Source organism: Haliotis asinina, chromosome 14, assembly GCF_037392515.1.
Source record: "Haliotis asinina isolate JCU_RB_2024 chromosome 14, JCU_Hal_asi_v2, whole genome shotgun sequence".
Lineage (NCBI taxonomy): Eukaryota > Metazoa > Mollusca > Gastropoda > Lepetellida > Haliotidae > Haliotis > Haliotis asinina.
Window position 1 is genome coordinate 40727015 of NC_090293.1, and position 118307 is coordinate 40845321.

Below are 118307 nucleotides of genomic sequence, written 5' to 3' on the forward strand. Positions count from 1 at the left end.
TATATCATTAATACACGAAGTCTGTCCTCCACATGGCCACGACGGACAGCGCGACAAAGAGACAAGGGGTCACGTTTTGACCCTTAATTCTCTGATAATACTTGCACTGTTATATGACTTAAGCCAACTGTGCTGAAAGGTAGTGATATAATTTAATGATTCATCTGTCTACCATTATAACTCTTTATGCTTATAAGTCATGTAAATTTGTATCCACACTTTGTTAGTGTTACATGCCCGTAAACCCAGCAGTGCGATGACCATATGTAAATGAAGCGTGGAGGGGGCGATGCTAATGCTGACAGATGCAGTCATAAAATCATGGAGGTTTATCTTCAGTGATCGATGAGAAGCAACCCAAGCTTTGAACAGCAGAACGCCACAAGACATTTCAGTTTGTGTTAATACTTGATAAGGATTTGATGGTCTCGTGTAGTGTACCAGTGGTTAGAGTGTTGGCAAGTTTTTCACGTTTCAGTACATCCACATACAAGCCGGTTTCCATCCTTTGCACTATAATACAGGTAGCAGTGAAGTCCAGTTGAGATAAGATGAAAGGTTGATTACAGAATAACAAGTCATAGACCACGTAAGACATACAAAACGGGAAAGATTGAGAGAACCAATAAATTTACAAGTGATGATTTGTTCACACTGTGGATCAAAATAGTTCTGTACGTGTTTATGCAATAGTCTCAGTGTCTCTAAGAGTCTAACAAAAGATGTTTTGCTACTCTACATCGCTAGTGCTGAAATGGCTTGCATTGTGAAGACCGCCCACATTCGTCTGTGTAAATTAATGTATTTCAAAACGGCTGTACCTCATCCCCGCCACAAGTATCCCCATTATACCCATATAGTAACCCCGTTATACAAACACGTTATATTTCGTCTACAGGTCCTTCAACTTCCCGATATGTTGTTAGGTGTATTATTGGTCAGAAGCATAAATGCCCCCAGGCTTATTATCACGCTGAATCTGTCCTTCAGGTGAAATTGATCTTCATAGTGTACACTTGAAATATTCAAAATGAATTTTCAGCCACACATTTAGTCTCTTCGTACTTTTGGCTATTCCAAAATGACCAATGAACAGACAGCTGTAGCAAATTATAATCCATGTGAGCATGTGGGTTGTCAGAAATAAATGTCCTGCTTTAGTTCTTAGTTCATGTGAACATCGAGTTTTCTAAAAAATCTCTAATTTATTAACCATATTCCATGTTTTTACTGATCATAGAAGGTAATAAACTCATACACTTTCAATTCAAAAACAAGTTTACACGTAACAGAGCATACTTGCATTTGATCTGTACAATACAACATCAAATTTTCAGAATCGAAAATCCATTCAATTTTATTAGCGCCCGTATGTTTTTTTACCCTGGGATTTAACGAGGGTTTTCTAGGATCGGTTCGAGAGGGGTGTTCAGTAAAAGTACCAGGGCAGGAGTGCTGAGCGCTCAGCGTACATGTTGTACCGTCTTTGTACGCAATCGCTGTGCAAACCCTCTTTGGTGCGGCCCAACGGTGGCACTAGACAGGACCATGTTTCCTCCGTCCATCACTAGACATGGCAAGGACCTTTGATATGAAATGTCATATACTGGAGATTAGAGTACCATATTTGTGATGCGAGTACTGATCTCTAATAGAAGCCTGTCTCTCAGAGAAGGGGTATGGTCATGTGATGCTCTTGAAACCAGCTTCACACACTCACTCACTCACTCACTCAGTCACACACACACTCACACACACACACACACACTCTCTCTCTCTCTCTCTTTCTCTCTCTCACACACACACACAAAATCATCTAACGTCCTTCTCACTATTTTAAAACTATTTTACTCAGGTGCCTCCAACGTCGCCTTTTAAAAAGTTTTTCTTTACTATATTGAAACCCTAATAGGCTGGACATTGTTACAGTCTTTTAGAAGTTTACACAATAATTTTGTCTGCTTGCCGACGGAGTTTACCTCTTTCACCTAAAGCAGAGTCTCTACCATCCGATGCCTCTTCCAAGGTCAAGACAGTCTATACGCAACTAGATGAGGCACCTCCAGTGCATAATATCAGTAAGGAGGTCATCATTGTGAAGACCCACACCCGAATTGCTACTGAGGCAAGTGATGACGATCGCCAGGCGGAGGTCTCTGTTGACGACCGTCACGTACCAGAAGAGGGGGAAAACAGAGTTGAATCCTTTGGATAATGAAAGAGGTTGGGGAGTGCCCCGTTTCACAAAGCTCTCGTAAGCCTAAGATCTCGTAACTATTCTCGTAGCATCCGTATTTCATATTACAGTGTAGGAGGCATAGTGGCTACGAGAAAACTTACGAGATCTTTGGGTTACGAGAGTTTTGTGAAACTGGGCCCTGGTCTCCACAGGGGCCATGTCATTCCCGAAAACAAAGAAGCAAAAACCAATAATAATAGTTCTGTCCCAGACACTCGAGGTCAACACGTACTCGGCAACCACCGAGTTTGGATGCTTTCAGGACACCTAGAGCATTTTACCAACGCTGGAACATTAGAACAGACCTGACTTTAAATCGTTTATTAACATTCCTACTCGACAGATCACAGAACAGCAGAGACGTCATGTACCTGAGTACCGGCGAATGTGGGTGCTGAGAGTTCAGCTCCCTAAATCAGCTGAAATTAAGCAACGTTGAGCACTGAAATTCCTTGGATGGACTGGGGCGGAACCAAGATTTGCACATAACTCATGACGTCCAAAGCAGGGATTCCTGAGAGCTTCTAGGACTTCAGTGCTACCCCAAAGTCAAGCACTTGTGATACACGTGTTCTCACCTTAGGCAAGCGAATTTGTTCAAAACTGCCTCTGTTCAGCCATCAGAAAATAGGTACCCACTCGGATACGTCACGGGACTGTTAACCTTCTGGCGCTTTACAGGCAGCTAGGGTCATCCGCGTTAACAATCATGGTAATGGGCGTCACTTTTACTCCTATTATTTTGCCCCAGTCTTGTCTATTCAATATAGCAGGTGATCAGAGGGTTACATAACCTAACTTTACCTTTGAGTACAATACCCTCACTTAGAGTATGGCCTTGACGTTCTATAGATCAGGAAATACGTTTGCCACACCTGGACATATATAAGCATAAATCAATACTATGTAACGTTCTACGTCTGTACATTACAATCTCATCATACATACATTCATACATACATTCATACAAGGTTGAGTTCATTAGTTTATGAATGTAGATGTCTCAAGTATATGTACACATTATCTTTACCAACACGTACGTAAAGTATTGGCGGAAATATATATAATTTGCTTTATATTCACCATACATAACATGATATTGTTATAAAAGATGAGAAGGATAAGCACATACAAATATAGGCTAACCTCATATAAACTGTAGCGAGCGATGGCCAGACAGAAGGAGGTGAAAATGTTCATTATAGTACCACACACCATATAGATAGGGCCACGTCTGTGAATGGGAGGCAACCTTGATCCGTCTGTCAACATAACATATGTTACATTTGACCATTTTCTAAATGGCATTGTGTATTCTACAGTAAGCCTTAGGATGTTAGGTTCTCACGCCTTGCTTTCAATCATGTTCAAATTCGCCTTCACTACATTTGTTCAAAATTCACTACAGGAACAGTGAGTAAATGAGTATTCCAACAATATCAGACGCCAGAAATTAGCTTCACAGTCAATCCAAATCGAAGCCGGGCCATCGAGGTGACGAGCGAACGCTTTAACCACCGGGCTATACCACACCGCCCATACACGTACAGACTAAATCTGCTGCTTGGTGCAATTAATGTAATGGGTGGTCTTGTATGTGTGTTGTTAGGCCTTCGGACTACGTGCCATTGTATCCCAACCGTTTGACGACATACTAAAGTTCAAAACTATCATCGGGCCACAGGTTTCCAGACGCCATGTGTTTTCCGACAGCAGTGCTCACTGAAGCTGAAAAGTATCGGAATGAACTTGCGTCGCACCGTCATTGTAAACTCTTGAATGATGGCCTGTACATAGAGGGGTGCAGGTGGGGTGCAGGGGTGAGGACCCACTCCCTACAGCCCACTTCGATCTTTTAATAGAGTTAGTCTATCTTTTATAAGTTAATGGTGTGTTTTACTATTGCCATGCGTTAAACGAGGCAAGTGTAAGTATCCGAAAGCTCATAACACGAGAACACACTGAATTTTGCGACTTATCGGGTCATGCATACTGTGGAATTTCATCGTGAATAAATGTTACGTTCAGAAGCAACGTCACGGCATTGTTACAAGCGTACATGCACTCCAAAGGGCTGCATTCAATAACGACTTCCGTCGATAGTGTACACGTATGAAAGTAACGGCAGCTCGGCACACTGCGTTGCCATTGTAATTACTCTGTAAGGAGCTGTTAACTGTCTCAGGTCTCTTTCCTTATCCTGGGCTAGCCTACATGGCCGAAGTGTCAACATGGCAGGAATGGCCGGTGTCCAAGTTTTAGTGATTCTGTTAGCAGCTATCTCATGCGTGGATGCGTTCATTGAAGGAATCTACTGTGGCAGGGAAAACTGCTATGACAGTAAGTTGATATCACTGAAGGTTGTGTCTAGCATCAAACAAATGAATCTCAGCTTGGACTTGCATTGGCGAGTAACGACATAGTTTTCGCGCACTTGTGGAATCGACGTGGTTCACACACCCGGTTATATCCAGTAATTGTGTGTGTCAGTTTTTAATCCAGGACTCAATACGTGTTGCAGATCACTGCCTAATCTTTCGCTAACGAGCCTTAATTGTAATTCCAAACATATTCCTTACATTGTTCTAAATATCTTAGTATCTTGTGAACACTTTCTGAGTTAATATAACAACCTGGAACGTGGTAGCTGTGTCTAGCCTGCCTGAGGAACACTTCAGAACAGAAAGTGTATTGGACTACCAATGAGAACACATTCCCACATTTGTGTTCTCAAATTTATGTAGTGAATAACTGTTCTCTGCGAAGACCCAAGGAATGTATCCTGAGTTTTTATTCACTGTAGTCTTGAAATATAGACACTGGTACAGTTACTGTATGTAGTATCTGTGCGAACCCTAATTTAATTGTGTTTTTATGCCACCAGTCTTCTTTACACCACAGCACCTGCTAAACTGTTCGGAAGGTTATGTTCATGTTTCACTCATCTCATTTTAATTAGCACATCTTCTCAACATATTCAAACAGCAGTACTGTATTTACTCTGTTAAGCGCCAGGATTCTAATAAGCGCTGGGGATAAAGTAGTGCTTCAAGAAATATATGCAGCGCCTCTGATAAGCGCCGGGTCTCTAATTAGCAGCAGGTATAGACCTTTACAAATTTATCCTACCTAGGTCTAAAAATAAATATATTAAGGAATGGTCCCTTAAGTCATAACTTCCTGTCATTCACATGGGTATCGGTATTTTAATAAGCGATGGGCCCCTAATAAGCAGTGGGTTTGGAGGTCAGTTGAAAAAATAACCACCAGGGCGCTTATTAGAGGAAATACAGTACTCATGTTCACTGTCATTACAAACGTTCATATCAGTCTTGCCAAGACGTGTTCATGAGTTCTAGAATGGATGGGATAAGTTGATATGTTTGAGTCTGCTAGTTTGGGTGTCCATTTGTAAATCTGGTGTACAAATGGTGTAAAATCATTCAAATGTACCCCTAGGAGTTATTAATAAAATGGGGGTCATCGCTGATAGTGATATATGTACTACCCATCAAAAGTTTAGATCCACATAAAGCATGTGTATGGCTACATCAAGGCTGTAGATGTTTTTCCAACATGAGTAGTATGTACATCTTATTTCTTCAGTATAAGACTTAAGAGTCTTCAGGGAAGAGTTAGAACTTAGAGTACTGAGTGGAATTTAATGGTGTGTAAGCATGGTAAGTAATCTCGTGTTTCATATATGCACCACAACATTGCTACTCTTGTGTAAAAAGGTCAATAAACAATAAAGCAATACTTTTTCAGATAAATATGCCTGTAAATAATTCTATGACCATACAGCATTGCTGTGGTGTGTATGCTCTGCGTTTCCTGATTTTTTCCTACCATATCGTGCATATTTTTAATCCGTACATACGCTAATACGGCCTTTATCTGGAGCCCTGCTACACTGAAGATGGATTTCTCCACTAACTTTTGCAAAATCTTGTTTAGTAAGAGTTGACTAAATGTTTGGCTATATTTGGATGGGTAGTATATTTGGTGGTGTTTTACACATATTGTCTGTGTAGCAAGTTAGTAAAGGCAATCATCTGCTCAGGTAACTGCACTGATCAGTATTCCAAATCAGTGGCTTAAACATAATGGGTTTTCTCATGACTTTGATTTTAAATTAATAAAAAATATGTTGGTATTTGCATAAGTATTTGTAATTTATGGCATTTGGGGGGAAATGTAAGCATGTTATAAATTATATTTTGCTGGAGAAATGTACAAAATGAGTGAGTGTGAGCTTTCTTAGGACTTACACCATGGAAACTGGAGATGCCACTTGTCCATCTTAGTGATACTTTTTGGTAAAAATTGCAAAACAACAATAGACAGGTCATAAACATTGCTTGTGAGAAACATGAAATGACGGCTGATAGTTTAATGAATGACAGCTGAACTGATTGTCTTCAGCATCATATTTCAAACAACCATGGAAACTACTTGTATGAAGATAAGTAAATCTAGTGCCCTAGTGATGAAATAAATTGTTGTCAGTAGCGTTAGAATGGAACTTGTCTCATTTCTTATTTCTGGTACTTAGTTCACATTACTGATGACTGTTTCACAAAACCATTCATACAACGGGTGACTGTCCCCAGTGTACTTGGGAATAGTATGGTAAAGGGTTGGTGCATTGCGTCTTGGCTGTGCTTACTGTAGACACATATAGAGGAGAGAAATAACAGCAGGATAGCAGATAGCCATATAGGTTATATTTGTCTGTTATTTGTACAGATTGAGTCATATATGTCAATAATACCTCTCATGGAAACAGTTTTTTCTAATATCGAACAGAGGATTGGTGGTAGCACTCTGTGTGGTTGACAAACCAGTTGGTTTTTGTAGGAAGAATGAATGACATGTGTTATGTTGGATAATGTTGTCTGTTGCTCCATTTAGCAGGAATGAAATCATTGCTAAGCATGTGTGTGAAGTTGATTATAGTAACATAGCTACTTATGCTTAGTCAAATTAATTCCTGTGATTCAGTTATTTTGTCTTTAACCAACTGAAAATATTATTACTGAAGGCACATTGCTTGCTAAAATCTATCTGTTCATCTGTCTGAAATATCATTGAAAATTGTATCAAATGTTATTTTTGAAGAAGTGTCCTGATATTTGTAATATTTGTGTGGCAGATATTCCAAGATGCTATTATTGGTGGTAATAGGCTATTGATTACATCGTGTGTCCATGTGCCATATGGCGGCTACACAAAGAGGCCCCAGTCAGTCCCCTTCAGCTGGCTCCCTCTCCCACACACCCAACAGGCTGCTCACTTTAATTGCCTTCTCACTCCATAACAGGCAATACCAAACACTGAAATGATGTATTAATATATGCTGATGTTTCACTTCGGCAATTATATAGATTCTTATGGATTGTGTTTAACATGGTTGGTTTGATGAGCTATATTGTTATGTGTTATGTTTTACTTCTGCAGTGCTGGATATTTAGGTTTAATCAGTAACTATGTGCATACACTTAATACATATATTTGCCTAATTTCTGACAAGCATTTGTGTCATTGTTGGTGATGTTGTTTGAATGTTGCTGAGAAGCATGTAGGTAGATTGTGTCAAGCAGATTTCTTGATAAATGTGTAAATACCAAAACCGAAATGTTGCTGTCATTGCGATAAAGATTATAAAGATTATCGATAGAACATGGTTTTCCTACACATTTCCGGTGTCTCCTGCAGTGATTTTGCTGAAAGTGTGCTAGTGGTGGTATCACAGCCAGCTTGGCTGTATGGTACAAGGTCTGCAAGTGATACTCCGGGACATGTCAGCTGTCAATGTGTGTATCAGTATCTGCAGAAACTATATGTGCTGAGGTTTGCTGACAGATTGGATGTGAAAAATGTGTTGCTTGCAAAATATCTATCACATAAACACCAGCTGACATGCTGATCAGATTGTCAGATTTATCAGCCTGACTGTGTAACTAAGAGTAAATATGATTATATAGAGCTAATAGTGAGGCATGCTTTCCTGCACATAAATAACATTTTTCAACACTACTATCAGATTTAAACCATCAGTATCCCTCAAAGTGCGTGATTATAACCTGGATAAGCCTAGTCATACCTTCAGTCCATGAATAATAGAACTCAAACTTACTGTATAATATTCAAGACAAAAGCCCTTTCATATGAAGACAAAAGCCCAGATGCAGTGAAGCATCATAATAACCTCCTTCCCCCAAAACATTGATACATAGACAGTGCAGTGAAGCATCATAGTAACCTCCTTCCCCCAAAACATTGATACATAGACAGTGCAGTGAAGTATCATAGTAACCTCCTTCCCCCAAAACATTGATACATAGACAGTGCAGTGAAGTATCATAGTAACCTCCTTCCCCCAAAACATTGATACATAGACAGTGCAGTGAAGTATCATAGTAACCTCCTTCCCCCAAAACATTGATACATAGACAGTGCAGTGAAGCATCATAGTAATCTCCTTTCCCCAAAACATTGATACAAAGACAGTGAGGCGGTACAACGAATTGGGCGAGTACACTTGGCTGCTACAGGTAGCTTGACGATTATGCACATGCAATACATGCTAACCGTGACATGAAATCAACACCGCATATTCCTTCGAATGATAAGACTGCAATTTCAGGCATAAGATACTGATATTCCATGCTAACCATTAGCATGTTTAGTTAAGACGAAGACAAATAGATGATTGGGACATTGACAAGCATTTTAGATATTCAACAATTTTGTTAAAAAACAAAAACAGGAAAATGTCATTTGCTTCGTGAAATGCATCGGGGGTCCTAAACATATTTGCTCAGTATATTGTGTTGATTCAATTCGTTGGGATTGTACCTGTTCCCAAATCAAGCGTGCTATAACAATTCCTGGGTGAAACGCACGGGGAAAATGAACTTCTCGATATTTATCAGACAACCTGTCTCCCTCTTGTTTCAAGTGGATCGTACTGTGGGGCGTTCCCAAGTATGCAAATTGGGGTCATTTGTCAGGTCGTGGATCATTTTATATGTGTTTACCAGTAGACAGTGCAATGAAGTATCGTATTAATCTCCCTCCCCCAAAACGTTTATACATAGACAATGCATTGAAGTGTCATAGTAACCACCCTCCCCCAAAACGTTGATAGACAATGCAATGAAGTATCATAGTAAACTCCCTCTCCCAAAATGTTGATAGACAATGCAGTGAAGTATCGTTGTAAATTCCCTCCCCCAAAACGTTGATACATAGACAGTGCAATGAAGTATCGTAGTAACCTCCTTCCCCCAAAACGTTGATAGACAATGCAATGAAGTATCATAGTAAACTCCCTCTCCCAAAATGTTGATAGACAATGCAGTGAAGTATCGTAGTAAACTCCCTCCCCCAAAACGTTGATACATAGACAGTGCCATGAAGTAGACAGTGCAATGAAGTATCATAGTAACCTCCCTCCCCAAAAACGTTGATAGACAATGCAATGAAGTATCATAGTAAACTCCCTCCCCAAAACATTGATACATAGACAGTGCAATGAAGTATCATAGTAAACTCCCTCCCCCAAAACGTTGATAGACAATGCAATGAAGTATCATAGTAAACTCCCTCCCCCAAAACGTTGATAGACAATGCAATGAAGTATCATAGTAAACTCCCTCCCCCAAAACGTTGATAGACAGTGCAATGAAGTATCATAGTAAACTCCCTCCCCCAAAACGTTGATAGACAATGCAATGAAGTATCATAGTAAACTTCCTCCCCAAAATGTTGATACATAGACATTGCAGTGAAGTATCGTAGTAAACTCCCTTCCCCCTAAATGTCGATAGACAATGCAATGAAATATCGTAGTAAAGCCTCCCCAAAACGTTGATAGACAATGCAATGAAGTATCATAGTAAACTCCCTCCCCCAAAACATTGATACATAGACAGTGCAATGAAGTATCTTAGTAAACTTCCTCCCCTAAAACGTTGATAGACAATGCAATGAAGTATCATAGTAAACTCCCTCCCTCAAAACATTGATACATAGACAGTGCAATGAAGTATCGTAGTAAACTCCCACCCCCAAAATGCTGATGGACAATGCAATGAAGTATCTCCTTTTTACATGGTTAAGGTGCATGAATGCCAGCAAGATACATGCTGTTTCCTGTTCTGTGGAAAGTGTGTGAAACAGAAAGTTGTTGAAAGATATTGTGTCAGATGTATCTTTCAGTCATCACATAAAAGTGTCTCTTCATGTTGGTTGACAGTGTGAATCAGGAAAGTTGCTAGGCCCTTCCGTCACCAGTCTTTCAACATGTTCATCCCTTACATTTCTGGTATCAGCTTGTTCACATTTCTTTGTAAGAATATCACAGACAGTCTGTTTTGTGATAGAGTGAGCTGCATCTGTCACCATGCTAACATATTGTTTTTGGTTGAGTTTATGAATTAGGTAGATGCCACATAAAAGTGACTTTATGTTGTCATGGTGATACCAGGTATTTTGTTTGGTTCATTACCTTGTGAGGAATTGTGTTACTGTTTAAATATTTACCACCATAACTACTCAGCTGTTGATATCATCTGTTCTCGCTTTATATATTGATATCATTTTTCACATGAAGTTGTATTCTAAATCTTTTTAAGATCTATGTGTGTGTGATACACACACTGGTTTGTTGAAATATTGGATCTGAGGCCTGCAAATGTCCTTTAAAGTTTAGTTTCTTGGTGTGTGTAATTCTTTTTCCAAGCTTAAATTTAAAATGCATATTCTGTTGTTCCTTTTTTCATGAAATTAATATGTTTAAACCAAACTGATTGATTTGTCTTGACATCTCCAGTTAGCAATATTGACATATCTTACATCCAGTTGCAACCAGGAAATTATTGCGGAAATGCAAGAGTCCTTTGCTCATGTTAATAGTGACATATGTTTATGTGGACATATTGGAGCACATTGGACCGGTCTGAAACAGTAACATTTTAAAACAAAAGTGACAGTAATCAATGGAATTGAGAGCTAGACTGAGTAGTGCATGTAGCCATGTAACTTCTCTGTAACCTGCTCCAGCTCACTGGAATATACATTACTACGATTTCTGGCCATTGATTTCTTCATGTGTTCATGGAAGATGGAAATATTATTCAAAAGAATTGTTATCACCTGATACTATGATAATGAAATCCAAGGCCGACAATGCGAGTGTTTGTAAGTTTGGTTCTCTACTGAAGGTTACACACACTGGCATAGTGAGTTACAGCATTGTACAGTGTACAATGGTCCCAGCATTGGCATTAGAAATTTGTGTACTCAGGACATCAAAGTTTGAAGTGATAATGTCTCAACTTAATGAGAAAATGACTATGTGAAGGATATGAATTATGCATGGTATGTGTCTGCAAGTTTCAGGGCACTGCTCACGCGTTCTTTAATATATTTACAAGTTTGTGACACAAAGAGGTAGTCAAATAAGCCATCATGGCTTGTTTACCATAACTACCAATCCTTGTTCAGTTTAAATAAAATATGTTTACACTAAAACCCTAAAAGGTCATTAAAGGATGTCAGTGTCTGCTAGTGTGTGTCAGAGTGTTCAAATTGACAGAATGGTGAGTTATGTTCAGATTGACAATGACAAGATGCTGAGTTGTGTTCAGATTGACAGGATAGTGATTTGAGTTCAGATTGTCAGAATGGTGAGTTGTGTTCAGATTGACAGGATGGCGAACTATGTTTGGATTGATCGTATGTTGGATTGTTGTGAGGTTGTGTTCAGATTGTCAGAATGGTGAGTTGTGTTCAGATTGACAGGATGGCGAACTATGTTTGGATTGACTGTATGTGGGATTGTTGTGAGGTTGTGTTCAGATTGTCAGAATGGTGAGTTGTGTTCAGATTGACAGGATGGCGAACTATGTTTGGATTGACCGTATGTGGGATTGTTGTGAGGTTGTGTTCAGATTGTCAGAATGGTGAGTTGTGTTCAGATTGACAGTATGTTGGGCTGTTTTCAAATTTTCATAACTGTGAGTTGTTTTCAGATTTTCATAATAGTGAGTTGTTTTCAGATTGTCAGAATGTAGAGTTGTGTTTGGATTGACAGTATGTGAGATTGTGTTTGGATTGACAGTATGTGAGGTTGTGTTCAGATTGTCAAAATGGTGAGTTGTGTTTAGACTGAGAGGATGGTTCTGCTCAAATTGACAGGAAATGGGTGTAGTGTGTTCAGCATGGTAGAACTAAGTTGTGTTCAGGTTGACTGGAGTGTTGTCTGTTCTGAATAACTTTAAATGGCAAGGACAAGCCGGAATTGATGATCATGCAGAAATGGAATATGTAGGGATTAGGAAACAGTAGGATGTGCTCATTTGACCATGGTAGACAGAGGCATTAGGCATGCTTCTGCAGTACAGACAGTGCATCGGGAACTTCTTGACTAGAGCTAGGTACTCTTCAACTCCGTTTGTACAGATCATTGTTGATGATGCGCTAATGAAATGTGTTCATACTGAATCATAGTTTCTGGTTTCAAATTTCTAATCATGGCTGCCATTATTTTGTTTCAGTTCTTGGCGTCACAAGGGACTCAAGCAAGGTTTGCTTTTAACATCATATTTAGTTTGAATTGATGTTTTAATCAGAGCACAAGCACCATTGTGTACTAAATGTTAAAGCGACCTATGTGTATACTTCCATTCATAATCCTTCACCCACAAAGTTAGAGCATATTTAGTCTTGTTAATTGAGCTGTGATGAGTGATTAGTTCAAGCATAAACAATAAATCTTCTGGAAATACTCCTGTAGCTCTGGAGACTGATCTTGAGAAAATGGCTACTTCAACACATCCAGAAGTTGATTAATGATGAGTGTCAAAGGAAGAACTTTTACTTTGACACAACCTTAAGTTCATATCTTCAAAGTTTTGATTGCAGTATTTGATTGTACATTTTCATGATTGACCTATCTAATCATCACCATGATTATGACGAAAAGGTGAGGGCCTCATGTAAAAACATTGTTTCTACAGAAATGGTTCAGATTTTTCTGGCATGGATGCTTTTATGTATTGTTATGGTTAAATGTCCATAGCTTGTAAATGTACCAATCATAATTTCAGTGATTTTTCTTTTAGAATGACGTCGTCAAGGCTTATCGCAAGATGGCCCGGAAATGGCATCCGGATATGCACAAGGGGAAGGTAAGAATTTCAAAAGGACCTACAGTAGGTCAGGTATTGATGGGAAGGTGTGGACAATAGTCAGACGTGGAGGGGAAGGTGTGGACTACAGTCAGAAGTTTAAGGGAACATTGGGTCTATGTCATTATAATATGTGAAAAGGAATATGTGATGCATGTTAGAACTTGGAAAGCCAACAATAAGCCAACAATATATATTACACATATTACAATACCCTAGCTTATTCAGTATTAATTTGGTGTTTCAGGAAGCGAAGGAGAAAGCAGCAGAAATGTTTCAGAAGATAGCCAGTGCTTATGAGGTTTGATATTTGTTATTCTGTTTGATAATGTTGACGTGAGTCATGTATTTCCAACACATAGTTGCCCAAATGTACAATACCAGTGTCTGAAATAAGCCTCGTCAGACTGCCCGGAGTGGTTACATTTCTAACGAAAGGCCTAAATTTACAGCTAGACACCCAGATGGTCTGGTAAATAATTCAGATGTTCCCTACTTTGGAGTAAATTCAACATATCTTGGTGTCTGGTCTGGTAAAATCCACTTTGGGCTGGTAACATTTTGAAGGTACCAGCCCTGATATCTGGCTGGGTTTTTGGCTTATTTTATACACTGACAATACTAAGAATTTTTATTGTGTTTCAGATTCTCAAAGACGAAGAGCAGAGAGCTGACTATGATTACATGTTGGACAATCCAGGTAGGCAGTTAGCTTTGTAAACTTAAAGTGTGCTTCTCACTTTATATTTGGTCATCTCTTGTTTTCCCAGAATAACTGCATTTGAGGTGTTTGTTTTGGAGTGACATGTATTACTTTTCGCTAGAAAGACCTCTTCCCAGGTTTTACTTTTCGTTAGTAAGACATCGTCCTAGGTTTAACTTTTCCTAACTTTGTATGAACATCAACATTCAAATGATACATGAGTGTTTGAAATTAATTGAAAAATATTGTTTAAAGTACAACTGTTTTCCCGAGCAAGATTGGAACTGCAGCTCTCAGATTTGTAGGCACTTTCTGCCGCACTGCCAACAAAGGTGGCAGGGTTAAATTATCTACTTATAGTTACTGTCATTAAATTGATTTTATGTGTGCTTCAGTTATTATAATACAGTTTCATTAAATGATCATCTACATTGTAATTATTCATCAATGACTGTATATATGTGTACCAAAGGTGTGTTCTCCTATACGTCAGAACTGCCAACTATTGGCATGACTCACTACAGTGGTGTGATCAACTCAGCTGTTGTATGTTTACAGATGAGTACTACTCCATCTACTTCAACTACTACAGGCGCAGGATGGCCCCCAAGGTGGATATCCGCATTGTCATTGGTGTCACCATCACTGTTGTGTCTGTCATACAGGTAAGAACATTGCAGCCTGTGTCATTACTGTTATATCTGTCATACAGGTAAGAGCATTGCAGTCTGTCATCATTACTGTTGTAACTGTCATACAGGTAAGAGCATTGCAGTCTGTGTCATTACTGTTATATCTGTCATACAGGTAAGAGCATTGCAGTCTGTGGGTCACTCTCACAAGTCTTACTGGTAAGATTACATGATGTTGTACTGCTATATACATTTACAATGATGTGCTGCATTACATTTGCTAAGTACTGATGCTACTGGTGTTGTTGATGTAATTTGACGATGTTACAGTACTGGGGAGCCTGGAACAACTACACGACTGCCATCAACTACCTGTGTAAGGAACCCAAGTACAGGAGTAAGGCCATTGACATTGCTAAATCTGAGGGCACACTAAGTGTCAACAACAACAGGAAGAGGAAAGGGAGGAGTAAGGCAAGTCTTCTTTACAGTAGAGGAATGTCAGCCACAAGCATTGAATGGCCTTTCACCGTGTTGAATTGTGGACCAAGCTGCCAGGATTGTAGCTGAAGGAATGGTGGTCTCTGAGGGGATGCACAGTTGCATAAAGGTCTCCAGTAACATATGCTCATCATAAGAGATGGCTGACCAAACTGGAAGCATGTCATCCCACCCATAAGGCATGGATCATTGCTCAGAATATCAATCTCTGGACTGTCCACACCTAATTTGTTTATGTAAATTCCATTACAATATAGCTGAAATATCACAGACTCTCACATTAAACAGCAAAACAGAGAGAGACAGATTACCTGTAATTCTGATTCGATAGCCATTGTCATTGTTGAAAAAACAAATGAAATGCATGAGACAGGCATGGCCACAGGGCTATGGGCTTCAGACTAAGGGAAATGTGGAACAATTAGTTGTTTTAAACCCAAATATAGTAACATAAACTACAAGTTCAAGAAGACATATGGTCAAGTTTTGCTTGATCAGTGGTGTCTGCCCCTGTTTGAATTGTGTGAAATTATGCTACTGTAAGGAAACTTCCCTGAAGTCAATCCACAGATATAATGCTATTACCTGATGTGTTATTTGGAACAGACAGTGGGCGGTGATGTCATGATGTAGTGTTGTCAACAGACAGTGGATGATGTCATGTTGTGTTGTTGTCAACAGTGATGATGTCATGATGTGTTGTCAACAAACAGTGATGATGTCATGATGTGTTGTTGTCAACAGACAGTGGATGATGTCATGATGTGTTGTCAACAAACAGTGATGATGTCATGATATATTTTATCAACAAACAGCAATGAAGTGTGCTTCTGTTTCAACTCAGCTTTTAAGAAGGTAGAATATGACCCACCCGTTAATCTGACTCCCTCACTGTTGTGTTGTTTAGGAGGAGATCAAGGAGGAGGAGGAGGCCATTATCAGGCAGATTATAGAAGAAAAAATGGATATACGGTTTGTAGACCTTAGTCATGTGGACTTACAATGTTCTATAATAATCATGGGGTAATCCACAGTGAAGGAAGTATACAGTGTTTCTAAGTTGTAAGAGAAGGATACTGTGTTTCTAAGGTGAAGTAGATACATTGTTTCTGTGTACTAAGAGGTGTTTCTGAGTTGTAAGAAAGGGATACAATGTTTCTCTGTCGTTCAGTGGGGGCTACAGTCGACCAAGCTACCGAGACATCTTATGGATACAGCTGGTGTTCCTGCCCTACTACACAGTAGCCTACATCATCTGGTATGTCACCTGGATTTGGAAGTTCACAATCCTCAGAAACGAGTATGGGGAAGAGGAGAAGTACTACAAGATAAGAAAATACATGAAGCTGAGTCAGTCACAGTGGGATGTAAGTAGCACTTGATTTAGGAGTGAGTTAGTTGGATCTAATGCACTTTAAATAGTATCCCAGTCAGTCACAGTTGGATGTGAGTAGCACTTGATTTAGGAGTGAGTTTGTTGGATCTAATGCACTTTAAACAGTATCCCAGTCAGTCACAGTTGGATGTAGGTAGCACTTGATTTAGGAGTGAGTTAGTTGGATCTAATGCACTTTAAATAGTATCCCAGTCAATCACAGTTGGATGTGAGTAGCACTTGATTTAGGGGTGAGTTTGTTGGATCTAATGCACTTTAAACAGTATCCCAGTCAGTCACAGTTGGATGTGAGTAGCACTTGATTTAGGGTTGAGTTTGTTGGATCTAATGCACTTTAAACAGTATCCCAGTCAGTCACATTTGGATGTGAGTAGCACTTGATTTAGGAGTGAGTTAGTTGGATCTAATGCACTTTAAACAGTATCCCAGTCAGTCACATTTGGATGTGAGTAGCACTTGATTTAGGGTTGAGTTAGTTGGATCTAATGCACTTTAAACAGTATCCCAGTCAGTCACAGTTGGATGTGAGTAGCACTTGATTTAGGAGTGAGTTTGTTAGATCTAATGCACTTTAAACAGTATCCCAGTCAGTCACAGTTGGATGTAAGTAGCACTTGATTTAGGAGTGAGTTAGTTGGATCTAATGCACTTTAAACAGTATCCCAGTCAATCACAGTGGGATGTGAGTAGCACTTGATTTAGGAGTGAGTTAGTTGGATCTAATGCACTTTAAACAGTATCCCAGTCAGTCACATTTGGATGTAAGTAGCACTTGATTTAGGGTTGAGTTAGTTGGATCTAATGCACTTTAAACAGTATCCCAGTCAGTCACATTTGGATGTGAGTAGCACTTGATTTAGGGTTGAGTTAGTTGGATCTAATGCACTTTAAACAGTATCCCAGTCAGTCACAGTTGGATGTGAGTAGCACTTGATTTAGGAGTGAGTTTGTTAGATCTAATGCACTTTAAACAGTATCCCAGTCAGTCACATTTGGATGTAAGTAGCACTTGATTTAGGAGTGAGTTAGTTGGATCAAATGCACTTTAAACAGTATCCCAGTCAGTCACAGTTGGATGTGAGTAGCACTTGATTTAGGAGTGAGTTTGTTAGATCTAATGCACTTTAAACAGTATCCCAGTCAGTCACATTTGGATGTAAGTAGCACTTGATTTAGGGTTGAGTTTGTTAGATCTAATGCACTTTAAACAGTATCCCAGTCAGTCACAGTTGGATGTAGGTAGCACTTGCTTTAGGAGTGAGTTAGTTGGGTCTGATAGACTTCAAACAGTATCCAAGTCCCACTCAGACTTGTCTTTATTTTGGAGGATGGCCTGAAGACATTCAATGAATTACATGCAACATGGATTTCTTAGGGTTGGAAATCATTTTGTCTTCTTTTTGTCTTTAAAATGAATTATGTTAAAATATAGTTTTCAATTTTATTGCAGGCTTTGGAGGAATATGAGAAAGAAAACTTTTTGGCATTAGACTTATGGAAATGGGAAAATTTTGAGGTAAAGACATATTTTTGCTAAATCAAACTTGACAACTTCACAATGATGTTAAATAATTCCTGTAGTGGTACGTCTGATTTTACTGATGCCATAACACTGTCATGTGTATGTTTAGTGTGGACAGCGTAACTTGGTGAGCTACTGTGTGTCTGCTGTAGTTGTATTGTTCTACTAATGTTCCCAGTTAATCAGACACTGTTATATCCAAGGTTACAACGGGAAAATGTTGATTCAATGCAGACATCTTAGTTCAGATGTCTCATATGAGTGTATATTGTGTACATGTTGTGTGTACATTGTGTGTGCTGTGTGTACATTGTGTGTTGTGTATACATTGTGTGTGTTGGATATATATTGTGTGTTGGATGTACATTGAGAGTTATGTGTACATTGTGTGTGTTGTGTGTACATTGTGTGTATGTTGTGTATACATTGTGTGTACATTGTGTGTTGCATGTACATTGAGTGTGTTGTGTGTACATTGAGTGTTGGAGAAACTTTGTGTGTGCATTGTGTGTTGTGTATACATTGAGTGTGTCGGGTGTACATTGTGTTTTGGGTGTACATTTGAGTGTGTTGTGTGTACATTGTGTTTGTTGTGTGTACATTTTGTGTGTTTTGGGTGTACATTGTGTAGGTTGTGTATACATTGTTTATTTGTATGTTGGGTGTACATTGTGTGTTTTGTGTATTTATTGTGTGTTTTGGGTGTATACATTGTGTGTATTGAGTGTGTTTTGTGCATTGTGTGTATACATTGAGTGTGTTGTGTGTACATTGTGTGTTGGATGTACCTTGTGTGTGTGTTGAATGTACATTGTGTGTGTTTGGTGTACATTGTGTGTTGGATGTACATTGTGTGTGTGTTGAATGTACATTGTGTGTGTTTGGTGTACATTGTACGTATTGGATGTACATTGTGTGTTTGGTGTAATTTGTGTGTGTGTTGGGTGTTCATTGTGTGTACATATTGTATGTTTGAGGTGTACCTAGTGTCTGTGTTGTTTGTATATTGTGTGTGCTGTTTGGAGTGTTTGTACATTGTTTGTGTTGTGTTTAGATTGTGAGTGTTGTATGCACATTGTATGTATGTTGGGTGTAGAGAATGTTTGTTGGGTGTACATTATTTGTGTCATTTATGCAGGTTTGGAGGGAAGAGCAGGAAAACGAAAGGAAGTCGAAGCTGGCTGAGAGTGCCCGTTACAAGAGCTATAGGCGTTATATGAAGAAGGGAGGAGCTGGCCAGATATCATTTGGACCAGAGTAGTCATTTGGTGTTTGACATGCAACCACCTTCATCATCATCATCATCATCATGTGTCAGAGCTATATTGCCAAATGAGAACTTGTGTGAGGACAGAGCTGCATGGAGAAGAGGCTGGGTATTCAAGCCATCACCTGCCACCGCCACCGTCCACCTCCCAGCTGCCTGTCAACAAAACTAGCAACATTTATGACTTTCTTATAACACATGAGATTACTCAGATAAGTGTCTAAGGAACATTTGTATGTCATCCAGATTTTGAAAGATAAATACATCTAACTGATTTGAATTAACTATTGCAATATATCTCAAACATTATCTGTAATCTCAGGAAACTGGAAATGCATACACATGTTTTTCATAGTTATTAGATTACTGCAAATCATGAAATTAATGCGTCATGAAATTAATGCGAGCTCAGGAAGCTGTAATCAGAAAATGTAACACCCTGATTCTTTGATGTCACATGATCACATGATTGCTTGCTACTACTTGTCTTATGACAACAGTTATAAATGTAATCCGATTTGAAAGACTTCTGTTGAAAGGAATAATAATGTGACGTGTGTACAGACGCATTTTTCGCATTAATAAAATGGTCGCCTTAGTTTCATGATTTACAGTATTTCAGTGAGACTGTAAATACTATATGGGTGATTCAGGTGTATCTATGACAGTAGTCAGCATGCATGTTTCTGCAGCACAGTTTCCAGAAAGTGCCAACTAAGTGATCTTAGTGATAATTCATCGTAACCCTCAGATTCTGGCCATTAGTCTCAGTCACATCTGTCTTTCTGTGTCCCAGTGACTCACACTGCAGACCTAATGTTCAGTTGTTCTTAAGTGTAATCTCACTTTCCTTGCCTGATAAACAAACTGGACCGAATGCACTGATGTGATGGAGCAGCTGAGTTTTAAATTTCAATAATAATTTAATAGTTCTCAGATTTAGTTAGCAAGTCATATTTTGTGTGCGTACAGCAGACAGTTTGATATCAGCACTCATCCTTTTTATCTTTGTGATGTGTCACATCGATCATTCACTAAAGTTAATAATCAACAAACCTGATATTTTTTTTATGGGTCCAGTTTAGAAATTGAGTTGACTTGATTTGATCAAGTCTACTGAAAGTCATCCTTGTGAGAAGCGACAGATGTTATGTGAGTGTACAGATCACTGCTTACTGGAGTGGCCTGATTTAGTTTCCCATTTTAGAGTCAGTTGAATCCATCCAAGACTTTTTAGATCAAGCAATCATGTTTTTGAAATTAGGGTTGGGAATTGTCATGCATGTATGAACTTGAAATAGGGTGTGTCAGTCAGTTGTGGTGAATTCATGTCAGCATATCACTTTTGATACATACAGCTTCAGGTTTATGGCAGTGGCAAACCTTTCATTTTCTTATGTTAACAAGTCAGTTGTTTCTTCACAAGTCAGATTCTTCATAGGGTCTCAGAGTTTTGCCTTGACAACCATTACCTTGACAACCATCCTGGTCCTGGGGTCCCCACATTTAATGGGGATTGCCAATAATATGAGAGTCCTGCAATGTAACAGTGCATGGTACATTAGAATGATCACATAGACACAGGTCTTAATACACTCTAGGTACAGTGAATTTCATTGTGCATTCCATAAAATGCAGTATATTCTTTTCTGTATCCATTGTCTATTTTAATGCATACTGTTCTCGTAACACATGTTCTCGCTAAATTACTTATAGTAGTACATGTATATTACTACAGTCATATGACCAGTTTATTTTCATAGCAGAACACTCTCCACAGATACCTACTACTTACACTTTAATCCTGGCTATAAGCTCACTCACACAATGGCTCATGGTATGAAAATATCATGTGTATTTGCCATGCATGAGAAGTTTGAAGTAGATTAAAGGGATAATGTTCAAAATATATTTTCTGTATTCTTCTTGCTTATGCAGAAAACACAAATGAAAATAAGATATTTGTGAGATCTGAATCTCAGCTATATCATAGGACTGTTCTTTGAGAAATGCCAGTTATCTTATTCCCCCATGTATATGATTAGTAAGGCACTATTGCACATTGCTTGCCTACATCCACCTGCCGCACCAGCTGAGTGGTAGCCGGGTATTGATCAACACCTCTGTCAATACACTGGTTAGAAATGGTAACATATGAACATTCATTGATCCTGTCAGCTTTGTCACTAATGATATGAAGCTGATGACTGTTAAACAGGTGTCAGCTCTATCAGCCATGGTCGGTTCACAAGAACTGAACTGTTCTTACTAGACTTGTTTTCACAGAGCTGTTCAGTATTCCCATGGGCCTGTAATGGTTACAGGTAGCAACGCTGAAGATGGTTCTGGAGGTCAGTGTCATATTGCTGAAGTGTTGTTGGGCTGTTTCCATGCAAGGCCTGTCAGTGTAATAGATGGCAGTGTAGACTGGTTAGACATGAATGCTGGTACAGATCCAGGTACCACAATTATCCATTTGAAATACCAGCTTCTGAAATAACCCTAAATGGTCCTGTACTTTCTGACTATAAATGTGAAAGACTGTACTGCTTAAGTTTAAGGGTTTTTATTACAGAGTGAAAATAGTAGTATTGTGCCATAAGGTTTTGTAGAAAACAAATTCAGTCGCTAAACATGTGATTGAGAAAGCAACATTTGAAGAGAGTAAGTGGTAAGAAGAGCCTATGTATGGTACAAATGAACAGTTTGACTTAACATGTCATATGGGCATGATCAATAGTGATTTAGTTTATCACAAATTGTCAGAAGTATTGTTTATTGTATAAATATGATCATAGTATATGAGAATATACTGAATGTGAAATTAAGGTAATCTTTGTTTATGTGAAATCATATGACTGCAATGTTTAGGAGCCATTGAAGGAAATATATGGTCACCTGTAAACATATCCGTTGATTCCTGATTTATTGAACTCATTGTACGGACAGCAGATCTAACTTGGTTCCAAGGGCTTCAACACTGTTGGTTCTCCTCCTGCTGCTGCTGTGGCTAGTTTTTGTACAGTGAAACATTTCACCAACTTTGTCATGTGTTCAGAAACTACACAGGCACAATAAACTGAGAAGAGATGTATAAGAAACATCCTGTGTTTATGTACAATCACATTGTTTATGTGTAGTATTTGATGAACCTCGAAATGATATTCAATTTATAGATGATCCATTTCAGAATTGTTTCAGAATGTAACATTGGTTCTCAGGTGATAGTTTTGAAAAAGGCTGTTTCCCAAGAAGCAGGTGCTTTTGTGCTTTTGCCAGCTTATTTAAGATTCTTTCTGTTCACAGTGTAATGTCTGGGCTTAAGTTAGTTGTTAAGTTATTGTTTTATCCACATCAATCTAAACAGGCTTTTACGTTACATTACTGTGAAAATAATCCAAAGATAGCACAACATATTTTTTAATTATTCACCTTTGTTCAGAGTTCAGAAAATGCAGTCCCCCTCATGGCAGTTCAGTTTTAAACCTGATCCATTGTCAGATAATAACGTAACAGAATTTAAAGTTTGTGAATTACAATTCTTAATATCAATTCTTGCCTGTGCACTTGTTAACTTGTGCACTTACTCGATATATTTTCTGTGTAGCTTACTGGCTGCATCAGGAAGCCTGATACAGTTGCAGATGTATGAAAGGTGAGGGGTTGATGATAGAAGTGTGTGCATGTTTCCTTCACATTGGATCATTATGTGTTCAGTGTACACAGTTCTTGTTTTTGTTGGGTAAGATTTTGTTTTCATGTTGTATTATTCAACAGCATCACTGAAATAAAATGTTTTATCCACAGTTGTTCTTGTCAATAAGACTTGTGAATATGCACCATAGTAATATTCCAGCTACATGAATGGTGTCAGTCTCTGCCATCATAAACACCAGTGGATAATAACTGGATAATGCCACCAGTCAGGCACACTAGTTGATATGGGTGACAATAGCTTTGGTCATGTCAGACAGGTGTACTGATGGTTCATTTCAGGTGCAGACAGGTGGTTAAAGCCATGTCAACCAATCATACCAGTGGTCAATGTCATGAGCAACAAGTCCCTCTAGTCAGGCACAATGAGTATCAATCATGTCTAATCCAGGGTTGCCAATGTAACAAGCAAAAGTCCTTCTGGTCTGATACAATGAGTATCAATTATGTATAATCCATGTGAGTGAGTGAGTTTAGTTTTACGCCACACTCAGCAATATTCCAGCTATATGGTGGCAGTCTGTAAATAAACAAGTCTGGACCGGCACCCGTGGCGAGCCACCTCCTCGTGGTGGGTGCTGGGTAACGCCAAGAGCTCGCCGACATCCCCGTAGTGGACCCGGGGGGGGGATATTTGGTCCACCAGCCCGTTTGCTGTGGGTTGCAGCCCTGTGTCGGCGGAGGAGGGGATCCTGGTGGTTGAGGGCAATAGGAGCTTGCAACCGTGTTCCTGTTGCTCAATACACCACTTCGGCCCTGACTTCGCCTAGACGGGTGGTCGAATAGGCCCGGTTCGACCAATCGGCTGGTCATGCCAAGCCCTGTGCATGGGGCATTATTATATTTATCAATGCACATATATCGTTTGGAATCGTTGTAAATTTGGACTTGGCTTTATAATCTAAAACATTTTGAATTTGAAGTATGTTGTTCTGTAATTTGCCTAGAGTCCTATGCCAGAAGGCGGTGGCTCATGGGCCAATCTGGTAGAATTATTAATCTCTTAATTCTTCTGCTGGAGTATATCATCCGGGTATCCTTGGTGCTGCAAGCTGGAGGCCCGCTTGCTTTAGCATTGTCCTTGTGATACTCCGTGGTGGGTGGGGAGCTCGGATGATGAACCATATGACACCAATTATGGCTTATGAAATACCCCCCCAAAAAAACCAAACGTCCACTTGAAATTGATCCCGTTGATACGTCTCATAGACCGTCTCTATCGATTGAGTATTGGCCACGTTTCCTCGTTATTGAGACTCCGGACAAGACACCATTGAAGTTGAACCCTTTCGCAGTATCTAAGGGCATTCAAGGTATTGCTGGGGATGTTAAGAACATTAGACGCTTGCGTTCGGGTGCATTGCTAATAGAATGTGGCAAGAAACAGCAGACAACCAATCTGATGAACATTGAATCTTTTGTGGGCATTCCGGTCACGGTTTCTGCTCACAAGACCTTGAACACAAGTAAAGGTATCGTCAGAGATCGTGATCGGTTGTTTGCTGACATGTCCGAGCTTGATATAGCATGCGACATGAAGGATCAAGGTGTGCTGTATGTGAAGCGCTTTTCCACCCGAAAAAACAATGAAACAATCCAAACAAATACCTATCTGTTTTCTTTTTCATTGCCGAATGCTCCCAAATCAGTAAAGGCGGGTTACTGCAATATCCAAGTTGAAACCTACATCCCCAACCCGCTCAGGTGTTTTAAATGTCAGAAATATGGACACGGTGTATCTACCTGCACATTGTCTGTTGTGTGTGCTCAAACAGAAGATTGTGACAGTGACTTTAAAAAATGCACTAACTGCTCTGGCGACCATTCATCTTCGTCAAAACAGTGTCCAATATGGAAAGAGCAAATGGCGATTAACAAAATAAAGTTCACCCAAAATATCTCTTTTTCTGAGGCAAAGAAACTGGTGAAGAGATCTGACCCTCTAGAAAGTTATGCTACAGTAGCAAAATCATCATCTGAATCCAGCTCTAAAATAACAAAGTCATCCACAGGATGCCAAACTACCAGTTCCGACTCCCCACAGGTTTTATACCCAGCTATATCATCCCAGACTGAGGAATCACTTCCTACTACATCAAAGTCCTCTGATCATAAGTCATCTTCACAGTCACGCTCTGAGTCTCATTCAACAGCTGATAGACAACAAATTGTTAAAACTAAACCCAAGCCTAAGTCTGATGCTTCAAAACAACAAAGTGGCAGAGCTCCTAAGGGGTCACAAAATAAAATTCAATTGTTTAATAAATATGGGTCTCTTGAAGATATGGACGTTTCTGAAAACGTCCATTCTAGGGCACATAGCTTATCATTGTTTTTCACCTCTGGGTGATAGGGCCACTGGCGGATCATCCATTCTAGTCAAACAAAACGTTATTCAAAGCCCTGTTTCACTTAATACTAATATGCAGGCTGTTGCAGTGAGAATTATTTTACATGTAGCGTTTACGCTATGCTCTCTTTATATTTCACCATCTTCGGCTTTTGCCAAAACCGATCTTCAAGCTCTATATGATCAGCTCCCGAAGCCCTGTATTATAATGGGAGATTTAAATGGCCACAACCCACTCTGTCGTAATGTAAATACAAACACTAGAGGTAAATTGTTTGAGGACTTTTGTTCTGACAATGATTTATGTATTTATAATGATGGTTCCAACACATATTTACACCCTGGTACAGGGACTTATTCTGCTCTCGACTTGTCACTTACAAATTCAGAACTATTAAATGAATTCGAATGGTCAGTCCACGATGACCTCTGTGGAAGTGACCATTTTCCTACTATATTAAAAGCTGTAACTCCATCTGATGTTCCTCCATCATCAAGGCGGAATTTTACAAAGGCTAACTGGACTTTATATGAAACACTGTGTGCTGAAAAACTTAAACCCGAACTTTTTATTGACGTTCCTGATGCTATTAAATGTTTTACTGATGAACTGAATTCCATAGCTGATGACTGTATACCAAATTCCTCTGTAGTTCCACACATAAGAAAACCATGGTTCAACGATGAGTGCAAACAAGCTAGGAAGGCAAGGAAAAAGGCAGAACATTATTTCCGTCGCCATCCTATGGTACATAATTTAAATAAATTTAAAATTTTAAATGCTAAAGCGCGGCGTACTTTTAAACAAAACAAACGCCAATCTTGGCAAAATTATGTGTCCAAAATACGTCGGTTCCAAATGCATTCCCGTGCTTCAAATACTCAATAACACCCGGAAAGTGGCCAACACATGATGTTTATCTCCTAATTTAATTATAGGTTTTTTAAAAGAAATTGATTTTTTGGTTGAATTTTGAATAATATGTTTCTGTAAATAGATGTATTTTAATGACTGGTAGTTTGAATTAGTAACTTGAATTGTTGGTGGCTGTACCCTCAAAGGGGGTTGAAGTATTGTAAAATTATTGTCCTCCTGAGAGGGTACGTAAGTCCACAAACATACAAAGTAAATTCTAAATTTCCACGTTTTTAATGGTAGTATAAGTGTATTTTTATTGTATGGCTAGATTTCCGAAATTGCTGACGGCTGAGGGGATGATGTAAATCCAGCTAGGGTCCATGCAGGTAGCAAAAGTACTGTAAGTCCCCATGGTCCCTAGTATGGTGATCTACCTTCAGTTGTTGGCAATCTATAGCCCGGTTTTATATTGTATTGTTCTCTATAGATAAATTGTTTTAGGCATAGCTACTAGTTTTACATTCATTTCTGTGATGTTCTAGTTGTTTTACTGTCCTTCGTCGACTGATTGTTATAATACTCATATATTCCATTTTAATGTTCCGTTCCCGTCACGATATGGCTGATATATTGCCGATGTGACATTAAATTTTAACTCACTCACTCACTCACTCAAGTCGGGACCAGACGATCCAGTGACCAACAACATGAGCATCAATCTGTGCAATTGGGAACCGATGACATGTGTCAGCCAAGGCAGTGAGCCTGACCACCCGATCCCATTAGTTGCCTCTTACAACAGGCATAGTGGCCTTTTATGGCAAGCATGGGTTGCTGAAGGCCTATTCTACCCCGTGACCTTCACAGGTCGTATAATCCAGGGACGGCAGTGGTCAATGTCATGAGCAACATTCAGTAAGGTCATACATTGTGATCAATACCTAGCTTTTTAACAAGTAATTGGGGTAGGGCATGCATTGTGATTAAGAATGAGTGAGTATGGATATACACCGCTTTTAGAAATATCACAGCAATATCACAACAGATGACACCAAATATCCAACAATAAAACCGACAGATTTTATGGTTATATAAAACTGCTGATCATCAGCATAACTATGAAATAGCAGTGATTGACTCCTGATTATATCTCTCAGAGGCTGAATATATGCTGGAAACACTACTGGACCAAAAACAATTCCTTGTGGGATGCCATGTTGGATTGCTATTGATCAGTTGATCAGAACCATTAACACTTACACACATTGACCTTCCCTTCAAACAGGATTCCAGCCATCTTAAGGCCACATCTGTAATACCAAAGGAGTAACGTAGACATGACAGTAGAATATTATGACAGGTGGAATCAAATACCGTTGGGAGCTGAAGCACGACAAGTAATATGACTCCATGTTTGTCCATAGCTCTTAGTGTATGGTTATGAACACATACTAATGCTGTTTCTGTTGAGCGACCTTTCTGATAAGCAGATTTATCACACAATGGATAGTGTTCTTCTGACAAAAAGTTACCAGCGATGTGAGACTGTCATTGAAAAGAAACAGTTTTGTCCAAGACTTTAGAGATGAACATCAAATTAGAAACTGGGTGAAAGTGTTTGAGGTCTGATGATGAATGGTATTTTTGGAAACAGGTGTGATTATAGCCTTGAATGAATCTGGAACACATCCACTTGAAAATAATCACAGGTGGCAGTTATGATTGCGGATGAACAAGATTTGAACAGCCAGGATGGCATAGGGTTGAGGGAACAAGCCTCACTTCTCATTGATTGGATAGTCTAGAGTACCTGAAGAATTTCATTGACTGGCATTAATGTGTTCACCAGTAAATTCTTGATCACCAGCCAAAGGACTGATGCCTGTTTGTACAGTTGCAATGTCTGATACAATGTTATTGACCTTCCAAGTGAAGAAATTGGCCAGTTTCTCCGCTTGAGACGGAGATTCCTCACATGATTTGTTCGGAACATTGGATTTGATGTTCGACAAATTTCTTACAGTTAAGAAATGTCTTGAGTTACCTTTACTGTTTTCCTTCTGATCTTTTATGTGAGACAGTTTAGCCTGTTTCAACAGAAAGTTCACTTAATTCCGTCAATTTCTTAAAGTTTTGTCTATGGACCTCCAGTTTACTTGCTCACCATGACTTTTCAGCTCTCAGACACTCCTGCTCAGCCTTCAAGATATCTTCTATCATCCTGGGACATTTAGGATGAAGAACCACTGTTGCTGTTTTCATGAATATCCAGAATATCATGAAAAAGGAGAGCTTTCACATTAACATCAGAGATTGTCCAAGAGCATATTTCAAATCCACCTTTGTAGTTGCCTTGAAATTGTGCTTGAAAGTCATTTTGAAAACATTCAGTATCAACTGATGTAGTTTTCCTGTAGATTCTCCGCCTCAGAATTGGGGAAGGTTTGTCTACACTTAGCTGACAGAAGAGGTTGAAATGGTCAGACATGTCATAATCAATCACCTCAATAGGTGACACAATGCCACTATTTTCCATGGTAATGATCAAGTCTAGTATGTGGCCTGTCCTATGGGCTGGGTCATTTACAGGTAAGAGTTTCTCCACTTCCCCATTCCAAATAATGTTTATGAACTCATACTAGAATTATTAACAAAACCTAACACAACAATTACTAGAGGACTCACAAAAATAACTAAAAGTCCTCTCATTAAGTACAACATACAGGGTTTGAACCACTTAGTGATACCTCTGTTAAGAAAGAATATGGGATTATCGACAGGAACTCTTTTCCAGTTACATGTTGAACCAGTCCTGCACAGAATAGAACATCCGTGATTATGCCGTGATTAGTGCATGAGACTAATTCACTCACAGCAGTAGATGGCTTCACGCTTGCTTTCTGTGTCTGTATACAGCCACTATTCTGAAAACTGTGCCATGTGCATGAAATCCAGTGTCTCAAGACTCTGGTAGGCGAGGACATGTAGTTCGTTCACTTTAATTCCAAGATTTGATTTGAAGATGACAAGTACTTCACCGCCCTGTCTTGTTTGTCTGTTTGATACCATAAATTATAACCCTCAGGAAACACTTCATTCAACACTGTAGCATTGATTGATTTAAGCCAAGATTCTGTTATGATACATACATCCAAATTATTTTCAGTGATGGCCATTGATTTTGCTGCTTTATTGTGAACAGACATTGCATTTAGAACATGACTTGATTCCTTCACCAGGTCCAGCTTTTCCATCACATCACAATTGTCACAAAGTTCTGTTCATTAGGGAGAAACCTCTAGATTTTGTTATGAATTTCAAAGTTTTCATTTTTGTCTTTCTTTCCATCTTTGCAGCCCTATCTCATTTTTTTCGTCTTATAATATTGTATTTTGCAGCTTATACCAGGTTGGTAAGGAGTCATGTTGTGTGCTTGGCCCACAGACAATAGAAAGTCTCTACACAATAGGCTGAAATCTATATAGCTAGGGTGCTGGCTGAACAGCTGACTGTGCATGTGAGGAACAATAAAATAAAAAAATATGTCCATATTTCTGCATTTATGATGACAAGATAGAAAACACCAGAAAGTCTTCTTTCAATAGTATGCTAAATTGCAAGATGATCTTGGGACAACAGACAACCGAAATTACAGAAAAATCAGAGAAGTGTGATATGCAGCCTCACAGAACAGTGTCACAAGGTCTTCTTTTGGTTGTCAGTATAGAATATTTGTTGCTCAGGACATCAAGGATATTAAGATGCTGTTATCTGCTGATAATGTCAACATGTTTTAGTATATGGTTACTGATTTGCAACAACATCTATACGTATTATACCAGTATTGCAAGTCTTGGGGACTCTCTATCAGTGTGAATAAATCAAGCATAATCATTTTTCGTAATGGCTGGAATGATACGCAAGGATGGGGAGTGGTTCTAAGCGGGCAACCAACACATAGTGCACAACATATTTACATTAAACAAAGCTATATTGAGTGAAACAGGTTGCTGCAGTATATTTGATTATAGCAGAATGAGTGTAATCAAATACTAGTTGAAACTGTTGCAAATGGACTTCTTTAGATTCCCAAAGCAGAGCTATCATCTTGTCAAATCTCGAGATGATAATGGATGACACAACTGGGTTTCGGGGGTCAGATCTCTGCTATTTTATCACAACTAGTTGGTGATGAAAAGCTATTCATCAGCACTTTCAAACAGAGGTTACAGGACATCTTTATCCAGGATTGGCATTTATCTATTTCTACCTCAAGTTATCTGTCATTATACTCAGGATTTAAAAATGATTTTAACACAGAAAGATTTATTACTTTTCTTCAAGACAAGTCTTTGGTACATGCAGAATAGCATTGCACAATCTGAAGGTAAATACATACAGGAAGGAGAAACGACATTGCAACTATAACGACATTGTATGGATGTCTACAAAGAAGATGAAGTACACATACTATTTACCTGTCCAAAATATTCAGCACTCCGAACGAAATATTAACCATGGTTAGCCTCTGTTGTGCCAAACAAATGTAACTTAATCAAATTTATTTGTTCACAAAATCCACAATCATTATATTTAAGGCATGTATTTGAAGCATGCCATTCTTAATTATTAGTTTTGTCTCTTCATATCGAATCCACATGGCAAAATGCATATAATGTATTATTACAGTTATAGGAATTCTTGAACACCCCTTGTACAATGACTAAGTAGATAGTATTTCTGTCAGTCACTATTTTACAGTTATTTGCTAATATACATAACCTGTTATCAGGTACACGAAGTGTAAAGTTTTCTTACATCCCAAAATATCATCACATGAAAACAAAGCTTGTTGTTAAACCACAACTTTATTCATTTTACCAATTGCACTTTACAACAAGTGGTGCACAGTGTTTCGTGTGTGCAATATGCAAGTGTCTCTCTTCCACATCACCTCTCCAGGAAAAGGTGATTATTTATATTGTAGATTTATTAAGCCAGGGTCAAACTTTTATGACACAAGTACAAAAATCCCCTTCTGCAAAGAATAAGTATATCCCACTTGGCTGCTATGAGTAAGTGAGGGAGTAGCATCTCTTTCCTTGTGTGTAGCATGTGATATTGGCATTGGTGGGTCCTTGGATGCAGCACCATTCACCTAAAGTAGGGGTTAAAACCACTCAATACAACAGGCAACATAACATCCCCCACTGGAAACGACTGCCCACTCCTTGCAACTTTATTGTTGGTTTATTGTTTAATGCTGCACTCAGCAATATTCCTGCTCCATAACAGCGTCTGTAAATGATCAAGTATGAAGCAGACAATCCAGTGACTGATCCTGAGTACCTACGCTTGTGGTAGGCTTCATTCAAGACATTAGTCAACATAATAAATCCTTCACAATGACAACAGGGGGAGCATATGCCTGGAGAGAGTGCTTCATTAAACACTAACAACTGGAACTGCTTGGAATTTACTTATCTTGGTACTCCTATCATCTTAGCCTAATATTTTCAGAAAAGTAACCACTGTCATATTTCAGCACAGTCTTTCAATGCAAAGGGAAATCAGAAGCAGATGCTAGCTCCCACAGTGATTTGCTCTCTGTTCTTGTGAGTGACCATTATCAGGCTGGTCACTTTTGTCGCTGGACAATCACGGCATTCAAAAGTTTAGCTTCCTCTAGTGTCAAGGATTCTTCTGTCAGTTCTTTGTTTGGGAAGGTTGTCATCAGCACGAAGTTCAACCCAGCATACTGCGGATGGGACCTTACACAAGTCAAGGACACAACAACCAACAAGTGACAAAACTAATGGCCAAGAAATAGTGGAACTCACCTGACTGACACATCTGTGTCAGCCATTACATACTTCAAACAGTTAAAAGTGGAAAACACTAGGGCTTCAACGATTCACCCTGACCTCAATTAGATTTGATGTTCAATAAAGAACCCTTGACTCGATCATTTTCGATTTGATTCTTCATATAAGATTAAACCTCAGTTTTCATTTAACTCTAAGAGTCTGTATTTCTGGAGTGAATTCCATCATCAACTTGGCAATGTCTATTAACATTTCTCATTGAATAATTAGCCAACGATCAGCCTATCACATTTCACCTTACTTCAGCAATCAAAACTGTTCAAGTTGGGAGTCAAAATTATGTTCTGGCTGTGTAGATAATGGAAATAGGTATTTAAATAGCGAATGTTTTTCCGAAATCGAAACTAAGGTGTCATATTTGGTTTACGATCAAACTGAATCTTTGAAGCCTTACAAAGAATGGATATTTAGTCATGGGATATATGACAGTGGATCAAATTACTTTGTTTCAAAACACTGTGATTACACCATGCCATTTAGAAAGTGGTCAAATGCAACATATGTCATATTTGGGATTTCACTTTCTCAGTAAAGTACAAATTCTAGTACTTTTCCGGTTGAGTCCCATCCAGAATTTGAACCCACACCCTCAGAGTCAGGCACCTAATCGCCAGCAGACAAAGTCAGCCGCCTAACCCGATCAGCCTTTGTACTAGAATTTGTACTTTACTGAGAAAACGAAATCCCAAATATGACATAGGTTGCTTTCAAAACACTGTTTAATGTTCCCGTGTTATTCATTCACTGCCTTGTGCAAAGTTTATGTTCTTGTGGATGTGTTACTTGACTAACAAGTTTATTCAGCATTATGTGCAAGGTGACCTATTATCTTCCTTGATGATAGTAAATAGACCAGAAGTCACATGACTGACATTTCACAGCATGCGAGAGCTACCAATTTGATGATAACACAGACCCAAAGCACCCACAAGGCAAGTTAGAAATCATTTTAAGAACTAAAATTTAATGAGCTGAAGGTCATATTAAATAGCATAAGTCATGGATGTCAAGTTTTAATCAAAACATGGTGCAGTGGGCGACCTGGTTATAGCACCAGGCTAGTGATCGAGCAGGGTTAGTGTCATGATCGAGCCCACCTGTGACTGGCTGTAAAATCCTTGGCGTCAGCTTTAAGTGCCACCTCTTTCCATGTTGTCACAACCCCTTGTGTTTAGTACACAAGTCTATGTACTCAACAGAACCCACAAATCCACTGGTATATGACCAGATGGTGGCCACAAGAACGTGTGCAAACACCTAGTTGCGGGTACAGCAATGTGTGGAAAACTTGGAAAAAGTATTGTGACCACATGTCCCACTCCATCCAGCTGTGAACTGGGTACCTCATTAGGATGAGAGAGTCACAATAAACTCGGTGTGCCTAGATGACTGATTATACGATGTGACATTGAGATTGACATCCAATGATCGAGGGAAACAAATATCAGCGCCTTGAGCAAGCACTAGTTGCATTAATATGTGCACTATATAAATAATGATTATAATAATATAACTCTAAACTGAATCTAGGAACTGGGATACCATCTGACATGTGCTCATCTGAATGTCTTGACAGAAGTAACTGGTTAACACAGAGGTTGAAAGGATACGATATAATGTAATTTCTAACATCACTGATCCTGTGACTGTGGTTAAACTTGGCAACCAGTCTGAAAAACAGAGGTGAAATACATTAATGTAAGACAAGCCAACTCCACATGAAGATGGTAAGATGCACTGCAAAGTTGAGCAGCATAAAATACCAGAGTGTATTGCCTGAAGCTGTCACAGCAATTACTGCCTGCCAACTCTACTGTTCTTAAATTGCAAATTCACCCTTGCTAAGATCTTGTCTAAATAAACGTAAGTTAAAATTTCAGTAAGCAACTCTACATGGAGGTTAAGCCCTTTTCTGCTGCATATCACTTCCCACAAGATACAAAGCTGTAGGCAGTACTGTCAATACTGTTAACATCAACGTGAACATCGTCCACTTAGTCAATACTGTCTGGTGGCCAAAATTGCCAACATTGTCAGGGTTGTCAACACTGCAAAGGAGGCCAACATTGCCAAGGTGGTCAACATTACCAGGGTGGTCAACACTGCCAGGAGACTGACCTTTTCAACATTGCCAAGGTAGTTATCAATGCCAGGGTGGTCAACACTGCAAGGGAGGCCAACACTGCAAAGAAGGCCAACATTGCCAGGAAGGCCAACATTGCCAGGAAGGCCAACATTGCCAGGGTGGTCAACAATGCCAGGGTGGTCAACATTGCCAGGGTGGTCAACATTGCCAGGAAGGCCAACATTGCCAGGGTGGTCAACATTGCCAGGAAGGCCAACATTGCCAGGGTGGTCAACATTGCCAGGAAGGCCAACATTGCCAGGGTGGTCAACATTGCCAGGGTGGTCAACATTGCCAGGAAGGCCAACATTGCCAGGGTGGTTAACACAGCCATGATGGTGAAAATGGTCCATTCTCAACAATTTACTTTGTCATCAAGATTGCAACATACCTTGATCCATCTGCGAGTCGGATCTGTATGCTGGTAGTGGGTTTAGAGGCGTCTACAGCAACGGCTGCCTGCTGCGCTGTGTTGTCATTTACTGCACTTGCTCCTGCTGCTTCGGGTGGACTTGACACCAGGTTGGGGGCCGGGCTAAAACATGTGACATGGTACAACATGATGGGTGGACAAGAAAGTAACAGATGTATGTGGTAACAGATGGTCATGGATGTGTGGGTAACAGATGGTGTCTTGGATGTGTGGGTAACAGATGGTGTCTTGGATGTGTGGGTAACAGATGGTGTCTTGGATGTGTGGGTAACAGATGGTGTCTTAGATGTGTGGGTAACAGATGGTGTCTTGGATGTGTGGGTAACGGATGGTGTCTTGGATGTGTGGGTAACAGATGGTGTCTTGGATGTGTGGGTAACAGATGGTGTCTTGGATGTGTGGGTAACAGATGGTGTCTTGGATGTGTGGGTAACAGATGGTGTCTTGGATGTGTGGGTAACAGATGGTATCTTGGATGTGTGGGTAACAGATAGTGTCTTGGATGTGTGGACTGACAGATAGTGTCATGGATGTGTGGGTTACAGATGGTGTCATGGATGTGTGGACTGACAGATAGTGTCATGGATGTGTGGACTGACAGATGGTGTCATGGATGTGTGGACTGACAGATGGTGTCTTGGATGTGTGGGTAACAGATGGTGTCTTGGATGTGTGGGTTACAGATGTTGTCTTGGATGTGTGGGTTACAGATGGTGTCTTGGATGTGTGGGTTACAGATGGTGTCTTGGATGTGTGGGTAACAGATGGTGTCTTGGATGTGTGGGTAACAGATGGTGTCTTGGATGTGTGGACTGACAGATAGTGTCATGGATGTGTGGGTAACAGATGGTGTCATGGATGTGTGGACTGACAGATGGTGTCTTGGATGTGTGGGTAACAGATGGTGTCTTGGATGTGTGGGTAACAGATGGTGTCTTGGATGTGTGGGTTACAGATGGTGTCTTGGATGTGTGGGTTACAGATGGTGTCTTGGATGTGTGGGTAACGGATGGTGTCTTGGATGTGTGGGTAACATGGTGTCTTGGATGTGTGGACTGACAGATGGTGTCATGGATGTGTGGGTAACAGATGGTGTCATGGATGTGTGGGTAACAGATGGTGTCATGGATGTGTGGACTGACAGATGGTGTCATAGACGTGTGCGTAACAGATGGTGTCTTGGATGTGTGGACTGACAGATGGTGTCATGGATGTGTGGGTAACAGGTGTTGTGAGAGATGTGTGGGTAACAGATGGTCTCAAGTATGTGTAGTCTGACAGATGCTGTCATGTATCCATGGGTAATAGATGGTCTCAACTCAGCATAAATTGTAACGCAAGAGCATTCAACAATACCATGTGTTACATAAACTGTAAGGTTGACTTGTACCTGCCCAGCATACGCCCTGCTCCAGTGAAAGCCTTGACAGGTACTTTAGGCTTGACATACTCTTCATTACGATGATCCTCCATGTTGAGATTGACTTCTCCACCCTTTGCCAGTCGTATGAGTTCTCTTGGCACCTCACTAAACACATATAAAGAAGTGATCCTTCCACCATCAGAAATCAGGTACACTGACATATGAGTGAAAGAGTACACATTTATATAGACATCAATTACCAACAAGAACAAAAGGTCTTTGAGTATTTAATGTGTAACAATAAAACCTACTGCCAACATTATACTTCCTGAATAGCTAAAACATCACCTACAAAACATGTTACATGATGTCAGATACAAATTAACCATAAGGTTACCAGGAAGATCTTCCTCAGATGGCCAAGGTTTCAATTCCAAAATACCCCTACTGAGCTATAAGGTATGTTCAGTCATATTTGTACTTTCAAACATACAGATTAAAATGTTATGCTGGAAAAGAAAAGTACCCTTTTCCTATTGAATCTAAGAACTCTTTATTTGCAGGGTCGTTGTAATCTCTCCATGGACCGTCATCCATACTAAATCCATTTTTCCAGAGCTTCAATACCATATCAACCTGAAAAACAATGGCACAGTGTATTTCTCAACTGGCACTTTAACAGCACATACGCAATTGTATAAAGCATGTAAAGATTTCAAATTGGCATTCACAAATATTGAGAGTAAGTGGAGCAATAGTTAGAGAAGTAGGTTGACTGGTAAACAGTCAGGTAGAAAAATGGGCTGAGACATGTTAGAAAGGTTGGTAGACATATTAAGAATGATGTAACGACGTGGGTGGAGAAGAGGTAAAAGAGGTCTGTAAAAGAGCACAGAGATGATGGAAGAAAGGTTGAGGGTGGTAGAGAGGCAAGATAGGTAGGTAGTGAAGTAGGTGGACTGATAAAGTGTTAGTTAGAGATGGCAGTGGGTAACAGTCAGAGATGTTGGTAGAGAGGAAGATAGACAAGTAGGTAAAGAATAGAGAGGCAGGCAGAGAGGTGAGTAGAGAAGTAGGCAGACAGGTGGGTAGTGAGGTAGGCAGAGAGGTTGGTAGAGGGGTGAGTTAGACAGAGGTGGGTAAACTGAAAAAGACATCCCTGACTTTAACACTCACACAAACCAATTAACAGCTGTCATTCTAGTTTGACTAGTTTGCAAGTAATACCTGTCTTGATTCCTTCAATTTTGCACCTTGTACCATGTCTGAGCTCCCTTCTGTGTCCCCTAGTCTGTATCCTGTACCTCTGAATGATGGACCTGCTTTTTTTCGCTTGTTTTCACTTGTATCAACAACTTCAGCTCCGTGTCTATAAAGGAAATGAAGTGCATCCTTTTAACAGTTAAACAGCTGTTGACTGACTTGACTCAGCTCCTTTTTTGTTTTGTGCAACCTTCAACAATAATGCATCTGAATTCTGGCAACCTGCAGACAACAGAATCTGGGGAAGGAAAGCCATTAACAGGACAGTATCATATACAGCAGACATGTGATACCTCATGGCCTTCACCTCATTTGAGCTAAAACCTATTCAAATTCAGTAAAGCATAAACCTATCAATTTTTTTACACTACACCAATAAGCATATTTACTAAAAGGCAATTTATCACCACTACTAGTTTAAAATGTGTCACACAGTCACAGTACTGTCCTTCACAAAGAAATGTTCACTGAGGATATGAGTCTACTCAATGTTTCTTTTCTCAAAACTAACTCTTTTGCAGACTTGAAAAGTGTATCCACCACTTCGTCAGGTTCAGGTTTCTTCTTTGGTGGGCCCAGGACTTGCTGTCCACTGAAACATAACAGATAGTGATAGATAACTGATGCTGCCTATTTCACTAGCACTGACAAACATGTATAGCTTAAACACTACATTAATTAAATTGTTATATGTACTCATAATTTAACTTCCACTTATAAAATGATCATATATATACTCTCAAAGTTAAAATTGTTCATTTCCGACATTTTTTGCACACCATCTGAGTGTCTGAATGAATGTGGGCTTAGAGTGATGGAGAAAGTCATCCAGCACTTCACTCATGCTGGACCAGACAGAAACCCAGTGATCAACAGCATGAGCATCGATCTGTGAAACTGGAACTGATGACATGTGTCAACCAAGTCAGCAAGCCTGACCACCTAATCTTGTTAGCCACCTCTTATGACAACCAGAGTTGCCTTTGTGACAAGCATGGCTTGCTGAAGACCTATTTTACCTCGGATCTTCATGGATGACAAATCCATGAACATGACAAGTGTGCTTACAAACCCATTAAGATGGTTATGGTACTGACAAAGCTATGAACATTATTTTGTGGCATTTAACCTCGGATACCCAAAACCATTGTAACAAGTAAGAAATGACAAATGCCATAATAATTTCACTTGTGCTCAATGGTGATACACAGACTGACTGAGGTTAGTTTTCAACATAAAACAACATAACACTATCATACCAAAATTTAAAAAAAAACAGAATCTCCAGATGCCTCTTTCTTCTGCATAAACAACAAAGTAACCTGTATTTGGTAACTTTGGTGTACATGTCAGTCAGAGTTACAGAAATGTTTTTTGGATCACTAGCACTGAGTTATGTATTTGCTTGTGTTCATCTTAATTGGGTATACTAATTGTCCTGTGAGTGTAACCAAATAATCTGTACCTACAATCAAATTCAGTTGGGTCTTTTGCCATTTTACCTGCGTTCTGAACCTCCTGCATAGAAGGCCTGCCCTTCATCAGAGTCAGAATCTTCCTCTTTCCCCTTCATACTCGATAGTGTTGCAAACCTGAAACATAATGCCAGTTGTCACTACTTACAGATTCACACTTTCATTCATGATCCTATAGAAGAACAATGCCCGTCAGTCCAGTACCTGTGTCAGTCATGTTCCGGTACTGTGTATACATAATAACCATTAACAACTAGAGTTATGATTACACAATGCCATATATGACCATTCAGCCAGAAGACTGAAATATCCTAATCTACTTTCACTGATCTAGAGTTACCACTATTTTTCAAAAGCTTCCTTAACCTGCCATGATGCTTATCCTCTACAATATACAGATCTGCATCTCAACAGAAACACAATCGCACTAGCTGCTAGGTTCACCTTGATCCACCTCCAGACTGTCCTGCGCTCTGTGATCTTCCACTACCTCCATCACTACTAGGAGGAGCTGACGTCTCTTGTATGTCTTCATCATCATCAACCTCCACAACCTGAGGCTCAGCATCACCATCTTCATAGAAACTTGCAATTGCAAGCTGCAGAATGAATATTCAAATTTAGGTGAGTGATAACATGGATAAAGCGCTTGCCTGTCATTCTGAAGACCCAGGTTTGATTACCCAGTTGGGGACAATATGAGAAGTCCATTTCCTTTGTCCTCCATGTGATGTTGCTGGAATATTTCTTGATTTCACATAACTTTTTGACTCACTGTGCACATACGTAGAGTGTGTAAAAGTATCCACTGGCCATGTTCCATTTTTGGGGTTTTTCATATGCGCTGGATAATGTAAACACACTCAAAAAACAAAACAAAAATCAAAACAAATATATAGTTTTAGGTCAAATGAAACTGATATCAATTCATTAATGAAACAGTGACTGGGGTTATTTAATAAATAGGTTAAATTATGTTAACAAGCCCTTGTATAAACACATCTCACCACCCGCTTTTCACAACTGAAAAAACCCACATCTTTGATGCAATTGCAACAAATCATTTATGGAACAGCAGAAGCAAATGGAAGTAAGCAGTCATCTATGAACAGCTGCCACACGTAAATAATCTTCATAACAGCTTTTATTTAGACTAATTAGGGTGTACTTACACTATCAGTAAACAAACTACCAAACTGGAACTTGGCCATTGGATATATTTTACAAGCTCTGCACATGCGCATGGTGAGTTGAAAAGTAATGTGAAACCCAGGGATTAGGAAAGGCAGGGGATATAGGCCATGGGCCACGGCATGGGCATTTTGCAAATTGGATTACAAAATGGCCCGTTAAAGTTTTGAAGTTTACCATCGTTGTTACAAGAACAGTTGACTATTCCAAGTAATCCTGAAAATGACCCAGTGTCAGAGTTCTCTATCCCAATCCCTGGGAACCAAACAATTGCTAAAGTGCTAAAGGCGGAGTAAAACCTGACTCACTCATCACAAGTAGGATCGTCATGGCATGCAAAACTTGGAAGAGAAAAATACACAGCCTGACTAATTTGGCGCAATAAGCTGCCCCTGGTAACCTGAAATTGTATCTCTCTCCTACTTTAAGTTTGGTGATATGGACACAAGCTCAATACTAGTATTCTTTACTCTTGCGGGGTTTCCATGTGCCAAGATTAGTTGTGTTACGCGTGTGGGTACAAAAATAAATTGAGATAGAACAGGTTGAAGGTTAAATTCTAAAATATTTCCATGTCACCTCTGGATTCCAAGCAGCCGATTCAAGGTGGAATTTTGCTCTGTCAGCATCGACACCAGTTACACCAACGAATTGGTCAATGAGTTCTTGTTTGTCAGCCATGTTGGAATGATCGAGCAACAAAAGTAATGCTCGATATACCATTCATCCTCCTCATGTCTGTGAATGGATAAATGAAACCCAACAAACGTGCCTTCCATAGGAGAGTTCAATTTACGACACATTTACTTCCCTTGGTTGCGTTTGCACGATTGCTAACCTTTGTAGATCAAGCGTTCTTGACACACTTCCCACTGACGGATTGATTGATTGATTAAAGGTTCAATAGGCGTTCGGGCAATTATAGGCCCATTTAGACCATGCCCATCACAAAGGTTTTGCAAAGTTTATAAACTTTTATAAAGTAGTAAAGCTGCCACACGCTTTCACATACTCAAGGATGATATTCCGAACTTCATAGCGAACGGTATTTCTTAAGCACAATTGCCCAGCCAATGTGATGTCAGCATTGAGAGCTGTACGAGATTCCACCATCGACTTACGTTAAACTGCATATTTTTGGCAAATGATGAGACACCTTATCTGGTTCATGGCATACTGTGCAATTTGCAGAAATATCTTTATTGATAATATTAGAACATGCACCAAGACCACAATGCTCAAGACGGAGTCTGGATGAAAGAAACTCTTCTATACAATTGTTTCGAGACAAGACTCGATGCCATAGAGACGGCGCCCTTTTAATGACGAGGTCCATCACAGTCTATGTAAACTCAGTCTCAGTATTATTCCTTACACTCCTCTATTGTGTCTGACCTCATATAGCCGGTTTGGCTCAAAAGCGGGCCGATGAATTGCAGTCTATCTCGAAAGCTAATGAACATAACATACTCAATGAAACGCTGGGCATCATTATAACATCATACCAACTCTGTGATGATTTTGCAGATGTTCCCCCTAAAACTGAGATACATGATGTAATGATATGGTATTGATATTGATAATGATATGAATTTCAGGAAAAATGCTCAATTAGTGACATAAGTGAAATGATTTTAACCAGTCCAAGACTATTTATGCAAACATATCCATTATTCCAAGCACACACATTTAGGCCTCTGGTTTCAGAAAGACGCAAATTGGACTGCACAGATAAATTCTTTACTTGAACTAAAAGTAGTTTTGCCTTCTTCTGACAGAATCTGAATAAGTGAGAGGACACCGCACAAGCGCCGATAAAGTTATTTATTATTAGCTTGTACTGTGCCATCTCCATGTTTTCTCGCACACCTGGCTGTGCCTTTCTCTGCGCTCCTCCCTCGTAATAAACAGTGAACAGTGTCAACATTTAATGATAGTTTGTTAAACAACTTTTTGTTATTAGGACAAAAACATCTGCAAAAACCGCACAGAGTTTGTATGATGTCTATGTTTGTATCATGATCAGCGTTTCAGTGAGCATATTATGTTTATCAGTTTTCGAGTTAGATTGCAATTCATCGGTCCGCTTTTGAGCCAAAAGGACCATAACAGAATATTATCTGGTCTCTGGCCCCAGTTTCTGCAAACAAACTTAAGTCTTTACTCACATTTCAAACTGAGTATGACAATCTGAAACAGGTCAACTGTATTTCTAAAATAGAAATGCGACCATTACCATTACCTAATATTTCCGCAAGCTGACATCCTTGAATTTTGGCGAAAACGCTATTTTCAGCAACCGTATACTCACTATTGACTGCGTTGTAACGTGCTTCACCTGCATTACCTGGAAGCGAACGTACGGAAAATATCAATCGGAATCGTTCGGGTACAAGCCTTTTCGAGATAAAAGTTCCAAAGGGATGCGCGAATGTCCACTTTCGCGATTTGGTAAGCTGTGTTCCGACTTATCAATCTCAAATATTACCTGACGCAGCTTCCTACTTGGGTTTGTAAGACTCAGTAGAGGATTGTAACGAATAATACTGAGACTAAGTTAACTTAGATTGAGGTCTGTCATGCTATATTGTTCAAGCATGGATGTTACGGTCTTACTGACGGTGCATAATTCTGCAGAAGAGGGCAGTACTGTCATTACTGATTCATCCTGTACATGTTCTGATCCATGAAGGTCTAATGCATTTTATTTTCAATTTATCAGTTGTCTCCTTTCCAAGTGGTCCAAGATGAGAAGGTATCCATGGAAATTAACATCTAAAAGGTCTTTACTCAATTCGCTAGTGCAGTGCCTCTCTGAGGTGGAACCTGTCCGAACTGCATGTAAGCCTTGACATGAATCCAGCGTAATGCTTCAGTGATTGCAGCAAGGTCAGCAGAAAATAATGGCAAGAGACCCATCAGCATAAATCCGCTAAGATAGATCTATAGTCAACTGGCATATTTTCCTCGGCTAGAGCTTGAATACTAGGTTCTGGTTTGTTCACTTGTTCCAGTACATCATGATATACTGAAGGACGTTCAAGCAACCATGGTGATTTTTTCGGCAGAACAGAAACATCATCCACGGAGATATCACGTACGTATGTACAATATGACGGAAAGCAGTTCTCTGAGAACGCATCCCATAGGGTCCCATGCCGTCTTTCCAAGGATCTTGAAAACATTCCAAGCAATCTCCCAACACAGTTGACGTAGGATGTTCAATCGGAATCGTCTGAGATTTAAAGGCATTTCCCGCGATTCAGCATGTAAAACCTCAACAGAGGGTAGTTCTGAAAACACCAAGACATATGGCTTTTGACGGGACAACATGTAATCTTCCTTTTTGTGTGGCAAGAGCAGATCCATAGACTAGACAGCTGAAATGGAGGCGTTGGTATTATAAAACAGTAAGAAACACTTCCTGTTAGCTCCCCATTTGGTACTGGAGTTTAATGCACGCCTGCGTCAGAGGGTGTATGCGAGGTTTCCCTATCCACAACCTGCACATGGGGACCACAAAAATATGATTTTGAGCAATCTTCTTCCGAGTAAAGATGACTGCAGATGAAAAATACATCTTATAAGTAGAGTGATCATGGAGCGTAACTTGAATCCGAAATTAAAGAAACACAGGGGAGCACTGCGTATGTAACGTGTTTTCATGCACATTGAAAAAACACACACCATATCACATGTTGTGGAGTGAAGGTCTGGCAATAGAACTGTACTGTACAGGTTTTTATTTCGTGGAAGTGTGCATATTTAAAATAATTGATTGGATCAGAGATAATCTACAACACACACACACACACACACACACACACACATATATATATATGGAGACGGTCGCTAATTTTTCACATTATCTTCAGTGGTATTCGACAATCTTGTACAAATTTTGTTTGTACATTTCTATAAGATTTCAGATTCTAAAACCGACTGAAATGACCAACCATACGACTAGGTTTAATCATCCGTACACGAGCACAGAATCGTGCGCCGAAACACAACCGGAAGTAGTTAAACCACATGGGCTGTGTGTTCAATATCTGAGTGTTCTTATTTCTAACGTGTTAAATTACTACTTTTGTCAAAGTTGATTGCCATGTTGCGAAGAGCATTTAAGCGGTCGTGCGTCGAGTCACACTCTCAGACAGATGACAAACTTTCTAAGCAAAAAAGAGAAGATTCTTCTCTTGGTTTGGACAATCGTGAAACAAGTGGGAATGTAACTACCGATAAGGAACTTGAAGGAATCGTCTTTGGTGGAGTTGATGACATGTTGAGTGAAATTGACCATGGTTTATTGAAAAACGAAAGAAAATCTCAAAAGAAAAAACATGTTTTGACAATGGATGAGAAGAAACCAGCGTGGGATGATGAGTTTGAAGAAACAGAAACAAGAAAGCTACCGCCAGTGCCCAACTGGGCTAAGATGGAACCTGATCGTCTTGACCATGACGTAGAACAGTTGCTCCATCGTGCAGGTGACTTGTTAGTTGAATCTACTTGCCTACCTGCTGGTATGTTGCAGATCAAGAAAGTCGCTGATGCTAATGCAGATGATACCAGGGGAAGTAAGATTCAGAATGTGGAGTTCCACCCTACGGCCAGGGTAATTTTAACAGCAGGATCATCGCACAGAGTCAACCTCTTTCAGATTGATGGAAAGCACAACCCAAAAATCCAGAGTGTCTTTTTTGATGACTTCCCAATACATACTGCTCACTTCAGCAGAAGTGGTGAGGAGATCATTGTTGGATCAGATCGCAAGAATTTCATGTTTTATGATATGATAGGAGGTAAAGTGGGTAACGTGCCTAAGATGAAGAGGCTGGAAGGTAGTAATTTGGCCAGGTTTGAGGTGTCTCCAGATGGCAAATATCTAGTCTTTCTTGGCAAATACGGGTCAATGCATGTTCTGAGTGCAAAAACAAAGGAATGGATTACTTCGTTGAAAATGAATGGGGACGTCTATTGTGTGTCTTTCACAAGAGATAGTACGAGGATGTTTTCGTTTGGTGACACAGGCTCGGTGTTTGTATGGGACATGAATACCATGAGCTGTGTGCACACATTCACAGATGAAGGTTGTGTCAAAGGAGCATCCATTGCTGTGTCCCCAAACAATCAATATGTTGCATGTGGCTCTCAAAGCGGTATTGTCAACATATATGATGCTGATACTTGTCAGAAAAGCATTTCACCAAAACCTCTGAAGGCCATTATGAATCTTACGACTGTCTGTAACAAGGCCAAGTTTAATTGCACATCAGAGATCCTCGCAGTTGCATCCAATGAAAACATGAAAGCTCTTAAGTTGGTTCACTTTCCATCACTTCAAGTATTTTCAAATTTTCCTGAGCAGACGGACAGACAACTGCAGGTGCCAAAGTGTCTTGACTTTTCACCAAATGGAGGCTATATGGCTGTTGGTAATCAGAAAGGACAGGCTTTGCTTTACAGATTAAAACATTACAGTGAATACTAATGGAACTTACACTTCCGGGCACAACTTTCATATTTATATTGTTTACAGTGTTGAACTTTGTTGATCAACAAAAGGATTAATAGAGCTGTCTTAATTAAACTGTTTAATATGTTTGATGACTGTTTTATTTCTTACAGTTTGATATATAACAGTTATGTGGGATCTCTTTGGGGAAAAATGAAACAGTAATTCATCATAATTCTGTATCTGAAGCACTGGATTCATGTACTAGTACCTATGATGTAACAACTTCCCAGGTTAAGATATGAAGCAACCCTGAGGAACAACAGACGGTCTCAACATAGTCAGTTATCTGCATAACTGATACAACTGCACTGTTTTTCATATTTCAGTACATCACAGTTGTTGTTAAGGAGCAATCATTCACCTAGCTCCATTCTTGGGAACCCTTTTTTAAAAACTTGAACTTGTGTGTATTACTGTATTAGCTAGCAACCAGTTATTGCCATATATCAGTTATTGCCAACACCTGGCTGTAGCGCTTGTGCATACAGAGTGACTTATACTTGGTATTATTTCAGATGTTGACACATCACAAAAGCGATAGGCTATGAGAGTTAAAATCACTGTAATTTTTTTACATTATAGTCGTTACAAATATGAATCCCCTTGGAAGACTAGACCCAAACACGTTGAGGGGTTGGGGCTGGATGGTGGGGAGAGGAGATGACCATAAGTGTGTCAACATGAAATTTCATAGATGTTAAAAATTGAATGATAGTCATCCTGGCTGTGTTCTGAATCTATGACATTACATTTCTGTACATAAAACATGCAGACTTTAGTATGTCTAAACATACACATAATGCCAACACTGAATGACTGAACTTTGAAATGACCTACATTTCCATCTCCGTTTTATTTACTCAACAGATACCACTCAGATGATACTGACAAAAGATAACTGTCAGTTTTCACCTTTGTCTTTGATTTTTCCCAGAGAAAACCAACATTACCCAAATTGGAAACAACTACACAAAAAGTCAATTTTGATGCATTCAAACATGCGGCAACATCTTTTGTCAGCATCCATCAACATTAACAATGAGAGCGAGTTTTGTTCTTTGAAATTTCTTTTTTAAAAAACAAATTCCAATTATGAAATTTCTTCAATATGTCAAGGTTGGAAACGGTAGTTTTATAACCAGATTTATCAATATAAGGCGAATAACATGAAAAATTCCGAAATGGCGATAACTGATCTTGTTAATAGTTGGGAAAGCACAATATACTCTGCCTCACTTCCTATTGACTGCGTTTCGGTGAAACACGCTTGGTAACTGTAAACAAGCAGGAAATGTCAGTGAATAGCTAATCCATCAAGATAAATTTTGTTTCATTTTGTTATTCATTATTTATTGTTTCATAGGAGCAAATTGTTCAAAATTACTAGGAATGGCTATAACTGATTGCTAGCCAGTATGGTGATAATAGTCTTAAAATTAGAGTCCATCAATATTGTGACAGAAAATAAAAATATGTAAAGTTTCCTTATCAATGAATTTTACTGTCATCTGTTTTCTAACATCTTACACATTTGGTTTTCTTTGCTGTACTGACAGGTCTAGCACCTACTGCCACCCATCTCTGATTCCTGGTTAGTTAGTTTCCTACTTAAAAGCTTATAGAAGACTTATGACAAAATGGATCAGGGGCTGTGGGTGGTCTTTTGGTGAAAGTGTTCACACGTCACGTCGAAGACCCATGTTCTGCTCCCCACGTGGGTACACTGGGTGACACCCATTTCTGGTGTCCCTGCTGAAATGTTGCTGGAATATTGCTAAAAGCATGTTAAACCATACTCACTCACTAAGTGGATCAGGTGGTTATGTGTCGTGAATTAGTTGATTTTGTCATATCTCATTGTCAGGAAACATTGTGTCTGTTACTAATCCATTGACTGTCTGGTGCAGACAGCTACTTACAGGCCATGGTTATACAGCTGGAATAACCCTTGGTGGTGTTTCACTACTTGTTAGAAACTTGACGCTTGCATAGGTTTAACACTTTTCATTGACAGTAGTTTGTCAATACAGTATCATGTATTGATGGTTTGGTAATCAGACTGTATAGATATTGTGTCTGTAATTTCAAGCTGACAGTTAAAAATAATCAACCAAGGTCAAAGTGGGGGTCATGTCTGCAAATACTACTTACACTAAAAGAACACAAGAGGTTGTTTTTATCTGTCTTGATTATACTAACTTTTGTCTACAGGTTATTTATTTGGGTTAGAAATGATCTTCAGTAACCCATGCTTGTCATAAGAGGAAACTAATGGGATCATGTAGTCGAGCTCATTGTCTTGGTTGGCACGTCATTGTATTACAATTGTACAAATTGATACTCATGCTGTTGATCACTGGATTGTCGAAACAAGACTCAATTATGATGTTTACATATTATTTATGACATGGTAGATGTATAATTAATTTCTCTGAATTACTTTCATTTTGAGTAAATGTTTGAACATTTACACATGCTTACAATTCTAAAGTGGAAGTCCTTAAAGGTGTGTGATGAAGGAACTACTGTAGAGATCATGCATGTAAAATTTTCTCCTATTCCATCGTTTAACTTACTAAACAGTCTCGTACACAAGCTTCTGTCATACATAGTTCATGCTGAGTGATGTTGACCTTTGACATGATCCAGTCATAAGTCAGAAACATTTTCTAGGGGTATACAGTAGTTGTATCATGATGATACGATCAGCTGTGACAACGATTGTAACTCCCATTCTTCAACATAGGCTTAAAATAGTCGTAGCACTAAATTGCTTTGTGCAGGTGGGCCCAGGTCTGTAAAATCTGCCATTGTGTGATTGAGGAAAGGTGATTGTCATGAATATTGTGGCAGAGCTCAGTTTAAGTTTTGAGACAGTTGAACTTCTAACCCGTTGTTCTCTTCGGTCTTCATGAATGGTGGGGCAGCCCTGTGGTTAAAGCATTAGCTTGTGTAAACCTATTTCTGGTGTCCCCAGAAATATTAGAATATTGGTTAAAGCGGCATAAAATACATTCTCTTTCAATCACTCAATGTTGCCTCGTGGACATTTCTTTATTTCACAATTTCATGTATGTAATGGAATATTAGTTAATACACTTGCATTCTCTCTTCACAGGAGCAATGAAAACAAAAAACTGTTTTTTTTGCGAATCATGTTTTATAAAGTCTTTGAGACCATAATCACACTATACAACATAACTCAACATACTTTCTCCCTCATCTATATACACCATAGTACATTATATACATACTGCCCCCAGCTAGCACATAGAGAAGTAGGGCAACAACACAAATACTTGACTGTCAATTGTCAATCGACTTTCTCTTCCAGCAACACCACACATTAGCATATATGCTAAGCAGAAACATAAATGGGACGAAAGTTATCCTGAACTAGCCTCGGTTAAGCTGTCATTTCTCTGTGGAATATACTGCATACACAATTAGGAGATCACATCCAGGCTTCACATCACCTGGTCTTTCCCCCATACCACTGAGACTAGCTACAAGGAGACAACTGTGTTAAAGCATATCATAAATTACAATTATCATGTTCCCACAGTTTTGCACCAAAATGGCCAGTTCACACCAGTACCCACCAAAGACAAGCATCACCTGGAGACTCTCACGTATTCAGAATTATGCATTGTTTTTCGCAACTTTAGATATATATACAGTGAATGGCCTGTTGATATGAACATATTATAAATCACATAATTTTTTCTGTACTGAACGGTACAAAATTCTCGACTGAACTATCAGGTAACTGTAAGATTTTCCTTTCTGTCCATGTGCCTAAGACTAGAGACAATGTCTAATATGCTGCCACAAAATGTATCTAGTCAAGTGATCTAGACAGGTTTGCATTCTTGTATGTTACAAACTGATACTGTGAAAATACACAGTAAATACTGAGAAGTTGATAGTAAACACATGTTATGGTAAGTTAAACAAACCTTAAAAAAAGAATAAGAAATGAAATCTAATAGATAAAACATTAATTCCAGCAGGCACTGTAAAGTACAATGACATAATTAACTGATTGCACACCTCTTTGGATCTGTGTATTTCAATGGATGTGCAGTGTGTGGTTTTAAAGTAAGAGCATAGCACATAACAAAGCACTGTTAAAGAAACAAATCAACAAGGCAATGTATTCAGTAATTTAAATGCTATGATTAAACATGCATCCAATTGTTGAGCTATGTCATCCATATTCTGATGTGTCTGATGAAACAATGCTCCAGCATTTCACACTAATTTGACGATCATATTACAATGTTCACACAAAAAACAGAATCACTGATTCCAATCACATAATTGTTAATGTTCTCATTAGCAATGTAAGTTTAATAACATTTTCAAGGTATGTGCTATCTTATAAAAATGAAACCAGTAGATGTATATTTTGATTTTCCTTATAAGAAAAAGAGTATACTACATACTGGTATTAAAAGATTCTGCTTCTTTTCTTCAGAAATCATTAGATTATCTTTGAGTAACACAAAAACAAATGAGGAATCATCTGGGTGAAAGAGATCCCCTGATACTATAAGCAGACTTGAGACAAAAGAAGAAAAGTGTTACCAGACAATGCCACATAGCTAAGCTCACATGGGTCCTCTGCCCAGAACACTCATGATTAATGTGAACCTCAATGGCACACAGCAAGGGTTTGGATCTGAACAGGCAACACAATAACCATCAGGCATTAGTAATCTTGACAGTGTACCACAATAACCATCAGGCATTAGTAATTTTGACAGTGTACCACAATAACCATCAGGCATTAGTAATTTTGACAGTGTACCACAATAACCATCAGGCATTAGTACACCTGACAGTGTACCACAATAACCATCCAATAATTCCACCATGTCTAGCAACATTAGATATTGCACTACCATAATTTGATGTCAAAGATTTGAAAGTTCATCAATATTTGTTAAATATCAAAGTTTACTCAAATGGTGACCAGCTGAATGGTCAGCGGCAGGACAAGTGGTCTTAGCGAAGTGACTTCCACCATTGAGTCACACAAGCTGTATGGTGTGTCGCTGTAAGTTGGGTTCATTGCTGTACTACTGCAAGCTACGGCCTAACTCCCATTCACTCAGTCACCCTCTGTATATACACATTTCATAGACAGTTTATATAGACACAACAAAGTGGTGAATCAGTATCGTCTTCTTATTCGTAATCTACACCATTTAAAGACAACCAAAATGATCACAGTAGTTACTAGCTTTCTGAATACAATCCATGCAAGACACATCACAAACACTCAACAAAATTTGGAATGTATCTGTGTGCATCTTGTTTAAGGTCAAGCAAAATGCATTGGGCCCGGTTGTTCAAAACTCTTAACCACCGATTAACTCCTTCAGGCTTCTCTTACTTACAATGAAGATAATAACACATGTAACAGTGCACAGATATTCAGGATGATTGAGATTAATAAAACCACATATTCATGTACAAATGATCCCAGAATCAAGGGAAAGTGTTATTAGCTAACATTTGGTTGAATGTACTTAATGACTGGTTAAAAGATAACCAAATTTTGAACAGCCAGGCCCAGTACATTATCATGCATGTCTTGAGACTAACCTCCAAAACCAGAACACAGCAGGTTTTGTCTCCATTCTACCATGACAGAATATAGGCATAGTATTGTCAACTCTTTCACACAGCGAAGAGTGGCTGTGCACAGACTAACCAGTACTGCAACACAGACAGATATGGCCTCAGGTAACCAAATATTCAATAAAACTGATATGCAGTACAACCAATATGGCCACCTGGCAACCAGAGAATATCAATTATTGCTAAAAGCATTTTCCCTGTCAAGTCTTATCAAATAGAAAACATAATGATAACAGTATTCATGTAAGACTACCAAAAGTGACATACAGAAAAATATCCATTGTAAATGCATCCATTCATTATGAATGTTGCTTGTCTTCCCATCTCTCACATGTGCGCATGCACGCACGCACACATTCCTTACCTGCAAGCTTGAAACCTTTTTTTGTTAAAGTGCTGACTATAAATCAAGTCTAATCCAAGTCTCCCCTTTAATTCCCAGTCACAGTAGCAAGTCATGGTAGAATGCATGCTACAGTGTCAGTCGGTGTAATGTAATTACACAATACTCTGATGAATATCACGGCAAGGTGCACCAATGTGACACTGAGCACATGGACAGTGAATGTAGCATATGTTTTACATGGACAGTATCGTAGCAGCCGGTGTTTGCATAATGTGTGATATATTAACATGATATATACATGATGATGTTTGGAACCCGTGGGTAGGGGGCAGGTGCTATAAGTTGTACTTTGAGCGAGCGTATCTCTCTTGTCCTTGGCAGTATTCATTGTAGATGAGCTTGAACAGAAACAGGTGGAAGATGATGATGAGAAAGGCAATAGAAACCCAGAAGAGAGTGGGCAGTCCACCGAAGTGATGGCCATGCCGATGTAAGGCAATCACATGGTGCTCGTGAGCTGGTGCTGAAACAGGATGAGGTAACATGAAAGACACTTCATACAAGCAGGGGAAGATCTGGATCAGAACATTGACTTGGACTAACATAATTGAAAGAAAAACTAGCCTCAAACATGGCAGAGGAATCCATTCTGGCATTTTTTGTTTACCTGTAGAATGTTTGCAGTGATTATCCTCGGGGTATGTTTATGTGAGAAACAGTTTGTAAGAAAACATTAGTCTCAAGCTTCAACAAACATATTGGACAAACTGTTCTACCCAGACTGACTTTCTAGTGCCGAAGTGTTGCCACAAGTCAAAAACTAAAATATGAGGATAACTAAAGGGCAGCACCAGAAACAGCAACATACCTTCCTCTATGGCCTTGACATGTATAGCATGCTTCAGTTCCTCGACATGAATCTTATCTGCAGTGATGTACAGGATGGATGTCAATGGATCAGTCAACTTCACAGGGAAGCGTTGCCATTCTTTGCTGTCAACAAACAATGAATTAACATGAACAGCATGTATTAGTGCCACTTACCCTTGAGGCACCAGGGCATCCAGACATAGTGTTATCAGGCATTTACTCACCTCAGTGGCACTGGGGCATCCAAACAGTGTTTTCAGGCATTTACTCACCTCAGTGGCACTGGGGCATCCAGACTTAGTGTTATCAGGCAATTAATCACCTCAGTGGTACTGGGGCATCCAGACATAGCGTTATTAGGCATTTATTCATCTCAGTGGTAGTGCTGGTACTGGGGCATCTATGCATAGTGATATAGCGCATATACTCACCTCAGTGGTAATGGGGCGTCCAAACACAGTGATATAGGGCATATACTCACCCCAGTGGTAATGGGGCATCCAGACACAGTGATATACGGCATATACTCACCCCAGTGGTACTGGGGCATCCAGACAACCGGCATCACAGGCGTAGTACGGCTTATCATTTCTGTCCAAAGCCACATACAGGTTGGCCTTATTGTCCTCCCCAACATTGACACTGATGTTGACGTGCGTGTTGTTGCCATAGTTGATGCGACGAAAGAAGAAATCTCGATGTAAATCTTTAGGGTGTATAGCCATTTCCAGGTGAGAGTTGTGAAAACGGAGGGCTCCAAAACTCAGCATCATGGCCTGGAGGACCCCTTCAGCACCTACAGAGAAAGCAGACCTCTTGGTCCAGTATCCTTGTTTATACATTTGTCAGTTCCTCATTTACTACTTGATAATGTATGGTTCTCAGGTGCTACAGGCAATATTCCAGCAATACTTCAACATGACACGACCCATGAAGGTCACGGAGTAGAATAGGCCTTCAGCAACCCATGCTTGCCATAAAAGGCGATTATGCTTGTCGTAAGAGGCGACTAACAGGATCGGGTGGTCAGGCTCCCTGACTTGGTTAACACATGTCATTGGTTCCCAATTACGCAGATCAATGCTCATGCTGTTGATTACTGGATTGTCTGGTCCAGACTCGATTATTTACAGACCGCCGCCATATAGCTGGAATATTGCTGATTGCTGCGTAAAACTAAACTCTCTCACTCACTCACTCAACATGACACTCCAGCAATTCACAGACTGCACCAGGTGGGTATTAAATCCTTGCCTAGTGTGACAAGTGAATACTTTTAATACTATTTTATACCAGGTCCATCTTGTATATATTTTGATATAGATACAAAAGTAACATTTAATCTGTTAGAACAATTTGTCAATTCAGGGATATAGTTGTGTAGTTGACTTTTGGTTTTATTCAGGTGGTGATATTTGATGCCTAGCTCCGCCCACCTGACTGAACCATGACAGCACAGCCCTGCTTCTCCAGTGTGATCATCCACGTTGTCACCACACGGGCAATCTGGTCCTCATCTTCAACATCAATCCACAGCTTGTCTGCTTGTCTGCAACATCATTATAACTGATGTACTTAATGCAGGTATAGGGTCAACTTGCATGATATACATGAGAGGAAAACATTAATTACATGGGAGGTTCAGTTAACACAAATGGGAGGTTCAGTTAAAACAAGTGGGAGGTTTGGTTAACACAAGTGGACAGTTCAGTTACCACAAATGGGAGGTTCAGTTAACACAAATGGGAGATTCAGTTAACACAAGTGGGAGGTTCGGTTACCACAAATGAGAGGTTTAGTTAACACGAGTGAGCAGTTCAGTTAACACAAATGGGTGGTTAAGTTCACATAAGTGGAAGGTTTATTTCACATGAATGAGAGGTTAACTCAGCAAACATGGAAGGTTATGGTAACATACACTAAAGGTTAAGTAAACCCACACTATAGGTTAAGCTAACATAAATCAGAGGTTGAGCTAACATAAATAAGAGGTTACACAACATACATTGCTGGTTAAGTTGCCGTACACAAAGGTCAATTTCTGGATGAGTATGTCTCTTGTATATAATATCAATTTTGTAATAATATCAGAACTTACAGTGTTGAGTGTTCTCCATAGCATCTGTCGGGGTAGTACAGAACCTTTTGTATGTTGATGCGCTGGGCTTTAGTGGTAGATGGGTCATGTAGAGGTGCAGGCACATTACTCAGGACAAAGTATATGGTAGAGTTAATCTTGTCTCCATTCAGAGCCCCGCCTGCCTTGGAATAGCTGATGCCAAAACCGCTCTGCCATAACTAATGACAAAACAGAGAATAAACAAAAGACCGAACACAGGAGATGGTTCAGGATTTGTGTAAACTAAAAGAGACGGTTTGGAGTCTATCTAGGATACAGAGAAAGGTACAAGGGATGGTTCTGAGCTTAACTAGTATAGAAAGTAAGGTACAAGGGATGGCTCCGGGTCTAACTAGGATGGAGAGTAAGGAGCAAGGGATGGTTCTGAGCTTAACTAGGATGGAGAGTAAGGTACAAGGGATGGTTCTCATCCTAACTATGATGGAGAGTAAGGAGCAACGGATGGTTCTGAGCTTAACTGGGATGGAGAGTAAGGTGCAAGGGATGGTTCTCATCCTAACTATGATGGAAAGTAAGGAGCAAGGGATGGTTCTGAGCTTAACTGGGATGGAGAGTAAGGTACAAGGGATGGTTCTGATCCTAACTATGATGGAGAGTAAGGAGCAAGGGATGGTTCTGAGCTTAACTAGGATGGAGAGTAAGGTACAAGGGATGGTTCTCATCCTAACTATGATGGAGAGTAAGGAGCAAGGGGTGGTTCTGAGCTTAACTAGGATGGAGAGTAAGGTACAAGGGATGGTTCTCATCCTAACTATGATGGAGAGTAAGGAGCAAGGGATGGTTCTGAGCTTAACTGGGATGGAGAGTAAGGTACAAGGAATGGTTCTGATCCTAACTATGATGGAGAGTAAGGAGCAAGGGGTGGTTCTGAGCTTAACTAGGATGGAGAGTAAGGTACAAGGGATGGTTCTCATCCTAACTATGATGGAGAGTAAGGAGCAAGGGATGGTTCTGAGCTTAACTGGGATGGAGAGTAAGGTACAAGGAATGGTTCTGATCCTAACTATGATGGAGAGTAAGGAGCAACGGATGGTTCTGAGCTTAACTAGGATGGAGAGTAAGGTGCAAGGAATGGTTCTCATCCTAACTAGGATGGAGAGTAAGGAGCAAGGGATGGTTCTGAGCTTAACTGGGATGGAGAGTAAGGTGCAAGGAATGGTTCTGATCCTAACTATGATGGAGAGTAAGGAGCGACGGATGGTTCTGAGCTTAACTAGGATGGAGAGTAAGGTACAAGGAATGGTTCTCATCCTAACTAGGATGGAGAGTAAGGAGCAAGGGATGGTTCTGAGCTTAACTGGGATGGAGAGTAAGGTACAAGGGATGGTTCTGATCCTAACTATGATGGAGAGTAAGGAGCGACGGATGGTTCTGAGCTTAACTAGGATGGAGAGTAAGGTGCAAGGAATGGTTCTCATCCTAACTAGGATGGAGAGTAAGGAGCAACGGATGGTTCTGAGCTTAACTAGGATGGAGAGTAAGGAGCAAGGAATGGTTCTCATCCTAACTATGATGGAAAGTAAGGAGCAAGGGATGGTTCTGAGCTTAACTGGGATGGAGAGTAAGGTACAAGGGATGGTTCTGATCCTAACTATGATGGAGAGTAAGGACCAAGGGATGGTTCTGAGCTTAACTAGGATGGAGAGTAAGGTACAAGGGATGGTTCTGATCCTAACTATGATGGAGAGTAAGGAGCAAGGGATGGTTCTGAGCTTAACTAGGATGGAGAGTTAAGGAGCAAGGGATGGTTCTGATCCTAACTATGATGGAGAGTAAGGAGCAAGGGATGGTTCTCATCCTAACTATGATGGAAAGTAAGGAGCAAGGGCTGCTTCTGAGCTTAACTGGGATGGAGAGTAAGGTACAAGGGATGGTTCTGATCCTAACTATGATGAAGAGTAAGGAGCAACGGATGGTTCTGAGCTTAACTGGGATGGAGAGTAAGGTGCAAGGAATGGTTCTCATCCTAACTATGATGGAAAGTAAGGAGCAAGGGATGGTTCTGAGCTTAACTAGGATGGAGAGTAAGGTACAAGGGATGGTTCTGATCCTAACTATGATGGAGAGTAAGGAGCAAGGGATGGTTCTGAGCTTAACTAGGATGGAGAGTAAGGTACAAGGGATGGCTCTGGGCCTAACTAGGATGGAGAGTAAGGTACAAGGGATGGTTCTGATCCTAACTATGATGGAGAGTAAGGAGCGACGGATGGTTCTGAGCTTAACTAGGATGGAGAGTAAGGTGCAAGGAATGGTTCTCATCCTAACTAGGATGGAGAGTAAGGAGCAACGGATGGTTCTGAGCTTAACTAGGATGGAGAGTAAGGAGCAAGGAATGGTTCTCATCCTAACTATGATGGAAAGTAAGGAGCAAGGGATGGTTCTGAGCTTAACTGGGATGGAGAGTAAGGTACAAGGGATGGTTCTGATCCTAACTATGATGGAGAGTAAGGAGCAAGGGATGGTTCTGAGCTTAACTAGGATGGAGAGTAAGGTACAAGGGATGGTTCTCATCCTAACTATGATGGAGAGTAAGGAGCAAGGGGTGGTTCTGAGCTTAACTAGGATGGAGAGTAAGGTACAAGGGATGGTTCTCATCCTAACTATGATGGAGAGTAAGGAGCAAGGGATGGTTCTGAGCTTAACTGGGATGGAGAGTAAGGTACAAGGAATGGTTCTGATCCTAACTATGATGGAGAGTAAGGAGCAAGGGGTGGTTCTGAGCTTAACTAGGATGGAGAGTAAGGTACAAGGGATGGTTCTCATCCTAACTATGATGGAGAGTAAGGAGCAAGGGATGGTTCTGAGCTTAACTGGGATGGAGAGTAAGGTACAAGGAATGGTTCTGATCCTAACTATGATGGAGAGTAAGGAGCAACGGATGGTTCTGAGCTTAACTAGGATGGAGAGTAAGGTGCAAGGAATGGTTCTCATCCTAACTAGGATGGAGAGTAAGGAGCAAGGGATGGTTCTGAGCTTAACTGGGATGGAGAGTAAGGTGCAAGGAATGGTTCTGATCCTAACTATGATGGAGAGTAAGGAGCGACGGATGGTTCTGAGCTTAACTAGGATGGAGAGTAAGGTACAAGGAATGGTTCTCATCCTAACTAGGATGGAGAGTAAGGAGCAAGGGATGGTTCTGAGCTTAACTGGGATGGAGAGTAAGGTACAAGGGATGGTTCTGATCCTAACTATGATGGAGAGTAAGGAGCGACGGATGGTTCTGAGCTTAACTAGGATGGAGAGTAAGGTGCAAGGAATGGTTCTCATCCTAACTAGGATGGAGAGTAAGGAGCAACGGATGGTTCTGAGCTTAACTAGGATGGAGAGTAAGGAGCAAGGAATGGTTCTCATCCTAACTATGATGGAAAGTAAGGAGCAAGGGATGGTTCTGAGCTTAACTGGGATGGAGAGTAAGGTACAAGGGATGGTTCTGATCCTAACTATGATGGAGAGTAAGGACCAAGGGATGGTTCTGAGCTTAACTAGGATGGAGAGTAAGGTACAAGGGATGGTTCTGATCCTAACTATGATGGAGAGTAAGGAGCAAGGGATGGTTCTGAGCTTAACTAGGATGGAGAGTTAAGGAGCAAGGGATGGTTCTGATCCTAACTATGATGGAGAGTAAGGAGCAAGGGATGGTTCTCATCCTAACTATGATGGAAAGTAAGGAGCAAGGGCTGCTTCTGAGCTTAACTGGGATGGAGAGTAAGGTACAAGGGATGGTTCTGATCCTAACTATGATGAAGAGTAAGGAGCAACGGATGGTTCTGAGCTTAACTGGGATGGAGAGTAAGGTGCAAGGAATGGTTCTCATCCTAACTATGATGGAAAGTAAGGAGCAAGGGATGGTTCTGAGCTTAACTAGGATGGAGAGTAAGGTACAAGGGATGGTTCTGATCCTAACTATGATGGAGAGTAAGGAGCAAGGGATGGTTCTGAGCTTAACTAGGATGGAGAGTAAGGTACAAGGGATGGCTCTGGGCCTAACTAGGATGGAGAGTAAGGTACAAGGGATGGTTCTGATCCTAACTATGATGGAGAGTAAGGAGCGACGGATGGTTCTGAGCTTAACTAGGATGGAGAGTAAGGTGCAAGGAATGGTTCTCATCCTAACTAGGATGGAGAGTAAGGAGCAACGGATGGTTCTGAGCTTAACTAGGATGGAGAGTAAGGAGCAAGGAATGGTTCTCATCCTAACTATGATGGAAAGTAAGGAGCAAGGGATGGTTCTGAGCTTAACTGGGATGGAGAGTAAGGTACAAGGGATGGTTCTGATCTTAACTAGGATGGAGAGTAAGGAGCAAGGGATGGTTCTGAGCTTAACTAGGATGGAGAGTAAGGTACAAGGGATGGTTCTGATCCTAACTATGATGGAGAGTAAGGAGCAAGGGATGGTTCTGAGCTTAACTAGGATGGAGAGTTAAGGAGCAAGGGATGGTTCTGATCCTAACTATGATGGAGAGTAAGGAGCAAGGGATGGTTCTCATCCTAACTATGATGGAAAGTAAGGAGCAAGGGCTGCTTCTGAGCTTAACTGGGATGGAGAGTAAGGTACAAGGGATGGTTCTGATCCTAACTATGATGGAGAGTAAGGAGCAACGGATGGTTCTGAGCTTAACTAGGATGGAGAGTAAGGTACAAGGGATGGTTCTGATCCTAACTATGATGAAGAGTAAGGAGCAACGGATGGTTCTGAGCTTAACTGGGATGGAGAGTAAGGTGCAAGGAATGGTTCTCATCCTAACTATGATGGAAAGTAAGGAGCAAGGGATGGTTCTGAGCTTAACTAGGATGGAGAGTAAGGTACAAGGGATGGTTCTGATCCTAACTATGATGGAGAGTAAGGAGCAAGGGATGGTTCTGAGCTTAACTAGGATGGAGAGTAAGGTACAAGGGATGGCTCTGGGCCTAACTAGGATGGAGAGTAAGGAGCAACGGATGGTTCTGAGCTTAACTAGGATGGAGAGTAAGGTACAAGGGATGGCTCTGGGCCTAACTATGATGGAGAGTAAGGAGCAAGGGATGGTTCTGAGCTTAACTAGGATGGAGAGTAAGGAGCAAGGGATGGTTCTCATCCTAACTATGATGGAGAGTAAGGAGCAACGGATGGTTCTGAGCTTAACTGGGATGGAGAGTAAGGTGCAAGGAATGGTTCTCATCCTAACTATGATGGAAAGTAAGGAGCAAGGGATGGTTCTGAGCTTAACTAGGATGGAGAGTAAGGTACAAGGGATGGCTCTGAGCCTAACTAGGATGGAGAGTAAGGAGCAAGGGATGGTTCTGAGCTTAACCAGGATGGAGAGTAAGGTACAAGGGATGGTTCTGATCCTAACTATGATGGAGAGTAAGGAGCAAGGGATGGTTCTGAGCTTAACTAGGATGGAGAGTAAGGTACAAGGGATGGTTCTGATCCTAACTATGATGGAGAGTAAGGAGCAAGGGGTGGTTCTGAGCTTAACTAGGATGGAGAGTAAGGTACAAGGGATGGTTCTCATCCTAACTATGATGGAGAGTAAGGAGCAACGGATGGTTCTGAGCTTAACTGGGATGGAGAGTAAGGTACAAGGAATGGTTCTGATCCTAACTATGATGGAGAGTAAGGAGCAACGGATGGTTCTGAGCTTAACTAGGATGGAGAGTAAGGTGCAAGGAATGGTTCTCATCCTAACTAGGATGGAGAGTAAGGAGCAAGGGATGGTTCTGAGCTTAACTGGGATGGAGAGTAAGGTGCAAGGAATGGTTCTGATCCTAACTATGATGGAGAGTAAGGAGCGACGGATGGTTCTGAGCTTAACTGGGATGGAGAGTAAGGTGCAAGGAATTGTTCTCATCCTAACTAGGATGGAGAGTAAGGAGCAAGGGATGGTTCTGAGCTTAACTAGGATGGAGAGTAAGGTACAAGGGATGGTTCTGATCCTAACTATGATGGAGAGTAAGGAGCGACGGATGGTTCTGAGCTTAACTAGGATGGAGAGTAAGGAGCAAGGAATGGTTCTCATCCTAACTAGGATGGAGAGTAAGGAGCAACGGATGGTTCTCATCCTAACTATGATGGAAAGTAAGGAGCAAGGGATGGTTCTGAGCTTAACTGGGATGGAGAGTAAGGTACAAGGGATGGTTCTGATCCTAACTATGATGGAGAGTAAGGAGCAAGGGATGGTTCTGAGTTTAACTAGGATGGAGAGTAAGGTACAAGGGATGGTTCTGATCCTAACTATGATGGAGAGTAAGGAGCAAGGGATGGTTCTGAGCTTAACTAGGATGGAGAGTTAAGGAGCAAGGGATGGTTCTGATCCTAACTATGATGGAGAGTAAGGAGCAAGGGATGGTTCTCATCCTAACTATGATGGAAAGTAAGGAGCAAGGGCTGCTTCTGAGCTTAACTGGGATGGAGAGTAAGGTACAAGGGATGGTTCTGATCCTAACTATGATGGAGAGTAAGGAGCAACGGATGGTTCTGAGCTTAACTAGGATGGAGAGTAAGGTACAAGGGATGGTTCTGATCCTAACTATGATGAAGAGTAAGGAGCAACGGATGGTTCTGAGCTTAACTGGGATGGAGAGTAAGGTGCAAGGAATGGTTCTCATCCTAACTATGATGGAAAGTAAGGAGCAAGGGATGGTTCTGAGCTTAACTAGGATGGAGAGTAAGGTACAAGGGATGGTTCTGATCCTAACTATGATGGAGAGTAAGGAGCAAGGGATGGTTCTGAGCTTAACTAGGATGGAGAGTAAGGTACAAGGGATGGCTCTGGGCCTAACTAGGATGGAGAGTAAGGAGCAAGGGATGGTTCTGAGCTTAACTAGGATGGAGAGTAAGGTACAAGGGATGGCTCTGGGCCTAACTATGATGGAGAGTAAGGAGCAAGGGATGGTTCTGAGCTTAACTAGGATGGAGAGTAAGGAGCAAGGGATGGTTCTCATCCTAACTATGATGGAGAGTAAGGAGCAAGGGATGGTTCTCATCCTAACTATGATGGAGAGTAAGGAGCAACGGATGGTTCTGAGCTTAACTGGGATGGAGAGTAAGGTGCAAGGAATGGTTCTCATCCTAACTATGATGGAAAGTAAGGAGCAAGGGATGGTTCTGAGCTTAACTAGGATGGAGAGTAAGGTACAAGGGATGGCTCTGAGCCTAACTAGGATGGAGAGTAAGGAGCAAGGGATGGTTCTGAGCTTAACTAGGATGGAGAGTAAGGTACAAGGGATGGTTCTCATCCTAACTATGATGGAGAGTAAGGAGCAAGGGATGGTTCTGAGCTTAAGTAGGATGGAGAGTAAGGTACAAGGGATGGTTCTCATCCTAACTATGATGGAGAGTAAGGAGCAAGGGGTGGTTCTGAGCTTAACTAGGATGGAGAGTAAGGTACAAGGGATGGTTCTGATCCTAACTATGATGGAGAGTAAGGAGCAACGGATGGTTCTGAGCTTAACTGGGATGGAGAGTAAGGTACAAGGAATGGTTCTGATCCTAACTATGATGGAGAGTAAGGAGCAACGGATGGTTCTGAGCTTAACTAGGATGGAGAGTAAGGTGCAAGGAATGGTTCTGATCCTAACTAGGATGGAGAGTAAGGAGCAAGGGATGGTTCTGAGCTTAACTGGGATGGAGAGTAAGGTGCAAGGAATGGTTCTGATCCTAACTATGATGGAGAGTAAGGAGCGACGGATGGTTCTGAGCTTAACTGGGATGGAGAGTAAGGTGCAAGGAATGGTTCTGATCCTAACTATGATGGAGAGTAAGGAGCAAGGGATGGTTCTGAGCTTAACTGGGATGGAGAGTAAGGTACAAGGGATGGTTCTGATCCTAACTATGATGGAGAGTAAGGAGCGACGGATGGTTCTGAGCTTAACTAGGATGGAGAGTAAGGTGCAAGGAATGGTTCTCATCCTAACTAGGATGGAGAGTAAGGAGCAACGGATGGTTCTGAGCTTAACTAGGATGGAGAGTAAGGAGCAAGGAATGGTTCTCATCCTAACTATGATGGAAAGTAAGGAGCAAGGGATGGTTCTGAGCTTAACTGGGATGGAGAGTAAGGTACAAGGGATGGTTCTCATCCTAACTATGATGGAGAGTAAGGAGCAAGGGATGGTTCTGAGCTTAACTAGGATGGAGAGTAAGGTACAAGGGATGGTTCTGATCCTAACTATGATGGAGAGTAAGGAGCAAGGGATGGTTCTGAGCTTAACTAGGATGGAGAGTTAAGGAGCAAGGGATGGTTCTGATCCTAACTATGATGGAGAGTAAGGAGCAAGGGATGGTTCTCATCCTAACTATGATGGAAAGTAAGGAGCAAGGGCTGCTTCTGAGCTTAACTGGGATGGAGAGTAAGGTACAAGGGATGGTTCTGATCCTAACTATGATGGAGAGTAAGGAGCAACGGATGGTTCTGAGCTTAACTAGGATGGAGAGTAAGGTACAAGGGATGGTTCTGATCCTAACTATGATGAAGAGTAAGGAGCAACGGATGGTTCTGAGCTTAACTGGGATGGAGAGTAAGGTGCAAGGAATGGTTCTCATCCTAACTATGATGGAAAGTAAGGAGCAAGGGATGGTTCTGAGCTTAACTAGGATGGAGAGTAAGGTACAAGGGATGGTTCTGATCCTAACTATGATGGAGAGTAAGGAGCAAGGGATGGTTCTGAGCTTAACTAGGATGGAGAGTAAGGTACAAGGGATGGCTCTGGGCCTAACTAGGATGGAGAGTAAGGAGCAAGGGATGGTTCTGAGCTTAACTAGGATGGAGAGTAAGGTACAAGGGATGGTTCTGATCCTAACTATGATGGAAAGTAAGGAGCAAGGGATGGTTCTGAGCTTAACTAGGATGGAGAGTAAGGTACAAGGGATGGTTCTGATCCTAACTATGATGGAGAGTAAGGTACAAGGGATGGTTCTGAGCTTAACTAGGATAGAAAGTAAGGTACAAGGGATGGCTCTGGGCCTAACGATGATGGGGAGTAAGGTACAAGGGATGGCTCTGGGCCTAACTATGATGGGGAGTAAGGTGCCAGGGATGGTTCTGGGATGGAGCACAAGTTCAATCAGTTGAATCAAAAACTTTGTTGGCACTTGTGCACGTGCTTCTCGAACACCTGGCTGGGTTATGCCACATCGTGGATTCTCTGGTTGTCATGTACTTTATGTCTTGTAACCCTGTATGGGAACTTGAAACGGCACTGTAGATTTGCAGTTTTTCAACTTTCATTCTCACATCTTGGGGGACAATTGTCAAAAACTTTCAAAAAAGTTTATTGTGGTCTTCCTGTGGTTTTTAGATATACCAGTGTCCTACTAGTTATCTTATAGCAACTTCATCGATGGATGCACGGTACAAGTATGTCATACAAGTACAGGGATACAATCAGTCATGCTATCCTGTTCCGACACATGCACATGGACTTTCAACCATTTTACTCCACAGAAAGTATTGGCATCACGTGATAAAAAAGGGTGAGATTTATTCAGTATACAAATATAATTTGCATTATTACTTTGTTTTTAAACTAAAAGTACTCAACCAAATTATAGCTTTTTTTTTTTTGTGAAAGATTTCCTATGTGCCAACCTATTTTTTGCAAAATATACTGGGTGTCGCTGAACTTTTTATTCACGGAATAGTATTCCTTGAAACTTCAGTGGGAGTTTCAGTTGTTATCGGGATAAATAGGTGCTTGAATTTCTGTCTCCTTGTTTTAGTCTGTTGTAGGTAGATTTTCAATGCTCTGACGGGACACAAAGATAAATCTTGCGAGTTGTTTGGACCAAGTACTGTCGATAGTGCTGGGATATGTAATTGTCTGTCAAGTTGTCCTGGCAACTGATTTTAAGCAATAAAATCCCATTTGAGTCCTAGATGCATGCTGTCTTGATGCGCTGTTTTCTCAAAGCATGTTTGTGCATAATCCCAGCATGTATTTCTGACATCTGGGCAGCTGTTGCTAGGGCAACCATAAATAGTGTTTCTTGTATTAGCATGTCCAAGGATGTCCGATCTAGAGGTGCATAAGCATCGCTTGTTGTTGTACTACTACGTTGAAATACCATGCAGGACCTCTGAATTTCTTTTGTTGGTCTTCAAACTTAAAAGAACGTAGCAGTGGTTCTGGTACTTCAGTCAACTTTATGTCAGTCTTCATAGTGATGATTATACTGAGAGAGGCTAGGTACGTTGATAACGTTGAGCCTTTTAGTTGTCTTGTGTGTCTCATATGACACAAGTAGTCAGTCACTTGAGGATGAGATGCTTTACCTGCAGTAAATCCTTTCTGCCTTGCATGTCTCAAATCTTTTCCACTTATCGTAAAGTGTCCAAGTAGATGTGCAAAAGAGACAGCCTTTACAGCTCTGGCAGAAAATATTTGTTTCTTCAAACAAGTCTTAATATGGTCCATATGAGGTCTTGTAGGACGTTGGGAAACCACATCCTTGGTGGCCAGTAGGGCCCGAACAAAATAAGTTGAAAGCGCCTTGTTTGCTTGATTTTCTGCAATTCCTCACGTATGCTCTTAGACTCTTCCATGATATGCTGTGTTGCCCAGAACTTGAGACACATAGTTATCCTGTAGTATCCCCCAGTTTTCTTGGTACCGTTGGAGACGTCGACCGACTGTCGACAGTTCTCTGGGAATGGCTGAGGGTGGAAGGAACCTGCTACTCCGAGCCTGAGCTTCAGCACTTGGAACCCTTCGCACCTCTAGGGGAACGACCCCACCTTGCCCCTGCAGAGCGACGAAAAGAACCTCTTCCACCTCTGAAGGTAGAAAACTTCTTTTCCTTGACCTTCTGTATCCCGGAAAACTTGGATTTAGCTGAGTAATGTTGAGACGTTTCATGTATCATGTTGGCCTGTGTGTCAATAGATTTAATCATCATTACTTCACAGGACTCTGAAGTAACATTCTCTGCAACTTTGCCTATGCCACCACCAAAGGAAGTTGAGGCCACCCAAGGAGTTCTCAGTAAGGGCTTGGTGTAGTTTTCACTCCAAATACATTCCAAAAGCAAACCTTGCCTCAAAAAGGTTAGTTCAGCAGAAGTCGACGCAAAGTGCTCTGAGATAAATATCTGGGCTTTCTTTTGAGTCAGCAATGCAGACAAGGTAATCCAGTCTTCCTCGGAGGTTGAGTCTTTGAATCTTGAGATCAGGGTTTCATTGATGGCTCTAGATTGTGAAAGTTTGCAAAACAAACATTGAGTAGTTGTATCCAACTGCGTCACCTTCTTATCCTCAACCCTCTAAGACCTACTGTGAGACTCTGATATAAGCTTGTAATCTTCATCTACATCAGGAGCCTTGGTAAACGGTTCCATGCCATGCAGGGGAAACTTCTTTGGGTTGAACGTTGGCATATGCTGACCCTGATATTTAGTTGCTTTATCAAACGCCATGCATAGATTCTCCGGAACCCTAAATATAGGTTCAATTGGAGGAATGGTGAGCGTATCAAAATTGTCGTCAATCATCTTATAAGTATTGGAAGCTGATTTTAATTCAAACCATCAGCAATCCAAGATGTTACTTCTGCATCTGGAAAAAACGGCATCCCCTTCATCATCATACTAGTAGGTGTCTGTGCATGCAGGCCTGCGCGCAGGTGAGCGCTCCTGATAACCATCTCTAGAGGAGTCCATATGCCTTCGTGCAGGTGAATCCCATGAGAGTAGTCTAGGCGATGATTCTTGCATGCAGTTATGATGATCCTCAAAGTCTGACGCCAATGGATACCCACATTTACAGTGACTTGTACCATGTCTACATGGGGAGTCTCTATCACTGCGGTGTTTGGAGGTGGTCGATTCTTCCTCATAGGTAGACTGTAAACTTCTGCTGTTCTGCTGTAGACTTGAACTGGATACTCGTATGTAGGTCACTGAGCAGGACTTCATCATCTTGACAGTGAGCTTCTGATCAGCTGATCGGACCCCTTGACTACTGCAATCTTGGCCCAGTTACTTCGAGGTAATTATAGTACTGCTACGCAGGGTCGCTGACATTGGACTGTGGGGCTCTGGCGGCCTTTTCTTCTGCAAAGCATTGCTCCATCATGGACATCATCTTCTCTGAAAACTGCATAAACCAACTCGGGTCAAACCTCTGCACTGAGCTTGTCGGGGAGACAAAGGGGATCACAAACCTTGTGTCTGTGATGGCTGTAGGGGTTGACTCAAGTCCTGCGCCGGAGTAGAAACTATTGCTGTCACACTAGCCATCATAACAGGTTGACTGAAGACTGGAACCTCTGGCAGGAAGATTGGGGGTTTGTCAAAAATGTATGCTTCATGTGGTGGGAGTATCTCCGAAGAGATGGACCCCGATTTCTGTGGGGAACTTGATGAGTTTTCAAAGCTGATGATTTCGTTTTCCCACCCGCCGATGCAGATGTGCTTCTTAGTCTGGGATCACTCAGAAGATGATGATCTCTTCAGACTGGAGACAGTAGATGCCACTGCACCAGATGACTGCCTCTGGGAGCAACTAGGCAATTCACTAGAATGATGAATTTCAGCATCAGTCAACAAATGATTACTAGTGCTTTATTAGTATTTTTACCTGACATGACTTGGTTATGCCTTCTACAGCAAATATGTGACTACTTAACTGTGGAATAGTTAAATTTTGACAAAGGATACAATGTGAGCTGAAAGAGCAAATGTCAGTACAAGAAGGACAATATAAATGAGGGTCAACCGCCAACAACCAATATTTGCAAAGCCAACAAGTTTTCATCATATGTTATGAAACATACAACGATGAATACAAGTCAAATAGGCACACAAATTATGTACAATTTAGTAATAATTTTGTTACATGTTCTAAATATATGGATAAAAATCCGAATACAGCTGTAATTTAGTTGATTACAAGGCCAAAACTAGTAAAGGATATGGGACCACGGTGCCCTCCTGTCCGTCCTCTAGGGCGAATAAGGAGAGAGTGAAGAACATGGTCTGTCATGTGACTGGTTTGCGTGCAAAATGCACAGGTTCAATCGAGGTTATTAATTTTATGTCCACTTTAAAGAAGGGAACTTCAAGGGATTCAAGTGTTCCACTATGTTTGGATAAGGAGACGAACATAATAAGAATGAGTCAGGATAAGGAAAAATTGGGGATTTTCCCCATGAAAAGTATTGTACTGAACACAGCCAAACAGTTGTGGGCTTATTACACATCCTCAGCTGTGAGATTAACCTTTTAAGCTAGCCTTTGTATGTAAACAGTAAGGTAGGTGTACTCACTGATGCCCACACTTTGGTGTGCTCTTGTAGCATGTGCTTCCCATCTATATTCAATGCTTGTTCCATATCCTGAAACAAATGCATGCATCTTTACTCTTAGCTTCTGAACTGTAGTTTTAGAAATATCATGTACATGTCTTGTTTTATCAGTTCCTAAGTTCTGGTGCCTTTTACTCATGACGACAACAGTAACATGATAGCATCTGCACGATGGCCACATGTGGCTTACACACCCTCTATAGGTTTGAGATACCATTAGAAATATGCAGCAGTAGCTCCTTTCATTGTGTTGGTTTAGACTTACTATCTTGACCTGGTTGAGGAGGTCAGGGACTAAATGTGGCACCTCATGCTGGTCTGCAGGCTTGGTGTAATGAGCCACAGTCAGGATATGATACAGCTTCGTTCTGCAATAGAACAACAGGCTCATGTGCTGCAATCTCATATCTGACAAGCTTTCATTACTAAACATGTACTACTCCGCCAGTGAAGGAGACCCTGTCTGGCTGCACTCTCCACCGTCTAGTCACTAAGTACCTGTCTGGCTGCACTGTCCACCTTTAAGCAAACAAGTACCTGTCTGGCTAAACTGTCCACCTTCTAGTCACTAAGTACCTGTCTGGCTGAACTGTCCACCTTCTAGTCACTAAGTACCTGTCTGGCTGAACTGTCCACCTTTAGTCACTAAATACCCATCTGGTTCCACTGTCCACCTTCTTGGGACTAAGTACCCCTCTGACTGCATTGTCCACCTTCAAGTGACCAAGTACCTGTCTGGCTGCACTGTTACTGTGCTGGAATCCAGGTAAACCATTCCTACAGCAGCTGCCACGACTGACGTAGACTCAGGAATCTGCACAATGCCAGTTGTCACTTTGTATGACACATTTTCACCTGTGGATGTCCTGCCCCTGAAGAAAGAGTATAAATCTGAATGAGAAAACAGACTCATCAATATTGCCTGTTTTCCAGGTCTGCTCTGGAAAAGTATACTACCACCAAGTTCAGTCTAAGTCAAGGAAATACAAAAGAATGTTTCATTTAAAAATCCAAACCTACAAAAAAGCACCAGTACACCACTAGACCCATCTATGTGCCAAGTTTGGTGAAGAAATAGTGAATGGTTTTAAAGTTCTGAACACATCCACCACTTTATCAAAATTAAGAGTGTTGTCATGGAATCCATTAAAAATAAAATTCTCACATTGGTGTAACCCTGAAAAGGCACATCTAGGGATCATGGTGAACATGGTGTACCAATTTTGATAAAGCTTAAGTTTGGGAGATCTGCTGCGGACAAGATGACATCCTCATAGTCACAACCTTCCAACTTTCCATGGCAATCGTGAAAAAATAAAATTCATATCTGGGTGTAATCCTCAAAAGGCACATCTAGGAATCATGCTTGACATATGTACCAAGTTTGATGAAGATAGATGTATAGTTTGAAAGACCTGTCCTTGACAAGATGACATCCTCATAGTCACAGCCTAAGTGATGTTTCCTTGGAAACAGCAAAAGACAAAATTAATGTCTGGAACTAATCCCCAAAAGGCACATCTAGTTATCATGACTAACCAAGTTTGGTTAAGATATCACGAATAGTTCAGAAGATATACTTCAGACAAAGTATGATGGGTGAATGTACAGACGGATGAACAAAGCTTATTTCTATATGAACAACGAAAATGCGGGGGATAATAAAACAGTAGGGTTTTCAATACTTTGAAGAGAGTTTTCCTTGAAGTAAATGAACTGTATTTCCTCTGATTAGTGCACAGTAGTTTATTTTACAGAGTTCCAGTCCTGGTGGTTATTAGGGGCCTGGCGCTTTTGCACTTACTGGGTCTAATTACCATGTTTGTCAGTGAGCTGCTTTACTCCCAGCACTTATTAGAGGCCTTGTGATGTATAGGGGAAAACAGGTTTTGGTATACCATGTAAAACTGGAGGGGGAGGGAAATCCAGACACTGATGGTTTTACATTGTCTGCCAAAACCGAGAAGTGTTTTCTCTAACATATAAAGCATCAATGATTGATAATTACAATGTAGATCATCATTTAATGAAGCCTCATAACAATAACTGAAGCTCATGTAAAATCAATTTAACGACAGTAACTGTAAATAGATATTTCAATGCCACTTCCTTCGTCGGCCCTGTGGCCATGTGGTAGAGTGTCTGGCTACAAATCTGAGACTGCCACTTCCAAACATTTTTGCAGAAAGCGACATTCATGTGTGAATAAGATAACATAAGTTGTTCACTGGTCACGAGACTTGCATGGTTGAGGTATCTCAACCCTTTGGGCTCAGGGAACATCAACAAACATCAAGGTTACATCAACCCATGGTCCTTGACTGACCAGTGAACAACATATTTATCTTACCAAAAACCTCAATGTTAATTTTGAACAGTTTGAAGCATGGATATCAGATAGTACACTTCAGCCAACCTGTGTTGATCAAACGACTTGAATCTTGCATAGGTATTGTCTTAGTAAAGTCCCCATGATGTAATTCCCCTTCTTAATATTCACAGGGACAACATTTGAATGTTTTGTCAAAATTTATTTAATGGAAAGGAAGTAAAACGTTTTCGTAGCTATCAAAGATTTTGCGAACACAAGAAAAACAGATTTAGAGTTATCCCTCTTCTACTGACTTCCAATTTGCAAAATATCAGTAATTTCCGTGCATCATGCAACATTAGATGTTATTTGAGATAAAAAAAGTAACTACCACAAAGTACTGAATGAGTTGCTATTGGCACAGGGGTGCATTGCAATGTACCTCTCTTGTACATGGGGTACATTGAAAATAAGAAAAGAGTGCACAGCCAATCAGACAGCAACATTTATGTTTGAGATAAGATAGATAGGCATAAAATGTCCAATTAAATATTTTATGACTGTTGTAACCACATTTTTCTATTAAATATTCACAAAACAAAACACGTGCTTTTGTCTTGTCAGTCAACCCGTACAGGACGCCTCAACGCCTCCTACAGCCAAGAGCATGCAAGTTTTGTTGTCTACCTCTTACCTCACATTTCATGTTGAATGTATCAGACAGAATGAGGGAAGGTGGGTTGCTGTACCACAAGGACTTCCTTCAAAGAATCAAGAACCTCTACCGGTTTGTATGATTCTTTTACAGCTACAATCATAAAACAGATTCCAAAGATAACAATGAGATAAACCAGATTTCACTGTTTTGCTCTTGGATACTGGATATGACAGGGTGTCATGGGCATTTCCGTTGACTCCCCTGAGTTCCAATGTTCTCTCTAATACAGGATTCAGGGGTTGGCTCTGCCTTTGTCTGGAATTACCTCTCGGCAAGCAAAATTCCTGCACCAGTTGCAGATATATTTCTGCCTTTGCAGAGGGATTTGACAAACATTCAGTATGAGGATAGATGGGCCTGTTGTGGGTCAACACCCTCTGGCTCAGCACTTCTTAGCAGATGTGGACAGAACTGGTCCAACTGTCCAGCGCAGTGTTCCTTGTTGACATAGCTCTTGATTGGGTGTCTGGTCCTTGTTTTCCATAAGGATAGGGCAACTGTTTTCCATAAGGATAGGGTAGCATTAGGAGGCCAGATTCTTCCCATCCTAAGATTGCCTCACTCCTTTCATGTACTGTATATGACCATGTGTAAGCCGACCCCAGTGATAAGCTGACCCCCTAATTTAATCCCTAAAATCAGCATGTCAAAATGGTATGTTCTGGGTATAAGACGACCTCCTCACACCAACAATCAAGCTATCAAGCTTCAAGCTTTCACTCAGCCTCCATCATCTGGTACCTTTCGTTGACTTTGCCCACGTCTTAGATGTCCATAAGACACTTAAGGCTTATAACAAATCAACAGCTTTGATCCTTAAGGGAGGGATGGCAATTTTCTGTGAATCCTTAAGTGAGTGGCAAGTGCTCTAAGTAACCAGTTGCCCGGGTACGTGTAACAACTTTGCCCTTGGAACCTGATCTGGCACAGGCATTAGTTTGGTGAAGATAGTAGACATGCCGATGGGGAGCACACGGAACTGATAACATCTCATATTGAAGAAAAACCTGAGGTATTTCCCAAACCTGACGCAAGGACAAGCTGAGTGAGGAGTTAATTTCTCCCAAGCCCTCCCTACCCCCCTCCTCCATGGCTTCCTCATTGCAAACCTCCAAAAGCAAACTCTCTGTTTCCTGAAAAGGTTCTGATGGGTCGGAAGAGGGTGGCGAGGATGGTGAGGATGGTGAACGAGGATCGAGCAGGGCCGAGGTGCCTCACTTGACTCAACAATAACAGAACCACAGTGCTGAGATGTGAGGGAAGTGTCTGGCATAACAGGATTCAAGAAACACATCAAGAAGCATGGATGCAAGTGACTGGCAGTACCAAATTCAGCTGTGGACCCATGACTGAAGCACCAACTAACATCAGGTACTGGGGTCGGGACCAGGCCAAGAGATCGACCTGGAGCTGAGGCATGAGCAGGTCACGTAGGCTGAGGAAAGGCCATCCCCCAAGCTGAAACTCATGTTAGTCCCACCCCTGGGGTTATGTCCCACATCGGAGCCTAAGCTGACCAATGCACCGGGGTTACCACTAGAGCCCAGATGAAAACCAATCTCCTTACACTGCATCGAAACTGGACATCCCATCTGAGATTAGTGACTTGTTCTTGAAGCAAATCTGATATCATATCCAATGTTATAGCTGCAGAGAGGGTAGAAGATGTAGCAGGTGTTGCCTTAGAAGTTGAAGTAAAAGTAACAAAACACATAAGCTGTATTTGAATGCTACAAACTAGAGCCAGTTAAAGATTAAACATGGAATGCAAAGCAGAAATGAGGCTTAGCTTTTTTAAAAAACTGTTTATACACACCAAAAAAGTGAAGTTGAGAGTGAAACGAATATGCCATCAAAATTACCCAAACCATGACTTACCACAGTTCACTGAAGAATTTAGGCAAGCCTACCATGCAATATGCAAACATAATATATGAAGCCACTACAGCGTGGTCCACCACCTTGCCTGCCATATGGCTGAAAACAGCGAACCCATGACAAAGTCACAACAAGAGATGAATAAGAGAATCAATATGAGAAGTCCATCTAATGTTCAAGAGTAAATAAAAGAACCATACATACAGAATGAGTATCTTTCTCAGTCGCCATCAAAGTAGAGAATGGACACAATGCACATCGTTCCAGAGGAACGACAGCATGAAAAGGATGGTACAAAGTGAATGGCTAGTGTTACCTGCTCTTGGCTGCAGGGGGGGTTGCTGAGGCATCCTGTAGGGATGGTCTCACACGACAAAGACTAGTTGTTTGTTTTGTAAATATTTTATGAAAAAATATGGTTACATCAGTCATAGAATTTCTCAGATGTACATTTTATGCCTATATGTACCTCCAGGAGGACTGCTTCTGAAAAACAACTGCCATTTCCAAATGAAAGAAAATGGCATTGGTTTATCATAATGTATGAGAATATGTACAGGGTACACAATACAGAATCCTACAGATTTGATCAGCTTACATGAACTGCTGTGTCTTGGAGTCTGTCCATCCTGACGGCCCAATCTGATCCAGTTCAACTGTCACGGCAGATTGCTGAAATAGAATGTTGGTACACAATAAACAATTAAGTTGCTGCACTGGGCAATATTTCAGCTCTACGAGCGTAACATGAAAATATTTGGATTAGTCAAACCAGTGAGTGATAATATCAGCAGCATCTCATCTCATCACAAGATACTCAATCAACCAAGTCATCAAATCTGACCACGCAATCTCATTCAGTTGCCCTGTATGACAAGGGCTTATAGTCACAAGACATTGGTTCCTGTCGGTGTAAAACCCAAATATTCTCAGCATGCCAGAAATCTGGTCCCGGTTGACGCAAACCCAAAACATTCTGGCAGCATATGTTCGTGTGGTTTTCTCCACTCTTCCTTGACTCATCCAACCATATATACCTTCATTTTTCTCCAAGGTAATTTTGTCTTGCAAAATCTGTTGAATGTTTTTGGCTAATAACACAAAATTTGCTTGAGTGCCCAGATTCAATGACCAAAATTTAATTTTCAGATTAAAATTGATGTTTTTCCTTATCCTGACTCATGATTATTACGCTAACAAAATCTGATGGAATCAGTGGTGGGTCAGGCCACACGCTGGATTCTCTGGTTGTCTTCATTTTACATCCTGTAACCCGTATGGGTACTTGCAAATAGCACTGTAGACTTGCAAACTTTCAACTTTCATTCTGTATCCTGCGGGCACCACACTTGATACACTTGTCAATGAAAGTGTCTTGTGAAATCTTCGTCTGGTTTTAGTTATACTAATGTCCTACTAGTTATCTAATAGCAACTTCATTGTTTGACACATGTTCAAATGTGAAATTCAATCCCTTCTTCGGGTACAAGTACAGCATGCAAGTATAGGGATACAATCACTCATGCTAGTCTGTTCTGAGACATGCCCATGGATTCTCAACCATTATACTCCGCAGAGTGTTTTGGCATCGTGACACAGAGGGTGAGATTTTTCTGCCTTTCAGGAACCATTGGTTGTTGTGCTACAACTAGTGGACCAAATTGATGAATGCCAGTGATGTCTTTGGTGGTGATATATCTGGGGTAGTGGTAGGCTAACACTGTATTGGATTTTCAAAAGCATCCCTCCATAATTGTTGTTATTGAGCAGTTTCCATGTAGAACAAGCGTGGACTCTAGGGTTCTTACCTCATGTGGATTGGAGGGAAGTGGTGGCCTGCTGCTTTGTATGCTCACAATGTAATGGTTCTCTTCCAGACTGATATAGCATTCCTTGACATGTCTGTAGTTGATAAGGGAATAAACAGACGCTTGAATTTCTTTTTCCTTGTCTTTGTCTGCTGCAGGTGGGTTTTCAATGCTCTGATGGAAGACAAGGATATTCTTGCATGTCACTTAGGCCGAGAATTGATGACAGTGCTGGGATGTGAAACTGTCTGTTAGGCTGTCCAGACGGCTGATTCTCGGCAATAAAATCCCATATGAGTCCGAGGAGTACACCGTTATGATGCACCATTTTCTTGAGCATGTTCATGCATAGTCCAGCGCAGTTATGTTTGACATCTGGACAGCTGTTGCTAAGTCAACCAGAAATAGTGTTTTCTGGGATAGCAGGTCCATGGGTGTACGATCTAGTGGCTCATAAGCATTGCCTTTAATCTGCTGACAGGAGATCTCTATGACCCGAGAAGATTGTCAAACAATGCTCCACATTTTCATGTGGACTGCAAATGAAGCCTTTCCCATGTTGAAAGGATGGTTTACATCTGTTGATGACTTCCTGATACATGAACTGTGACAGAGTTCTGAGCATGGGGTCGTCAACAATGGACCAATCAGATTCCAGAAAAGTGACGTCACCGGTGTTGCAGTCAAATGGTCATTGTGGAAACTTGTGGAAACTTGTGCAGTCACTGATTTTTTTTGCCAGCACTCAGCCTTGTCTGAAAGTCACTGTACGGTCTGTCCTGGAGTTACGCAAGCGAATGGAAGCGCGTTAAAAAACTTCACCACACAGTATTGATTTAATAAGACTGTCTCCCTGGCAGTTGGCCTTGTTCTTCCACTTTTTATTCTTTATTGAAAACAGAGATCAACCGGTATTTAGATCTCAAGCAAGTTTTTCATCTAATGCCAGCAAACATGCCATAATGAAATACAAGACAAAAATGTATCAAGTACGCACAATTTAGTAATAATTCTGCTTGAGATGATATAAGGCCAAAACCTGAAAGGATATGGTGCCGTATCAGGACCCAGGTGCCTCACATCCGTTGTCTAGGGTGATGAAGGAGAGAGTGACAAGCATGCCAGTCATGTGGCCAATCACAGGCAAACTGCAGCGCAAACGGGGTTGTGCAGCATAGAGAATATGACAAGTCTTTTTATATGCAAGCGAAGCGAGCAAAGGTTGGCAATGTACTTTCCTCGCTTCAGATAGAAAAATATTTTTCATGACAAAATGAAATATTGCCACAATCAAAGGTACACTCCCATTTCCTCATTTGGTTGTGCTCAGAGATTTCCTAGCCCATGTTTAATAATAACTCATGTGAAATGTTTTATTCAACATTTTAAGCGCCACTCGTGGTATTCAGATCGTTCTCTGCCTCCATTATCCCTGCCAGCTTCCGGTTGAATGGAGTGACGGAACAAGAATAAACAGAAATTAATAAGTAATACCCTATTGCTTAATTTTATCATGAACCTTTTGGAGTCTATTTGTCTATATGTCGTAGCTATTGTCAGAAATTTCGTAACATTTATTCTGCATAAAAACCCTTGTGGCGTAATGGGTGAAGGAAGTAGGGGAGGGAACTGTAAGCATTCCATATGGAATAATACCTTCCTGTTCCTTTACTTCACTGAACCGGAAGCTGGAAGGGGTAATGGAGGCGAAGAACGGTCTGATATACCACGAGTTGCGATTAAAATGTTGAATAAAAAATATTTCACGTGAGCAATTGTTCAACATGGAGCTGAAACTGTGAGAGCACAACCCAGTGAAGTAATGGGTGTATACCTCTGATGGTGACGATATTGTATTTTGACATGAAACATATTTTTCAAACCGAAGCGAGGGAAGTACGTTGCCAACCTTTGCTTGCTTTGCTCGCACGTAAGAAGACTGGTCATTTTCTCCATGCTGCGCCACCCATTTCGCTACAGTTTACCTGTAGGCCAATGCATGGGCTAAAGGGAGGCTACTTGTGAGTGAATGTTGATTTTATGTCCTCTTCAATGAAGGGAACTATGTTCTGATAGAGGGAGACAAGCATAATAATCATGAGTCAGGATGAGAAAAAATATAGACTCATTCAAGTTGTCGTTATACAACAGAGTTGACAACTTGTTACTTACTGTCGGGTTCTGTATATGGATGTCCTGTACCATGATGGAAGGATGTGACCGATGAGCGTACAGTTTAGAGCCAATGCTGACACAGCTCCAACCCTGTCGGAAACAGAAACATTGTTGGTCAGAGGGAGGTTTACATGATCTGTCACAAGTGGCACTGCTACATCAGAGGGAGGTTTACATGATCTGTCACACGTGGCACTGCTACATCAGAGGGAGGTTTACATTGTCTGTCACAAGTGGAACTGCTATATTAGGGAGTTGTTTACATTGTCTGTCACAAGTGGCACTGCTACATCAAAGGGAGGTTTACATGATCTGTCACAAGTGGCACTGCTACATTAGAGGGAGGTTTACAAGGTCTGTCACAAGTGGCACTGCTACATCAAAGGGAGGTTTACATGATCTGTCACAAGTGGCACTGCTACATTAGAGGGAGGTTTACAAGGTCTGTCACAAGTGGCACTGCTACATCAAAGGGAGGTTTACATGATCTGTCACAAGTGGCACTGCTACATTAGAGGGAGGTTTACAAGGTCTGTCACAAGTGGCACTGCTATATTAGGGGTTGTTTACATTGTCTGTCACAAGTGGCACTGCTACATCAGAGGGAGGTTCACGAGGTTTGTCACAAGTGGCACTGCTACATTAAGAGGTTGTTTACATGGTCTGTCACAAGTGGCACTGCTGCATTAGAGGGAAGTTCATGAAGTCAGTCAAAACTGCCACTGCTTTAGCTGTTCAATACATCTGGCTGGATTTTTGGCATATTTCATACACTGACCGTACCATTGATCTAAAGTTATTCTCATACTCACTCGATTCACAGTTTGCATTCGGTAGGCCACCCCTGCCTTCATATCCACAGCAAATGCCTCTGTAACAGCACATTACAGTTCATGTGACATATTACACTGGAAATCTTCATTAGAACCTAATCTGTGTCTGCAGACCAAAGACATAATTATTTATCTGTTTTAAAGTGAGGTCCATTTAACAAAAAGTATGAACATTATGGATGATGATGAAAATGAAATGACACCTCCATCTGTAGTGTAAAGCAGAAGGTTTCATAAACTGACCTTTCAATGGTTCTCCATCAACTTGAGTTTGAACAACTGGGTAGAACTTGACCGGTAAAGACAGAGCTCTATTCAGTCGGATGAATAATCCATTCTGAGAGTCAAATGCTGCCGCTACCTTACCATTGCCTGTTCAGAAGAAAGTTGTGAAACATAATTGTCCCTATAAAAGAGGTTAGCATGAAGACAAATGTTGCTGATACCGAGTTTGATGCAACCCTCATCAATTTGTAGATATGAAGGCTTCTTCGATGGATATACTGATTGTTCCGAGACAGACACAAAACATGTACCCATTATTTTCTTCCTTTCTTCCAACCATTGTTGTTCATGATGTTTTACAGTGCAAACCACTGAATAAGGGCCATCTTATTCTTTATTCATTTTGGTAAATGTGTCAGTTGTGAAATAGAATTTACAAAAAGAGAAGCAACTGACATTCACTAACATCAAATGAAGAGGGTCTTTCCAACCAACAATGTCTTTTGACACAGTATCATGTCAGTGACCTCACACCACAGAGATTACAACACATAATGCTGTAACGGTATTCCTTGAAGCCGTTAAGCTTGACAGTTTCACCCAGTTCACCTATTCCATGACTTCTCTCAGAATCCATCTTTTTGGACAATCCACACCTGTCAGTTACCTACTGTCACTGTGTTTACATCTAACAAGACCAGATCAACATGAACATTGCAATAACTGCAAAAACATCACAAAACCATCAAAGATATCAAAGATATCAAATATTAGACATGTATGTTCAGAAAGTATTCAGTAATTATTGTTGGCACAATGTATCCAGGACTGTGCTTATATAACATACAAATTATTTTAGATATGGTTAGAGATACCAATACAAGTACATAGTATATTGGTGCTTGTCCGTATTTGAATCTCGCAGTCTGAGTTATACAACATGATAAATACAAATGATTGTTACAAAAGAAGACTTCCGGCAGCTGACTTCATTATTGAAAGAAACAAAACCCAAGAGTCCGTTGTAATTACTTTCATAGTATACATTATGTCTGATACAGTTTGAAAATTTTAAGATAAATTGTATGTTCTTATCCTATCTAATGGTATGCACTTCTCTCTCTTGATTTGACACTGAGTAGAAGAATGTAAACTTTCTCCCCTTGGCCTCTCTTGACCAACCACCCAAATGCTCCATGCTACCCTCATTATAAGATGTTGTCATTTAAAGCATGTGGCATGCACCTGCAGCTACCCACATGACCATCTCAAAATCATCATTCTCATTCTTGGAGCAACTGGATAAGATCAATCTAGGAGATGTCTGTGTAATTCCTGAATGTAGGCTGTCATCAAATTTGGGTACAATAGTGCATGAGATATCAGGTTAAAGGGAGCTTGAAAAGTGGTTAAAGAGTCAGGGTGACCTTGATGACAAGGCCAAGATCACCCAAATCAACCGGAGCCTACCTAATGGCCCAGTGCAGGCTGTCACCAAATTTGAAGACAATGTGAACAACAGTTCATGAGATATCATGTCAACCAGAGTTTCAAGTGTGGTTAAAGAGTTGTGGTGACCTTGACAATAAGGTCAAGTTCAACAAAATCAACTGGTGTCTATGTAATCCCCCAATGTAGGATGTCACCAAATTTGAAGACATTAGGTATTACAGTTCATGAGATATCATGTCAACAAGAGTTTTAAGAGTGGTCAAAGAGTCATGGTGACCTTGAAAATAAGGTCATAGAACAGTTATGGAGAGCCATCATAGATGCTAACGCCTGTGTCGCATGTGGATTAGAAGCTGTTGGGTGTGGTAACACAGCGAAGGTGTAAGCCTGTAAGAGAAGGTGGCTCTCATCCTGAAGGATAATGTAGTGCGACACACTTCCACCCTCGATGTTGAGAACAACGGAATAAATAGGCCCTTGCAGAGATAGCAGTGATCTTTAGAAGCCCTAACAAGGCAAAGCTGCAGGTCTTCAATGTCATGTGCCTTAGGATCATGGATAATGGTGGCATGATAAAAGTACAATCGGGTTGTCCCAAAAACTGGCTCTTGGGAGATTCTTGTTGAACCATGTGTCGAATAGGTAGACTTGGGGCTATGATAATGGGAAGACAAGTACCCGAAAGGTCTGTGGGTTCAATTGCAACTCTGTGGGACATGGCTAATTGGAGCAGGACAGCATGTCTGCCATGACATTCCTGACTATGTGTCTGGCTCAAGCATCAATGGCAGTTAAATGGAAGAGCCGAAACACTAGCTGAAGAAGGTTCACCAAACCTGGGATGGTTGATGTACCAGATGACCGTGGAGTTGTCTGTCTGAATCAGCAAGAAGGACCCCAAAAGTTTTGTTCCCCAAGAACTCAAGTTCATTAATGAACAAGTGGTGTGTCAGAATGAATGGCATCAAACAAACTGCAGTATAAAACTTCCGTCCTACAAGCTACCACCGAAAAGGACGTAAGGGATCACAATCAACTCCTTGAGATGCTCTGAGATGAAGATATGGGTGCAGGAAGCATTGCAACGAATGAAGTCAATGCCTGTGCAGATGTCAAGAGGCCCAAAAATTCCCCAAGTTTTTGAAGGTTTCCGTTGACAAGAAAATCCCCTTTCTTCATGATGATGTAAAGAAGGACAATCGATACCATTCGGAAGTGAGGTGGGTGCTGGAGATAGTGAGCATTTCATATGGAAAATGAATCTTAGTTTTGTGGAGTTTATCTTGGGAACCTCAAAGTGCTGGGTGCTGGACTGAGAGACTGGACAGCATATTTCTCCATGAACGTACCTATGGTGGAGCAAGGAAACTGGACCTGGTCTGTCAGGTAGCTATACCAGATGCACTGTCAGAAGCGGAAGTTTGATAACTGGAAAATGATAGCCTGCGGCAAGGAGGTCGGTCACCGAAGGATCCAGCTGGGAGTGAACTTTCATAGTCTCCCACCCACTGGAAAGTTGTAAACGAGAAGGGCTGGAGATAAGAATTCCAAGTCATGATCTTGTTTCGATGAGTCACTGCTTGGGGACCCCACTCCCAGCCCCGTGGCTGGATGTTGGAAGGTAGTACCATGGAAAGACCTGCTACTTACCTGACCCGACTTACCTACTTACTTACCCTGATGCAGTTCCGGATGAGTTGACATGGAAGCTTGCAGATGGGATTTCTTGAGTTTTAATATTTCCCCCGAAACTTGAAATTGTCTTTCCTGATCCACCTTTGCCGGAAATTTGGCAATCATGCCATTAAATAAGGACTCTGCAGAAAATGGTTGACAGAAGAGTTCAGCCTTAATCCTGTAATACCATGAAGACAAACTGAGCGGGCCATGACAATGAACTGCCAAGAGATAACCAAGAAATGAGACTGGTGGTCAAGTATGATTTAAAATTGGTCCAAGATTAGGCATACAGTCTCATGGAGAACTGGCAGAGTTTGGCAAAGTAGAAGAGAGAGCTGGACACAAGAGACAACACTTCAAGTCGCCGAATGGGAAACAGATGGTGAAGTAATTGCTAACTGACATTGAGGCAAGGTAGACTGGTTCCTCTCACTGCTGGAGGAACAACAAAAGCAAGAACGACTATGGCACATGCGCTCTGGGCAGTCAGGCATACAAATCAACTGATTCTTGTCTGAAATTGATATGCCAGGTAGCACAGTAGGAAGGTTCCACTGTGCAGAAGTATCCTGTGGGGTCGAAGACGAAGGACTCAGGCTGGAATTATCAGAGTCTTCTGATAAGTAAGAGTTTGACGACACTCTCATGAAATTCTCTATATTTGAGGGAGAGGACTGTGACTAGTGAGCAGACAAAGTTGGACGCTTAAACATGCCTTGGAGGGACTGGGTCCATCAAGATAGTCAAGTGGGTAGCTAGTGGTGTATGCTGCATGCTTTGTATGACAACTAGGAAGTTGTCTTATAATGAGTGGGTGGATAGACAAGAGAAGCCTAGGGAAAAAAGGTTTGCATCGGTCCACTCAGTGTCAAATCAAGAGAGAGAATTGCATACTGTGAGACAGGATAAGTTTAAAAATTTGCTTTTCTAAAATTTGTGAAATAACACACTCCTCCGAGAGTGAATGGTGCAACTGAAAGAGCATAAGCAACAGTGAAAACCAGCAAACTACAACAGTCTGAGTAAACTTAGTCTCAGTACTTTTTGTTACACTCCACTACTGAAATCTAACAAAACCTAGTAGTTTACTTAGACTGGCAACCACAATAACCTGACTTCAACTGGTGCTTCCTCCATTGGAAGACAAATGGAAAACTCTAGCACTGAAATGTATACTTACCAACATATATAGGATAAGCTGTTTCTCCTGGCAGCAGTGGCCTGTGGTTGATCACCGCATCCAATGATTCAGTTGACTTGGAAAATGATTTGTGGATTTTTTCTTCTAAACAGTCCTCCAGAACTGCAAGCAAAACGGAGTTTGATGAAAACAGCTTGAGATGGTTCATTTCAAAATTAATCTTGGGTGAGTTGAGGTGAAAGAATTGGTACATACCTCAATGGTGTGAGCCAGGCATTTATCAAGACCTGATAGAATGTTGGTACATGTACATACTTTCATGTATTTGAAGTGAGCTGGGCTACATGTCAAGATGCAGGCATTTATCTACACCTGAGTGTTGGTACATTCCAGGATGGATGATGAATGTTGGTTTCTACCTAAATGGATTTTGGTTGAGTTAATATGAAAAAGGTATTGGCTTGGACTGAGATGTATCTTATATCAGTGAAGATAACAAAGTGTTGGTGCCTACCTTGATGGATTTTAGGTGAGGTATAGTTGAAGAGTGTCGGAACAAGATAGTAGAAGAGCAGCAGTAACACCAGAACAAGTAGGATGATCTTCCGAGATCTGCATAGAGAAGACATTCGCAATACATCATATATGAATATTTTAATATCCTTGTTATTTTTTTTATCATCTCTGAAGAATATCTTCCGAATAAAATTTACATTTTATACTTATCCTGACTCATGCTTTTTATGCTTGTCTCCTCATTTAATGCCATCAGAAGGCTACACCACCGTTGCCAAGTGATCCTGCCACCTTCAATTAACCTGACGATCAAGTAGAGAAACTAGAGGACGCCATAAACTCACTATTGGAGAAAAACGAAGTCAAAGAGATGGATCTCACACCCAACTTCTTCTCCCTAATTTTCGCAACTCACCTTGATAAGAACATCTTGAGGTAGAGTTGCACTAGATAACAAGCAGGACGCCAGTAGATCCATATATTCAAATGAGGATGTCAGCAGTCACTTCACAAGAACAGGAGTTTGACACAATGTGGTTGCCATGAGTTAGCAGATAAAAGTTAAAAGAACAGGATCAACATTGTGCCATTTTAGTTCCCATGGGGGGAAATATATGACGTATTAAATACAGCCAGAGAATCCAGTATGTCGCCTGACCCACCACTGATTCCATCAGATTTTGTTAGCATAATAATGCAGGATAAATAGTCAGGATAAGGAAAAATATGAAATATGAAATTTTCTAAAAAAAAATGATTTTATATACTTATCCTGTTTCATGAGGTCAAGCCCTCCCAACCTTCCCACTTACTGGATCTCCCTGTAGGTTAACATGTCGGGTTATATTCGGAGAAAGTGACAAGCATGGCGGTCATGTGACTCAAAAGGGCACCAAATTGCAAAGGGATTTCAAGTGTTCCTCTACCATTCGTACAGAGAGAGGAGACAAGCATAATAAGCATGAGTGAGGATAAGGAAAAATCTATTTCTTTTCTTGCATGTCACATTTACACAAATGGTATATCCAAAAAAAGAACAACATATTGACATTAACATCAAACATCTGTGTGTGCAGAGACCTACTTCCAGTATCATTGTTGGCAATGTGTGACCCACTGCAGATAATATTCAGCTTGTTCAGTAGGCTTCTCATAAACATTCAAATGTTGAGCTGAATACTCATCAAGACATGGTATGAAAATATGCTGGGTGGGCTGTACCCAGAAAGAGAATGTAATGGGTCAACGGGGTGAATGGAGAGGTATGTACTAAGACATTGTGGGTATTAGGATCTCTCTCAACCAGCCTCAGCAACACAACAGTTTTAACTAGTAAATAATTTCACAAGTTATAAAAAATTACCAGTCCAAATTTATCAGTCCAAGATGTAACATGTACACGAGATGGCCTATCGTCTCTTGTTCATGATACAGTGTGCTCCACAGTATTAACTGAAGCGCTTCACTCTAATTAATTCAATCACCATGGAACCAACTCAATTGTATGCGAACACGGTGCAGGCTAATTAAAGCATTCCATAAAATCCCCAAGCATGGTGATTACTTGACAATAGTTAAAAAAAAGGTTTCTCAGTCTCTCATTTCACATTTTCATCATTTGCTCTGAATAGATTATCAACCTTGTATTCTACAAGTTGTAAAGTTGATTTTTTTTCTGTGTAACATTAGTTTGATTACTTGATCCATCTTTTGTCAGACAAAATATTAAAAAATTATCCTAGGTGATTTGGACTATCTATTTTTGCAACATGTGAAAACATTGGGAAAGCAGAAACACCGCGCCCTGGGTCGGCAGTTTACATATGCAAATTAGACGAATTATTATATACATTAACCAATTTCTAACAACAGACAGTTACACTGCCAAAGTGGTACTCTACAACAAACAACTAACAGTACAATCATCATCAAAGCCACATTTTATAAGCCCTACGTTCAACAGTATTTTTCCCATAAGTCGGGTATAACCTTACATGGTATTCATTGTTATTTTCTTATTGACAGAGATGTCAGCATCCACCTCTGAATAAATGGTCTTCCTTCTTCAACCGTTATCCAAAGAATATCCCTGATCTCTGTTATTTTCCATTATAATGTAAAACATAAATATGAAACCTATACGCCTAGTTATGAGGTCACAACATGGCAGCGCCCATGTCAAGACATTGCTTACCTGAAGAAGCACAAATCAAGACCTATGTCACTAAATAAACTATATCACATCAGGTATACCGATGGAAAAGGTGAAGAGAAGGCTTGGATCCGTTTTACAAAATAATTCCTGCAATAAGAGCTCTCATAATCCTAAGATCACAGTATATTTTATGTTGCTGTGCAGGGGCACGGAACATCACTATATCTACAGTGTAACTGATAATGGGGGAATTGGTACAACGAAAATAGGGCAATTATTATATATACATGTATTACGGTAATTATATCATAATATTATATATAATTATATTATAATATAATTATCCTCAGTAACACATAAATCACTTCTGATGGTTAAAGTGATTTTGGTATAATTCTTCTCCTTGGTAACTTCAAGTTAATCCCTGACTTCCACTGAGTCTTCTTTAAAGAAATTGCAACCAATCGGAGGGTGTGCCTCCATAATATGAGGTATACCTATGTGGGTTGCTGTAGTACTCATGCACATTTATGTTTCTATTTATTATGTTTATATTTATGAAAGCTTAATGTTTTCACAAACTACTGCCATTTAATTTCATTTGATCTGCTTTAACTAGCTAGTTTATTTTCCATGATACAACTTCTTTTCATAGACAATTGTATCAAAATTGCTTGTTGTCACAATTGACATAAATCGTTCTGTTTCAAGCGGTGTCATGCAAAATCTGTTTGGTCACGATTCAAAAGCATATTTAACTATGAGTTGGAAGTAGGTTTGATCTTCTAACTTGATGAAAATAAAGCATTATCTAACTGATTCTCAAACTGACTTTAGACTGTGACATGATGTCATAAAAAATGGAGGTGCCCTGTCGTGAACATCCGCCAGTCTGAGAATAAATGCTATTTAGGATTGTTTACACCGAATTACAAAATCTAAACTACTTTCTACTGGTAGTAAAATATGAATTTAATTGACAGACAATAGGATTTTGCATGACATTACTTATAACATAACAATTTCATTCTTGGAAGTGAGATAGGTGTCAACATAATACCACTTACACTCTATCGCTTCCGAGGCAGAAATCCTTATCTTACAAGTTGTGTCATGCAAACTCCTTTTGGTTATCTATCTAATTTACTAGTAAGTAGTTATGATTTTTTGTAACTTGATGGAAACAAATCTAAATAGCATCTTCTATCCTGGAAGTGAGGTAGGTGTTCAATCACCTGATATAATAGGTACAGGCTTCCACAATGCTCGCTTCGCAACATTTAGCACGAACTGAGGGGTCATATGGAAATCTGTGCATGGTGACACCATCACCCGACATCTGGGAGCATTTGACGGCAAACTAACAATTCGGCATGTCTTTGTTGATGTCAAGACATCAGCAAATTGACGAGTTTGTCACACATTTTAAACTAACTAACTGAAAATCCTTCCTCACATGACACCAAGATCTTGAATTATAACAAACTGCTGGAGTCAGGCTAAGCAAATAACAGCGGCTATATCGTGTACGGTATACTGTAATGATTATTTCTGAAAGACGGCAGCAATGGTGTCATTTCCTTACATGACACCTGACATGTCGCTATCCACGTTGCATGTTCCTCACAACATGTAAGTCCTTCCTTCGAATTTCTGTGAATGTCGATTGTTGACAGATGCTTACCTGCTCAAGGAAGATAGAGCATTCAGTGAACTTTGTATCCTATTTTGCAGCCACATTTGCCGTATTGTTATGTATACAGGGAATCTACGAGAAAATATTCTATTCAACGCAGCTGATCCATTCCTCATACTCAATACTCTGAGCGACACACCGCCATATTGTCATACCGCAGTGATTGATGTTTTGACACATGTAAGTAATTGAATATTATAGATACGACCAAATCATGATATGCCTACTGAAAATGTGAATGTAGCAGTGTTTATGATTACTAACGGAAACATATAGATTATGTTTATATTTTTTACAAATCGCTAAGATTTTAGTATTCCTTTCGAAGTTCACATCCGGTTCGAATGTTTTGGTTGGAGATGAACTGATGGACGTGCAAATAGCATTCCATTCTAATACACAGTGATTAACCGATTACGAAGGTGCGTATGTGAATTTTAGAAAATGTTGAACATTTGCTGTGGGACTTTCGTACGTGATGACAAAAGATAAGGCTAGTTGTCCTAATATACAGCTTTGTACCGACCCGTCAGATCTGCTGGCACTGGTATACCAAATGCTGTACTCACATTATTAGGACTGCCAGTATGTGTCGCATAACTTTGATCGGCAAGTATTGCTCATGGGGGTGATTCTGTTTGAGTGCTAGTTTGTTCTGATTTTATTCCCTCTTCATCTTAAATAATGACCTTTGATTTTTCTTGTTTTTAGATTGTTTAGGTTAGTGAATAAAGAAAAGCAGATATTTCAACAATGTCAAATACTAATCAGAATAGTCAGTCAGAGATGATACATGCATGCAACACAGCCAATATATCTCTTGTACTTGAAACTAGTGTGGTCAGTGGTACTAAGTGAAGCACTCCATTTAATTCAATCAATGTGAAGCTAATTCATGTGATGGGAATATGGTGAGTGTGATTAAAGCGTCCATTTGTCAATTGCACAGAGGATACATTCAGTTGTTGTTAAGTGAACAAGAAAACTTTAGATCACAAAGTTATTGTGGACTGTCACTTAGTGACAAAAAGACTGCTTGGAATGCACAACCCTTTGAACAAAAGAAATGCAGGTACTGAAAACTTACCTGTATTTAGATGTGCCTGGCCACTTCACTCATTTTGCCTAACTGTTGCCTGTATAGTGATGCCTTGTAATAATTTTTTTATTTCAGAACTTGTCAAGGTTTATTGTGTAGATATCCAAGATGCTGGTTCCCATTTTCACCCTTGAATTGAGCCACAAGGTGAACCCTCACATGGTGACAATAGGGAAGTATGATGGCATTCACCCTTCTCTCACCTGTGCAACTACAGCAGGGAAGGTAGGATTTCTGTTCAACATACTCCTGTAACTAAATATTCATCATTAGTGCTTTTTTAAAGATCACATGTACTCTAGTAGGGTACAAATACAAAATTTTTGTCAACAGTGCACAATTCTCAGCCACAAACAAAATTTCAACCAATCAGAGCGGTGCATCTCCGTGATGTAATTGTTGGTATAGAAATGAGAGTCTGTGCAGTATTTATCTACATTTCAGGGGTTAAGCTAATTCATTAACAGGTTGGTACAAACCTGAAATCGCGAAAGCTGTTGAGAAAAATGAAAGCTATATGTTCTCACAATCTACTATCATTTAGTTTTGTCTCCTGCTTTGCCTAGCTTTCAACTTACAACCCTTGTTTTCATAGACGATTCTGTCAAAATCACTTGGTGTTGCTAGGTTGTATAAACCTACACGTTATTTGTCATCATTCACTTGATGCTCAGTTAATGAATTTATAACAGTTATAGTTAGTGGTAACACCACTTAGATTACCCGACAAAGGCCACCATTTGGCATTTCGTGTGTCTGGATCGATCAAAGGATTAACCGATAACACGCTGATTGATTAATTAGTTTTATGCGGATTTAAATGGGGGATTTGTCAAAAGGTAGTGTTTATGTATGTACATTTACTAATCTATACTGAATACACTCTGTCAGGTCTGTGTCTGAAACTATACAGCAATGTGAAAAACCTGAAATGATACTTCACATTTTTGTATATTAGACTGTTAAAAGACACATCACTTGGGAAATCTGCAGATGAATTATGTATCACTCGTTTTTATGGATATTGATGGATACATTCCTCGAAGAAGGTAATAGCCTGACATTGCTCCTATAACTTCAATTTTAACATTTGCATTTTTGTTTTTAATAAGTTGTCGTAGCTTTCAACAGAATCATTGTTTTCGTTGTGAAGTGTAATGATGTAGAGGACATACACTATGGCATGCGTGCGAATTATGATTCATATAGGCAAACTATGAAATGTCTACATATTACATTCCTGTTATACATTCGCAGATCGCTTCTGGTTATTAAGTTTCAAAATGCATACAAGTATGATTATAAAGTAATTAGGATTATGAGACAAAGTATAAAGACATATATTGACAAGTGTCTACATACTGGTGAGTGAACGTTACAAGCCAAGTAAATTTAGCCAGTAAAGAAATTTCTGGTGCAGTATTTTCATTTCAACCCCAACCTCGCTTAGGTTATGTTACAGGTTGTGTCATGCAAACTCCTTTTGGTAATGATTCAAATACATACTTATGTAGTTTTGATTTTCTAACTTCATGAAAACAAACCATAATCTCATTAATTCAAATGGATTTGACTTCACAATTGTCAAAAATGGCGGCGCCGTGTCTTGGGATGAAAGCTATTTAAGTTTGTTTTCACAGACTTACAAAAGCAAAATCACTTTCTACTGGTAGTAAATATGTATTTTATTGATGGGCAATAGGATTTTGCATGACATTGCTTATAACATAACAATTTCACTCTTGGAAGTGAGGTGGAGGTCAATATAATATTGCTTGCAATATAAATGTCACTTCGATCCCCACCTTGCTTCCTTGGAAGAAGTCCTTATGTCAAAAGTTGTGTCATGCAAAATCCTTTTGGCCATGATTAAAATGCATATTTAACTGCCAGTAAAAAGTAGTTTTGATTTTCTAACTTGATGAGAACAAATCATAATCTCAATAATTCCAACGGACTTTAGTCGGTGACTTCACGATTTTCAAAAATGGTGGCACCCTGTCTGAGGATGAATGCTACTTAAGTTTGTTTTCAACGACTTACAAAATCAAACTTACTTTTCACTGGTAGTAAAATATGTATTTTATTGATGGACAATAGGATTTTACATCACATTACTTATAACATAACAATTTCACTCTTGGAAGCGGTCAATATAAGGGGTCAATGTAATATTACTTACAATAATATTGTCACTTCAACCACAACCTCATTTCCGAGGAAGAAAGCGTTACTTCTATGCAAAATCCTTTTGGTCAGCAATGTGTAGTAAACAGTCTTGATTTTATAAACTCGATGAAACCTGAACTCCATTTTCTATCCTGGAAGCGTGGCAGGGGGCGAACCATCCGATTTAGTATATACCACAGGCTTCCACAACGCTCACTTCGCACACACCAACAACCAATTTAAGCACAAACTACGGGGTCCAGTGGAAATCTGTGCATAGTGACACCATCACCCGACCCAAAGGAACAATTGACGGCAGCACAACAATTTGGCATGTCTTTGGTGACGTCCAGAAATCAGCAAAATGATGAGCTTCCTACACATTTTCTATACATTTAACTGAAAATCGTTCATTCTATGACGTCACTGTAGGGCTGTGGCGACAGAGTTACGTAACCTGTCTGCGGTTTCGTTTGCGGGCGAGAGAGAAGCAGACAGCTTTTTAGCAACTTTTGAGCACTTGGTATTAATTAACCACAAGGGGTTTTTTTTAAAAAAAAGGTGTTCTGTTTATGACTAACAAAAGTCTTTCCTATGCAGTGAGTGATAAAAAGAGTGCCAAAAAGTTGAGTTTAGTTGTTCTTTAAAGGGAGATCAAGTGCTCATTTGTCTTAACTGGTGCTATTTTAATTATTGTGCATAACCAATAGATGCCTAGTGTTTTAAATGACAGGTTTACACAAAAACTGGCCCTTTTGTCCTCCACTTTTTCATCATGAGAAATGTTTGTCAAGTAGTTGTATAGCCAAAACAAAACTCACATTAGAAGTAACTAATGTATTTTTTGCATTATATCAATGCAAAATTTCTGCATTAACCAAGAGTTTGATGTCAACAATGAACACAACATGGCTTTCATCCCCTGGAACTGGTGAAATCTAACAAAATAGCAAGATTACTGTTAAATAAAAAAAGGTGTATTCTTATCATTTCCATGATTCAACACAACGTATCATAGTTGACATAATGGTGATGCCATGACTGATACAAACTCACACACATGATGATTTCTCATTTCTAACTATTGCCCTTGATCACAATGAAAGCAAAAAAGAAATACCAACCAGCAGATTGTCAGAAAATGTCGAACAGCTAACCCTGCTAACATTTAGCATATATGTTGCTTGAAACAGCAAAAGTTCCCATCCTGCACACTTCTGTCAATGAACATGCCATTTTGAGAAAGTCGCTTCCCGATAGTGATGTCAAATGTACATCCACATTGTTACACATATTTGATATTTTCATTGAGGTGAGGTTATGTAAGAAATACGTGCAATTTCTATCTTGCTGCTTACATTATCAATTATAATGCTTCCTTCATATTTTTACACCTTTGTTTTCATGTGATTACTGTTAGTATTTACATCTTTGGCCATGGGTTGGACAAGACAGGAAACCAGTCTAAATCAGCTGGCACCAACTACGTCATAATCAAAGGATGGCAACTGTGTCTTGTTTTGCTTGGGAAAATGAGGTCTCATCATGGCATAACATTTCAGCACTTTTTGTGTGGTTTATACATTCACTGTAAGAAAAACGAGTGTATATTTTCAAACATTGTTGTTTAAGCAATTTAAAAATTCCACTTTGGTTCACATAAGAAAAAACATGATTTTTTGTGTGTACTTATGCTTAAATACTGCAGTCATGTATAACAATCAGAATTTCTTACATATATATACATTGTGTGACATTTCCAGCTTTTATCCTTGAAGACAACCCTTGAATCCTCATATGCTGTCAGAACAAAAATCAGTCAGTTTGAATGTGTTTTGTTATAGGTGCTGATCCATAGTCCCCATACACGTGGTCAGCGTGGCATGGGTCCAATTGTTGCTAGCTCAGAAAATGACATCAGCCTTCTCAACATCAACCAGCAAGTCTCATCAGTGTGTGCGGGAAAACTACACACCAACAGCATGAACGATATACTGGTGGTCGGCACACAGACAAATCTCATTGCCTATGATGTGGACAACAACAGTGATCTCTTTTACAAAGATGTGAGAATGTGTATTTTGAGTACTAGTGTGATCTGATATAACAAAATCCTCTTGATTTATTGCAGTGCGTCTCTGAAAAGCAAGAGTATTCAGCTGTTGTGAACAAATAATAGATATAGTTTTAGCTAAAGGAATAAATGAAAATAGGTGAGGATATCTGAGTGAGTCGTCACTGGCTTGATGTCTTGTTTTCGCTGATTATGGTCCTTGACTGGTTAATACCATGCCCCTACCCTGGGGTTTCCTTACAGTGGGAAATGTCTGTGTCCCAAGTCACTTATGCCCATTAAACTGACATGCTGTATAAAGCAAAAGCACTTTTAGTGAACTTTAACTGAAATTATTTACAAGAATATAAAAGTAACAGAGCATTATCATTTGTAGAAGCCCGAAGTCTTTTAACTGCTCTATAAAGGAGGGCCTCTGCAAATGATAATACCCTGAAAAATAGTGCTATCATTATTATAGCTAAAATGGATAGAATTTTTGATAAAATAAAAGCAAACAATGGTATTGGTTTTGAAGTGTTTATTGTTACAGGTACAAGGATTTTCCGCAAATCTGCGGAATTCCAAGTATTTGATCATGCTGGTGTCATTCATGATGTATGTTATATTGTTTCAATTAACACAACCACAAAGATGCCCAGACCATTTTCCTCTATTTTCACTCTTAACTATTCTCATCCGTGCTGTTAACAACAAATCATGGAGGGCACCGACACACTTTTTACAAGTATGGAAATGTCATAGAACAAAACTGATGACGCCACTATAGAGAGCCCTTGACCTTTTGCTCATACTACCTATCGTTATTTTTTCAAAGCTCAAAAGAGTTAGAATTGTTGATGTTTTCAGTGCTGTATGTTGTAATTTGTGGTTCAGTTGTGAAGGTTGGCACCAGCAAGAAAGTACATAGTGGCACAGGTACATGTGTAGAATGTTCGTCAGACATATCATCAATATTCAACCCAAGTTGAAAACAAGCTCGGCTCTTTATGGCGTTACCTAACAATGGGCATGATAATGGCATGTCATTATGCAGTTTGGGGGCATTATCAAGTTACAGTGACCTGCTCATTTCTAATAGCATGCAGGCATTTTAATAATTCTATCCTTTTCAACTCTAATATGTAGTAATGACATTTTGGGGTCCTGCCAAGTCTGAATGATGTAAGATACCATACCTCTCAACATTAACGTATAGTGACATCTTAAAAAGATGCCATTTCACCAGAAATGTTTAATTGTCCAATGAGTACTGAAGCTTTTGACCAGCAACATGGGATTTCAGGATCTCAAAATGCGCCAAGCCAACCTGTTCTGGGCTCTTATTCTTGAAACGTTCGTAGCCCTGAGAATTCTTAGTCCTGGTTCTTAATATGACAGCATTTTGTTATTCTGGGTGTTTTATACATCCACTTGTACTGAAGCACCATGTCACTTACATCCAAACAGAGTACCACTGAAAGAATATTGGTACTCTGGTTTTCTTTGTATTTAATTTTGTGGTACAAATACAAATTTGTGAATCCAAGATGTTAATCTGGTTGTTGAACACATGAAATGGAATCAGTTTTGAAAACTATCACCACCATAGCCGCCTTGAGTTTGGAAGGGCAAAGTTTCCTCTAGCTACATCTTAAAATACTTCCAGTTGAGGTGTCCTGGCGACAGTAGTGAATGATCTAAGCATGATATCTATTTCAGACTCCAGACGGATCCAATGCTGTGGTCATTGGTCAGCTGGGCACCATCAGCACGCCATTAGCTATAGTGGGAGGAAACTGCTCCATACAGGGATTCGACCAGGACGGCAACGATTCATTCTGGACTGTAAGATATAGTTGATAGTATGATACTGGTGGAAAACAAGTATTTACCTGTTATTGTTGTAGAGAACAAGTATTTTTTGTTCAGTGAGCGAAAAAGCCACTGGCCCTCTAGTAAAAATTCAGTTGGGCCAGTAAATCTCAACAGCCACTAATGCAAAAGTCTAATAAATTGTTTTTTTAGGTGGGGGGGGTGGGGGGTGGGGGGGGGTGTTTTGTAAATATATCACTATCTCAGGCTTCTTAAGTCATAATACTTTTAAATCATGCAAGACTATGGCCTGATAAATCATCATAATAGCAGCTTAGTGATGAAACCTGTGTCTACATTCAAATTTCAGGCTTCTCTTGAAGGTAATACAGTCTGATGAGCAACTCTTGGTAGCAGTGTCACCCGAGCTGGTAGGCGAGTGACAAAACTGCTACAAAGAAACGTACATCAGACCCTATTACTTTTGAGGGAGAAACATGTAACATAATTATCTTACTGCCATGTTGACTGTAAAAAATATCATTTCATTTCATGTTAAAGATCGCAAACAAAATGTCTTCTTGTCTCTCGACTGGGGTTTTAACATCATTGAAACTTATTCTGACAAGCGTATAACTTCTATAAGAATTGTTGCCTATGTTTAAGCTGAGTGTGCAAACCACTCAATGTATAAACAGTTTAAATAAAGCAGTGAAAGCTGGTAAAATAAAACTGTAAAAGTGAACACAAAAACTACTGATCGTATGGTTTTCGAACTCCTGGCATGGCATGCATCATATTTAAGACATCTTACCATTGTTAGCACTTCACTTTCTTGGCAGAGAGCTTAGCGGTTACCGTGGCAGCAGGTAATATTTTTTCCAATTGTCACTCTCCCAGGAGGGTGACATGGAAACTTGTCAAACCATCACAGACCAATGAAATTAAATTATTTTACATGAAGGTGAGATAATGTGTTATGTCAGAGGGAGGTTACAACACTACAGCACTGTAGTGTCAAAAGTCTTAGGATAAAGGCAACATGCTTGACGAAAAATGTTGCAGAATATTTGTGTATTTGTATTATTTGTACTTTGTATTCTTGTACTAGGTGACTGGTGACAATGTCTGCTCCCTTGCTATGGTGGACTTCAACAATGATGGACAGAATGAGGTCAGTACATCACCACCACCATATATTGTGTGCAACCACTCACACAGATGAGATTCACTGGGCACACTTACTGGTTGTATTAGGGTTACTTTTCCTTATCCTGACTCATGCTTATTATGCTTGTTCTTTCTTCTGTCTGAACATAGTGGAACACTTGAATCCCTTGAAGTTCCCTTCATTAAAGCGGACGTAAAATCATTACTCACCACAAGTAGCCTTTCCTTAGCCCTTGCATTTTGGTGCACAAGTCAGTCACATGATATGATATCTCAAGCAATGCTCTCTCTGTTGACAGTTGGCAGTGTTTACTCTGTCTACTGACGTAAGTCTAAGACATGAAACACGGGGAGTTATTATGCTAGTTACAGAGATTTGTCAATGATCACCTGAACAACGTTTGTTCTTCTGGATTACCTCAAGCCAGATCTGCTTTGGTGGACACACAGACACAATGTCTGAGGGGGACCTTACCTGACAGAGCCAGACTGCGCAGTTCATTTATCCGTAGATGCATCATTCCAAGGATGAGGCGTTCATCTTGACAACAGAGTAGATTGAGGGAAGTGGTCAAGACAAGATCATTCTCTACACATCGGTCTCCCAGAGATGAAAGTAGTGATCAACACAATACAACACTGGTCAAGTCGTCTCAAAAATGCACACAGACAATTCCAAGGTGGCATTCTACATCAACAAACATTGTCAACAAGGTCACAAAGTTTGTTACAACTCGCATCGACAAACATCGTCAACAAACTGAACATATTTATGAAAGCATGCCACATTCCGGGATCAAGGAAAGTTATAGCAGATGCTCTATCTCAATCACTGTAGGCATGTCCAACAGAATGGATATTACACCAATAAGTGTTCTGGCTCATAATACAGGCATTAGGATCCCCAGTAGTAGACCTGTTTGTGACCATGTTCAACAAACAGATACAGACATTTGTTTCGCCATTACCATATCCCCAAGCCTGGGCAACAGATGCTCTCAGCACATATTGTGGGAGGGACTAAACGCATACAAGTTTCTGCCTCCCGTACTACTACCTCAAGTATTACACAAAATCAAGCAGACAAGATGCCTGCAACTGATTTTGGTCGCACCTTACTGGCCAGCGAGAGTGTGGTTTCCCGATCTCCTACAAGACCTCGGAAACCCAACGCACTTTGAAGACTGGCATAGACCTGTGAAGTCACGGGGTAGAATAGGCCTTCAGCAACCCATGCTTGCCATGAAAGGCGACTGTGCCTGTCGTAAGAGGCGACCAACAGGATTGAGTGGTCAGGCTTGCTGATTTGGTTAACACATGTCATCGGTTCCCAATTGCACATATCAGTGCTCATGTTGTTGGTCACAGGATTGTCTGGTCCAGATTCGATTATTTACAGATCACCGCCATATCGCTGGAATATTGCTGAGTGCGGCATAAAACTAAACTCACTCACTCACACACTCACTGAAGACTCCCGCATGGGATCTCAACTTAGTACAACATCTTACAAGTGACGCTTACAAGCCTCTAGATCAGACATCCATGGACATGCTAACACAAAAAACACTGTTTTTGGTTGATCTAGCAACAGCCTCCCAGATGTCAAAAATACATGTGCTAGATTATACGCGAACATGTTTTGAGAAAACAGCTCATTGAAACAGCGTTCACCAAGGACTCAGATGGGATTTTATTGCTCCACAATCAGCCGTCTAGACAGCCAAACAGACATTTTCACATCCCAGCACTGTCTACAGTACTCGCCCAAACGGCATGCAAGATTTATTCTTGTGTCCAGTCAGAGCATTGAAAATCTACCTGCACCGGACTAAAACAAGGCAACAGAAATTCGAGCACCTTTTTATCTCGATATCAACTGAAACACCCACCGAAGTTTCAATAAGTACTATATTGCTATGGATGAGAACTGTTGTTTTACAAGCATATGAAGCAGCAGGCTTTGCACCACCACAAGCCTCCAACCCACATGAAGTACAAGCCCTAGCCTCAACACTCGCTGTACATGGGAACTGATCGATAACAACTATAATGGATAGCTGCTTTTGGAAATCCGATACAGTATTTGCTAATCAGTATCTTAGAGTTATTGCCACCAAAGGTGTCGCTGGCATTCACCAATTCGGTCCACTCACTGGTTGTAGCACAGCAAGTAACAGTTCTTAAAAGGCGCAGAGAAAATCTCACCCTATTTAAATCATGGGACTTGTCGATGCCAATATACTCCATGGAGTAAAATGGTTGAGAGTCCATGCGCATGTCTCAGAACAGACTAGTATGAATGATGATATCCTGGTACTTGTATGTTATACTTGTACCTGATGAAGGGATTGCATCTTCACTTGACACTTTTGTCAATTGATGAAGTTGCTATAAGATAACTAGTAGGACACTAGTTTGTCTAAAAAGCACACAAAGATGTCATTAATAACTGATGTCAGAAGATGTCATAAAAGTTTTGACAGTTGTGGTCCCTCCCAGAATCAGAACGAAAGTTGAAAGTCTGCAAACCTACAGTTTACAGGATGTAAAATACATGACAACCAGAGAGTCCAGGAAGTGGATGAACCACCACCGATTCTGTCAGATTCTGGCAAGCACGAGAAGCATGAGTCAGGATAAGGAAAAGTATGTAATTTTCTGATTAAAATTGATATTTTATACTTATCCGGACTCATGAGATCAGCCCTCCCATCCTCCCCTCTCATGACACTCTGGATCTTACTGCAAATCCTGGTGTTTGGCTGTTTGATTCAGAGACAGTGACAAGCATGGCCGGTTATGTGACTGATTTGTGCGCCGGTGCACGGGCTAAAGGGAGGCTACTCATGGGTGTCTTGATTTTACATCCTCGTCAGTGAAGGGAACTTCAAGGGATTCAAGTGTTTCACAATGTTCAGATAGAAGAAGGAGACAAGCGTAATAAGCAATAGTCAGGATAAGTGTAAAATATCAATTTTAATCAGAAAATTACATTTTTCATGTAGGACTAGTCATCACATCTTATCTTATTTATTTTATTTTATTCTTCTTTTGGTCAACCTGTGAAGATTAGGGTTAGAACTGATCTTCAGTAACCCATGATTCATGTAAAGGGCAAGTAACAGGACTGGGTGATCAGATTCACTTACTTGGTTGACACGTCATTGTATCCCAACTGCGTTAAATGTCCATCCCAAAATGTTACTTGTAGGGCGTCATCTGTAACACCTGTGCTACAATGTGTGCCAATATTCTTCTCAATTTGTACAATTGTACATTGTACACTTTGTTTGCACCCTTTCCTTGATTTCCCAGTTTATGCAGCTGGAATTGGTTTAATGGATACAACCCCAGTGAAACATGAGGTGATGTCAGCACAGGAATCAGCATGTTTGGTTTGATCAGTAGCATTTGTCGTCATAAACGTGCACCGTGTGAAGCCCATTTCTGGTGTCCCCTGCCGTGATATTGCTGTAACATTGACAACAGTGGCGTAAAACTAAACTCACTCAAAATATATTTGCTACATTTGGTTGTGTTTTGTGATATTTGACACAACCTTTGTTGAATGTGGCCGCTCTGTACTGAAGTTGAGTGTACATGTATCTACTTACCATTTCAGTGTAAATTTCTACATTTTTTCTCTCTTTTTCAGTTGATTGTTGGCTCAGAGGATTTTGATATTCGAGTGTTCCGAGAGGATGAGATTATTGCCGAGATGACAGAAACAGAGGTGCTAGTTATGCAGTCATATATACACAAGATGGATAAATAGAATGGACTTTAAAACAACTTTTGACAGTTTATTTTTAGTTTTTATAAAGTGGGGTATTCATTTTTAACTTAATTTGAAAGAAAATGAACGGGTTCCCTTCAGAGTCGTTTACACTGCATATCACAATAACACATTTTGTCACATGTGAATCAAAATATAATCACATATTTGAAGACTTATTTTATTGCTTATATCCTGCAGCTAGGCCTGATGTTTTTGATAGAAACATTTTGCGTTCCTCAGGCTATAACATCTCTGTGTCCAATGACTGACAGTCGGTTTGGTTATGCTCTGGCTAATGGGACAGTGGGTGTGTATGACCGAACAGCCAGGTACTGGAGGATTAAGGTAGGTACATCCTTGTCTTTGTTTAACATTGTACTTAGCAATACTCAATACTCAAGCTGTCTCACAGCTCATATATAGAGGGGACATGTTAGGCCCAGTTAACTAAGATGGAATGAATGAATGACTCTGATGGTAATATATTGTCTACCAAAACTGAGGAGAAGTGTTTTCTCACGCATATATACTGTCAATGTGGATAATTACAATGTAGATGATAATTTAATGAACAATAAATAACAATACCTGAAGCATAGGTAAAATCAATTTAATGACGGTATGACAGTATCTATAAATAGATCATTCAAACCCATTCCTTTCGTTGGCCCGATGGTTGTGTGGTAGAGCATCTGCCTACAAATCTCAGTTCCAATCTTGCTATGGAAAACATTGGCACTTTGAACTTAACCTTGAACGATAGTTGTCGCTTGATTTCAATCACTCATATATCGTTTGAATGTTGATGTTCATACAGAGTTAGGTTAAGATGATTGCAGAAAGTAAAACCTGGGAAGAGGTCTTACGAATGAAAAGTAAAACCTGTCCTTGCAAAATAAAAACCTCAAATGCAGTTATTCAGGAAATACAAGAGATGACCAAATATATAGTTAGAAACACACTTCAGGTTTATATATTCTGTTAAAAACAGCATTAGACCCAAGTCACTCATAACAGAACAGCAAGATGTAGTGTATGAGCGTAGTGGCTTCACAAGCCTGTGTGATGTGATGCTGGGAGTGGTTGATGTGATGTTGGTGTTTATCAGTCGAACATGATACACAATCCATGTTTGATATGTTTTCAGTCAAAGAACCAGGCGATAGCCATCCACAGCTTTGACCTTGACTCAGATGGAGTCCCAGAACTCATCACTGGCTGGAGCAATGGCAAGGTCAGAACTACAGAAGTGCTGTCATCATAACCTGGTTAACAAAGGGAGATTTAATCATTTAATACATGTCACATTAAGTATTTCTCCATCTATTGATCTCTGAGTGGAATCCTTTTTTCACCTCATTCCAGCTTCCAAAGACACCTCATTGCAGTATATTCCAGCAAGTGATTGGGCCATGTGCATCTTGTCTAATTGGCCTGCTTTGTCAATCATTTCCTTTCAGCCACCTTTGGATGACATTTAGAGAGAAATCTCACTCTGCTACTATTGCCATGACTCTTGTAAACAACTGCCAGATGTAATTGCTGCAAGAACCACTCTGTAGATGATTTCAGCACTTATTTATGCATGTGTGAAAAGCATGATCACAATGGATGAAACAAATCTAGATCTTGAGAACATTTTACACTAAAAAACCCAAGACAGCTGTTTAAAACCTGAAGAAGTCAGCCACTGTGACTCCTACAGCTGTCTCCACAATCAACATGGTTGAAGGCTCAGCTTTCCCCGCCAAGGAAGACTTGACACATGATATGCAGGTACAACAACCACCAAGACAACAACTAGTGACCACTGCTATTTGGCATTTCCATGACCTCAGAGTCATTCACTCACATCATGAAACACATCTAATGAGTATACATAGACTTTTTCAGTCAAACTGACCCAGGAACTGATCCTGTTCAGAGATTGCTGTATAAACCAGGATGGCTGATCAACATTCAGAAGAGGAAACTATTCCCACTGAAGCACTTCAACTCATCAGGGCAATGTTCAACACCATGGTCAACAGGATGTTCATGTGTGTAGCTCAATAGCTACAGACATAAGTGCAGGTGGCACTCAGTTGTTTTGACAAAGGCAAGAAGTCTCAGGCCTTCTCACATCAATCCTAGCTCCAACAGAGAGGCTAAATACAGCGATGATGCTTACAATGTTTTTGTGCGTTTTCCTGCAGAAATTTGACATTTATTGCTGATTATTGAGACATTTGACATTTATTGCTAAATTGAGTAATTGCATAAACTACTATTGTGATTGTAGAGCTTTAACCTCTGGTCAAGTCATACAGGATTGGCCTTCCTATTTTGATATCCGACATGGGATCTAGAAGGGTGCCAGTTGGACATTACACTTATGATCATATGGGAGAGATACATGCACTTGAGGTGATTAGGGTTTAGGCAGATGTTACCATGGTAACCTTCTCTTGGGTTAGACTTTCACCCCATCAATTGCTGCATGCACAGTATTCATGTCTGGGGTTACTTCAGAATAGACTGATTGTTATAGCAGGCCAGGCAGACAAGGTTATGTGACCAAATCAGTTGCTGTGATGTCAGAACAACAATGGTGATAGCTGGAATTTGCCTGGGTGAGGGTTGTTTAAGCAAAAACAGGGCCCACTTGTACAAAACGATCTTAGAGCTACAATTATTGTAAATCCTTAAGATCGCGATCTTAGGCTTCGGCTACAATCGCCATCCACTTGCACAAAGCGATTGTAGGCTAAGATCATTGTAAGTTACAATCAAAACTTACAATTGGTCGGAACCAATTGTAAGGAGCTAAGATCATTGTAGTCAGTAGCAAAATGGCTTCCAAGTTGGTGTCAATTTCACGCAAATAATTAGCTTTGCGTTTGGGGATTGCTTTCATATTGCATAAAACTGTATGATTCGCCTTGACACTTCAGCGACACAGAGAATGCAACATCGATTTAACGTCAGAAATATCGTTATTTGCGGTAGTGAACAACATCATTATCGAGTCGATATCATAGAGTACAATTCTCACCCGGTTCAGTGTTGGGAAAAGTATGAACACCATACCTTTTTGATAAACAAAGAAAGGATAGTAGATCTAACGAAAGGGGTCTGCATGCGATTAGCAGTGGCCATGACCTTTTCAATAACTCAAGGGCAGCTAATTTTAGTTTTTACGCAAGATGGGAGTGGTTTCCCTTTGTAGATTATGCCGTTGCCGTAAAATCTGTCATGCCCAAATACAATGCATGTTCTGTAATGACAGAACAGATACCCACATATTTCTTTTCGGTTAATGATTTTGTCTTAGTTTATCACTGAAATAATCTACAGTTGGATAAAGTACAAAATTATGTTTTTTTCTACTTGTAAAAATTGAATCTGACGAGAGACAAGAGTTTTAATCTATGTATTTTAAATATAATACAAGTATTTTTCAAACGGAAAAATACACTAGCTAGGGTATGTTATTTTTTTTTTAACAAAGCGAAAAAATAATTATCAAGAAACACTCCCACAGTCATGTCACACTTTCATATCTTTACAAATCTAATGGTTGTGGGATATATATGGGATTTTACTCCAAATGACATCGATGCCAAACTATGTTCAACTGACAGTCACTGGCAAATCATGGTACATTTAGGTGTTATGTCATAAGGAAATTTTATTTATGTGTTATCTTTTAATTTCATGATTATTAGGTCAATAACTCAAGACCCAATCTGTTAATGTATTTGTTTGTATTTCAGTATTTGCATATTTCTGTGGTTGCAGTATCACATGTTTAGTTCATAAAAAAATTAGAATGTAGAAAAAATAGAGAATAACCCTTGAGGTACGATTGATTATACATGTTACCTTCTACGTTTTTTTATCGCTTCCTTCAACGTTATCATTTACTTCAAAGATTTGTGGGTTGGGGTTGTTTGGGTTTTTCTTTTGTTTGGTTGGTGTTTTTTTATATTTGTTGTCATGACAAATCTGCAAGGTGCGATTAAAGAAGGAATGTCATCTGTGTACAGTAAACAGTTCCACGTTGTATTTGCGCTGCATGCTATGCGCACTTGAAGACAACTGTAGACAGGAGTCGAGTTTAAGAAATTTCTACGTCCAACGTTGAAGAGTTCGATCTTAATTAAGATCGCGATCTTAAATCCATGATGTCTTAAGATCGTCTTTGTGCAAGTGGATTAGGGCAATTGTATGGTGATTGTAAAGTTGATTGTAGGGGCCTAAGATTGATTGTAACTAAGATTGCTCTGTGCAAGCGGGCCCAGGCCAGAAAGAGTATCCACCCAGGGATCGAAAGGAGGAGAAATGCATATTGTGATACAGGATAAGTGTCCGTAAATAGCAGATGTATTGGAACATTTTCAAGGAACTTTCTGTCTCAGGTTGATGCCCGGAGTGATAGGACAGGGGAGGTAATCTTCAAGGACAACTTCAGCTCCGCAGTGGCTGGCATTGTACAGGGGGATTACAAGATGGACACAATGGCCAACTCAGAGCAGCTTGTCTGTGTGTCTTCAGATGGACAAGGTAGCAACTCTCACTATGTTGGATGTTAGCTTCATGGATGCATTAGATACAACCAATGCTGAGAAACAATACAAATGAAGAAATTCTTTTTTATCATCATTTGTATCTTGAGATTAGCCTTCCTTCAGTTTCATGAGATTTGAGAGTGAATGAGTGTTTAGATTAGGTTTAATACTGCATGTTTAATGACAATGTTACTGTTACATCAAACAGCTTAGTGCAAGTGAGACTTTCCCATGTAGGTTTCTACTATGTCACAGAGCCTGGATGTGATGCAAACTTAGATTGACATGATGATGTGTTTTCTCAGTGCGAGGGTACAATCCAGCTCCGGAAGACATGGGTGGCAACTTGATGGACACAAATATTGAGCAGGACACAATCCGAGAACTGAGTCAGAGGAAACAGGTGATGATTGTGTGATGACTTACTGAGTACAATATCAGTAGTTCTGCCTTGATCACCGCTACAAGAGCTCCCCCTTCCTGAAGAGTGTCATGGGGACTGATGGTTCATAATGATAAAAGAACTTGTGCATGAAAACCTTGCTCAAATATTGTGTGATTGCTTTTGTACACTATAATGTCTCATTCAGTGTGAGATAGGCTTCTATTTATTATTGATATCCTCAAGATTTATAAAATGAGAAATCTGTAGTTTAACAAGTAGATTTAATCTCTGTGAAAGTGCAAAACAACCAGTTTAATATTGTCTGAACTAGATGTGTAACATTATTATTGCAAAACATGCCATTTCAAGAATGGGAATTGATCTTCTTGCAGAATTTGTTGTTGGAGCTGCGTAATTATGATGAGAACATGAAGACTGCAGCACAGGGTGTGACTGCCGCCTCTGCTGCTGCTAGTGCCACCTCCATAGCTAAAGTGGGCAAAGTTGGTGCCAAGATTGGGGAATACGAGAGCTCTCAGATGGGAGTCATTCCGGTAGAGCTTTACTTCATTTTATTGATGACAAATATTAAAACACCGCTTCTTTTAAATAGGACACAACAAATACCTGGAAAATTGCTGATATGGCATAAAGCAATATTCATTCATTCTCTAGGGACAAACTCTTTTGTGTTTCCTTTGGCAATACTTTACAATACTTTGTAACAAAGAACCTATGGTTTACATAGGTTTTGATGACAACTGGTGTGTGCAGACCAACTTTGTTTCTTGTATTTGTGCACAGGCCAACACCCAGCTACAGACAACTCTGGCAGTTTTCACAGGAGAGGAGGGCAAACATGTGAGCAGCTGCTGTAGTGAATAATTACCTTATAATTACTCAAACTGTAAATCATTAAATGTCAAGTAAACTTTGAAACCCTGCCCTTACTCCAGAAATTACCACTGTAACATGTACATTACTTTTCCATATTTTCATCAGGAGAATTGGTTCCCAATAGATATGTTTGCTTTACAGTTGATACCAGATGAAAACCTTTCCAACACAACTTTTACTTTCTATGATCATTACTTTTCCTCCATCCCTACTAATGCTAAAGAGGTCATTGTTGGCACAGGTACTTCAGAAATGTACCCCAGGTACCTTTCTGTATACAGAAGTGCACTCTAACCAAAGTAAATGTACAGAATTGTACTCTGTGACATACCCGGCATCACAATCAGCGCTGAACCGGTTTCTGGAATGTGTACTTTTATTCCTGTCTGTCAGATCTCAGAAAAAATTCAACATGGCAGTGCATGTTCGTCAGGAACAGCAATAAACCTCCTTCGGCTGTTAGTTGTAAAATATCAGCTCTGTTTTCGATTGTGTTAGAACACAAGGCTAATAAAATCTGATGCCCAGAAAGCGCGCAAAGTCAGGCGATCTGGAACAACACCACAAACCAGTTTCTGTTTTGGCTTGAGAAAAGTGGACTCGTCTGCTGTTTATGGTACCGGGTACTTTTCTGTACATTTACTTGGTGAGGGTACATTTCTGCATACAGAAAGGTACCTGGAGTACATTTCTGTAGTACCTGTGCCGACAACGATCCCTCCAGCCCTACTGAGGGAGATAATGAAACCAGCAAGGGAGATAACACTGAATACTTGTGATATAAATAGTTGTCCTTCCCAAGTCATGCTTGATTTCAGGCCTTGTAGTTATTATACATACTTGGTTCATCTACAATTTCAGCCTCATGTTGAGTTGATCATCAGCACAACCAATGGTAAGTTGAACAGACTCCGATTGCTGTAGTTTAGGTGACAATAACCAGAATCTGCATGTTGTGTTCCTGACTGTTGATGTCTTAACTCTTGAAACCTTTTCCAGAGTTTTATCTCCTTTTCTTCTGTATCCTTGACTGGAACATCCACCAGGTTAGTCTGCACCATGTTTGATGACTATCTGTCTCTTCCTAGATACAATCATCAAAGCAGTGCTCATATTTGCTGAGGGAATCTTTGAAGGAGAAAGCCATGTTGTGTAAGTACAGAAGTCTAACACCTCTGATTTACCAGACTTACTGAAGTGCCAAATGAAATTATGAGCTGTCAGCCCAAGTACAATTAAATTTGTTGTGGGAAACTTTGCATGGGTATTTAGATGTTTATGTTGTGTATGTATGATGGCCATGTACACGGGGACATGTCTTAATATAAGGGCTTCTTTCACAAACCATACACATTTATACATTCCTTCATTTACAAGACAAAAATATTGAATGTGCTCCAGAAAACTAATGTATGCATCCATACATTAAAGCAGTGAAATAGCTGCACAGTCATAGAGAATGGAACTGATCTGTAGTCATTCCTGACCTACACAATTTAACACTTGATTGCAGCAAGCAGCATCACATGTTCTTTCAACATTTTTCATTATTTGGAATTTCCCATTCTTTATAAACATGTATGACATCTATAGTCACAAATCACGAATGTACACTACTGATACCTAGTGTGTGTGATAATGCAATGACTGAATGGGTCACATAAAACATAAGAAATATTAGAAGATAGATTAAAGGTCACATGCAACAAAAAAATCAAACATAATTTAAACACATTTATCACTTATTCATGACATATAATATACATTGCTGCTTTTAAAAAAACAAATAAACAAAATTATAAGCGTACAATTGCGATTCAAAAGTGCAATATTTTGTGCTTGGGCTTACTTCCCCCGAAACGAAGCCCTCGGGAGACCGAACCCAGTCACAGTGGGTTGATCTGCACTCAAGTGTAACGACGGCTTCCGATTGGCTGTTTCATTTGCTGATATGCTGAGGGTTCACTGTGTGTACAGAAAGATGATTTGTTTCATGGGCATTTTAGAAGTATAGCCAGTCACAAGAAAGTAAGATTCTTTATGGATAACAACTTCTTTTTGTGTACTTGATGCGTCGTTTCAGTATGGATTCATATACTGTTATCAAACAAAATCACATACACTAAAAGAAGTCGTCATCCATGAAGAATGTATATAGAGATGTTGGGTTTTGAAAATATGTGTTCTCTGAATTTGCGTTTGATCCAATCAAAAATCATGTCAGTAGAGATGGTAAACTACTGCGTGGCTGGAATCTGTCATGACGCAGCGCAGCACAGGTGTTGAAACCAGTTTTCCCCCCAGCGCTGGGGGGAATTTAGTGAAACGTTTGAACTCAGATTTTGCGGGCTTTTTTTTTCATCGCGTTTTTTTTTCAACTTTATAGGTTGAATTGAAATTTTTTATGATTTGTTTCGGTAAGTGCATACCGAAAGGTACCAGAATCTGCAAGGTTGTGTTTTACGTTGCATGTGACCTTTAAGTTACTGTAAGGGGACAGAAAGAGTGGAAAGTCCACACTGTTGTTGTGTCCCTCTCGCTGCACAAGAGTTGTGGCATGTAGCCCGAGGTACACACAGGTAACTATCAAGTACTTAATGTTGTGTTAGAGTAAATGCAGATTTTGTTTTCAGTCATCCGAGCACCAACTGCCTGTCAGGGAATCTCAAGGTCCCCATCATCCCTCCTAAAGACGTACCAGTGGATCTGCACATCAAGGCGCTTGTCGGCTACAAGATCAGGTACTGGTCAGGTTTATATGTATTCCATTTGTCGAAATATATTTCTTATGAAATATGAACTCAGTTATATTTCTCAGTGAATATATAAGGATATAGACATGATACTGTACCCACATTACCATATGTAGGTAACAGTATGGTGGTGGATGAGGGTTTCAGTATTTGTGCATTATTGGTGGACTTGGTTTCAGCGTTGACATCCTGTACATGTTCATAATTTGTAAATTACTATTCCTTCATTTTTCAGCTCCCAGTTCCATGTGTTTGAGTTGAGTCGTCAGCTGCCACGTTTTTCAATGTATGCATTCTGTGAAACATCAGTCCCAGAACCAAAAAGCTTTGTCACCCTCCAAGTGAATGACAGAATACCCAGGGTAGGCCCTTTGCAGACACATCTATGTTGTTATAAGATTTTAATTGAGTTTTGTGACACACTATCTGATAATCAGTATCCTCATAAAAGTGGTATTAGACAAGGATGTCTACTTAGTCCCTTGTTGTTCTTCATATTTCTTAAAGTGTGAACCAGGCCATTCATTAATTAGGGGAGAACAGCATGGCCCAATTAATTAGTGTGCTATTTTTATCTGCATTTTAGAAAGGTCTTTTGGGAGGTCTGTTTTGGAAGTAAACCAGATCATCAGATAAAAATGGTAAAATAAATGAACTTAATTATTTTTCCTTATCCTGATTTATGCTTATTATCTTGTCTCCTCCCTCTATGCAAAGAGCGACTTGAAATCCCTTAAAGTTCCCTTTCCTTGAAGAGGATGCAATATCACACCCACCCACAAGTAGCCTCCCTTTATAGTTTGACATCCTTTTGGTGACATGACCAGCCATGTTTGTCACTCTCTCTGAATATAGCCTGACAAGTGAACTTACAGGGTGAGATTTACTCAGTGTCTTTGTGGAACCTTTAGTTGTTGTGCAACAAGAAGTGGCCCAAACTGATGAATGCCTGGTGGTGGTGATGTCTCTGAGATAGTGGTTGGCAAACACTGTATCAGATGTCCAAAAGCCACCCTCCATTGTGGTTGTGAGTAAGCAGTTTTTATTGAGAGAGAGTCTACATGCCATAGCTCTAAGTTTGTGTTGAATGGAGGTTCGAGAAGGTACTGCTGCTTTGTAGACCCATAATATAACTGCTCTCATCCAAACTGATATACTTCTCTCTTAGACTTCTGTAGGTGTCTCTGTGGATGAAGGGGATGAGGATGAATAGACGCTTGAATTTTCATCCCCTTGTTTTAGTTCTTTGTCCCATTTTCAAGGCCCTGACTGGTCACAAGGATAAGTCCTGTGTATGCTCTGGGCTAAGGACTGTAGAAAATGCTGGGATATGTTCGTTGAGGGGTCAGTGTCAGTGAGTAAAGAATTGTGAAAATCCCGCCAAACCCTAAACTTTAGCCATTGTCTGATTGATTTAGTCTGTTCAGCCATCTGGTGTTTGATCGGATGGTCACAGGTTGCTCAAAGCCTACCTGATGCAACCTCCTACTAGGTTTTGTTAGACTCAGTGGAAGAATGTAACAAATGATACTGAGACTATGTTTACTTACACTGTCCCATTCCCTCATCCCAAATAATGTTTATAACTTGATATAAACTAGAATTATTAACAAAAACATTGCCACACAAGCGAATTTGTTCATAACTGCCTCTATTAACTCAACAGAAATGGGTACCCTGTGGGATAAGTCATGTGACTATTATTCATGTAGCACCTCAGGCAGCTTGGGTTACCTGGGGTAATGATGTCTGTCATGTTGTATGCTCTTAGGGGAGGCCCATCTTTTTGAGGAGTTCAGCTGTAAATATGACTTATTATGTTTATTATTATTATGGCACAAGATGATACATGTCATCAGGAATGATAGGCTGTATGATCAGTCTGAAGCTAACCTTGTGTTGTTACAACTCATGCTGTTGTTCAACTGATAATGTGTTAATTCACTGCAAACATCAACATATGAGGGTACAGCACAACAACACTCCCAAACATTCAAGTAGTAAGCTCTGCACTGAATTTTATAGTAGATCATTAATATGACTTTCCCACCTTGCAAGGACATGAATGTGTGAGGTATTGCATTAGGTATGTGAGTGAGTTCCGACGATCCAATGGTTTTACTTTGGTAGCTGTGTATGTCAAATTCCTCCCTCCAAATGTTTCATGTTACTTTCATGTCTAATATCAAACTATATCTGCTGGCAGTTGCTTATGTGGATCAACCAGAACTTTCTCCTGCATGAAGACTTGACATGTGAGGGCGACCTTGAGGTTGCCTTCATGTGTCTCCGTGGGGGAGGACCACTCTTTATAAGGATGAATCAAACAGGACAGGTTAGTGACCTACATGAGACAGAGGACCACTCTTCATAAGGATGAATCAAACAAGACAGGTGAGTGACCTACATGAGACAGAGGACCACTCTTTATAAGGATGAATCAAACAGGACAGGTTAGTGACCTACATGAGACAGAGGACCACTCTTCATAAGGATGAATCAAACAAGACAGGTGAGTGACCTACATGAGACAGAGGACCACTCTTCATAAGGATGAATCAAACAAGACAGGTGAGTGACCTACATGAGTCAGAGGACCACTCCTCATAAGGATGAATCGAACAGGACAGGTGAGTGACCTACATGAGACAGAGGACTGGTCTTGATGAGAATATATCAGACAGGACAGGTGAGTGACCTACATGAGACAGAGGACTAGTCATGATAAGAATGAATCAGACAGGACAGGTGAGTGACCTACATGAGACAGAGGACTATTCGTGATAAATATGAATCAGACAGGACAGGATACTCATAAATATGAACATTTGTTGTCCTTTCCCATTTACCAGTATTCAATAACTTGTGTATGCATCACTCTACCGATAGAAATAAATGAAACAGACATAAAATGTTCTCAAAAGGTATGAATTAGTTTCAGTCAGCTGTGTTGTATCTCAGTATAGGCATTTGTGTGTTGATGTTGGATGTCAGTGAGTTTGCAACCCAGATTTCTTTTCTGTTCATATGGAGTGAAATATGTAAGATGAAACCATTGATGAAGCTGTGATAGATTTGAGACAAGTGATGATGATGTTGCAGATAGTGATAAAGACAGACAACATGGACCTTGCTGGTGACATCATCCAGGCCCTAGCCGTCTTCCTCAACCTGGAGGACCTCATGTCCACAGCAGACTTCCCTGTTGAGATGGACAAACTGGAGCAGATTCTCAAGAAGGTACTCAAACACTCATTCCCACTTATCTGTTTGTCATTAAGGCTCTGAAGGAAATCACAGTTTACATAACATCTGTAGAGATATTCTCTGAAGGTCAACGTTACATCAGCAGCGTTACCCAGACTTTTTGACAGCAGGTGCCTAGGTTATCACTACACAGCTCAACTTGATCCATATATTTTAAATGATGTTTTTCTGAAACTGCATTTTTAAGTAGAGATTCTACAGTCAGCTGTGATTGTTGTTGATGATATTTAGAAAGAAGACAATTGCTGGAATTATGTAACAACCACGTTTGCTGTAGTTCAGTTTCTCGTCTTGCCTCCCAGGTTAATGAGTACCACTCCGTGAGACAGAAGCTGACGGCAGAGATGGCCGATCACTCCAACCTTATCCGGAGCATGGTGGTCAGGGCAGAAGACTCTCGCATTATGGGAGACATGTAAGACCTTCACATCTGACCACTACTGGATTTGTTAGATGTTGTTTATTGGTTCATATACACACTGAGACTGGTAAAAATGATAAAATGAATGATCAAACCTGAGTGTTTGATAGACTGTTATAGAGAATACCAGTAGGAATTAGCAATTAGCTAATCTGCATTATAAGTGTTTTTTGTTGTACTTTCATTAGTGGGTTTTTTTAACTTCTAAAGGCTTACTGTCAGACCCTATGTGCATTTAATTTTGTTGTTGTGTTCAGAGTGCAAAACAGCAGACTTGTTTTGCAAGCCAGTGGGTGTTTTGCAGTGATCAGAGTGCAGTGCATTAGACTTTGTGGCAAACCTTTGTATGTTTATGTACCAGGAAGAGCATGAAGAAAGGCTATATGGAGCTGTTTGATCTGAACCGGGACTTGATTAGTGGCTACAAGATCCGCTGCAGCAATCACCAGGAGCTTGTGTCCTGTCTGAAACAGGTCAACCAGATCATACAGAAGGCTGGGAGATTGAGAGGTAAGAGGCTGCCCAATACATAGGGCCACAATGAAGGCAGTTCCAAGGCTTCTTATCTGCTGGATTGTTGGGCCACCATGTAGTCAGTTCCAAGGGTGCTTCTTAACTGCTGGATTGTTAGGCCACCATTAAGGCAGTTCCAAGGGTGCTTCTTAACTGCTGGATTGTTAGGCCACCATTAAGGCAGTTCCAAGAGTGTTTCTTAACTGCTGGATTGTTGGCCACAATGAAGGCAGTTCCAAGGGTGCTCCTTATCTGCTGGATTGTTGGGCCACCATGAAGGCAGTTCCAAGGGTGTTTCTTAACTGCTGGATAGTAGGGCCACCATGAAGGCAGTTCCAAGGATGCTCCTTATCTGCTGGATAGTAGGGCCACCATGTAGGCAGGTCTGAGGGTGCTTATTTACTGCTGGATTGTTGGGCCACCATGAAGGCAGTTCCAAGAGTGTTTCTTAACTGCTGGATAGTAGGGCCACCATGAAGGCAGTTCCAAGGGTGCTCCTTATCTGCTGGATTGTTGAGCCACCATGTAGGCAGTTCCAAGGGTGTTTCTTAACTGCTGAATTGTTGGGCCACAATGAAGGCAGTTCCAAGGATGCTCCTTATCTGCTGGATAGTAGGGCCACCATGTAGTCAGTTCCAAGGGTGTTTCTTATCTGCTGGGTTGGGCCACCATGAAGGCAGTTCCAAGGGTGTTTCTTATCTGCTGGATGGTAGGGCCACCATGTAGTCAGTTCCAAGGGTGCTCCTTATCTGCTGGATTGTTGAGCCACGATGAAGGCAGTTCCAAGGGTGTTTCTTAACTGCTGAATTATTGGGCCACCATGAAGGCAGTTCCAAGGATGCTCCTTATCCGCTGGATAGCAGGGCCACCATGTAGGCAGGTCTGAGGGTGCTCCTTATCTGCTGGATTGTTGAACTACCATGAAGGCAGGTTCAAGGGTGCTCCTCATCTGCTGGATTGTTGAGCCACGATGAAGGCAGTTCCAAGGGTGTTTCTTAACTGCTGAATTGTTGGCCACTGTTAAGGCAGTTCCAAGAGTGTTTCTTACCTGCTGGATTGTTGGGCCACCATGTTGGCAGTTCCAAGCGTGCTCCTTATCTGCTGGATAGTAGGGCCACCATGAAGGCAGTTCCAAGGGTGCTCCTTATCTGCTAGATTGTTGAGCCACGATGAAGTCAGTTCCAAGGGTGCTCCGTATCTGCTGGATACTTGGGCCACCATGTAGGCTGTTCCAAGGGTGCTTCTTGCCTGCTGGATTGTTGGGCCACCATGAAGGCAGTTACAAAGGGTACTTCTTGCCTGCTGGATTGTTGGGCCACCATGTAGGCAGTTCCAAGGGTGCTTCTTAACTGCTGGATGGTTGGGCCACCATGAAGGCAGTTACAAAGGGTGCTTCTTGCCTGCTGGATTGTTGGGCCACCGCGAAGGCAGTTCCAAGGATACTGCTTATCTGCTGGATAGTAGGGCTACCATGTAGGCAGGTCTGAGGGTTCTTATTTACTGCTGGATTGTTAGGCCACAGTGAAGGCAGTTCCAAGTGTGTTTCTTATCTGCTGGATTGTTGGACCACCATGAAGGCAGTTCCAAGGGTGCTCCTTATCTGCTGGATTGTTGAACCACCATGAAGGCAGTTCCAAGGGTGCTCCTTATCTGCTGGATTGTTGAGCCACCATGAAGGCAGGTTCAAGGATGCTCGTTATCTGCTGGATGGTAGAGCCACAATGAAGGCAGTTCCAAAGGTGTTTCTTAACTGCTGGATTGTTGGGCCACCATGAAGGCAGTTCCAAGGGTGTGTCTTAACTGCTGGATTGTTGGGCCACCATGAAGGCAGTTCCAAGGGTGTTTTTTAACTGCTGGATTGTTGGGCCACCATGAAGGCAGTTCCAAGCGTGTTCCTTATCTGCTGGATAGTAGGGCCACCATGTAGGCAGGTCTGAGGGTGCTTATTTACTGCTGGATTGTTGGGCCATGATGAAGGCAGTTCCAAGGGTGTTTCTTATCTGCTGGATTGTTGGGCCACCATGTAGGCAGTTCCAAGGATGCTTCTTGCCTGCTGGATTGTTGGGCCACCATGTAGGCAGTTCCAAGCGTGTTCCTGATCTGCTGGATAGTAGACCCACCATGTAGGCAGGTCTGAGGGTGCTTATTTACTGCTGGACTGTCGGGCCACAGTGAAGGCAGTTCCAAGGGTGCTCCTTATCTGCTGGATTGTTGAGCCACGATGACGGCAGTTCCAAGGGTGTTTCTTGCCTGCTGGATTTTTGGGCCACTGTTAAGGCAGTTCCAAGGGTGTTTCTTAACTGCTGGATTGTTGGGCCACCATGAAGGCAGTTCCAAGCGTGCTCCTTATCTGCTGGATAGTGGGGCCACCATGAAGGCAATTCCAAGGATGCTCCTTATCTGCTGGATTGTTGAGCCACAATGAAGTCAGTTCCAAGGGTGTTTCTTAACTGCTGGATTGTTGGGCCACCATGAAGGCAGTTCCAAAGGTGTTTCTTAACTGCTGGATTGTTGGGCCACCATGAAGGCAGTTCCAAGGGTGCTCCGTATCTGCTGGATTGTTGAGCCACCATGAAGGCAGTTCCAAGGGTGCTCCTTATCTGCTGGATAGTAGAGCCACAATGAAGGCAGTTCCAAGAGCGTTTCTTATCTGCTGGATTGTTGGGCCACCATGTAGGCAGTTCCAAGGGTGCTCCTTATCCGCTGTAGGCAGGTCTGTGGGTGCTTATTTACTGCTGGATTGTTGGGCCACAATGAAGGCAGTTCCAAGGGTGTTTCTTAACTGCTGGATTGTTAGACCACCATGAAGGCAGTTCCAAGGGCGTTTCTTAACTGCTGGATTGTTGGGCCACCATAAAGGCAGTTCCAAGAGTGCTCCTTATCTGCTGGATTGTTTGACCACCATGTAGGCAGGTTCACGGGTGCTCCTTGTCTGCTAGATAGTAGAGCCACAATGAAGGCAGTTCCAAGGGTGTTTCTTAACTGCTGAATTGTTGGGCCACCATGAAGGCAGTTCCAAGAGTGCTCCTTATCTGCTGGATTGTTTGGCCACCATGAAGGCAGGTCTGAGGGTGCTCCTTATCTGCTGGATAGTAGGACTGCCATGTAGGCAGGTACAGGGTGGTCCTTGTTGGGATTTCACTCATTAAACTATGTACCTGTGCGTTACAGATGTTCCACAGTTGATACAGTATGTGATTCTCCTACAGTGTGCTGAGTCATATTTTTAATTATGTTGATTTTCCGACTTTAGTATTTACACAGATTTGCAATATCATATGCACCTGCATCAGATTGTTCTAATGGCATTTTGCAAAACATCTTATTGCACACCACTGCTTTGAGTCACATATGTTATCATGAGTTGAGGGCCAACAGTCATCTGAGTTTGTCAATAGTAATGACCTGTTGTCACAAACACAGAGAACACAGAGAACTTCACACAGGCCAGTACAGTTATATGTAATCACAATATGTATCATGACTTTGACATGTATATAGTCATGGCTTTAAAAACATTCAACAAATCTCATATCAGTACAATATGTGGTCAGACAGAGCATGTTGCTGGGGATAATGTTCCAGGATTCATAAACAGCTTATGGCTGTCTGATCTGTCACCATACAGAAACTAATATCTCCACATCTGTAGACAACATGCAAAATATCCATCATGTTGTTTCACACTTAAGGAAGCTTCTCTCAATATATGTTCTTAACATCTGGCACCTTTGAATGAAAGATTTCCCATTTACTTCCAGTGGGCAAATACAAGACACAGATCGTTAATGCCTGCAGAGCAGCTATAAAAAATGACAACGTGAATGGACTGTACAAGATCATTCGGGCAGGAGCGGTGTAGCGCGCATCACAGTGACAACAACAGCATCATCAGTGACAGCAGCATCAACAGCAGGAACACAGAGGCATATCAAAATATACAGTGGGCAGGAAGCTGTAGGTTGATACAACCACAGATGGCAGTGTCTATAGCAGTGTCTACAGAGTGATCTATCAATAACAGCACAGTCAATGATGCTTTGTTGCCAGCAGTGTCTGCAGTGCTCTGTCAATTGCAGTTGTGATCAGTCAGCAGCAGTGTCTGCAGAATATGCTGTCAACAGCAGCTTCAACTGTGATTATTACTTTATTGTAACAGTCTGCAGATGAATGTAGAAAACGTTTGATAATTATATTGTGGACTTGATAAAACATCATCAGTAGAGACAATAATGAGAGTTCAGGGAAATACTTCCTCTTGATGAAACCAGGTAACTGATGAAGGATTGCAGATCTGTGTAAACACTCATAACTGTGATATGATGAAACCCTCACATCAGTTCCGAGTGAACATATTTCACATATCATGACAGGTGTTTTTGTATTGATATAAATGTACTGTGTTCATCCTGGTACTAGACTGACACCATGTCCGGTCAGATTCAGCATACCCTGGGTCACCTCCTCATCAATGTTAGGTGCAGAGATACATGTACTGCATTTCAGTTCATTTACACAACCACTTAAAATTCTCATATGTCATGCTATGTATTTGCATTAGGCTGTCTTGTGCACAAGAACACTTTTCAGTCATCTTTGGATTACAAGGTTTTGTTTTGGTGATAGAATTAGTCAGCGGATGTTTGTAACATTTTCCCTGGTTTATCCACAATGTTTTCATCACCAAAACCAGCAACCATCGTTTATCAACTACAAGTTAAAGCTGATTGTTGACTGCCAGACACAGTTTTATACTAACAGGATATCTCTGAGTTCTTTCTCAATTCTTTTCTACTTTTGTACTCTTGAAATACAACATGTATTTATTTTTCAGAACAGGCAACGTTGTGTGTGTGAATACACAATGCCATTACGTAGGTGGTTAAATGTAACAAATCTTATATTTGAGGTTACGAAAAAATTCATCCCAAATATTACAGGTTACCACTTTTGAAATGACATTGTGTATTCATAGCTTTTGGCCATGGTAACCAAACCACATAACATGTGTTAGATTTGTACATATACACAAAGTATGTGATCTCGACTACCAGTTGTCCAACTTCCATTTTTGTGGATTCCATAGTGGATGAGTGGGTTAAATGGTGGACTTTGTGTGCTGGCAATTAGGCACCAGACTCTCAATGTTTTGGCTCATATCCCAGATGGAATCCACCTATGAGAAGTACAAGAATCAGTATGTTACTGAGAATGTATAATGGCACATCATGGATATGTTATGTTTATTCTGCATGAATGTTAAGAATATTTTTATATATATGTAAATACATGTCCACTGTGATTTGTCAGTCTGTATTTTGATATTGTACATACTGCACAGCAATGAATCCGTCCTCATGAAACATGTGTTTTGCTTGATATATTCATTATCTCTACCCATGCTGTCTCTACATGGAAGTAGTGCCAGAAGGCCAAGTTGTCTGTGCATCCCTTTGACCCACCATAAACCAATGATCACATGTTTGAATCGCACCTTGCCTGGAATACTTTTCTGTGTTTGTCATGTTTCACCAAAATGGTAGATACACGAAAACGTCATCACCTCAGACTTTCCTGATACCTGATTAAGCTGACCAACATGACATGCCATTAAAAGGGTGGTGAATCCTACTCTCTCTCTCTCTCATACAATCCCCAGTGGTTGTTGCCACTACAATAGTTGTTTATAGTTGCACTTGTGAAATGTTCAGCATAACCTTATAAAACTGAACCAAATAAATATATTCTTATATGTAAATGTGAGATAATATCACACTGTAGGGTAACAACGTCTGTCTGATGTAAATCTGAACTACACAGATGTGTGTTATGTAGGCGAAAGTTGATGACTGTTAGGAAACACAATCCATCAGCTGGTTCAGTCATGACTTTCAGTTTACAGTATACATTTAACTTGCATTTAACAAACATTTGCATCAAAAGTCAAGGTTTTATTCGTCATGTTACCAATGTAATTGAGTTTGCTCGACCGACATGTTTAGTTTAACAAAGTATGGCTTTGCCTTGGCCTACTTTGACCTCAATTAATTGTAAAAAGCTCAAAGAAATCTACATTTCATAAATACATGTGATTTTTTTGGGCACATGTGATGTTACAATAATATACCTACACACAGGACAAAAGTTAAGTCACATTAAACGCCAGATATTATGATAGATTTATTTTCAAAAAAGACTTGTATAAAGTTCTCTGGAATAAACTGAAGAGAACAAAGGGTGTATTCAAAGGTAGGGGCTGCTCTCCACTTCCAAAATAAACCCATGTCAGTGTATCAGTCTAAGTATACTTAGTCTCAGTATTATTCGTTCCACTCCTCTACTGTAGCAATCTGACATCCATTGCTAGGTATTGGTCGCATAAAGGCGTTTGCCACCACTGTTAACGTGTGGTGAACGCTTGTTTTGAGAAAGCATCGCATCTCGCAACATTCGTGTATAAATTTAGTCTCCAGAAACCCATTCTGGGCGACTAATGGCACTGGGCAGTCAGGCTCGCTGACTTGGTGGATGCTTGTCATCCAATACCAGTTATGTGGACCCATGATGATGGTGTCAATCACTGGATTGTCTGGTCCAGACTCGATTGTTTACAGACCGCCATCACACAGCTGCTGTACAGGTGAGTGTGGCATGAAACAACGAACAAACACAACAACATTCACCGATAATCTGAAGCTGTGACAAGGTGTGACTAAAGGCTGAAATATTGTAGTAATCATGAATACAAGTTTGCTTGTTCTTTATTATTTACTCTCTTAAATAGCTGTAATCAATGTACGATAAATGACATGACACAAGAAGTGGGCCTTCTGAATGCCGATCACGTTCTCGATGTCCTAGTCCGTTACTGCAGATCAGAGGTTTCACACTATCACCAATAATCTAATAGAGGTATCAGACAATAC

The 118307-nt window shown here is 40.4% G+C and overlaps 5 protein-coding genes across 5 annotated transcripts; 3 read left to right on the plus strand and 2 right to left on the minus strand.

Moving 5' to 3' along the window:
* The first annotated feature begins 4428 nt into the window (after positions 1 to 4428).
* On the plus strand, positions 4429 to 23264 carry LOC137261867 (dnaJ homolog subfamily C member 25 homolog). Its single transcript, XM_067799673.1, has 11 exons — positions 4429 to 4579; positions 12805 to 12833; positions 13372 to 13437; positions 13685 to 13738; positions 14083 to 14137; positions 14699 to 14805; positions 15103 to 15246; positions 16181 to 16245; positions 16445 to 16640; positions 18120 to 18185; positions 19330 to 23264. Exons 1-11 carry the CDS (start codon positions 4471 to 4473, stop codon positions 19450 to 19452), a joined length of 1014 nt encoding a protein of 337 aa, XP_067655774.1. The 5' UTR covers positions 4429 to 4470; the 3' UTR covers positions 19453 to 23264.
* Positions 23265 to 31229: 7965 nt separating this feature from the next.
* On the minus strand, positions 31230 to 40870 carry LOC137261090 (NSFL1 cofactor p47-like). Its single transcript, XM_067798762.1, has 10 exons — positions 40696 to 40870; positions 39370 to 39524; positions 38953 to 39042; positions 37962 to 38042; positions 37415 to 37556; positions 36714 to 36823; positions 36215 to 36352; positions 34783 to 34926; positions 33877 to 33936; positions 31230 to 32152 (listed from the first exon to the last, which is right to left on the minus strand). Exons 1-10 carry the CDS (start codon positions 40837 to 40839, stop codon positions 32020 to 32022), a joined length of 1197 nt encoding a protein of 398 aa, XP_067654863.1. The 5' UTR covers positions 40840 to 40870; the 3' UTR covers positions 31230 to 32019.
* Positions 40871 to 44127: 3257 nt separating this feature from the next.
* Positions 44128 to 45724, plus strand: LOC137261168 (U3 small nucleolar RNA-associated protein 18 homolog). Its single transcript, XM_067798873.1, has one exon. It carries the CDS (start codon positions 44225 to 44227, stop codon positions 45608 to 45610), a length of 1386 nt encoding a protein of 461 aa, XP_067654974.1. The 5' UTR covers positions 44128 to 44224; the 3' UTR covers positions 45611 to 45724.
* Positions 45725 to 48777: 3053 nt separating this feature from the next.
* On the minus strand, positions 48778 to 86655 carry LOC137261166 (uncharacterized protein KIAA2013 homolog). The gene is made up of 15 exons (XM_067798872.1): positions 86497 to 86655; positions 82656 to 82753; positions 82181 to 82303; positions 77887 to 78015; positions 77623 to 77681; positions 76808 to 76900; positions 73426 to 73499; positions 68652 to 68792; positions 68186 to 68288; positions 67882 to 67950; positions 54601 to 54800; positions 53939 to 54051; positions 53034 to 53298; positions 52501 to 52625; positions 48778 to 52155 (listed from the first exon to the last, which is right to left on the minus strand). Exons 1-15 carry the CDS (start codon positions 86622 to 86624, stop codon positions 51968 to 51970), a joined length of 1908 nt encoding a protein of 635 aa, XP_067654973.1. The 5' UTR covers positions 86625 to 86655; the 3' UTR covers positions 48778 to 51967.
* Positions 86656 to 86823: 168 nt separating this feature from the next.
* On the plus strand, positions 86824 to 116744 carry LOC137261717 (Bardet-Biedl syndrome 2 protein homolog). Its single transcript, XM_067799500.1, has 21 exons — positions 86824 to 86930; positions 87683 to 87832; positions 91621 to 91842; positions 93552 to 93677; positions 94756 to 94818; positions 98473 to 98550; positions 98836 to 98940; positions 99743 to 99829; positions 102996 to 103140; positions 103451 to 103548; positions 103923 to 104084; positions 104335 to 104391; positions 105289 to 105322; positions 105516 to 105579; positions 107061 to 107168; positions 107416 to 107542; positions 109387 to 109515; positions 110283 to 110420; positions 110750 to 110862; positions 111230 to 111378; positions 115143 to 116744. The coding sequence occupies exons 2-21, from the start codon at positions 87716 to 87718 to the stop codon at positions 115241 to 115243; spliced, it is 2223 nt and encodes a 740-aa protein (XP_067655601.1). The 5' UTR covers positions 86824 to 86930; positions 87683 to 87715; the 3' UTR covers positions 115244 to 116744.
* Positions 116745 to 118307: the final 1563 nt, after the last annotated feature.

Excerpts from the sequence above, each read along its gene's own strand:
- LOC137261867 (XM_067799673.1), top strand. The coding sequence starts at position 4,471 with ATGGCAGGAATGGCCGGTGTCCAAGTTTTAGTGATTCTGTTAGCAGCT. Across the intron at positions 16,641-18,119 it reads TGAGTCAGTCACAGTGGGAT|GCTTTGGAGGAATATGAGAA; the intron begins GTAAGTAGCACT and ends ATTTTATTGCAG. Across the intron at positions 18,186-19,329 it reads GGAAATGGGAAAATTTTGAG|GTTTGGAGGGAAGAGCAGGA; the intron begins GTAAAGACATAT and ends TCATTTATGCAG.
- LOC137261090 (XM_067798762.1), bottom strand. The coding sequence starts at position 40,839 with ATGGTATATCGAGCATTACTTTTGTTGCTCGATCATTCCAACATGGCT. Across the intron at positions 39,043-39,369 it reads CAGTCTGGAGGTGGATCAAG|GTTTGCAACACTATCGAGTA; the intron begins GTGAACCTAGCA and ends ATTATGTTTCAG. Across the intron at positions 34,927-36,214 it reads GCAGGGCGTATGCTGGGCAG|CCCGGCCCCCAACCTGGTGT; the intron begins GTACAAGTCAAC and ends CACATGTTTTAG.
- LOC137261168 (XM_067798873.1), top strand. The coding sequence starts at position 44,225 with ATGTTGCGAAGAGCATTTAAGCGGTCGTGCGTCGAGTCACACTCTCAG.
- LOC137261166 (XM_067798872.1), bottom strand. The coding sequence starts at position 86,624 with ATGAGGAATGGATCAGCTGCGTTGAATAGAATATTTTCTCGTAGATTC. Across the intron at positions 77,682-77,886 it reads TGATGGAGAACCATTGAAAG|AGGCATTTGCTGTGGATATG; the intron begins GTCAGTTTATGA and ends GTGCTGTTACAG. Across the intron at positions 54,052-54,600 it reads TATGGAGAACACTCAACACT|ACAAGCAGACAAGCTGTGGA; the intron begins GTAAGTTCTGAT and ends ATGATGTTGCAG.
- LOC137261717 (XM_067799500.1), top strand. The coding sequence starts at position 87,716 with ATGCTGGTTCCCATTTTCACCCTTGAATTGAGCCACAAGGTGAACCCT. Across the intron at positions 103,549-103,922 it reads AACTGAGTCAGAGGAAACAG|AATTTGTTGTTGGAGCTGCG; the intron begins GTGATGATTGTG and ends ATCTTCTTGCAG. Across the intron at positions 107,169-107,415 it reads CTTGTCGGCTACAAGATCAG|CTCCCAGTTCCATGTGTTTG; the intron begins GTACTGGTCAGG and ends TTCATTTTTCAG.